General features: G+C 37.2%; 5 protein-coding genes and 1 long non-coding RNA gene across 9 annotated transcripts; 4 read left to right on the plus strand and 2 right to left on the minus strand.

The window, feature by feature from the left end:
- The first annotated feature begins 11,603 nt into the window (after positions 1–11,603).
- On the plus strand, positions 11,604–14,542 carry LOC128016768 (uncharacterized). The gene is made up of 3 exons (XR_008184283.1): positions 11,604–11,919; positions 12,017–12,758; positions 13,554–14,542. It is a non-coding gene; the product is annotated as an uncharacterized LOC128016768 (long non-coding RNA).
- LOC128016767 (limb region 1 protein homolog) lies at positions 13,873–43,085 on the minus strand. 2 transcript variants are annotated; one of them, XM_052601547.1, is made up of 17 exons: positions 42,718–43,085; positions 40,592–40,664; positions 39,614–39,653; positions 39,258–39,397; positions 38,243–38,346; positions 31,349–31,475; positions 31,174–31,242; positions 29,821–29,885; positions 29,647–29,719; positions 25,600–25,683; positions 24,028–24,104; positions 23,791–23,901; positions 20,617–20,690; positions 20,352–20,442; positions 19,865–19,931; positions 17,770–17,931; positions 13,873–17,503 (listed from the first exon to the last, which is right to left on the minus strand). In XM_052601547.1, exons 1-17 carry the CDS (start codon positions 42,778–42,780, stop codon positions 17,418–17,420), a joined length of 1,506 nt encoding a protein of 501 aa, XP_052457507.1. In that variant the 5' UTR covers positions 42,781–43,085; the 3' UTR covers positions 13,873–17,417. The 2 variants fall into 2 exon arrangements, with proteins under 2 accessions (XP_052457507.1, XP_052457508.1); XM_052601548.1 differs by having other exon boundaries at positions 23,824–23,901; positions 42,718–43,075.
- Positions 43,086–43,647: 562 nt separating this feature from the next.
- Positions 43,648–50,857, plus strand: LOC128016769 (nucleolar MIF4G domain-containing protein 1-like). The gene is made up of 12 exons (XM_052601549.1): positions 43,648–44,745; positions 45,123–45,235; positions 45,332–45,469; positions 45,640–45,697; positions 45,831–46,157; positions 46,339–46,449; positions 48,124–48,294; positions 48,467–48,588; positions 49,051–49,183; positions 49,530–49,661; positions 49,876–49,985; positions 50,340–50,857. Exons 1-12 carry the CDS (start codon positions 43,810–43,812, stop codon positions 50,512–50,514), a joined length of 2,526 nt encoding a protein of 841 aa, XP_052457509.1. The 5' UTR covers positions 43,648–43,809; the 3' UTR covers positions 50,515–50,857.
- Positions 50,858–54,951: 4,094 nt separating this feature from the next.
- Positions 54,952–57,647, minus strand: LOC128016307 (motor neuron and pancreas homeobox protein 1-like). Its single transcript, XM_052600794.1, has 3 exons — positions 57,071–57,647; positions 55,822–55,982; positions 54,952–55,626 (listed from the first exon to the last, which is right to left on the minus strand). The coding sequence occupies exons 1-3, from the start codon at positions 57,558–57,560 to the stop codon at positions 55,345–55,347; spliced, it is 933 nt and encodes a 310-aa protein (XP_052456754.1). The 5' UTR covers positions 57,561–57,647; the 3' UTR covers positions 54,952–55,344.
- A 5,406-nt stretch (positions 57,648–63,053) lies between these two features.
- LOC128016770 (ubiquitin-protein ligase E3C-like) lies at positions 63,054–87,136 on the plus strand. Of its 2 annotated transcripts, none has more exons than XM_052601550.1 (24): positions 63,054–63,187; positions 64,137–64,275; positions 64,898–64,951; positions 65,421–65,495; positions 65,629–65,775; positions 65,908–66,023; positions 66,160–66,317; positions 66,473–66,626; positions 67,842–68,062; positions 68,168–68,319; positions 68,413–68,600; positions 71,085–71,171; positions 71,263–71,417; positions 71,499–71,725; positions 73,737–73,841; positions 74,449–74,536; positions 75,933–76,030; positions 76,208–76,340; positions 76,865–77,112; positions 80,141–80,353; positions 81,173–81,361; positions 81,554–81,620; positions 82,280–82,410; positions 85,403–87,136. In XM_052601550.1, the coding sequence occupies exons 2-24, from the start codon at positions 64,210–64,212 to the stop codon at positions 85,571–85,573; spliced, it is 3,243 nt and encodes a 1,080-aa protein (XP_052457510.1). In that variant the 5' UTR covers positions 63,054–63,187; positions 64,137–64,209; the 3' UTR covers positions 85,574–87,136. The 2 variants fall into 2 exon arrangements, with proteins under 2 accessions (XP_052457510.1, XP_052457511.1); XM_052601551.1 differs by lacking the exon at positions 63,054–63,187 and adding an exon at positions 63,269–63,619.
- A 3,156-nt stretch (positions 87,137–90,292) lies between these two features.
- Positions 90,293–115,912, plus strand: LOC128016771 (dnaJ homolog subfamily B member 6). 2 transcript variants are annotated; one of them, XM_052601552.1, is made up of 10 exons: positions 90,293–90,566; positions 96,986–97,106; positions 99,024–99,133; positions 99,642–99,695; positions 99,790–99,894; positions 103,569–103,697; positions 103,794–103,941; positions 104,065–104,135; positions 113,694–113,861; positions 114,319–115,912. In XM_052601552.1, the coding sequence occupies exons 2-10, from the start codon at positions 97,042–97,044 to the stop codon at positions 114,417–114,419; spliced, it is 951 nt and encodes a 316-aa protein (XP_052457512.1). In that variant the 5' UTR covers positions 90,293–90,566; positions 96,986–97,041; the 3' UTR covers positions 114,420–115,912. The 2 variants fall into 2 exon arrangements, with proteins under 2 accessions (XP_052457512.1, XP_052457513.1); XM_052601553.1 differs by lacking the exons at positions 113,694–113,861; positions 114,319–115,912 and having other exon boundaries at positions 90,300–90,566; positions 104,065–104,845.
- Positions 115,913–121,896: the final 5,984 nt, after the last annotated feature.

Consider the following 121,896-nt stretch of genomic DNA (forward strand, 5'->3'; position numbering starts at 1 on the left):
GCAGAATAGAGATTACATAAATGGAAAACATCTTATAAAAAGGCTAACAGGCTTTGGTCATGGTCTCAATAGGCTGTCAAGGCTGTTTTGGTAATATTTACTACTATTGGCCTACATAATGGCTGTTGCTCTATAACAATAAAACATCTTGAAGGATGCCAGTTTTAAGAAAAAGGTGAGCAGGTCATTATAGAGTTAATACCTTAGAGCTCTAGATGCCCAGGTGTGAGGAGAATAACTTGTGAGCTATGAACTGTGATATAAGACATATGGAAATTTTTTACATTTGATTTTTTCTTCCATATTCATGCTCTCGAAGATATACAGCTGAGGGGGTGTAAAGTGATGAGAGACGCACCTGTTTACCTCGGCACGGATGGCAGGGTCAGGCTGGTAGCCAACAGGCTGTCACCTCCTAAGGCTATCAACCAGTCATTACAAAAAAATTGGCATTGTAACATGCCACAGACGGAATCTCATTGAGGTTCATAACCCCCTGACCCTTTTTTAACATTTGAGTGTGACTTCTGAAGTAGGCTTTTTCCTGATCAGAGATGCATGCGCCATTTAAGACTACGGACAATCTTAGTGCAGCTCACAATACTTTTCATAAACATACTATTTGACACATAATGTAACGTTGTTGGGATATTTTTAGCTGAAAATGTGATGATTTGTTAGTTTTTCTATTTCCACTGACTTAATCTGTATTGCAGCAGATGGTGATGAGTGTGTCATACAGATTCCAAAATTTGTACTGACACATTACTTTTATCTCTAGTGTAAATCTAGTGTAAAGATATTCAAGGCATATCATTTTGTTTTCTCAACATTAACGATCTGCAGCAGAGCATATCAAACTTTCAGTTTTTCCCCGTCACAGCCTATGTCAAATAGATGCTTCAGATGTTGTGGTATGGATGAAGGATGTTTTAACACCCCATATCGAAACGCTATCATCAAGCGTCGGTCACATGTCACTACATTTATAAGCACAGAATTTCTCAAAAAGATTGACTTCCACTGGACCTATTCAGGAAAATTTTTGAAGCATCTAAGGCCTAGAAAAAAAATCAACATTTAGACAGAACATTCAGAATCTAAATAAACTTTAAAATCGTGTAGTCGAACTATGATATAAAGTACATAACATACTCTGGACAGCAAAGGGTACAGCTAAACAAACATACAGTAGAAGAGTATTTCAGTATGAGCAATAAAAGGCAAAGTGGTTCCATGCACTGAATATTTGGTAGGTTGAAAAATAAGTAAATATGCACTGGTAGTTGATCTGTCATCACTGTCTGAAATTACAACACAAGACTAAAGTAGTGCTCTCCTTTGGCACAACCTCAACATGCTTTGAAGTATCAAAGGTGTGCTGAATGACTTGCCTGCTGAACAGTGAGGCAACATGTGTCATTTAGGCTTTTTTCTTTTTCAAGAACTGTGCTTATCTATCCAATCATTTGGATATGGAGTGTGAGAGAACATTAAACAAAACAAACAAATGGAAAGAACTGATTGAAGTCAAACGTCACAGCAACATGTGAAACTAGCTGAAATTTTGATGGTCATCATTGAAATAATACTAGCCAGGAGGATTGAGCTTCTTGAGGCACTTATTGATTAGCAATGAATGAATAATAAAACATATATGTGTGTGTGGACTTTAATATAGACTATATATGTGTGTGTGTGTGTGTGTGTGTATGTGTGTGTGTACTTTAACGGTAGACCATGTAGATCAGTTTATCAAACCTCAAACTGTGTTGAACAGAACTTTGCAGAGTTGCTGCCAACACTCAGATCGACATTATCAGGCAAACTATTTTGCATAGAGAGAACATTTTCGGAAACCACTAATAAATCCAAACCAAACTCAAACTCGGGGCACACCGTAGGGAGTTGGAAGGGTGTTGCCTTACGGTAGACGCGGAAAGTCCCCAATTATGTGATAATTCTAGTGAGTGGTTTGGGACATATTCATATTTCTTGCTCAGAGAACTTTTGCATTTACGACATTTCACCACAAACACATTCCATCAACCCAAGGCACCGGCAGCCTCCATCATTCAGTCATTCATTCACTCAATCACTCCAAATAAGCCATGATTAATGTGGCACTTGTAAGGAAGTCTTTGGGCTTTAAACTTCTGCTTTAAATGAGGTGAGTTAATTACCCTCTCAGGTTGTTTGTGTATATGTGAGAGGGGGTTAAACGTTAATGACTACGATAATAAATCAACACTCAGTGAAAACACTCATTTTCTATGCAGATTTCCTCTTTATGCTTTTAACAGTTAGGAGGTTGAAGTAAGCCATCAAACCACCTGAGGCTATCCAGATTACTGTCAGTTCTTTATAAGCTTCTTTTTTCCATTCCAGTGTATTCTCAATAGAACATGCCGCACAGGTGAGTTATCACAGAAAACTAACTTCAGTATACTATATGGTGGGCATTTAGCACAGCTCTTCCCACACATCTACCCACCATGTGCACAAGGCCTCATGCTTTAGGAGCTATAATTTTAATCGCTGGCCCTGTGTATGAAATCAGCAGGTGACAGAGAGGAGAATGAGACAAGCTCGTCTCTGGAAGGTAAAGGAGACTCTCAGGCACAGCAGGGTCGGTACAGCTCCATGTGTTAATCTCTCCTGGGCTACAATTTATGGCCATTATTGCAGTCTATTTTCAGCCCCTGTGATGGATTCTGCTCAATTATTGGCCATTATGAGGACGAGATGGCTTTGCAAGTGTGTTGCAGATTGCTGGGCACCACTGCGACATTCAAGTGAAATCCACTTGGCACACAGAGCAAGTCCTTACAGAAAATGAGAGTGAGAGCAAAGCATCCAGACTTATTATTATATGGCGTATAAGTGGATGAGGTATGTTGATGGGCAGGAAGTAACGTGACCAAAGAGACAAATAGTAAAAGCATCACTTGCAATGTTATTGATCCACAAGCCATCACCAAAATTATGTCACAGTAGTTTGTGTGCAATATGAATGCAGAGATGATCGTTCAGCACAGGCTGGGTCCAGAATTCATCCTCTGCAGTCTGAGCTTGGCCAGGCTAACTGACAATGAAGATTTCCAACGAGCCATACACAGAGCCAGCCAAGACCTGTAGTACTGTGGGAGGACCCTTCAGACAGGTTAATCAAACCGCCTGATCGATTACTCTCAGCCGCCAGGAGATTTATGGGAAATCCTTTGTGAGGTCCAAAAGCATGAGGTAATGTAGCACTTAGCAAATGAAATAAAAAGACGCAAAAGCACACAGTGATTTGCATTTCATTTTTTAGTGGATATATTCAAATTATTTCGCCTTCCGTCTTTACAGACAAAGACTGGTTTACATAGTCAGCAATGACAAATATAACACAATAGCAATAACCTTTTGATTAGCCCCCATCTCAGTTGATGTATGTTGTATTACATAAGAGAGGCATTTCAACTTTTATTAAAAGGAAGCACAGGAAATAATTTGGGAGTGGCTAGGTCATCTCCACCATTGTAATAATTCATATAATCTCCACCACTGAAATGATTAACATATGCTCCTTTGTTCAGTACAGGGCAATGTTTTATATTCTTGCCCTCACCATATGAATACCAACCTCAGTGTAAACCGGAGCTTAATACTAATCATATCTTTATCAGTTGCATTGAAATTTGCACATGAAATTTGTTTCCAAAAAGAAGAAATCCTGACTCTTCAAACTGTCAGCTAGGGGTCAAGTAAAAAAATAAAAAACTTTTAAAAATGAATAAATTATTCTTTCTTTCTTTCCACCATTAAGTCCTACAAGTAGGGACTTTGAACAGGCTTTTGTGCTGTGTGTCCATTCTGAATTTGTCGTTCAAAAAGAGCCAATAATGCTTCTAAAGTATACATGATCAACAATCCTTGGGCAGTTTCTTTACTGATGTTTCAAATTATTCAGTAATACAGATTCCACAATTCATCTCAAACATTTAAACACTTACTCTTTTCCCACTTTCACCTGAAGCATGTTGTTGTTCAGATTATGCTTGCCCCTTCCTTTTGAGCAGAGATATATCGATGGATTACTTCTCTCTTTTAAGCTGTCTGTGCCTTGCAAACTTCGCACAGAAGTTCAGCATAGGTTTCCTATTCAACATATCACACCAACAGACCCCACAGCCCTTGTTTCTTAGGTCATCGACAGTGTTGGGGAAAGTCACTTTTAAAAGTAATGCATTACAATATTGCGTTTCTTCCTAAAAAAGTAACTAATTACGTTAATTAGTTACCTTTTATTGAAAGTAATGCATTACGTTACTTTTGCATTACTTTTTAAATCTTACTCCCAATATCTCTCCACAAGGGGACAGGAGAGCTTTCAATCAATAAATGGGGAAAGAAGTAACTGGCTTTACTTATTTGAAAAAGTAACTCCGATATTTTCTTGGTAAATAAAAAGTAGTGTGTTACTTTACTAGTTACTTGAAAAAGTAATCTGATTATGTAACTTGCGTTACTTGTAATGCGTTACACCCAACACTGGTCATCGATACGTTGCATGGTAAGGTGAGTGCCCTATTTTTTTCAGAACAGGTAAAAAGGTTCACAGAGAAGAAAGTTAAATAGAAAGCTCTTTAAACTAGTATTTATAGAGATGAAGAAAACAAACAGAGTCCCTGTTGAAAATGAAAGCACGTACTAAGATCCATTTCGATGACAGTTGGAAGAAAGCAGCTTTTATGGAAAGACTTGACTGTACTTCTTTTTGAAAACTGATTATTTACTTAAAAACACAAATGAATGGTCTCAAGTTTTGAGGATTGAGGAAGACAGGTTTTGATTGAACACTCAGAGGATAAATTCCTCACAAATAACTTGCTCCACACCTTTGCCTGTTGCATTTAAGGCCATAGACTGTGATTTTTTCTTGTACTAATCTCAAGAATGCATGGGTCTATAGAAAAAAAGCATGATGTTTCCCTCTGTCACACTGAGAAAGAAGTCCAATATTTTAAAGACACCCACTTTTATTGATGTGATGGTGACCTAGAAACAGGTGCTAAACACAGCCAGTTGTTCTCACCAACTAACTGGACTTGACTGATCAAATGAGGGGCCGTTACATTATGATCACTGATGTGATGTGATGTTGTTTTTTAACATCATAGAAATGACCTCTTCGAGACTCCTGAGCTCATGGTTCAGGTATGAACAAAGAAGCTTTGAGGAATTCAGCATTTGATGACAGCTCGATGATGAGATCCTCCAGCTCACTGTAGACAGTACATGTGTTCAAACATTGACCTTATTCATATAAAGTTCATATTCAGGGCTGTTATGGAATTAAAAAGCTAAAAAATTAAATACAATAATAATAATAATAATAATAATAATAATAATAAAACTTAATCATATGGAAAAAGAAATCTTCAGGCCTAATAAAAGTATGAGTACTTTTTGGAATAATACTAATAATAATAATAAAAAACAATAATAAGGACAGAAGACATGTAATACAAGTTCTTCAACAGTCTTAAAAAATAAATGTTCTTAATTAGCATCTGTATTTCCATGCACTTTTCCATTCTACAAAATGCTCTGGTAACACTTTAGAATAAGGTTCCATTAGTTAATGTTAGTTAATGTATTAATTAACATGAACAAACAATGAATAATACATTTATTACTGTATTTATTCATCTTCGTTAATGTTAGTTAATGAAAATACAGTTATTCATTGTTAGTTCATGGTAATTCACAGTGCATTAACTAATGTTAACAAGCACAACTTTTGATTTAAATAATGCATTAGTAAATGTTGAAATTAACATGAACTAAGACTTATAAATGCTGTAGAAGGATTGTTCTTGCTTAGTTCATGTTAACAAAAGTAGTTAACTAACATTAACTAATGGAACCTTATTCTAAAGTGTTACCAATGTTCTTTATAAAGGAAAAGGGTTCTTTAGATTATAAAAATGTTCTTCACACTAAGAAAAAAAAATTCTGCATTTCTGCAATAACCTCATTTGGAATCTTTATTTTTAAGAGTGAAAACAACTTAAGCATTCACGATAAACTATAACTTTTATATATAGGTTGGTATACATCGGCCATGCACATGATTTCCCCCCTCAAACCAGTTAAGTGCACACTTTATCCCACAGCTGATTTCATTAGTCACCTCAATCGTGTTGTCACATGTCAAGAGAAGTTCAGAGTTAAGAAAAAATGATGGCTGAATCTGATCAAGGGAGGACGGTTGGAGTTTAATGTTCTGTTTTCACCATTTGTTCACCATTGTAGCACTTTAGATGGGTTAAATGCAGAGCATGCATTCTGAGGATGGGTCACCATACTTGGCTGTATGTCACGTCACAGCAGGAAAACTACCACTTACCAAACTTTCTTAAAATATATTGTGATATATTCTAATATATTATTTTCCCTTTTTGTTTTCTAATATTTTATATGTTTGAATACATTTAATAATATATTGATGATACATATATTATATAATATATAGCAAAATATACAAATGATTGCCGCTTTCAATATATTGAAATATATTGGAAAAAATAAATATATAAAAGAATATATGCCTAATATATTACATGATATTTTCCAATATACTGCAATATATTTTTGTTTCATAAGGGTTGTGCCTCACAATGTAGTAAGAGAGCGTTCCTCTAGTCACTGTGCTATCGCTAGCTGTTTCGGAAACTGTTCTGATTCCACCACAGTCAGCTGTTGGATGACATGGTAAACAGTTGTTCACATTCGCAAGTTCTCGTAAGAATATCTACGTAGCCTATATCTTTGCTTGGAAGCTATTTTTAGGCTAACCTCTGTGTTCATATCTCTGTGAGACACAGATAAATTTACTTTATAAAGTAGACTGCATAATAGTTAAAATGCTACAATCATGACACATTTATGAGACTGGTGACTAAAAAATATTTTATGCTTTACGAATTTAGTCCTGCTCATTTAATCCTGTAATCATTATCATTATAACAATATAATCTACCATTGTTATGGTACTCATAAATCACTGGTATAAGACGCAACGTTCAATTTAACAACATGCAATCTTCTCATAAAAAAGGAACCTGCTGTAAGACCAGACAGTCTCAAATTCCCAGACTCTCCGTATCAATATGACAGACTTCAGCGCAGCTCTTCAACACACAGTTTAAGTTTAAAGGTTTGTTTGCACTGGATTAAAATAGTCTCATAATTTTAGTGATGCTTCATGGCCATTTGTTTATAGTTAAACCAAGAAAAAAGAAAGCCATATACTTCTATAATAAGATTAGCATTGCCATTCATCTCAGTGGCTGATGGTCGACTGTCGCAGGATCCCACAGAAGTGTGTGAACTGAAGGAGAATGTCTGTCTTGACTGAGATATGATAAATATCACTCCATTTCACGCTTTTAATAACTCTTGAAAAATAATCAGTCACTGGTATAAAAAAAAATTAAAATAGTGAATTTTTTTGTTATTTGTTCAGTACTGTAGATTCCTTGACAACAAATCTATTTAGTCAGAATACACAGTTACGCTGGGATGGCCATCAGTATGAAACATGCTTTTTGTCCTCATACAGTAGTCTGAATTGGTTTACAGTGTATTAACGGAGTTTGACAGCTCCATATTCTGTAAAGCAGAGCGCGGGAGACTGACTCTGGAGCAGCTGGAGCAATACAAGACCATATCACATGAAGCATTCCTGTTCGAAACATTCCAGACACTTCATGTCCTGCTGCATTTGTTAGTAGGAGGCAGAAAAATCACAACACAAGACAGAGAGGCATCCTGAGCAGACAAGGACAAGAGGAGAGAGTATGTTCTGGATCGTGGCCCTCCACCTCTGACTCTTGGTAGGCTGCGATCATGGTGCTTCATGCTTAGGTTTTGCTGAAAGCTCACCTTGGCTAATGTTCAGTTGTTGGTGGTGATGCAGCCCAAAGGATGGGTCTGGTGGTAGCTCCTTCAAGAAGGCTAACAGCAGAAGAGTGGGCAGAGGTCAAAACCAGGTCCATTCAGGAGGGAGACTCAACCCAGCCCTGTGTGATGTGCAGGGAGGAGTTTCGTCAGCAGCCTAAGGTAACTGCACCTTCATTTTTGAGCCAAATTAATTTTGAATGCAAATTAGTTAAAGGTTTTTTTACATTTGACAGTTAAGTGCAATGAGTATTGTTGGTACAAAATGTACATTGGTCCAAAGTTGTTGCCTTTCGTTGATTTTTGGCTAAATATGCCATTTAGCCTGTGTGATTTATTGTGCAATCCAACCAAAAATTTACAAAGTATTAATTTGTCAGCACAATAAAACCGAAGATTTTGGTATTTAATGAGATTATATATATATATATATATATATATATATATATGGAGAGAGAGAGAGAGAGAGAGACACACACACACACACACACATAATTTTAAATGTCAACCTTTTATGAAAATGACTTTTGCTAACTGTCAGAACTAGTGTGCGTTATGGACTACAGAAAACAACCTCTTCACCAAATGTGCTCTCAAAGCAAAGATAAGGTGCAGTTTCTACAAGCTACAGAAAACATTGATGCAGGATTTCTAGCACCAGTATTCTTATTCTTTGGAACTTATTCATTTACTCACCCTCATGTTATTCCAAACCTGTATGAATATCCTGTATGAATATCACAAAAACATATTTTGAAGAATATTTGAAGAACCACTGGACATCTTTGACTTTAATGTTATGTAAAAAAGCAACAACCCATTTTTCATATTATCTTATGCGCTCTGTAGAAGAAAGATTGTCATACAGGATTGGAACGACATGAGGATGAGAAAATGATGACAGAATGTTTATTTCTGGGTGAACAATCCCTGTTAGGAAGACACTTTTTTTGAGAATGAAGACAATAATGGTAATGTTCTAAAAAGAAGTTTTATGAAGAAATGTAATGCATTACTAAAGTAAGAAATAAATAAGCAGTCTTGATTGTTCATGAGAGAAATTAACCTTCAATGTGTCTCTTCACAGTTCAATATTTTTAATCCTGAAACGAATGCTGAAAAAATGAAGATTTATGAAAGTAGATCAGCTTATATGAGTTTTGAAGTATTGAAGTAAACTAATGTGGTTGTGTGAGGAAAAATATCCATATTTAAAACTTTATAAACCATAATCTCTAGCTTCCACTAGCTGTTGTATGATCATTCACGAGAGTGGCGTTTCAGTGGATGACGTAGCGTAAATAAATCTTGTGAATAAACTCAGTGAACTATCCCTTGAAGCAACTATTGTATGTGTTAACAAGTTAGCTAGCTGCTTCACCTGCTCCTGTGTTTGTTGAAGTGGTGTGAAAAGTTTGTGCATGAATACAGTCTAATGGAGACTGAATGCATGTAGATTATCAGACATCTTTCGTGGCCGCTAAAAAGCTCTATGGGCAGAAGACAGACAGTATGCACTCTCAGTTGCTTTTTCTGGTGTCTTTTTACACATCTTTTTATACATAAATACACTGGCCACCTTGATCAATTCATTACCATGCATTATTTAGAGTAATATGCTGGAACTCGCGCATGCTATTAATATTTCATTTTGCATTTGGCATACTATGTTTATAGAATCACTTATGAAAATAGTCAAGACAGCATTTTTAATGATCTTCTTTAATCCCTTAACTGTTTACCTTACTATATTACAATCAAATCTAATCTAATCTTGACAAACTTGTAAATGATATATTTTACCAATGTTTTTTGTTAAAATGATGTAGGAAAAGTAATAGATTAATTTATGAAAAGAGTGTACCCTCAAAAATCTACATTATAACAGGAGTTTTGACCTGTGTTTTTTAAAAAAAGACTTCCTCACTGCCTTTTAGAAATCATCAGAAATTATATATCGACTGAAAACTTAAAATCTCAAAATTCATCCTTTAAAACCCATCAGACATTGCATTACCATGTAAATGGTACATCAGTATCATGTTACAAAATGTTTTCAGTCATGAATTATAAACATTTATGTTTGTATCATGCACATTCAAGTCTATCTTCAAAAACATGAGTGACAGTTAAGGGGTTAATGATGTCTTTGTGATCTTTGGTTAGGTTACTCTCCTGTTCTCATGTATTTCACAAAGTAAGTCAATACAGATCCTCCCAGCATCTTAAATGGGCATGGAGACTTTGATAACAACTTGTGATGAAAAGAGTTGTGATTTAGTCCCTTTGTTCCACTAATTTCAGATGTGTCTGAAGTCTTCTGAGAAGTTCTCAGGCAGGAAGAGCTGCATGATTTGCTGGAAAGAGCAGTATGAGACAATGGTGCTCGCCTCTATTGGTAAAAGACAAGTGTGATGTCCGGTAAAGATGTGAAATTCATGCAGATGGACAATTTATATCCATCTAAACAATTTTATCACTATTTTCTCTGTCTCTCTCTCCTTTTTTTCAAATCTCAGAATACAGGCTTTCTGACATGACTACCTTGTGCACAAAATAACTTTTGTGCAATTTGCTTTTTATTATTCAGCAAAATGAAGAGATAGTCTGAGAGAATAAAGCCCCAAGTAAAAAAAATTAATTGAAAAAAAGAATTGATTTAGTACAAGATTTGTGTGTTTAGAAATGAAGGCTTCAACAGTTTATTTTTCCACAGCAGGTTTCATGCACCCTTTGACCCTTCAGAGAGCAGGATACTGACAGCAGGTGAAAGTGGTTAGAAGCTGTTGGTCAGGGACCTCACCGACACAGACGTCTGTCCCTGCAGCCCTCTCATTATCCCACACAGAAGTCCCGTGCATTAGCCCAGGGAAAGCAAAGGTTGCCATCTAGTGAGGCAGCAACTGTCAAGTCTTGGTTACGGTTCTGGAAGTGACAGCAGTATTTCAGACTCCAAGCCATATTCTGAAACTGTGTTGAAAAGTAGAGTGTTCTTATTTAAAATCATACAGATGTATGCATTGACCCGTGACCGCATTGTATATTTTTGAGCATTGCCAAATCTGTATTAATATTTCATTTATTAATTTACCAAACACATTATCCAAAGCTCACTTAATATTTTTAAGAGAAAGCTTAAAGTGTATCTTTTTAGTTTATCTTTTATTTAATAAATTACAAAATTACGAAAAATTCTATGTATTATGTTATCTTTTATTATTACTTGGGTTTCATTTCCATTTTTATGCACTTTATATGTACTAATTTGATCTTTTTTATTATCAATAAAAAAGTGGGTTTTCGTCTGATGTTATATTGATTATGATATTTTTACTTGTTTTCATTTTAAGTATTTGGTGCTTATTTTTTATTGTTGTTAAAGCAACATCATATAACTTTGGCATGATATTACATTTAAATTGCCATGTGAATGAGTTCGTAGTGTATTTCTGGTGCTTGCATGTGTTTCCCTGGACCTTTGGCACACCATGAAGCAGTTAACCAGCTAAACAATGTGGAACAAAGAGAGAAAGAATGTAGTGTGCTTATTGCTTTGCTCTTAGATGATAGGTTTTCAATCAACCAGTCGCTCTCTTTTTTTCCCCTCAGGTACCTCACTAAGTCAACATATTAGAGAGTTAAATTGGTGACATTAAGATTGATTGTACCTGCCCTCATTTTCTCTGAATATGAGGAGACAAAGTTCACCCTGCAAAAGTTGTTTGTCCTTTTTTAGGAAGGCCTACCTTTGAACTCTGTGGAACACTTAACGTCTGTTTAATTACTGATCAAATACAGCTATAAAGAAAGCACTGATGTCATTCGCTGCGATAGCCGCCACAGGAGGTGCGTGCGGACCTGTGCATGCTTAATCTTGCAGGTCAATTTCTGGGATTGTCCAGAAAGTTTCCTTTATACATCCATTCATATTGCTATTGATCTGGCTGTTAACAGATTTTCATTGTCACGGTAAGACTCAGAATTGATCTATGATATGACGGAACATCAGTTTGCCTTGTAATGTCGGACCGAAACCCATTTTCGTGTTATTTGTTTCATTAATCAGTTTCAGGAGATGAACGACAGCTTGGTGCAGCCATGCAGCGCAGACGTGGATGCATTCCTGAACGATATCGATCGCTTTGTGGCCACGAGCCATGACATCCTGTGCCGCTTCGACAACAAGTACATGAGTGTTTCTGAAATGGAGGATAAGGAATGGCTGGAAGCTCAAGAAGAAGTAATGCCGCTGCTCCTTGACCTGCACATGCAGACGGAGACTGAAATACCAGTCTACTTTTATAAAAGAGCAGCTCATCAATGCCTCTAATCCCTCTCTGCAGTCTCTCCTCGGTCCTGCCCTTCGCCAGACGTGCCACCACCTGTCCCACAGCGCTTGAGCCGCACTGGCGGCACAGATGTTCCAATTCAACAGTATCAAACCTTCCAAGAGATGATCGTTTACCTTGCTAATGAATGAGTGGAAATAATCCACCGTGTTTACTAAAAAACACCGGCTGCGTGGATAATGCACGCCTAGCCTTTCATTACATGCAAGCTGAAGAGAAGATTTGGCATTTGAGTGGGCCTCATTGTTATTGTGTTGAGGCAGCCAATGGCGGTGATCCACTAAATAAGGAAACGCTCATTTTTTATCTTCTGGATGAGAGGTCTGGCAGATAACTTGAGACTCTCAAACCTAGAGTTAGCGGAGTTCAAGTCAGAACCAACTCGTTCCCACCCAGACAAACAGAACGAACAATTATGAAATGTTCTCGTGCAAAGCGATTGGTCTTCGCTGAATAAAGGTCAGTTAATGATTATGACTGCACACCTACCTTCTGTTAGACTCATCTGAACTACGAGTTGCACACGGCAGTCATAAATCTGCTAATCATTTTCCCAATAATGTAGCAGCAAAACACTCTCGGACAGAACTCAAGCTGTGTGTCTCAATTATCTGAACTGATAATATTTGAGCACCAAATAAGCATATTAGAATGATTTCTGAAAGATCATGTGACACTGAAAAATATAATAATACTGCCTTATTGTAAAACTTAATTATTCCATCTTTGCACCAAGCAGGATTCAGTCAGTTTTGTTACATTTCATTCTAGAACATCAGAATTGATAATAGTGATAGTCAGTTTGATCAAAAGATGCACAACAGCAATTTAGACCTCACTTATCTAAATAGCAAATGATTGCGTAGCACTGATAGCTGGTGTCAGTTGGCTTACTAGTATAAATCACTGTGCCTTTTGAATGGTTATAGTCTCTTAAAAGTCAAGAATGTCCCTGACAGCACATTTTATGGGTAGTGCACAGTTAATGTTTGAACCTAATATTTGTAATTGGATACTGTATGATATAGATACTATGTAGCTGACGTTTTAGCACCTCACTGAAAGAAGCTGGATGGGGATGGATTGAATTTAAGCATTATCATTGTAATCCTCACTAGCAGGCAGTATTACTGTTTGTCCATACTCATTTACTTGTTTACTACTGCCAATTCCTAGTACTGGAACGACTTCTTTTAATTACACAAATACCTGAGAACCGACATTAAAGATGATTGTTTTTCTTGCTTCCACCAGGCTGTCCAGCAGGGCGTTCAGGATTTCCCCAACAGCTCGTCTAAGGAAGACTAAAAAAATGTCCTATTATTGTCCTGTTCCCCATCTCTTCCATGAACCCCATCTGCAAGCCTTTGAGCTTTTCTGCCTTGAGGTGAAACCCACATGCTCTTTCTGCTAAAAATGCTTGTTTCAAATGAAAGTGTATTTATTAGATAGACTTTATGTTCTATTCATTTCCTTAATGAGACAAATTAAACTTCCCCCACATCACAGTGAAAGGCTGCATTCGTAATTCTAAATCACCAAAGAGTCCAAAAAACAACAACAAAACAAATACTGAAAAGTCACAAACTGTATTGTAAACTGAAGTGGAATACAAAGTAAACTAAAGATTCTGCATCACAAACATATGCAATTTAACTCTACAAATACGAGAATACATTCTGAAAAAACATTCACACAAGTAAAAGAAGCTACAGGCAAAAATGGAAACAGAATTAAGCTTTCCCTCGGAGCTGAAGATGAGAATTCAAAAGGAGGCCGACAGACTTTTAGCCTATGATGAACAAAAAAGCGGTTTGGTGTGTAGACAGGACAGTCAACCGATGAACTGAAATGATCCAGCATCCTTGATGTATTATATTTTTTGTAACAATGTTGTATAGGTGATGTGAGGAGGATTGGAAAGAGAGATGAACAACAATCAGATCGAGCAGATGATAGAATATGGAATGAATAGGCTTCTTTTTTTCTCCCAGTTAATTCTTGTATATCACTGCAAATGCCTCTATTTTGAGAAACCCAACACACCAACTGACACTCCGGCCCTTCTGCTGCATAAAGTAACAGCAACATATGTTCAAAAAAAAACTATTACATTAAAGCCAAAGAGTAGAATTTAGTATTATATAGTTAATAATGACATACAATGTTCTGGCATTACAAAATTTGTGCAGACAAAAGTGACATTAAAGATTAATACGCACACACACACACACACAAAATAATTACTTCAATGACACAATTATTGACATAACTGACACTCATTCCCCAGATATTTTCTTACAAAATATTCTTTGTGCAAATCAACAGGAAGAAAAGATATTTTACATGTAACTTTTTTTAAATCCATGAAAATAAAAACGTCAAACTGAACCACAGAACCCACTGAGGTGTCAAGTTTAAAATGACCTTTTTCACAGGTTTAGATTCAGTGTCCCTCATGTCAATCCTTCAAACAAAATCCAATCTGATCCCAAACATTAATATTCCATATCAGTGCCCTAACAGATTTTTTTTTTTTTTTTTTTGCCTTTGGCCAGTTCGAGTTAAAAGATACACCCTGTTGTTTTGGTATGCCATGTTATTGACAATCACAAGAGGCATTCACAGTGAATTAGTCAATAAAAAGGTCCACATGCTAACAATCGGTCTCACTCTTTTACTCATTTGCACATCTTACACATGCACAACTTGTCTCCTCAATACTGGATAAAAGGAGACAGAAAGCCTGTTTAAGGCATCAGAGGTGATTTTTTTTGTTTGTTGTTTGTTTTTTACAATAAACAAATTCTAAGCGACTCATTGTCTGGTCTTTTTGACAAATAGCATAGTATGAACGAGGCTCAAGAGCAGTTTCATATCTACATTCTACAAAAATAAAGAGAGGAAATTTACTGTATATACATTTAAATACATCATTTACATTATTATGAGATGAACAGTGAAGACTGAACACAGGATGTCTGTTCAGCTGTATATAAAACCTCAGGAATGGCCGAAACCGATTTCTTCATGTTCTTTTAGCCTGTTGGGTTTGTTGCAGAATGGGAATGTAATGTATGGAAACTATACTGAACATATTGTACATTAACGGTGCAATCAATAACTTCTAAACAATAATAATAAAAAAAAGCTTCTCTGACTAGATTTCATAGCTAAAAGAAGACCCTTCAATGAGTCGTGCTGCGCTCTACATGCGTAATGACAACTGACCCCGCTCGGACTTCACATTCATTTCATCACATCACACAATGAGCTTTAATAGGTGTGAATCAGACTGATGTGGCTCTGCAGTCCTGGTTTCACAGCCTTTATATACAAGCGTTTAGCCTCTGATCTGTGTAGACCAGTATTTCAGGAGACTGAACAGGCTGAGCTGGCTTAATATCCAGCATGAGAGTAAGTGGAAAAACATACGAAACATCTATGTTCACGGATAATCTGCCATTTGCAAAAAGCAAAGCAGCTGCAGAGGAAGGTGATGCTGAAATAAGGCAAATATATAGAGCCCCACAAGCTCTGCAGCAATAACCAAGTTCGCAGGATGTATGTTATTATATGCTCTCAGTTTGCGTAGTACATGTAGCACAGCATCAAATGTTGTGGAGGAAGTAGCAGCAGATTTAAGTAGAGGAACAGGAAGTGTATCCCAAGATTGTGCCTCACCTTCTCCCAAATATTTGGTGCATTTTATTATTAAGTCAAAAGAGCAGCATTTCCTTGCTTTCATTTAAATTTGATCACCTTCCTTATTCAAGACAACGATACAATCCATTAATGTGTTAAATGATTGAAGTGATATTAGCAAGATTGACCGGCTGGTCGCAACATTCCTAAATGCACCCAATTCAAGTAAACACAGTAACATATTAAGCTGGTTGTTGGTAGTGACTTGAACCCAAAATGTCCACCTCTGAACCTTTCCTACTGATGGAAACAACAAGAACAGTTGCAGTGCAGGAGGAAATTTGGCAGGTAGGCTCCTCCACTCCTAATACAGTTCCAGTGCTACCCAGAATATGCCAAAACTGTGAGGAAGGCACATGTTTGGAGAGATTCCTTGTTAATTCCCATTACTCTGCCACATCCAACAAACCTGAACTGTCACAGTAAAGCATGAGGAAATTAAAAACCATAATGCTTCCGCATTTATAATAGATAAACTTATAAATAATCATCGATCTTCATCTTAACGTGAATGTAAACATATGCAATGGCATAATAACAAGTTTTCAGATTACAAAACTTACTTTACACATCATAATTCAAGCAATAATTTTGACAGCTATGGACCAATGCTGACCAGTTGGCCATCACATTTTACTTGAACTAATTTTGTAATGTGCCCCGTTCAGAACCAGTTCATTTGGCATCAAAACATCTGTAACTTAACTTGAGTTTAAATGTTCAGTTAGACTCACTGCAATGCTTCTATTCTGCAATTCTTAATCAAATATAGTTTCTTATATTAGTACTCATATCACACGTAATAAAGGTCTCTTGACAATATCAAAAATGTTTATGTCAGTTGTAAGTTGTTTTTAGGGGCAATTGTTTTTATGGGCCTCATAACTTAACCAAATGTTATTAAACAATAATTAAGGATAATAATTTGATTCCCTAACTGAGACTAAAGCGTGTTTCATTACACGTGACATTATCAGCTCGGCAAACAGATTAATATTTCCCTTGATAGAACTAGGGAAAAATAATAGATAATAATAATAATAATAATAATCCCTCAATGAAAGGTGCAGTCAGTAGGCCTTTTAGTCGTGCAGGTCAGCAAGAAAATAACATTTTCTCACTAAAGAGAATTGAAAAGTAAGCATTAACAAGCTGAACAGCAAACACTGCAAGCCCAAATGATCTCATTGTGAATCTCAGACTGTTCAGAGCTGGAAGCATTCTGCAGAGAGTTTCAGAGACAAGCACAACTGTACAGTAAATGAGAGATGGACATAAACTGCATGTCGGGTGACTGATTCCAAACCTTTTTTTTTGGGATGCTCTCTGATTTTTTATCACTTTACTCTGAAAATGATAAAGCCAACTGAATACACATACATGAGTTTGTGTGAGAATGGCTCGATTTTGCTCTCACAGAGTTTTCTGATGACCGTTGACCGCATGTTTCCCTGACTCTGCATCTGTCGTACTGTTGGACAGATTTAGTTTATCCAGACCTGAAACCAAAGAGATAAGTATTTAAACATTTGGATGCTTTGACTCTCGTAAACAAATAATATGGGATTTCAAAACTAAAACTACAGTATGCATTGTATGCACCATCTTTAGTATGCACTCTAGTATGGACTGCCCTGAATATACAGACACAAAGACATGAGCGTAAAAAGAGATACAGTACAGAACGCAATTGTGGAAAATGCAGACAAGAAAGAAATTTGGAGATTAAACTACAATATAAGAAGTGCTAGCAGAATGGAGTTACCGAGGGCTTTGAGGAGTTCCTCTCGCACAGCAGATGTGAACTTTCGGACCAGACACAATGTGGTTACCACAGCAAAGAGAAGATTGTACGAAAGTACGATGTAAAAATTTCCAAGCCAATTAAATCGTCCAAAGTCCCCGAGGAGATCAAACCTTGTGATTCCTGCAGAAAACAAGACACACTCTAGTTTTTAGCATACAGATTCTCTTTTTCATAGAAGTACTATATAGAAAATACTTTCATGTTCATGTTTCAGATCACACCCAGATTTGTAACATTTGTCTGAAGACAGAAATATTAAATAAATAATCATTTTCAAACACTGACAACAAATTAAGCACTTTAAATCACAATTAGATCAGAGTTCAACTAGCGTCATCTTTCAAAAAGGAACAATCTACCTCCTTTTTCCTCCTTTAACTTCTTCATGGTTTCTCCTATTGGGCATGATTCTTTTTTCTCTCTCTCCTATTTCTCCTGCTTTTGGGTGCTCCTTTAAATAACACTATAACTCAAGCTTTTTCTGGACTTTCTCTAAATAAAACATTTGGTTCAACAGGCTGAATCCTGACGATAACTTAAAACAACTTCAATGTTTCCCATTCAAAATCTCAAGCATCATCAAAAAAGGCTTGTTGAAAGTGGTAAAAAAGGGTCAAGTTTTCACCCGTGGGCAAACATATGCATCCTAAGTTTTCAGACTGACCGGCCAGCTTAAAAAAAAAAACTAAACAAAAAAATTTTTGTCTGTCCAACATCCACTATTTAATGCAAATAAATAAATGAATAAACACAGTGTTGAATTGCAAACCTAAAACATGAAATGGATTCATTAGTTAGACCCATTCATTTCTTTTCTCTATTTTTCACCTAAATAAATCCCTTGTAGTTTTATCTGCCAGTAATAAAAGGAGAAAAAACTGCATTAGGATATATTGCCAAATCAGATTTAATTAAAAGAGCTTTTCTGGACTTGATGACCAATTTCTGTACTCTGTTTAAAATCTATCTTTTTACAGTTCCCTTTACAGTGTAGGATTTGAAACAGAATACATCTAGTTATTTGAATATGCCCGTCGAAATGTATATGCTATGTCAAAAGGTTTCTCTTGTGCATGCCTGATTTTTTGTTGGTACGGTCAAATTCACACCATTGTCTTAAAGAAAATGAATTGCATAGAATCTAATAACATCTGACTGTAGTCCTCTAGATACAAAAAGGTCTATAACCGCTAGTCACTCAAAGCAACGTTAAATTAAAACAATGGCATAAAACTTTGGGTGAATGGCTCTCTCACTCATGTTCAAATCTCGTAATGAGCAAATCCTTTTTCAGGTGACCCCTTCTAACGGCTTCATGAAATAAAGATACCCAAGTAACCTACTTCTCAGAATTGAAGTAAAAAAATATCAAGCGTTTAATATTGTTAAAAATGAGAGTTTTAGGGTGAGAGTTGTTAACTATCTGTGTAAAAGTCAGTGCTGTCACACAAGTCAGTTTGCCTTTCCCACGTTTTCAACAGGCTCCTGCAGTCACACACACACACACACACACACCCTTGAGTATTTCTGCAGGACTTCCATCTTTCCAACCAGGGGCGTCTGAGTCTATTTGATAGCAAATGTGTTTTAATTTGTTTAATTTAAGCCTCTGTATGACCAAAGTTGTTGAAATTCTTTGATCATCAAATAAAACCTACTTCATGCAACCTCTCTTTTCTTCTATTCAGTGTATAGCACAGCAGAAATACTAATATTTTTCTGAAGCTCCCAGTGAGTCACTGTACTCACTCATTCACTCACACACACACATATACCCAAAGCTATTTGAACAGCTGTCTGTAGATTGCCGTGTTGTTTATTGCAGCTATTGTGACGGCTGCTCGTCTGTCCTTTTTCTCGATCCATTCTTGTGCTGGAATGTAACTTCCTTAACAGTGAAATGAGTTTGCCTGTGTGTGTATACACACCAGTGGAGCTGGAAAATGTATAAAAATGGTGGTGTCCAAACACAAACACATACTTAATGCAATGTTTATGGTAACCCAGGAAATAGACACACGCTTATAAAGGATAGTGCACACATGGACCTTACCAAGTGTTCGGGACATGACAGGCAAGGCCGAGCTCAGCACTAGAATGGATACACAGCAACCGATGATCTACAAGAAAGTAAAAAAACAACACATTTCCAAGAAACATTTCCACCATTCCAAATTAAATATATGATAAAAGATTTGCTAAATGATCTTGCAAAAGAATAACAGATTTATAAAAGTAAAATAAAACAATGCATATCCTTGAACTCCTTTACATTAAGTACAAAATGTTGCGATGCAATAATACATTTTTTTTAATGGGGAGGTTAGAACTTTTTTTTCCCCCAAGATGCATAACAACACATTTAGATATACAAACGTTTTGAAGGATGACAAGAATTCAACTTCTCATGATTGGGAACAATTTGACTCGCCACCAAAATCAGGAGATTTGGAACAATGGACAATTTGTGAATGTTTTATACTTAAAGTCTAAATTAGTGTGAACAAGCCTTAAAAGTGAAGCAGTGATGCAGATCCTACCGTCGTCATGGTAGTGTCGTCCTTTCTGGGGGTGAGCTCCTGAAAGATGCGAAGGCTATAGAAGCCAACCACAGATGAGACCAACAGATAACTGTTCAACAGTTAAGACTAACACAGTTGTTTCAGTCCAACCATTCACTAACATTTCCCTCTAGAACACACTCGCAGCAATCATAAGCAAACAACTTTGAGTCCCTTCACTAAACACACACAATCTGTGATCAAACTCAGGCAGCATTAGAGTATCACACTCAGCAAAGGATACAACATGAGAACGATTTCAATAACCGCCTGGGCAACTCCAAATGTGGATAGGGAGGCATTGCCAAGATCTCTCTCCTGCAGAAACAAATGGTGAAAGTTAGTCAATGGTTATTTTCATAAACTGATTTTTTTCCCACCCAAAGAAAATTTGGTTTCAAAATAAAGGCAAAGGCACCGGTTGAGGTTCTGGACTGTGGTGATGCTCTTACATGGGGTAAGTGCATACAGTGGACGTGTTTTAGCGACGTACTCAATGCAAAGGCTCCTGTTACAACCGAAGCTGTGTAATCTAAATAAGACTTCAGTGTTGACACCTCAGTGCTTCAGGCAGTGAGAGCAGAAAATATTTGGAGCTGTTCTGAGTGAACGCTATTATGAAGAAATAAAACATATAAAGCTCAGATTAGTGAAGTTTCCCTTCTCACCAATGAGGACAGACAGAGTGAAATTGGCGAAGTAATGAATGGAAGCAGATGAAAGAAATCTTTTTAAATTCACCGCCGCTCACACACGCATAATATGTGAGCAGGTGTTCAAACAAAAAAGAAAAAAGGAAGGAAAAAAAGAAGCAATGGTGCTCTTACAGCAAGAGGCTGCTCAGAATGAATAGCTGCCAAAAATTAAGAGCAAAATGTGGAAAAAAATAAACGAAAACAAATGTGCTAGCAAACAATGTTTTTCAATCTCAGGCCTTGAATATCTTTTGAAGTCATTGATGTGATCGCAACGTTTGGATTGGAATTTTTTACAATAAAAGCCAACATTTATTTGACGATTTATCAATGTAAAACAACCTTAGTCTGGCCTTGACAAGTAAAAAAAATATATATACAAAAATAAAAATCAATCATCACTCTCATTCTAACGATGTGTGGTTGACAGCAGACCAACTCAAAATCAACGGAGCATATAAAAATATTTATATGATGATCTTTCTAACTGGATTAGATCAAATCTGAAGCCGATTTTTTAATGTCAGTCTTGCTTCTTGTTATTGATGACAGGCCTGAAGAAACCAGAGAAGCTCAACTTAAACACCTGCTCCAAAAATATCATCAAACACTCAAACTGTTATATATGTGACCCAGCCAAAATAAAGTTAGCAAGAAGCTGAGGTTGTAGTGCAGTGGGAAAATCTGGTAATGTGATCAAACATATACGTACAAAACACTGATCATATATGTGCAGTTTCACTCCACATCCATCCTTTACTGTCATTTAACTTATCATAAACTGACTGATACTATTGAACTGGACAGGCATCTCAAATCTCCTTTTTTTTGCTCAGAGCTGTGTCAGGTGTTTGCTGGCGCTGAGTTGAAGGATATCGGTGTGTGCACCTTCCTTCAGGTGTGTCCTAACTAACACTACATGTTTTGATGTGCCTCAGCTACCTCTGATGAAGGATAATAACAAAAAAAAGGACCAAAAAAACCAATCATGGATTAGACAGGCCTTTTTTCATTCTCTCTCTTTTTTTTTTTTTAGTAGAAAGATATTTACTTGTCATCTGTTGACTCTTGTCAAAGGTTCAGAAGTCAAAAAGAGAAACACAATCTCTCTCGCTTTCCCTCTCATTTCGTTTCTCATTCCATCACTCCTTCTGCTCCATATGACACGTGAGATACGGGTTCAGATGAGGAGCGGACATTAATGAGGCTGTTTTTAGCATCGACAGTGATTCTGAATCTATGGTGAATGACAGCAAGAAGACTTTTATTGCCGTCATTAGCAACATTGCATCAGACAACTTCAGTTTGATCTGCAATCAGTGCCACTGCATTAGATCTCTTTACCTCACAGCCACATTTACGATGCCTTGCCGTATCTGACAGTCTCACCGTTAACCTATTTACCTGAACTCAATCAATCTCTCTCTTAAGTATGTTTTCGGAATGCTGATCCCCCCCCCCCACACACACACACACACCACATCCCAACCCGACGTAAAAACCATCAAACAGGCGTTCAGACACCCCTGCTGGGTTGTGGTGGTTACATGAGATCTTAAGCATGGCACCAGTCCAGCTCATCAAACGCATAAACCATTAACCAGCCTGTCAAGAGGGCCCTTCGTCTCTGAACAATGTGACAAGTGTAATTTGGGGGATTTTCAGTCAAGCGTCATGCCAAGGCAAACATCGACACTAATAAAATAATTAGAATGGGGACTGGGCACTCTTGTAGAGCAAAGAAAGAGTGAGAACAAAACAATGTTCACGTTTAAGAAAACAGGAAATGATGTAACCGCTCCCATGGACCTGTTAAACTATTTACCTGTCCAAGCTCAAATCAGTGGTAAATTGACTTGGATCCATGTATAACCAGCCGCAGCTTCTAATTTCCTTGTCAAAGAGAAAATTGACGTGGTCTTCGCAAAGGTTAATTGATGATTTTATTACAGAGCTTTGACTTAAAGCTGCAGTTGGTAACTTTTGATGCTCTAGCGGTTAATAAAGAGAACTGCTTGCGTCTTGCGGAAGAACACTGTAGCCGGAACTACTTCTCTCTGTTTATGTCTATGAAGAATCACAAAGGTACTGGGTTACTCCGCCGCGGTACCCCCAAATCAATCTAAAATAGTCCGAATATAAACACTTATTATAGGTGCACCCTAGTGATTCAGGACAAGCCAAAAACACGGTTTGGAAAATGGATTCATGGTGTACTCGCTTATCTGCTTATCCGCAGCTCTGATTGGTTGTTTTCTTACCGGGAGCGGTCCGTAACTGCAAATGGCAATAGGAGCACTGGGAGGAGCCAGAGGAGCTTGATTTTTCCACAGATTATCTGTCTCATATTCTACTGTCAGGACATAATGACAGGTTTAACAAATATGTAAAAAATATATTTTTACAAAAGTTACCTACTGCAGCTTTAAAGGACCTCGGCCAAGTATTCGAAACCCCCAGTTAAGACGAATGAGGGCTGTGTCCAGAGTTTCACACACGTACAGTGCGTGAGTGCTTTTGAAATGACATCAAGCGGAGCGAACGGGAGCACAACTCTGATAAAGAGCATCAAACAGCAGCGACACGATACACATCTCGACCTGCCTTTTCTTCTACAGCACACACCTGAGCATATCTGGAATTCAGTGTGTCCCGACGCAAAGCATGATTTTTGCAAGACTGAAGTGGTAGACAAGTGAAGGACAAGCGGAGTATTTGTTTACCTTTTCAAGTTTGTTGACTTGCATGTTTCTTACCGTTGAACCCTTTGGCAAAGCGGTCTCATCAACAAGCAAGTACACAATGTTCAGGGCAACCAGGAGAACAGAAATCGCCTGCAACCAGCACGGATGAAAGCAAACATAAGCGTTATAAACGATAGAAAGAAACACCAAACCAACTTATGAAATAAACTGCATCAAGTCACATGCTTTGTGGTTGATTATGATAACCCTGCATACCGTTCCAGCAAGCAGGATCAGCATCACTATGGGGTAAAGGAGGTTCTTTTCCCAGGCTGAGGCCTTCTTTCTCCTTTCTAGGAGAGAGGGTGAAAGAAGCGACTCTAGTACGGACAATACATATGTTTACAGTGAACTAACTCTGAGCAAATGATACCCAATCCCTTTAATTAGTCCATTAATGTGTGTCTGATTTCACACCAAGAAAAAGAGTAACTAGTAAAATGACAAATCTGTTTAATACAGATTTTCAAAAGATTATCTTCTATCTAGCAAAGCTATAAAATAACAACAACCTTTACATTACACAAGTTTCATGAACAAGCAATGAACAAGTTAAAATGTATTATTACATAAAATAAAATTTGCTCAAAATATTTCAATGTAGTAGTCTATGTATAAATGAACATCTCCCTAAATTAATAAATGCTGTAGAAGTATTGTCCATTGTCAGTTTATGAAGTGCAATAATTAATGTTAACAAATTAAACTTATTGTGAAGTCTCACACATATACAGTACATGTGTTTAAAAGTTTAAGGTCAGTGAAATTTGGATAGAAACTGATAGTTTTACTTGGCAATGAAGCATCATATTGATCAAAAGTGATATGGAAAAAAATAAAGCTTCTGTGCAGTTTCCACAAATATATTAAGAAGCACAACTGTTATTAACATTGATAATAATAAGAAATGTTTCTTGAGCAGCAAATATTAGAAGCATATCTCTGATAGATCATGTGACACTGAAGACAGGAGTAATGGTTGCTGAAAATTCAGCTTTGCCATCACAGGAATAAATGACATTTTAAAATATATGGAAATAGAAAATTATTTCACAACTTTACTGTATTTTTGATCAAATAAATGCAGCCTTGATGAGTACAAAAATGGTTTCTTTCAAAACCATCTACAAAATCCTAAATGTGAACAATAATGTAAATGTAAATGTATACTAACAGCATCTTTTGTGATAATTTGGTGTTGTCATTTGATTAGCAGCTATTTCTGGGTAAATTTGAGTAAATCCACATCTATGTAAGCGTAGTACTGAGGGTTCAGTATATAGTTCAGGACAGTGACAAATATTGGGGCTTCCTTTACTACACTCATCTCAATCCCAGTGTCTGTCACTTCTGTGCTGCTCTGTCCTCTACCCTCACCTTCCCAACATCTCTCGCTCTGATTCTGCTCTGGCTCTGAGCTTGGCAGGGTTCCCCACATATGCACCCCGCTGCCTCTAAATTAATGAGCGCACTTGGAGAGACAGCCACAATAAAGTTTGCAGCACATGCCAATATCCTAAGTGCCTTTGTGGCCTCCTCTCCTTCCAACTACTTGTCTTTCTGGAATCATTTATAACAACCCAAAACACAGGCTGACGTCGAAAATGATACAGCCATACCCTATTTGGCTTCACTCCAAATGACTGTTCACACTCAAATCTGCACACACTTTGCAACTCAACAATATTAGGAGGAGTGGATGCTGCAGCCTACACATATTTGAAACTGACAGTTCAGAATCAAGAGTTTCAATTAGTTTCATTAAACTTTGTTCAAAACATCTCTTACCGAGTTTGTTCCTCTGATTGCGAATGTTGTCCAGCTCTTTGTAGAGATGGAGCTGAGAGTTTCCATGGAAAGAAGAGTTTGTACCTGAGAGACGGACAAAGACAGGAGGAGCTTTAGAGAAAGACAGAGAGAGCAGAAGAAATGAAACCAAGATACTATCATTCGGTTTACTTTGGATATCTTTATTAAGAGCTTCTGTAAAAAGATAAAACCCCTAGGAAACATCAGGGATGTGAACATAAATCAGTGGTTTGAACGTTGTTATCATTACTATAACTCAAGTACCTACTTAATATAATCATATCGTTTGTCAGAAAATCGGTCAAGAAAGAAAATGCATTCATTTACTGAAAGTAAAAATTGTGGAGGTAGCAATTAAATATCAGAATGCATACGAAGTGAGCTCAATGTCCACCACAGCTCAGCCTTATAGTATACACTGGAACATTTCTATTAAACCTTCTATTCTCAACACTTACTATTTCTAACCATTTCTAACTATTTTCAACATCTGCAACAGTTAAGAAAATATCACGAGCCCCACACATCTGCAGTCTCAAATGTGGTTAACAACGCTGGTAAACAATGCTTTGAAAAATATACTATTGCATTAGTCCTTTAAAATGCTTATTAATTATTAATAATAATAAAAAAAAAGATGTAATTAAGGATTAATTACATTAAATCATTGACATGTTTGCTTGTTTGTTTTGGTATGTTTTGCCTCTAAAGCTTTTTCCTAATTGTCAAAAATAGCTTATAACGAACATAATAGGTGGACTGTTATAATGGTCACATGTCATTTATTTTATGATTATGACTTATAATTGTTCCTCATACTCTGAGAGCAAAATTATTAATAACTGACAGGTGCGTTTCTGATATACTGGTCCAAGACCTAAAAGCTTCTGAAACTTGACAGTATCAGGATGGAGACTCAAGACAGAGAGATAATGGAGAGGCTTCTGGAGCTACAGTATTAGGGAGTAATATTTGAAAAAAAAAAATATAATAATAATAATGCTTGATGCATTTTTGAAATTCAAATGTTATAGTTAAAAAAAAAATCTCATCACTAGTCACTTGAAAAAGTGATTTAATTGAAAAGTCAGCTAAGTATTCGGGTGTTTGTGTCAGAACTGAAGTACACTTTGAGAACGCATTACCCCCGACACTAGTAGTTCAGAGTCTAGGCTAGACGTGTGCATGCTGCAACTGGTTCTGACGGAAGAGGGGACTGAGGTTTCTTCTGAACACTGAGTCTGTGTGTGTGTGTCAGGAGGCGAGAGTGAGAGGGCAAAACCAGAGAGGGGTTCTCCAGGAAAACCACAGACTTCTGTCTCATTTAGCTCTTATTTATCAATTTCATTCATTTTTTTTCTCACTGTTTCAGTGGCTTGTTTGCTCCTCAAAGCAGAGGAAAGGTTTGCACAGCCTCGGGGGACACACACTGGCAGATCAGCAGCAATTAGTTCAGTGTTACACCGTTACTGGCATGCAATAAAAACACAATCTCTCATCTCTTCACCGACATGAGGCTGAGCAGTCGATCACTTTGATCAAAACGGGATTGCTGTTATGATGAATGTACACGCCCTGTCTGGTAGAGGTTAAGGTTCATAAAGAAATCTTTTAAAAGAAGAAAGAAAGAAAAAACACAGCAGGTGTGTTCCTGATCGTCTACTTGTCTATACCGGTGATTTTTAGGGAAAATCTGTACCCTCCAACCAAAACTGTGAGCACAATGAGATAGGAAGTGTCACTTTTAGCTGATCAGGACTGGATTGTTCTGCCAAGCAGAATTCAAAACTGCCCCGAGGGGCTAACAAGAAGTGAGTTACAAGTGAGAGAAAGAACAACTGTTAAGACTTCTGAATGGATCTGGATCGTTTTGTCAAAAGTGTGATTTCCTGGGATTATTAAGACCAGTGTTTTCACACTTTAAAGTTGGCATGAAATGAAAATTCACCATCTAATTCCTAAATGCATGTTGTACTCATCCATCTATGTTTCATTAAAAAAAGTAGAGTTGTTCCGATTCCGATACTAGTATCGGAAATATCTCCGATACCACAACCAATTCTGGCGAGTACATGAACCCATAGCGATCCGATACCATTTTCTTAAACAAGAGCTGTCATATGCCAGACTGAGATCATTTAGTCTGCTTAAACCCTGCCCCTCCACAATCACCTGCAAGCTTGCATTAATGTTTGAGCGCAAAATGATCTCAGAATTCAATCAACAACCGAGTTTAACCTTTCAGAAGCTTGAAAGATACTGATATTAAAGAAAAAGTATTAATAACTACTAATTAGGTACTGCATTTTATCATGTCTACATATTTGCAAACAAAGTTAGTTTTGTTTATACAGTGCATTCAAAAAACTATCAATAAATAACTACCCTAATTCCTTTAAAAACCTAATTCTTGATGACAAACATATGACATAATCAGAAGACATAGGCAATGGTGGGGAGAAACACTAATAAAACACTAAAAAAAATAATTTGAGAACTGTTGCTGTGCCCATTTCAGGAAGATTAGACAATGATTGCATACAGCCCTTCAATTAAGGTGATAAAGGTGATGCTCTGTGGCAGGGATGCTGGCAGAAGGAGAGGAGATGATGTCATTGTTTTCTAAAGAAACTTCAGCCGGTTCTGCATTACGTCAGTGGTAATTATGCAAAGCAGAGAGCCGTCCGGTACCGAGGAGAGTTTTTGCAAGGTCACCCTGCCACTGCGCATCTGGGCAACAGAGAAAAGCATAGCAAGAGCCAAGACAGAGGACAAACAAATGCCTGCACCCAGACTGGTATGAAAGAACACACTCAGTTGCAAGACTCCCTCGCAGTGCATAAAAAAGCGCACATTCACATATAGCAAAATACATACAACTACATTTATGCATTCAGATACTTCTCATTTAAAAAAAGAACAATTTATTTAACCTGTATTAATGGCCTCAACGTCAGGACAGTAAAGCTGACATGAGATGAAGTAGAGATGCAGATCACTGCATTAATGTAATAACTAACACACTTATTAGCCCATATCAAAGGTGTTCAATAGAGCATGTGCAGGCATGTAGGATCTAAATGAAGTTACATTCAGATGGATAACTGTTATTAGATAGAACACAGATAAGAGAAAAAAAAAGCTTCCTCTTGAACTCTTTTCCCCCCCAACTTCACCTCAGGTTTTGCATTTATGGGGTGAGGGAAGAAAAGAACGAAAATTCCTTAAATTCCTGATAAGGTAAATTCGTTCTCTACTTAACGCCTGAGCGAGACCTTCCTATAATGCAGAGTTCTTGCCAAAATCACATTCCACGTCCCTAGTGGCCTTTTGTCACCCCATCACAGTGACTGCCAATGTGCTGCACATCAAACGGCAATCATAAAGAAGCGAAAATCGTTAAAACAGATTACAATTACTTTATCAGGCGTTCAAAGCAAATCCGCCTTTGGGGCCAACACTACAGAACTAAACAACCAAATGAGAGGCTATTGAAAATCATCCATGGGAGTTGAGCAACTGGGTACTATCAGTTTAGATCTAGCTTACCTCCGTGAATTCAATAGAAAAACACATGCTCTGTGTGGACTGGCATCTGTACACTCTGTTGTGTGCTTGAGTTGAAGTAAAAGTCTAGTTTGGCTTTAAACATGAACACTTCCTGCATTGTGTGGATGTTTGTGTATGGGAATAAATGTCAGCTAAAAGAAGACGAATGTGTGTGAGAATTAAAAACTTCGAAGTATATTTTTAATGATGTTTCACCAGTTACGTATCTGATTTAATCAAAATCCTGTATAGGAAACACTGGAGCACATGGGTATGATTTTTCCGGTAAAGGACGGAGTTAAAGAAAGTGAGAAAAACATGATAAGGTGGTTCAACGGAGAACAACATTTGTAGCAGAATAAATGCTAGAGGTTACAGATGCAAATAATCCGCTGTCATTCGGGTTACACAGAAAATAATACGAACAGGCAATAAACCTTGCATTTGCCCATCATGCAAAAAAACAAAACCACTCACCATTGAGTCTACGCTCCAAGGCCTCTTCCTGCAGCTGTATACAATAAATCTGCTCATCCAGATCCTCTAAAATCTATACAGACAGGGAAAGAGAGGGAGAGGGTGTGAGGGAGAATGATAGGGTGGATCTTTCCCAAATGCATACACACACATAGACTGTGTAATAGTACTTACTGTTGGCTTAACTAGCAACTGCCCCATCACTGTGAACATGCGTGACAGTCCTACTGGAGTACACACTGACGAGATGAGACAAGAAGCTGTTTTAAACACACACACGCTCATTTATGCTTTTCTAAAACAAGAGTGTGAGTGCAACCATTGAACTAGTTCAAATGTATTTAACTTCTGTTATGCAGCAGTGGCTGAAACAAGGAAAAAGGCATTCTCAGGGCAAGCAGGGGTGGGTGATATTACGTTTCTCACTGGATGAGTTTCGGCAGACCGATTATACTGGAGCACCAACTAGCGTTCGCATATCACCGCAGGCGCAGCACATCGAACCTCAAGTATCACCTCAACGCAAAACATATAGCAGCTAGCGTGGACTTTACACTTTATGTTGAACTATGTATTATTTTGTCGGTGCAACAGTTTATGTTAAACTCTTTATTGTTTTGGCCAAGGTTGTTGAGAGTTGGACTTAGTATGTTATGGCCTCTGAAGCAACAGAGAGATGTTTTCTAATAGTCAGTGTTTCTAATGTTCTGAATGTACTTGACAGCATTGTGTTTTACTTAAAAAAAAAACACTTTACAGAAGGTTCCAGCACCTATAAGCTTCCTGAATTTCTGAAATGTACTATTTCTAAATTGTTTCTAAATATGCCATTGCTACACTTCATGGCAAAAATTGCACTGGTCTGCTAGACTTGGTTGAACAAAAATAAACAATATTTTGTTGCTTAAGCTTATGTATTCAGTCATTATTCAATGGTATACTATAAATCCATGTGAAAAAAAATTACTTGTCACTGTTCTCAGGTCAAATATTTATGTGCGATTAAAATTCGATTAATTTCGATTAATTAATTACAAAGCCTATTAATTAATTAGATAAATTTTTTTAATCGAGTCCTGGCCCTAGTTTATATTTTTAGCGTTTTAATGTGTATGCCACTTTGACTCGCATCTATTTGATCTGGAAAATATATTTTAAGCCATTTTAATTACAGGTATCATTCCAACAAAACAGCTACCACTGCCGATGAGATTCATGAAAGTATTCCCAAGTAAAATGTAGTTATGTTTTCCACAGTGTTTTACACTAAAAGAACAAAAGGAGGGATTAATCGTGACTATATGACTATATCATACATTTTCAAAAAGGCTGATGCTCAACCAGCTGTAGAGGAGGTTCTACTCAAATCAGCAAATTGTAGTAACACTTGCTCTCCAAATAATAAAAGTTTATTTCTTTGAAAACCGTCCAACTTAATTTTCTTTACAATTTTCATACTCTTCACTGCACTGGAAGTGACAGTGCCCACTAAGGGCTAAATACGAAAAAAAATTCATATTAACTTACTAAGCAGCAACAGTCCTCCCATCAGAGAGATGCAGGAATAGAGGTATGGCAGATAAAACTCCCATAAATCTAGAACAAGAGAATGAGACGGGCACAGTAAACCACAGATCAATACATAACTGATTATATCACATGCATGTATCCACAACCGCAGGAGGAGGGTTCAGAGACATACCGTAGAGCGATTCCATGCTGGCGGCATCATTGTCGATGAGAGCAGACGCCACCCATACAATGCCCAGGATGAGGAGACCCAGCAGAAAGAGCATGACAAATGTCTCCAGCACTCGAGACTTTATGCCCTGAAACCAAAAAAACACCCTCTTTAAAGTTTTCAAGCTGACTATAACCAGGAGTGATTCGCAAACACACACACAGAGATTAGCAGGTGTAAATGAGGCTCTAATTGGAAATTTAGCTCTGGAAGCTACAACACTGACTCAATGTCAAGCCCCCTTCCCAACACAAAACACACACACAACAATAGGTCACCAGCTGCACAAAGAAACTAATGACCTTCCTCTCTCTCTCAGTCACTGACACACACACACATGCACTTGCACTTATATGAACAGTTATTACCATGTCCGGTCAGAGTTTGCGGCTAAAATGAAAAAGGTGGCTGCTACTGTCTGAGATTAACTCCAGAGGCTCATCTGGAAACTATTAGGAGTTTTTTTTCCTCAGTCTGTAAGTGGCTTATGTGTGGCATTTAACTCCACTTCTGATTTCCTCGTTCCACCCAAACCTACAGATTGATGACGGTGGTGCCTGCAAGTGTTTGTAAACTGCGACACTGTGAGGAGTCTGATCTTTCACTCTTCAGAAAACACACACATACACACAGTTTCTGGGGTCAGCAAGGTTTTTTGGGAGAAGAAATTACTACTTTTTTATTCAGCAATGATGCATTAAATATATGCATGTATGTAAATGTGTAGCAACATGACTTGTTTTCAACATTAAAATAATTAGAAATGTTTCTTGAACAGCGAATTAGAACACTAACACTGAAGACTGGAGTAAAGATGCTGAAAATTCAGATGTGCCATCACAGGAATAAATTAGATTTTAAATTACATTTAAATAACAGATTTATTTTTGTACTAATACACTATATTAATATATCCATGTATTTTTGAGCATATAAAAGCAGTCTTGGTGAACATTAGAGACTTTGTTCAAACATTTAAATGGTAGCTTACACGTCTGTCATTCACAATGACAAACTGAGATGAAAGCATGTACCACATTTTGCAGATCTGACCATTATGATTATTTCCCTTCACCTTAAACCCAACTGTCCGTTCCACACATTTTCAAGTGTCTACATTCACTGATTCATATACACATGCCTGTCTCAATCCTCAAGGCACTTTGTATATGTGCAGAATTGAATAGTCCTTCATGATATTAAGAATCTAGAGCACCTCCAAGTGACGTCCTGATGAACAACATCTGCCTCATATCAGACTTCCCTCAGTGGACTCTGAAACTTTGATATTGGGACTGTGGTTGAGCGTCTTTTAAAGAATCAGCGTTCATAAACAACACTGTTGCAGTCTGCAAAAAAAAAAAAGAGCATTTTTTCTAAAGTAACTACTACGGACCTCTCAATGTATTTGGAAGCAAGAGTAGAGTTTAAAAGTGAAGTGTTACCATTCCTGTCTTTAAGACAGTGAGAGAGAGGTGGCAGAAAAGCTAGTGAAGCCTTGAGCTCTTCTTTTCTTGCCCATCTAAATGTGAGCGCTGCTTAATATAGTAACTCTAAAATATTCAGCATCTAGTCCTTTCCTCACACACACTCACACACACACTATCTCTCTCCCTCTCAAATACACACACACTGCAGTTTAGTCTAATCAGCTGCTAATCGACAGATGCTAATATCAGGTTGACTTCCAAGAAATGGATGTATGTGTGAGAGAGAGACAAGGGGAGTGATATAGATAGACAGAAATGCAAGTGTTTGCATTAATGGATGTTTTGAGGGCTCTCCCTGACCTTACACACACCCTCAGTCAGCATCAGGGTCACAAACGGCTCTCTCTCTCTCTCTCTCTCGCTCTCATTCTCCAAATGACTGTCTGCATAAAAATATAATAAAAACACATCTTTTACATGTTAATGTTTAGTGCATCTCAATCGGAAGAAAGAAAACAAGAGCTTTTCCTGAAGAAAAACAGAACCCCTGAAAAAGGTTTGCATGCAGTTTCAACAAGCACAATTCTTCACAAGTGCTCACATTATGAAATTTTATAAGGTTGCTTATATTGTTTAATTAGTCTCCTAAGACAAGTTTACATGCATGTAAGGTCAAAAAGCTGTGAAAAAAATTCTCAGAATATAGATTTCATTTTACGTAATTTCTAAATGATTCATAAACGCCTCATGTGAAGCAGTTCAAAGAACCAGTTTCTCTAAACCCCTCCTTTCCGTGAGCCCTCACTGCTGTGATTGGTCAGATGGCGCAGTGCTTTGTGATTGGTAGTCCGATGATGAAACGGTTGAACTGGCTGATTGACAAGAGATTCACATGCACGACTGGAGCAGGACGTTTCTCTGTGGGAAGTGTCACAACTCTCACAGCATAGTTAACATCGTCTTCTTGAAATGATGTAAACCACACAGAAATTTTACAGTGTTTGTGGGCAGGCAAGTTGGTGACGTAGAACATGGGTGGACATTATGCAAATGTGTTACTTCATGACATAGAGCTGTAACAGAATACGATTCAAATTCTTGACAACTCATTTAGGCTTTTTTTTGACAGACAATAACTTTATTGTGCACTGGCGGCTTCACAACTTTGTAGATAGTTAATGTTCACATACATCTACATGACACACTGCGTAAAACGTAATAGTCGAAAAGGCATAAACAGGGGCACTTTAAGATGGATCTTTGATCTTGTACACAAAACAACAGAAATGTTCACAAACATGCAGCGTAATTCCTTTGTCCACTATGGTTTCCCCTAGGCACGGGCCGATTACCGGTTTCAAGGTATACCGTGATTTAAAAATGTCATTGTTTCAAAACCACTAATATTTTGCATTATACCGTTTCTGCGTTATGCGCTGTTTTCCATGTCTCCTCAAAGACTGAAAGAGTAGGAATCCCTCAGGCTGAGTGCAGTGCAGAGAGTAACACTGACCCCATCTCCTTCTGATGGACCTGTTGGTCAGTCATGTGTGTGTAGGATGGCAGAACTTAAGGCCCGGGTACACTTCACATTCAGCGCCGCGTCCGCACAGCTTTCAAAAGTATACTCTGTTAACGCCTGTTAACTCAGGCCAGAGACGCTGAAGACAGACGCACAGAGAAAAATAGTGCAGCAGGCAGATCCCTCACCGTTCATGATGCACAAACTATTGGAAGAAAATCCTCAATGCTGATTTGGGGGTTTATATGAATGCGTTTCTGACGGGAGCTGATGGTCTTCTGAAAAGGTTTTTTGTTAACAACTGTTTATTGAAATTGTATTCTGGGAACAGTAGTATAAAACAAAAAGCGACTGTGCAAATTTAGAACCCATCCCAACCCGTCCCACCCCCTGGTAGACTTCAAAATAAAGAAGAAAAGAAATAGGAATTAATAAATAAAATAAACAATAATAATTAAAATAAATTAAGTCATATTAATACATAAATAACAAAAAAATAATTTACACAAAGATTTTAGAAAAGACAACATTAAAAGCTGAAAGCCATAAATGTACAGTTGTTACATTAGACCCATGTAAACGAGAAGTTGAGAGTTCCATCAAGATAATGTCCAAAAATACACGTATACAATATACATGTCAGAACATGCTGTTTTTGCTTCAAATTGGGTTATTATTAAATCAACTTATGTGTATTGCTATTATTATATAACCAAATTATATGTATATGAATTATATAACGAATTAAATAGCTGTAATTACAGATTAAAGATGTCATTCTTTATTTTATTTTTTTTTAATTTAGGAAATAAATCAAAGAAAAACAATAAACTAATTCAACTGTTTCTAATATTCTGAATGTTGCTCAAAAACAAAATATATTGTGTCTAGCAGGGATTTTTATTTGATTTTATTTTTTACCCAGTCATTAAAATAACACTTTTCAGAGCTGTAACAACAATACTGTGATACTGTGAAACCGTGATATTTTTGCTCGAGGTTATCATACCGTCAAAATCTCATACCGGACCATGTCTAGTTTCCCCTCCACAAACTACTAACTCTCATCAAAAACAGTAGTCATTACCTTCTCTTCTGACACGGCTTTCTGCTACACTGAAAGCAGTGTCAGAGACACAAAACAGAGCACAGAACACACCGGGGACATGAATCACTGTGTATCAACACACACACACACACACACACACCATTGATGTGCCATTCTGACTAGCACGTTAGAAGCCCGTCAAAATGATGAGGAAACAGGATATATGACTTAAGGAAGGCACTTCACTACTTTTGAAGTTTGTGTGCGCGTTTCATTTTCTTTTTATCCCTCTTCCCACAGTCTCACCATCTTTTTCTTGTTAGCATGAGGTGTCTAACAAATAAGACCTTTGAGAACTAATCTGGACTTTGTCAAGAACACAAACAGCAAGATGTCTAAAGCAAAGAAAAGGTTTAAAAGAGTGATAAAAAGAAGAAATGATTCCGAAATAAACTGAAGCGGCAAACAGGCGATCGTTTCTCAGTGTGTTGTTAAAAGTACTAAAACACATCCACTGCGATAGTCCAATGAATACATCCCTCTCTTCCCAGAAGAGTGTGGCACAGTGCTGATGCAAGAAACACCTCAATACATCCAAATATTCACGCTTTCTAAGGCTTGACTATGGAGGCTATTACACAATCCAGTGCTTGGCCTTTTCCCATCAAAACAGAGAGACTCATATGTTGTCATAGAAACAGGTATAGAATGGGGCGCAGGCAAAGTAAATACGCAGTGTCACGGCCTCAGCAAGCAGAGCCTGGGAGCCAGAATCACATCTCAAAAATAAATATCAGCCCTATTGTGGACGGACTACAAAGGAAGAGACTGCCAAACACACACACACACACACAGAGAGAGAGAGAAAGAAAGATGTGTTCATTTTTAACATGTTTCATGTCGTTCTTGACGAATCCATTAGGTGATGTCCATTTGCACACATAATACAATAACAACAGATTTTACTAGTGCTATCACAATGTGCATCCTAGAGAATTAGGAGGCCATTAGGACCTCCTCATTCAATTTTTTTTCATGTTATACTGACTGGGAAATCAGGTTCTTTCTTACTGAAATCATAATCCTGCCACCTGTTGGACAAAATCAGAACTGAAGATCCAGGCTACACATATATCTGTTCATCCAGAGCATCCATACAAGCTTTGTGTGTGCATTCAAAGGTTCAGAGTGATTAAGATCTTTACTGTTTTTGAAAGAAATAATGAAATAATGAGAAATATTTGTACAATTTAAAATAACTGTTTTCTATTCTAATATAATTAAAAATGAAATGTATTCATATGACGTCCAAGCTACTTATTTTCCACATGATTCTTCAGATCCTTCACATGATTGCATGATCCTCCAGAAATCATTCTGCGATGCTGATTTGTTATTTGATGTGCTTTATTATCAGTGTTGAAAACCGTTGAAGCATCCAGTTCAGCAGCTGATGATTTTTTCTTTTTTTTTTTTTTTGAAAAGCATTCGTTTCAAACAGAAATCTTTCACAACATTATAAAATGTCTTTACTGACACTTTTAATCAATTTAAGAGAATTTATTTAAGAGAATTTAATTCATTAGAAGGATTTCTGAAGGATCCTGTGACATCGAAAGACTGGAGTAATGATGCTGAAAATCCAGCTTTGCATCGCAGAAATGTAATTATTCAAATACTATATGAAAATAAATTGAATATTATAAAATATATTCAAACAGAAAACAGCTATTTTAAATTGTAGAAATATTTACCAAGAATAATGTCAGACTAATTGATCTAATAAATGTAAACTTGGTGAACATAAAAGATAGAAAGCAATTCTGTCACACACTTTCCTTCCCGGCAGATATTTTTGCTTTTGGCTATTATATTTGATGAAGTACTAATACAAACACTGCCCCATAAAATGCACCAGTTACAGCTCTCACAAGCTTTTAACAAACTACCCAGTTTCATTTCCTCCAGTTACTGAATGTAATTTACCAAATATACGTCCCCGTTTTAACCATCTAACATGGAGACTGGCACAAGCAGGCCATTTGACTTTATACTTAAAAAGAAAACATGAAATCTTGTTTTTATGGGCTTCTGCGGTTGACGACTTCACCCTTCCCTGTATCAGCAGGGGGCTTTCATACAAGCGGCAGTTTCTGATCATTTCCTGTCTTTTGCTACACATGCGCACACACACATATACGCCACGCCGGTCATTCTGAGACGTGTAGGCCAACATAAAGCAGTGCTTCCCTCTCTCCTGTGTTTCTGGTTGATCAATGGCTAGAAACAGTCATGGTGCAAACGAGACGAAACGAAGCAGTACGCCTCGCTCCCGTACAAATGAGTGCAGCCCTCTTAAACTACAGTAGCAACTCATCTTTAAGTAGCTTTGCCAGAAGGGATATAAACCAGGAGCGACTTCAAACTGTGATGAGAGTAAGACAGAAGGGAATTTGATGCATTCCCTCCCACCCTTGCGTTTTCATCCACACGCTCTATTGTGACAGTGTGTGTGTGCTGGTTTATGGTCTCTATAAGCGCCAGTGACAGCTCTTCTTTGAGTAACTAATGACATAAGGCTGAATGAGCTGTAGAATTAAGACCGCTCTGCTTTTGAACTTTTATCTTTTTAGGGCGGGGGAGTGGCTGAAATCAAAAGGGTCACACATAAAACTGTGTGTGTGTGTGTGTTTGGCCAGCCGAGGGTGAGTAAGTGCACAAACCTAGGTGTGCTGGGAGCACTGGTTTGTACATATGTCTTTAGCATCTTATGTGTCCTTGACCTTCATGTGTACATATTATAATCACAAAGCCTCAAGCTTGCAGAAAACACACAAACGCACATGACCACATACCTTTTTCGAACCGGCGAAGCCCTCGGACTCCAGAAAGAAGTAGGCAAAAGGCATCAGCACAAAGAGACAGAGATTTGAGAAGAGGGACACCAGGTTCCACAGGCCTGAAGAAAGACAAATCAGTTCATTCAACTTTCATTTCGTTGCAACTTTAAGCTCAGCTACCTGACCTGATCAATTGGATAACAATCCCCTATCCCTTGTTCATTAAACATTTTGTCTAATCTGATTTGATTATTTTTCCTCCAAAACAAGTGAATTAGAGTTCAAGAATCAAACTTCTAGTCTTCATTTTTTTTTTCAAAACCCCAAATATTTTCATATGAAACAACCTAAAAAACTGGGTCCCACTTTATATTGAGTGGCCTTTACTACTATGTACTTACATTTAAATAAATCATTTGGTAAGATTTCTGTAATTACATTACCCCACCCTTAAACCTGCCGATAGCAGCAAACCTGTGCTTCATCTCACCCGTTTCCCACCTCAATAGTATCAAAAGTGTTTTGCAATACGATATAAACACAACAAGTACACTGAACTTATTTTTTGATGTAAGTACATAGTAGTTAAGGCCACTTAACATAAAGTGGGACCTAAAACTCCTCTCGAAACAGAGAACCCGATCTGCACCAAAAACAGACACATGACACCACCTTGTGGACACGACTGAAGCTAAAGAGAAAAATACTTTGAGCGGTACCCAAAATATTAGAAATGGTAGGAGTCAGGAGTATGGCCTCAGCCAGCTAAATTAAATACGGTTTACATTGTTCAACGCACAAATCATTTAACAAACACTTTCTATGAAACACACAATTTAAACTTTAATTTCGATTAAAAGTATCCAAAGGTAAGGACAAATAACATAATGTGTTTATAGAAGAACAAAGTAAGCCATCAGCAGAAAACAAGCAGCATTTATTTCTGTCATGCAACTAATACATGACAGACAGTAGGCTACAACCTACTTGTGAAGTTACAAGAAGTTATAAAAAAGGCTGTGATACTGACCATGAATGAGTGATCCATTGAGCCATTGTATGTAGTAGTTTTTTGGTAGGGAGAGCAGAATCTCATAACTGATTATAGAAAAGGGTAAGAGAAGGACAGCTCCTCCAGACACTGCCAGTGTGAATGTACACAGGTACATACTGAGAAAAGGCGCAAACAGAGTAAACGTTAGTGAAAAGCATGGTAATAATTCTTCTACATTATTATGAATGATGTGTAATTCGTTTTATTTTCACATTTAAGGTAAAGATGTAATAATATGGGGTTACATTAAGAAAAAACAAGTGACTACAACTTAAGATATATAACTGCATCCTTAAAAAAACTATAAAAAAAAACAGTATCAAACAACTCACGATATTCTGTTGACAATGGCATCCTCATCTTCCTGATCATCTGTTGGCATAAGAGGCATAAACCAGACACAGATTTAAACTCATTTAGTTTTTGATAGAGATGACGATCTTGGTGCTGTGATGTTCAGACAATCTTTATCAGAAGTGCGAGTTTGCAACACAAACAGCCTCAGCTACAGAGGTCACAGAAGCATGACAGATGTTTTAATAAGTCAAAAGCATGATCGGTCTTCATTTAACTAAAAGCTACTTGAAAACAATACTGGTAAATTATAAATCACAAACATGTGAATAAACCTTTACAATCAACCGGCCAGATGGAGGCTGTCAAGAGTCAATGCAGGTTAGAGGGGGGGGGGGGGGGGGGGGTGATTTAAAAAAGAAAGACAAAAGAACGAGATTGATAGAACAGCACTTTAAACTAATTACACAAATTTCATTATTCAGACCCTTGAAAAAGCCTCTACATTAAGAGCTTTACAGTCATGCTTCACAATAGCAGCTCAGCGCAGATATAGAGACAGGAGTCTTAAGAACAACCCAGATTCACCTGCGATCAACGCTCTCCACGGGGGTTACTTTAGGGGACATTACTTATGCTACTTTTAAATGATAGGACATGACCTGATCAGGAACTAAAATCGTCCTCATAACTGTTTGTGTAAAGGAAACTGGAGGTGGCAGCACCATGTGTTATGGAGTTATGATAACGCTCAAAAGATTACTATAAGATCGTATGGAGTTATAAATCATGTAACCCCTCTAAAAGCGTGCAAGCAACCAAACAACCTGCCCTTCTGTCATCTAGGAATTCTGAGGAGCTCTCACAGGTATTGTGATGTTATAAATATTACATATTAATATCGATAAATATTAATATACAAATATAATTATAAATAGTACATTTTAGAAATACAACTGCATTTAAATAGTACAACAATTTGATCAGAAACAGAACTGTATCTTAATCATGCTTACCGCTTTTTCTCTTGTAGCGTGAGATGATGCAGTACGACACGATGTACAGCACTGCAAACAGGAGGAAGCAGATCTACAAACACATGGAATGAGATGGGGTTTCCAAACACTTCTGTTCTGCAAGCATTTTTTTGATTTCAACTTTTCTTTCATAGCCTTTTTTTAACTACAAACCGCATCGTATATCAGATGAAACTGAGAGTAGTCTAGAAATTGAACCCAAGTAAGATTCTGTGTACTACTGTGTGTCTAGAAACTCACTGATACCAAACACAAGTCTTACTTGTAACAAACATATTTATAAGCAGTAATAGTCCAGCTGAATGACAAAGTAAAGTACCTTTGTTTTAATCATCAATAATCTGCTAATCATTAATCTGTAGTGATGTCATATGGTATGAATCAGCAGAGATTGTCCACGAGACCGGAGTGTATTTTAAGAATACAGACTGATGGATGTGTGTACGTAAACATGCCGTTCATGCTTGAACGTTTACTCATATTACACCTTGCTTGTATCCTCACAGAACTACAGAGCGCTAACAGATACATTAGATTAAACATTAGATACATGCACCTGTGCTTCACCATTAAAATATATATCATAGCTCAGGTTGCTTTGGAATAACAAATAACTTTTATTAAAGCATAAATAATATGCTTAACAGTTCTTTGCCGAGTGAAGCACAGACGTTTTGTGTGCTCCACTAGAAGACAGCACTCAAAATCCACACCTCCAGACAAACCCACAGTATTTCCATTATCCAATCCAAAACCTAATAATACAGGAGCATTCAGCAACCCCGCTATTCAATGTACTGCATTCATATTTGTTCTTAATCTTAAAGCTTGACAATGTTAAACACTAATCAGCAGTCTCACAAGCTAAAGAGCCCAATCTAAAACATGATCAAATTTAGTGGTGCCTGCTAGGGAAAGTCCACAAATAAAATAATCCATAATATAATAGCAACAGCATTAGTATGTTACAGTTTTCAAATTTTTACTGAAATCTGGCATTAAAGCCACATTAAAAAAAAAAACATACTGAATTTTTTAGTTTTAGCAACAGCTAGAAAATGTCCAGGCATAATTTTCCTCTCTGAAAGCTAAAGTCATAAACAGTTATGCTGGAAATAAATGACATATGGTCCAAAGCATTACTTATTTGTTGATAATTTTCAAACCAGTCAAACTGATGCTTGCAAGACTATTACAAATAACTCGGACAAAGCAGATGGCCCTGAGGCATTAGCCATACTTATACTTCAGTTCTGCATTACCCATTAAGCAGCAACAGAGATCTTAGTACAAGACATCCCCATGCTGAAAATCCTTGTTTAATAAACACAGGACAGTGACTGACTAAATTAATTTGTTATAATTATAAAATGTAACATACTGAAAATGCATAAGCTGTAGACAAAATAGCTTTAGAAAATAAGGATTGTTTGTTGTATTTCAGGCAGTTTAGAAACTGCCTGCTCATTAACATCCCAGCTCATTACTAAAGAGCCAGAAAAGCTTACATTGTATGCAGCTGATAACTGCTCACTTCTACACACAAAAATAATTTAGACTCTGAAATAAACTGCACACTTCTACATTCTCTCTTAAGTTAGTGGTAAAATGTCTACCGAAAGGGCAGGTGTTACTCTTAAAATGACTGTGGTCGAAATAAGACAATTAACTTAAAGAGAGTCAAAACTGCATCAGTGAGATTATTTTGTTAACATTTTTAACTGCTGCACTATCTAGACTACAAAACCACTTGATTTGGTATTTTAAAATGTGGATTAGAAACTATATATATATATATATATATATATATATATATATATATATATATATATAACCGTAGTGAATCTATTGCGCCACAATCTAATCAGAAAGGGATTAATTAGCTCAATATTGTAGCTAACGACGAGCTAACAGGCTAGCTAGCTAACTAGCCTAATGTACCTTTCTCATACACACTAATGTTTTGTACGGAGAAATTATGATAATTTTCAATTATAGTAAACCCATTCATCTTTTATAGTTTAAGAAATATACGTAAATCAGGCTAGATGCGAGCTGAAACGAGGAGCGCGCAAACACACAGTAATCAGTCTCTCTGTACTCACGATGTACTCGCGCACTTGGCTGTGGAAATTCTGCTCTCTAATCGTCACATCGTCTTCTTCCATTCTTCATATTGCAGAAACACATTCATTAGCAACGCATTTTTGTGGCGATTCCATTCACTTGTAAGAGAAAGCGCCTCTGTGAGATAAACAGATCCCTGGTGCAGAGCTCGACTGACTGACAGCGCTCGCGTCTCAGCGCCAAATAAACAACCAAAACAGTCAAAACACATTGCGTCATCATTCAGCGACATGTGACAGGACACACAGCCGAGCTGTCACTTTGAGAATAAAATAGATTTATAATGTAAGATTTACATCATTCAAACTATTTTCAGCATTGTTTTGGACATGTCTGACATTTCCTGACGTAGCTGAAACGTTATACTGAGAGTGCATAAAACAGCATATTTTGCCAAACATATATGTTTTTGGATATATGTATATGTATGTTTATGTATATATTAATAATCCATCGACTGTATGAAATGGCAGATGATCCACATAGATCTGGGGCGGGAAAAGTGTTTTAAATGCGCTAATAATTTTCTTTTTCTTCATAATTAATTAATCTAGCCCTAATATATATATCAGCCCTAATATATATATATATAATATATAATAGTACTACTTCACCTACCAATAAATCAATCCATACATTTTCATATATTTTATAATAATTGTTATTTTTATTATTTGTATTATTTGTATTATTATTATTATTATTATTATTATTATTATTATTATTATAAATATATATATACACTATTGTTTGCTATGCATCAAAGAGTATATAAGGCTATGTGCAGATATCTTTGGATATCCAAGTAGTTTAAAATTTACACATTACACATACACTGCCTTATTATTGCCACAAATACACTCCGACTCAGAAGATGGCGATAAAGCCACACCGTTTTGTTTTCTCTACTGTCATGACGTTACACGAAGAAACAGCATCAATGGCGGCCTCCAGCTTCTGCATGTGTTGTCTTTTCTGGTAACTCTTTCATGCGATATTCAGACTGTAAACACGCAACCATTTACAATAAATACATATTATAAGCACGGCCAGATATATTTCATATAGAAATGAAGGCAAAGGCGCAGAGCAGGGGCAAAAGGAAACCTGGAAAGCAAACAAACAAGGATAAACTTCAGAAATTCAGGGATTCCGTTACTAACTTTGTAAAGAGCAAAGGCGGCTTCGGTGAAAATGAAAGCGACAAACGAGGAATATTCATAAAGAGGAAAAGTAGAAAGGAGCTGCGCAAAGAGAAACGTAAGTCAAAGAAAGCCAAAAAGAAAAGTCACCACACGGGTCAGTCACTGCAGAACCCCAGCGAGGATCCTGCTCCAAATACTCCTGCTGAGAAAGAGGAGAAGACACAGAAACCAGCCCTGAAGACGACTGGAGGTCTTAAAAACAACGCTCAGAGACAGCAGAAGACTAATACAGACATTGTTAATAATATTAAAGATGGCGAAGAAGAGACAACAAAGAGGAAAGTCCACTTCTCCGAAGATCTGCCTAAACAGAGAAAGAAGCCTAATCTGAACCAGAGCAGAAAGAGGGCTCTATTAGAGGCGAACATCGAAGAGGACAAAGAAATAAAGAGACTAGAGAAACGCCTTGGGCTGAATAAAAGAAAGAATAAGAAGAGTATACCTCAGTCATTCACCGACGATGGACTCGATTACATTTTAGGGATTCTCGAGCCTGGAGCATCTGCAACGGGTCTGTATGAGAGTGATGAAGAGATGGACATTGACAAAGCAAAGGATAACTTTGATGAGTTGGACGAGGATAGCGATGGGAAAGTGACCGAGGATGAGAACAAGGATGACAATGAGGACGAAGATGACACTGATGAAGAGGCAGGAGATGGAGAGGATGATACACAGATGGAAGAAGAGGAGGAGGAGGATGTAGAAGATGACGCCCAGACAGAAGATGAGGTGGAAGGAGACGAAGATACAGATGCGTCAGAGGAAACTCATGATGAGGAGGAGAAAGACCCGAATCCCGTATGTCATTCTAAATCTGGATAATATTTATTATTATTTAGGTCTAAATCTCCCTCGCCCTAATGCTCAATTCAAGTCTTGTTCATTTCTACAGTACAGTTTGTTTCAAAACAGTAGCAGCAAGCTGGATGTTGTGTTAACGTTGCAAATAGAATGTGTAACTAAATGTGTAAACATTTCAACAGAAGACAATAATGTCATTATTCGACTCAATATCCATGTCAGTGTTGCTATAAAGCTGCTCTGAGTTAGACAATAGTGTTATATTCAGTATCATGGAGTGAGTATTGGTATTTTTTTTACTTTCCACATTGCATGCTCATTGCTCATCAGAAGCATGTTTTGAAGCTAATATTTGTGGTTTCTTCTTTTTATAGAATCCTACCACAGCAGGCAAGTATGTTCCACCTCACTTACGAGAAGCCATGGACAGCAAACGCAAAGCAGAGCTGGAGAAACTGAAGCGCACTGTGAAAGGTCTGATAAACAGGTAAGGTGCAACCGAAGCTATACACTACATAATGCACAGTTGGAAGAAGCTTTGTTTTTCAAGATCAGTTTGATAACCCTGTCTTGTGTTTGGCAGGTTGAGTCAGCCCAACATGGCATCCATCAGCAGTCAGTTAGAAGAGCTGTACATGAGCTCCAGCAGGAAGGACATGAACGATACCCTCACTGACATTCTGCTGGCCGCCTGCGTCACACCTGCTCTCATGCCTGAAAGGTAATGACTTCATTCCCAGCCTTTGATTACCAGTTTACTATTTCATTTGATTATGTTTACACGAGAAAGCCTGGCTCACTTAAATTAAATATTTTATTTATATTAAATATAATATTTATATGACTTTAAAAATCAGTGACTTTTTAATTATCACTGACTCCCTTTTGCAGGCTTCTTATGGAGCACATCCTTCTTGTCAGTGTCCTTCACCACAGTGTTGGCCTGGAGGTATCAATTTTACTTCACCTTACACCTGTCCACAATCACTCACTGTGGTATAATGTTATAAGAATCTATGTCATAGTGTGTAGATTTGTACAACGCTGGCTGATTTCTTCCTTTCTCACTTGTTTTCCCTGAGGTTGGAGCTCATTTTCTGGAGACTGTAGTCCGTCAGTTTGATAAAACCTACAGTCAGCTTGATGCTACAGACAAAGAATGTGACAACTTGGTGTCCATAATTGCCCACCTCTACAACTTCCACGTGGTCCATGCTCTCCTGTTGTTTGACATCCTGAAGAAGCTGGTGGCACGTTTCAGCGCCAAGGATGTAGAACTGGTTCTGCTGGTGCTGAAGAACGTCGGGTTCGCTCTGAGAAAGGATGACCCTCTAGCTCTCAAGGAGCTGATCTCTGAGGCTCAGCGGAAAGCCAACGCTGAAGGAGAGCGTTTTCAAGACCAAACAAGGGTGAGATACCTGTCTTCTAGTGCTTAGGAGTTATCATATTATATTTGATTTTAATCATTTACTAGACTCAGTCATCCAAAGTGAATTACAAATAAAGGAAAACTGAGGTGAATCACAGATGAGGTCTTATGCTGCAGTCGGTTTCAAGTGAAAACATTTGTTGTATTTGCCTGCTTGTCAGATTCGGTTTATGTTGGAGACTATGCTGGCACTGAAGAACAATGACATGAGGAAGATTCCAGGTTATGACCCTGAACCTGCGGAGAAGTTAAGGAAACTGCAGAGGACTTTGGTGAGAATACGATTGATGTTAATTTGCATTACTTGTGTAATTTACACTGTTACCTTTATAAGGTAGAATTGCAATGGATAAATGCTTAGAGCGGGTAACTAGTTTATATCCACCTGTATTATCAACCATCAGTTCGATCAAGCCTTAATTGTAAAGTATAAATGTTGTGTTTTTGGTGCTAAATGTACTTCTCGCTGTGTCCACCAGGTGTCAGACTAACTTGACAGTTCGGTGTTGTCACATTGATCTGACTTTTGTACAGTAATTTTACAGAAATCGTGGGATGTGTTTGTAGTCAGTTACCTTGTTTCTTATGCACCAAACTATTTGTACTATTTTCCAGCTAATAATACTTTGTTAAACTCATGTTTTAGCTAAGGACGTAGTACTATAACTGCTGCAATGTCATTTACTATTGACATTGTCAGTGCATTGGGTGAAAAAAATCATGTGCTGCACTCTTTGCTGATTTATCGAAAGCATTTGATTCTGTGAATCATGATCTTTTATTGCATGGCTTAAATGTGTAGGTTTTAGTAATATAGTGTTGAAGTGGTTCTCTTATTATTTGACTGGAAGGACTTCATGTGTCTACATGACTTCTGCTCCCCTAATAGTGAAGACAGGTGTTCCTCAAGGATCAATTTTGGGGCCAGTTTTATTTTCTATTTATATATATGGACTTGGTAAAGGAGTAGAGACAGCAAATGTACACTTTTATGCAGATGATACCATTATCTACACTGTGGCTCCATCTTTAAAAGTGGCAATGGATTCTTTACAGAATGATTTTAATTATTTTCAGACTTAACTTAAAATTATGCTAAAAACCTAAATACATGATTATCATTTAATGATTTTGATTACAACTCTAAATGGTGCACAGCTTGTACCAACGGGTTGTATCTTATAAGTATCTTGGTATCTGGCTCCATGATAAGCTGACATATAGCTCTAATATTGATAGCCTTTTAATGAAATTATAAGTATATATCTAAGTGAAAGTGACATTCAGCCAAGTATGGTGACCCATACTCAGAATTTGTGCTCTGCATTTAACCCAATCCGAAGAGCACACACACAGAGCAGTGATAACACACACACACACACACACTGTGAGCACACACCCGGAGCAGTGGGCAGCCATTTATGCTGCGGCGCCCGGGGAGCAGTTGGGGGTTCAGTGCCTTGCTCAAGGGCACCTAAGTCGTGGTATTGAAGGTGGAGAGAGAACTGTACATGCACTCCCCCCACCCACAATTCCTGCCAACCCGAGACTCGAACTCACAACCCTTCGATTGGGAGTCCAACTCTCTAACCATTAGGCCACGACTTCCCCCAGAAACGGATACATTTTTACTAAGTATGCTCTGTTTGTATGGAACAAGCTTCAAGGTACTCTTTATCTTGAATTTGTAACATCTCTCGCTTTAAAACATTTTTTTTAAGTCTTTTTTTTTATAGAACAGTGTACATGTTTTAATAAATGATTAGGCTTTGGTTTTTTAGAGAACTAGTGTTTTGTGTTTGTTGATAATATATTTCTTTGTCATTTTTGTCCTTGCTGCCTGTCTTGACCAGGACTCCCTGGTAGAAGAAATATTGTATCTCAGTGGGACCTTCCTGGTTAAAAAAGTAAATAAATCAAATAAATAAACATAACATTCCTAACAGATACACAGCAGTGCTGGCGGAAGTGACATGAAGTTGAGAGTCTCACTAGATAACCTTCTGGAAGCTGAGTGTGTCGGCCGTTGGTGGATTGTAGGATCTTCCTGGAGTGGAGCACCAATGATTGATGATCATGGAAACAAGACCACCACCCCATCCACCAAAGGGGAACAAGTACGTGAAAAAAAAATATGTGTATGTACGTACATGTGTGTGTTTTTGCTTATTTATACATTTATCTGTAAATTAAATGCTCAGCTGCATAATTATTTTCAACTGTATGAGAGTCAAGGTCCATGCAAAAGTTGTCCTCTGAAATGTTTTATTTCTCTTTATGAATTTGCAGTACAGTGCAAAGATGTTGGAGCTTGCACGTAAACAAAGAATGAACACTGACATCAGGAGGAACATTTTCTGCGTGCTAATGTCATGTGAAGACTATCTGGATGCCTTCGAGAAACTTTTAAGGTTTGTCAGCATAGTTTCGGTTTCTTATTCTCGTTGATGTTCAGTGACAATGGCCATGTTTCCATTCTTAAGATACTTAGCAATTAACACATTTAATTGCATATAAGGTTTTGTTCACAGTGTCATGTAATCCAGAATCAATCTGGCACTTGTTATTTACTCACTACTTGTGAGAAGGAATTGTATAAATTACAAGAAACTTAAGAATTATAAAGAAACCAGATCTCTCTTATTAGCAGGACAATGTTTCTTTTAGCAACAATAATATTGCTGATCTTCTGAAATGATAACCTTGTGTGATGATGGCAAATATTTTAGTTAAGGTTATCACACAAAGTTTTCTTTCAGCTTTTTGCTAACAGACTGATTTCCTCCTGTGTATTTCAAACATGATATTCTGTGTTTGTAATATTTGTCATAAACCATTATTTACCCAACTCAGTGGATTCATGTCTTTCACAGGTTAGGATTGAAAGACCAGCAAGAGCGGGAAATAGTTCACGTTCTGATGGACTGCTGTCTGCAAGAGAAAATGTTCAATAGATTCTATGCAGTTCTGGCAGAGAAATTTTGCTCGCATGACCGGCGCTTCCAGGTAGAGTGGAAGAGCAGTGATTCCTAGTGTGTGCTTGTGACACTGCTTTCACTGCGTTAGGAACCGCTGTCTTCTTTGTATGTTTACACAAAACTGTTGCTCAAGCCAAGAACATTCAGGTGTTTTTGAGGATTTTGATTTAATAGTCGTGCAATATAATATAAGATAAGCTGTACGATTTTTTTTTTATTCAAATCAATGAATACTGATAATAGTCAGTCCGTTTACATCTAGTTCTGCAGCATATATTACCTAGTTGCTTGTAGCTGTTTACTAAGTGTATTACAATTAAACATTCATCCGTTTTGTAAAAGTAAACCCTCTCTGCTTTTCTTCTGCGCTTTAGATGACCTTTCAGTTTAGCCTGTGGGACAAGTTCAAAGACCTGGCAAACCTTTCCAGCAGGTCCTTCAGTAACCTGGTCCACCTGGTCACTCATCTTTTACACAGGAAGTGTCTCTCCATTTCCATTCTTAAGGTAATGTTTGGTGAAGTTCTTCCCTCACCAAGAAGCCATTGTAGAATGCATGAGTGGTTTGTATGTAATGTTGTAGTGTGTATATATGTATATGTATATATATGTATGTATGTATGTGTAATATTCTTCATCCTCTTTATGAATCACTTACAATTGCCTTTGATTGACTAAGAATGGCAGCTTAATTTTCTGCCTGTTTTTCTCTTTTCATAAGGCTATTGAGTTCGGGGAGCTGGATAAACCCAAAGTCAAATTTCTGAAGCAGATTCTCTCAAAACTCCTTAAAGAAACCGAGCCAGAAGATCTTGTGAATATATTCGGCAGGTGCGTATTCTTTGTACTACAAAAATGAGTATGAACTATGTATATTAATATTCATAATGAATTTATTGAAGGCATAAATCTTTATTTTGTAATCATGTGAGACAAAATCGCTATTTAGAAATGCGGGTTCTTTCAGAGGCAATGTTCACACTGGCAGTATAAAGTAAATGAAAAAAGAAAGAGAAATGGAGTTAAATATTTAAATATTAAATATTTATTTGTCAATGTAAGTTTTTAAAAAGACCAGATGTGCGGGACATCCTGAGACCAGATGTGCTGACATCCATCTAAAATTGCTTGTGTGTGTGGTCTAGTGTGTCAATATCTGCCTGTGTGTCTACCATTGTGTGCCAGGATCTCTGGAATTCCCAAGCTGGGAATGCTTCGGGAAGGCTTGAAGCTTTTCATCAGTCACTTTCTACTCCGGAACATCCAGACCCAAGAAACTGAGCAAGTCAAGGTACTCAGGGATAGAGCTGAGGTCGCCACTAAAGCCATGGAGGCCCGGGATGCCAAAATTAAGCTCTAGAGCTTTTGCACACAGAAATGTGTGAATAATGCGTTAGACTAAAAAAATGAGTATTACTTTGGGGGAAATATGCAGACCTTACGACACATGAGATCTTACTGCATTTTTGTATTCATTCTGGAATTCTGTACAAAAATAAAAGGTAAAATATGTGAAATGTATAAATACATTTTAATGTGTTTTGAAGAGTTACATGCTACAAAATCTCAATGGTAATTTTTGTCTGCTCAGTTTTTTATGGTAAGATGTCAACAGATCTTAGATTTGGAGTTTGGATATTTGACATTTTGTACTTGACCTACTCATAATCTAATCAAATATAACACTGTGTTATGCATACATATTTGGTCTTGTTGTAATGTTTATTATAATACATATTATATTTTCTATAATAGAAAATCACAATGGAATGCTCCATTGTAATTCTTAGTTTATATATATATATAAAAAAATCCAGTGATATGTCCCAAGTTGATAAAGAGAATACCATTATTTATTCTTCTGCTGCTCATTAATTTCCAATCCACATGTGTTTGGTATCTGTTCTGGAAACAAATTTAGCCTCTGAGATTTAGACTTGAATAGCTTACTGCATGTAAACAATACTGTATTAACTTCATTCAGAAAAGAGCACAGACATGCATTGCTTTATTCATCATGAAATGTAGGTTCATTGCTGTTGTCTGAAGCATCTGCACATGCAGCAGTACTCCGGACAGCATAACATAGCAGAGGGCTACCGTTACACTTGATGTTCTCTGTTAATTCATTAGCAACATCGGCATTAATGACATCAGCATGGAGAGATCAGAGGATGAGCTACCATCATATGGGGTCAGACAGCTTAAACCACACTCTTGCAGCTCTACAACAAAAGATCTTTAATTGATTAATTAAACCTGATCACATCCTGTGGTGTCAGCTCAAACAGGCCGTCACATTACACCCAGTAATAAATAAACAACAGTCTGGCTGTTTTTTTTTCTCACAGTTCAAAAGCTGGAAAAAGTAGGGTTACCTACAGATGGCCCACTTTTCCACCCTTTGACAAAGACAACATTGTCACTATATGTGAGGAGAAGTGTATAATGGGGGCCCAGCCCACTAAAATACACACAGGTGATTGTAAATAGTGTGTGCTATTGTCTGTCTGTGTGAGGCCAGAGGAAGGTTGATACTGACCCTAGTATGAACTAGAAATAGGAAACTAAGTTGCCTTTGAACTGATAAGACCACAGTTAAAATACTGTTTGGGAGGATATTACATGTTTTTGTGCAAAGGACTAAATATGAGAAATGTGAAAGTGTTCATGCTTTTAAAAAAAAATCACCATTATTGGCTTGTTCTTTTATGTGCAGAAGGTCCTATGAAACACTTGCACTGGCCCCTACTGACAAATCACATGACGCATAATTAGAATACATTTATATCATGTGGTTTATTATGCATTTATTATATGTTTTGTCTCACCGTTCCGGTCTCAAGGAAGTGTCCCGCCCTGCTCACTTTTGTGTGGATTTCTTTCCCGATGGTTAGAGGGTGGTAGTAGCACTGATAAGGATGGGTTCTTTGTACTTATGCAGCTGGGTAAACGTAAAGGTAGAGTAAATCAGACATTAGTTGAATCAGTAACTAATGTTTCCTAAATTGACTACTACCTGTAGCCAGATTAATAATGCATTTTAATAAATCATTGTTTACTGTTGTCCAACAGAGTATTTTCAGATAACTGAAGCTTTTGTTTATGTGGATGTTCTCGTAACATTAATCATAATACAGTATTGTTCAAAATAATAGCAGTACAATGTGACTAACCAGAATAATCAAGGTTTTTAGTATATTTTTTATTGCTACGTGGCAAACAAGTTACCAGTAGGTTCAGTAGATTGTCAGAAAACAAACAAGACCCAGCATTCATGATATGCACGCTCTTAAGGCTGTGCAATTGGGCAATTAGTTGAAAGGGGTGTGTTCAAAAAAATAGCAGTGTCTACCTTTGACTGTACAAACTCAAAACTATTTTGTACAAACATTTTTTTTTTCTGGGATTTAGCAATCCTGTGAATCACTAAACTAATATTTAGTTGTATGACCACAGTTTTTTAAAACTGCTTGACATCTGTGTGGCATGGAGTCAACCAACTTGTGGCACCTCTCAGCTGTTATTCCACTCCATGATTCTTTAACAACATTCCACAATTCATTCACATTTCTTGGTTTTGCTTCAGAAACAGCATTTTTGATATCACCCCACAAGTTCTCAATTGGATTAAGGTCTGGAGATTGGGCTGGCCACTCCATAACATTAATTTTGTTGGTTTGGAACCAAGACTTTGCCCGTTTACTAGTGTGTTTTGGGTCATTGTCTTGTTGAAACAACCATTTCAAGAGCATGTCCTCTTCAGCATAGGGCAACATGACCTCTTCAAGCATTTTAACATATGCAAACTGATCCATGATCCCTGGTATGCGATAAATAGGCCCAACACCATAGTAGGAGAAACATGCCCATATCATGATGCTTGCACCTCCATGCTTCACTGTCTTCACTGTGTACTGTGGCTTGAATTCAGAGTTTGGGGGTCGTCTCACAAACTGCCTGTGGCCCTTGGACCCAAAAAGAACAATTTTACTCTCATCAGTCCACAAAATGTTCCTCCATTTCTCTTTAGGCCAGTTGATGTTTTCTTTGGCAAATTGTAACCTCTTCTGCACATGCCTTTTTTTTAACAGAGGGACTTTGCGGGGGATTCTTGAAAATAGATTAGCTTCACACAGACGTCTTCTAACTGTCACAGTACTTACAGGTAACTCCAGACTGTCTTTGATCATCCTGGAGGTGATCATTGGCTGAGCCTTTGCCATTCTGGTTATTCTTCTATCCATTTTGATGGTTGTCTTCCGTTTTCTTCCACGTCTCTCTGGTTTTGCTCTCCATTTTAAGGCATTGGAGATCATTTTAGCTGAACAGCCTATCATTTTTTGCACCTCTTTATAGGTTTTCCCCTCTCTAATCAACTTTTTAATCAAAGTACGCGTTTCTTCTGAACAATGTCTTGAACGACCCATTTTCCTCAGCTTTCAAATGCATGTTCAACAAGTGTTGGCTTCATCCTTAAATAGGGGCCACCTGATTCACACCTGTTACTTCACAAAATTGATGACCTCAGTGATTGAATGCCACACTGCTATTTTTTTGAACACACCCCTTTCAACTAATTCAACTAATTGCCCAATTGCACAGCCTTAAGAGCGTGCATATCATGAATGCTGGGTCTCATTTGTTTTCTGAGAATCTACTGAACCTACTGGTAACTTGTTTGCCACGTAGCAATAAAAAAATATACGAAAAACCTTGATTATTCTGGTTAGTCACATTGTACTGCTATTATTTTGAACAATACTGTATGTTATGGCTGCATTAAACTGAACCCATTTCATAGATTTTGTTAATTTGCCTCGGAATTCCTGTTTCTGTTGTTTGAATACCCCACTAGTCTTTTAGAACCCAAGAGTAATGCAAGGTTAATTTATTGGCCTTGATTTTTAACTTCTGTTTTTTTTTTTATAGAGTTATGAAAAAGTTCATTGTAAAGAGTTATTCCCCAAAATCCACAGCTTATTATGCTAAATGTGTTTTGGACCGATTGTTTTCCACTGAGAATAAGGCTTAAAGTGGCTTAGTCAATGAAAAACAAAGAACAATTCGGATCACATTCAGTGTCCGAGTAGATAGCTGTCATGGCTCTGGACTGATAGGAGTGGATAGTGATTATATTTAAATGTCCTCTAATTGATTCGAAGAAGCTCCTTGGCAAAGACCAGATGGATCTCTGGGTTTATTACCCAATAAAAGCATGTCGTTTTTAATAAAGGAGGAAATTCACTTATGCGAAATAGACCTCAATTAGATTGCAGAAAAGACCATTAAAATAGTCTTGTTGAGGAGTAATCCAGCATCCTTTTTCTTTATCATTTTCTTTTCATGTCCTTCCCAAGTACAAGTTCTGCGTCTGTAGGTAAGCTAACACTGCAGGCTCGTTTTCATCATTATACTCTGTGAACATGACAGAAACAGACTTCTGGCTAGATCTAACATGAAGTGTCTAAAAAAAAAGTGTGAAAAGGTCAATCTAATTTCACTTCACTTAAAGTCTAACATAAATATAAAAACACCTAATATAGCTTCTGTGATGTGCTCTTATGATGGATGATCTTAGTCTCAAAAGGTGCATTAGCTGCCCATTGCTGCAGTGATGAGAAATGTTTCTCCTTATTGGAGTTTGCTTCCTCACACATTAGCACGGACCCACCCGACCGTGCCACAGACAGACAGACAACAGACCGCTTCACATCCAGGGTTTTTCTTTCCTTCTCGTTTGTAATGGAATATTCGAGTTCAACGTTGTTACAAATTGGAAAAGACCCCACCGAAATTAGAAAATAATTAATTTTATTCACAGAGCGCAACTGATAAATCTAAACAGTAATTTACATGCATTTTAAAAGCGATTTCCTTATAAATACATTGTATAAAAATAAACAGATCACATGGTTCTGGTTGATGTTTTTTTTCCCCATTCCACTTGAGTTCAGAAATGAACTCGAAAAGGAACATCCCAGTGATTTATTACCGATAGTGATGGGCCTACTCATCTATTTTGCTTGATGCAATTTTACCACATGCTCTGCAACCATAACATCAGGCTTCACCTCACGGAGAAGTGGGCGTCCTTCTCAGCATTTCCACACTGACTGCAAGATGATAACACATGCTAATCACATAGGTAGGCTACTTCTTATGCAAGTGTCTTTTTGGAAACGAAGTCTCATGGTTGTGGACTGATATCACTTGCATTGGTTCGTTCATCATCAGAGGAACAATCGGATGAATTCAGCATGTAATTATCTCCTTCTTCGTCATCGCTGTCCCTAAAGTCCCGTATTCTGTTAGTTTTCACTGAATCGCCCTTCTGGCAGTCCTTCTCCAGTCCGTGCTTTTTGTCCTGGTCTCCTTTACCCTTTTGCTTGTCTGTCTCCTGAGCGGCTTGTTCTTTAGCCTTTTTACTGCGCTTCCATTTCATCCGCCTGTTCTGAAACCAGATCTTCACCTGGAAATATAAACATGACATGTCTCATTCATAAATAATTCAGAGCAATCGAATATAATTTGACTTTATTAATTGTAATATTTAAATGTATTTGAATGTTTACTATTAGCCTAGTAGCTATATATTAAAACAGGCCTATTTATATTCAACAAATTAATTTAGACATTTTTAAATGGTAAAAAGTGGCTGGTTTACCTGTGTCTCTGTTAGCATTAATGACGTGGCCACTTCGAAGCGTTTTGGTCTCGATAGATATTTGTTCAGCTTAAACTGGTGCTCAAGTTCAAGGAGCTGCTGGCTTGTGAACGCGGTTCTTGGTCTTCTGCACTTCCCGAGTAAGTTTGACTGCGCCTGGCCTGCAGAATTTAAAACAGAGACGGTATAGCATATGCATATTGTGTAGGCTACGACACAGCAAAAATTAAATTAGTGTTTTAGAAAACGCTAAAACAAATTTACAACATTTTTGAAATCTAAAACTTAAGATTCCAGTTAGATTCCAAAATAGGCTAGCCTAAATAAAGACCTTTATTAAAACAAATCTTTGAAGTTCTACAAAGGTTATTTTATACTCCGTTCCCTTAGAAAATTACAGACTTATAAGCAGAAAAAAAAGTTATTTGCTGAAAAAATATCGCAGAAGAGTAAAAACTAATGTTTGAGAGTGGCAAGGACTGTGCAAATATAGTTGCAAATGTAGATGCTGTTTTTCACATATTTAAATTATTAACAGCCTACAGTCATGTTACAGAATACATTACAGTTAATTCGCTATACGCACAATAGATTTTAACACACCGTGTAAATGGCACGGCGAGAAATGATAAAAGCTCTCATTCTTAAAACCCTCAAAAGCAATTCCCAATCACACACAGCCTCTATGTGTCACGGCATTGTCAGGACATCTGCTAACATTTCCACCCTATCTGATTTGTTTGGGAGAGGATTGAGAAAATCTGCAGACGAGCAGCGGAACAGAGAGACAGTGTCTGCAGTGTACACAGTTGGCAAGCTGTGGTTTTCACACTTGTCCGCCACTTTCCCTCTGTCCATTATCTGTCCATTTTAGCCCCTCTTTGAAAGAGAGAGCTCGTTCAGTCTCCGTCAGAGAACAGCTTTACTGACCCTGCACGCGCTTGTTATATCTGGCTGCTGTGATCCGTAGCTCTGAACAAAACTGATTTGATTTTATTATTTTTTAATTATTATAAATAATAAAACAGTAGTAGGGCACGTGTTGAAAATAAACAGTGTTATTCCGCAATTTCAAAATGAATACAGAATAACCAGTAAGCTAATAAAAAAACAAGTTTATTAGGCTATAGCTACAGAACATGGCCACAAAAAAGAATAAAATTAATTTGAATTTGACAATTAATAACAACAACAACAATAATAATAATAATGTTATTATTTAGCCACATGCAATTCAGATGTAACTCACCATTGAAATCTGCCATTTTAGGCAGCATCATCCCCGCGGTGGAGACCCTCAGCCAGTGGTCGAGCTGGAAGGAGCTGGCGGTGAGTTTGAGGGGGTCACTGGGGTGGTGATGGTGCGAGCCGTGCGGGTATGAGTATGACAGAGCCGGGTGCTGACCCAGTGCTGCTGCTGAATAAGTGTACATCGGATGACCGTAGAGAGCCTGAGGGGGGATCCCGGTGCTGCTCTGAGGGTGTAGTCCTAACATGCCTGAATGTAGAGAGTTTAAGAAACCCGGTTTGGGAATCAAGCCGCAAGACGATATCCTGGGGGGCGACGGAGTCTCGTTTCGAAGAGCTTCGGAGTTCGAGTTCAACTCCTGGACACTTTCGGAGGAGGATGAGACTGAAGAGGTGGGCAGGGAGGTGACCAGCGCCAGCGGCGAGGTCTGCACTTTTGGTGGATCGACAGCCAGAAGCGCGTCGATGCGAAAGTTTTTAGATTTCTCCATCTGACCCACCTCACGAACAGATTAACGTGTCGTTCACAACTTCAAAATGCTGTCACGACTGTCACCGTTGCTCTCCTTTAAGTTATGACTTTGGCCAAGGTGTGCAAGCCAGAAATCCGCTTGTCAACCGCTGCCCGAGAGGGAGTGGATTGGTCATTCACGTCATCCTTGTGGACATCCGATTGGACAGTGATTTCAGTGAGTTCTATAGCCCAGTCCTCCAAAACAATATTGTATCGTTCGTGGAAGGTGTTGGAGAAACAGAAAGTGTCCTCACTTTTAAAGTGCAATGATTAAAACAGGCTGAAATAGTTTTAAATCAGACTGAAAAATTGCATCGCTTAACAAGAACAATATTGGACGCAGTGTTTCAGTCTGTTCTATAATAAGACGAGTTATCATCATGATATCATTTTTCGAGCGTTTTTGACATGTTGATGCAAAAAAAAAAAAAAAAAAAATAGGACTAATTGAACGATGATGACTGATGAGTGCACTCGAATGTAGCCTACAAAAATTAGCAAAACTACACCCTATATGTTTATACAGTATAGGCTAAAGACAATGACTATTTGTTTGAAAAAGAAAAAGCCAACCATCCCTCTGGAAAAGCAAAGACTATGGCATTTTTTTATTTGATGATCATATGTGAATAATCTAAGTGGCATAAACGCATTTGATATTAAAAATATATTACTTTGAATTTTGAACAAAGAGGACAAATTCGTGGAAAGACTGTTCTCGCTATGAGCTTAATTGCTCCACGTTTTTTAATTGCAGTGAATATTTCTGTATATTTTTTGTTAGCTTAAGTGCTTCAGCAAAAATGTAAGGAGTAAAATAATGATTAAACTTAACAAAAAAATAAGGAAAATTTTACAAAATTATTAAACAAGTGTTTTGAGCAACAAATAGGCCTACCATGTCAATGCCATATAATAACCTTTTTGTCTAGATGGTTCAATAAAGATCTGAAATACCTTTCTGTTTGACAAAAAGTTATTTGTGGCGAAATAAGGTTCTTCAGGTTATAAAAAGGTAAGAAAGAGATTGTTCTTTAAAGAACCTTTTAGGCTACTAAATCGTTCTTTGTGGAACCAAAATGGTTCTTCTATGGCATCACTCTGAAGAACCTTCTGAAGCACCTTCATTTTTAAGAGTTTAGGCTATTTAAATAAGTAAATCGTATACATTTCCAATAGCATGTAAAACACATGTAACAACTTGTCCTCCTTTTTAGCGGGTGAAAATATCCTTATAAGTTACTCCTGCCTGAATACTTTAGCCTACTGTACACATAGACTATACAATTTGTTTATCTAAGAAATATGATGATATCGGAATTTTACTCTGGAGGATAAAATTCACAGACTTATTTTAATTTGGGAGGATTCTTTTAAGGCGTTTGAAACGCATAGAAAAGTATTGCTAGGGAAAACATTATTATATATATTTTTTTTGCGTCGGTCTTTATCCATCTTTTAGACGGAAATAAAAAAATAGCTATATATTACACGATTAACGATTAAATTAGTCTGTGGGCTTTTATAAGCGTTTGACATGTTTTAGCAACTTTTTGTATGTTAAATTATTTTAACATTATAGGGTATAGTAAAAATAATACAAAATAAAATAATGGGCTATAAATTAAATACTAGGCCTATGGATAGGCTATTACAAAAACCCAGTGCAACGGGATTATAAAATATTTGTCGCATTTATCAAAACAGCGCCATATTTGTGATTATAACAGTCCATTCGAACAATGTTCGTCGAATTAATATCGAGACTATTTATTCGGCGTAATCATGGGCAAAAAACAAGACCTTTGTGAATTTTAGAAAATAAATGTAAAGGAAAAAATACAGGCTATAGCCTATTGACATGTTTTCAAGTGTCTTCGGTAAATGTTGGATCTCGCGCTCTTTAAATCGAAATCATTAATGTTTCTTCAAGCACATGGAGGGATGTGGATGTGGAGGACCCGTGTCTACGGGGTTCTAGTCCTCTTTAAAATAAGCCTCTTTAAGCTAATGGAGGAAGAGGTCAGGGGGAAAATTATTGACACGCTGTTGCCCTTAACCTGTCTACCAATAAAGCGGATTGGTTTTCCTCAATTCATCAGCTAACCACTCTCCAGAGACTTCTCGCACGCGTTTATTTGCTCTGGGGAAATCAACAAGTCACGGGCCGAAAGAAGAAGAATAACAGGGTGCAATAATGATGCAGTGACTAATTCTGTAATAGAAATCACTAAGCCAGAAAAGCGTAATTGCTAACAACATAACAATTAGGCTAGCTATCACTGCACAGTATATGTCTATTGCTGAGTGTGGCCCAGAAAGTATTTGGACGACACTGGAACACGAAAATGTTTTTATGTGATTTATACAGCGCAACAATAAATGCATAAAGTGTTATGTTTGGATCTTGCTACCTGGAATCCCACTAGTTCCTCTCAATCCAATGCAATTGTGTCTTTAAACACATTACGGCCGCTTTGTCCCCTTCCCAGTTTTAATTTCATTAAGGGATCGCATGCATATTTCTATCAGTGAAACATGCAGCCATGGACCTGCGTCAGAGAGATTTATGGCTCTTTTTCATCACATCAGGAGAGAGTAAAATTATTATTGCACCCTGAGATAGAAGGGCCTGGGACTCTCCTCAAAGCTGTTCATTCGCTCAGTAATTACTTTCACAATTAAGTGGAACACATATCATCACAATGACAAATTGAAATAGTTTATATATTAATTATCCATGGTAAATGTGTTCATTATGAAAAGCCAATTTAACGGGACCTCCACTGTCTCTTTTATTGCAATAAATATTTTCGATCATAATGGCACAAATGGGCAGTGTGTTGAAATGTAGCTATATTACACTGCTTTAAAACACATTTGGGACTCATAATATTTTTTATAAATTTAATTGGTGGTGTAGGCTACAATGAATAGTTCTAGCATCAAAAGTCACCAGGAATCCAATTGCAGTAGCGCCATGATTTCTTTCCCCCAAGGACTCTGAACATGAAGATAATTTCTTTTAAACGTACTGCATATTTTACCAATTCCTTCTCGGCTATAAGCGCTTTTCTGTTTCATCTGTTTGCTTTGATAAGCCTTATTATCTCTTAAAATGATTCACTTGTCCAAACAAACCAGTGAACTAGCCTGAAAGCCATGTGTCACTTAACTGGTAGACTCCACTAATGTGATGAATAACCGACACACATCTCGGTCAGTGGTGTAATTTAAAATGTGCTTTAAACGAGATGACCCACAAGTCCCCTCTCTCCGTGACACGAGCCCGTGATTGACGACGTCACCAGATGTCAGGCTAATTTAAATGAATTAATTTCATACCCGTCGCTGTTTATTGAAATGACTGCCTCATGAGAGAAATGTTAAACGCAGCATATCTTTTCTAACAAATGTATTTATGAAATCAACAACAACCCTTATGATTTAAGATGAACAAGCAGGTAGCAAGATTTCAAGACTTGCAGCCCAATTTAAACAAGTTGCAATGTAAAACTGTATAAATATGTATTTGCCCCCCTACAACCATCGAATCTGCACAGTTAACATGATTTAAAACAATAATAAAGAAAGCTACAGTGTTGCATTATAATATTCCTAGTTAATGTGAAAACTGTTGCCTATTTCTTATTAATGTTTCTCAAGCTAAGCTTTTACATTTTACTCACTGGCAGATGAATGATCATAGATCAAAATGTAGATTTGTTTTTGTATCTGGAGTCTAATGATTTCAACAATTGTAACCTGACTGCAAATGAAAAGTACCAGCACCAAACAGACTCAAATACTGAAGATTTACAGATTAAGAATATACATTTTTTATTGGTTTGTGAAATTCAAGTGCAATTTGGAGCAAGATAAAAGCAAGAAGAAGACAGAATAAAAGAGCAAGAAGAAAAAAGTACTCCATGAATGTGATCAGTGTTTGTTACTAAATAATTTATAACCCACATTTGTTTGGAATATTTTAATGCCTGTTCCGGGTTTAAAAGTATAACTTATACATGTAACTTGAATTATGAATTATGTATGTATACATTTTTTATGTTTGAAACAAACATATGGCTGCATGATTCTTTATTCATCCTATAATAAATTGTAAAATACTCAACAATTGTTCCTTAATATGTGCATGTGTGTGTGTGTATCTGTGTATATATTTATATAGGATGCATGGATTCAAGAAATAGCTTAAATACACTTTTTACTTAAAAATACATGAAGAGATGAGACTTGAACATTTTAGCAATAAACCAGCAACAACAAAAAGTTATTGAGATATATAACCCATGGAGTTAATGTAAATGTGTGACCCTTTTTGACATCTTTAAAAATTAGAGACCTTTTGAGATGATGAGACCCCCATTTTGTATTCTGAATAATCTCCAGAAGTCTTGTTGTATTGGCTTGTTATCCTCTTTTCAGGTCTAAAAGGCAGGATATCAATCAATAACTCATAAATCCCTCTATAATATATATGAGAAACAGAGTGGATTCTAGTCTTGCTACTGCCGTCCAACAAGAATCAGATGTCAAGCCTTGAGTGTGAGACCTATACAGTACTTCAGAAGATGCCTGTGATGCACTGATGAGTAGGCAGAATTATCTGGAAGTTAGTTGGCTTCAAAGTTAAAGGGCTATTTCTACCAAAATTTGAAATTTTGTCATCATTTACTCACCCACATGTTGTTTCAAAGTAAAAACTTGTATGACTTTCTTTCTTAATTTCTTGATGTTGAAGAATGTTGGTAACCAAATAATTTTGTTTGCTATTGACTTGTATAGAGAGAGAGAGAGAGAGAGATAGAGAGAGAGAGAGAAAGAGAGAGCGAAGAAAGAAAGAAAGAAAGAAAGAAAGAAAGAAAGAAAGAAAAACTCATAAAGTTTTGGAACAACCTGCCGTCAGTGGCTCTGGGAACAGGGGTGAACGATCTCTTTTATTAATCAAAACTTTATGTACAGTAACTTGGTTGATTTTTGTTTTGCTATGTGTTTGAGAATTCATGATATTCTAAGAAAATGTATGTAATAGAACAGAATAAAAAACGATTTATCCTAAAGGGATTTGTAATTTTTTTTTAAATAATAATAATTATTTTTTATTATTTACTTAAACTATACATCCTGAAAAATACACAAACATTTTTTAGAGCCTTAGATTTTATAAAAATAAATTATTGTATAAAAATAGCCATAGATTTTTTTTTACATTACTTACAAACAAACCAATAAATAATTGCATTTTATAATACATTTTTAAAGATGATCTAGAGAATTGTTTATGATTTAGTTACATTCTCGAAGATAATATATTGCCCTTGTACCGCAACTGGTTTCCTTTAATTTCTGGGATTCATCCAGGAAGTGATTGTGACATGTCTCATGTTATTGACCCTGTCTTTAACCAATCGTTTGGAAGAAAATGTTATGTTGTCCAATCAAATTTCACCTTGCTACTGAGTGGGCGGGCTGTTCTCAGTGTTGGGTTTGTTTAGTTACAGCAAGAGCATCGATTTCGGTTTTGTTTTCTCTGATTTCCAGTCGCTGAACGGTATCGTTCGGCTGATCATTCAATAAAACCAGGTAAACAATTCGCATTTCATCTATTAATACGACTCATCAACAGAAAAGCCGCAAAACATCACTGAAATCACTAGATGACTCTAGAAGCGACGGATGACTGAAGTTTGTGTGAACCTGAACTATCATGCCAGAACAGTGCTGCAATCATGTTTCCAGATTACTGCCTTAAATCTCGCTAAATCTTAACATACTCCAATAACATAAACGTATATGTGCAAATGACTGGGAAATGGTGAATTGTCGAGGCGGAAAACAACTGACCTGCTGCTGAGTCATTAGCTAGCTAGTCAAAGAAGCTTTAGCTAAAAGGCTAACAGAAGTTCACTTGATCTGACTGAAGAAAAAACACCTGAACTCTGTCTTCTACAGCGCGAGTGATCCTTTAGACCTAAAACTACCGACAACACGTTCATAAATGATGATGAACTTCTGGTATTGTGATTCTTTGCTGGTTTTGTAGGTTAGCAAGCTAACGTTAACTAGCCTGGCTAGAGACATAACTAACATTTAATGTGTTCGGCTCTTATGAAACAGCCTTTTCTACAACATGGGGAGGCATTTTTTTTGTGCGCACAGATATGTGTATGACTCCAGGGTATATTTCCTGGCTTTTAATGTATACAAAAAGTTGAAGCAATATTTCAACGGTAATGTTTTGACATTTCTGCTTTCTTTTTCGTGTTGATCACACCTGCTGAAGTGCCAGATTAGTGTCAGTCCCGCTGCAAACTTCTGTAACAGACCTCTGGAGTTTGGATAGAGTTGTTTTAAATATCTTCCTCATAACAGCTTGCTTTATTCTCAGCAGTATGTTAACATGCACGTATTTTCAGCTTCTTGACCAGTGTTTATCATCAGAATCACACACAAATTATTTGACCAGTGTTTTTTTTTTGTAATGATTAGTTTATAGGCTTGACACCCATCTCAAGTTTTCTTTGTCTTGTAGGTACAGACAACACTTTGTTGCTCTGCACACCGGGTACTTGCATTGATCGCTGCTCGATGGGAAAAGTGTAACCATGTTCAGTTTCGAGGGAGATTTCAAGAGAACACCCAAGGTGTCTCTTGGGGGTGCTAGCAGAAAAGTAAGTTTTCCATATGATATGATGGCTAAATGATCAAATTGTCTGAAATGCTGAGCACTTTGTTTGCACAAATGTCTAGTTCTGTGCATCTCTACATTTGTCTACAACAATTATTACTTGGAAACTGATGATGTGGTATATTTGTGAATATTTGGTGTAAATGATTTCCATAAGTCATTGGGGAAGTCGTGGCCTAATGGTTAGAGGGTTGGACTCCCAATCGAAGGGTTGTGGGTTCTAGTCTCGGGCCGGACGGAATTGTGGGTGGGGGTAGTGCATGTACAGTTCTCTCTCCACCTTCAATACCACGACTTAGGTGCCCTTGAGCAAGGCATCGAACCCCCAACTGCTCCCCGGGCGCCGCAGCATAAATGGCTGCCCACTGCTCCGGGTGTGTGCTCACAGTGTGTGTGTGTGTGTTCACTGCTCTGTGTGTGTGCATTTCGGATGGGTTAAATGCAGAGCACAAATTCTGAGTATGGGTCACCATACTTGGCTGAATGTCACTTCACTTTCTTTCACTTTCACTTTCTTATATGGACTACATGAATCTGGCAGAAATTGTTGTTTCATTTTTATGTTGGATCTGTTTTGAAATGTCTCACATGTGTGTTTTGTACAGGAGGAGAAGGCATCACTTCTTCATCGAACACAAGAAGAAAGAAGGAAAAGGGAGGTGAGCATCGGCCTTTGTTTTTGTTTTTTAAAGTGCTATGTGTTTTATTGTAAATATAGGACAGAAATGTTCTAAATAATGTCCGAAACTTTATATTATGAGCACTTCTCGTATTTATTTGACTTGTAATGATGAATCGCTTATTGTATTCCTTAATTTGTAAGGAGCTTTAGATAAAAGTGTCTGCAAAATAAATAAATGCAAATGTAAAAATGATGTTAGTTCTGAAAAAAAAGCATGGTTTGTCTAATTAATCGAATGCAATGATATTCACGCATTTTGAAGTGTATCTTGAGAGTCCACATACTTTTAGCTGCCAGTGAATAACCTAAGATGTACAGTATTTAGTTAGATGTTTGCATTTTATAATCATAAATGAGGATGTGAAACTTAAAGTTGTGGACAAATAAGAAATAACGGCCTTGTCCTTCATATATGTTTTTTTTATTCCTCTTTGAATTTTCCACAGGACGAGAGGAAAAGACTAAAAAATGCAATCATCATTCAGTCTTACATAAGAGGATACCAAGACAGAAAACAGCAAGTATGTGGAAGCGGTTGAAACTCTACAAGTGTTGAAGGGATTCTTCAAACAGAGAATCTGTCTGTATTCTTGTAGTTGATCGACAGATTGTTAAATGACCAAGTATTCTCTCTCTTTTTTTTTTTTCATATAGTATGCCATTCAGAGGGGCTGCTTTGACCGCTGTGCGTGTCAGTGCCAGTCAGGCTCTGGCCCTCAGCTCACAGACGGTGCCATACTCAGTCAACTTGCTCGCCAGCTTCTCTTTTTTTACAGACTAAGTGAAGACAGACCCAGAATGGTGAGGAGTGCCTCTCTACATAGATATTATAGCCATGTGAGGCTCAGTGAAGATTTGTTCTTGGCCCTTTTAATGTGAAGTCGGGCAGATTGATATTGTTATGCTGTCACTGACTTTATGAACCTTCTGTAGATCTGGATGTGCCAGAGTTTGGTAAAGCATCATGCTCAGTTCGTCAAGCTGCTGACGGGGCCAGAAAGACAGAGCTGCCTGTTTCAGATCAAGAGGATACTGGGGCACTGTTGCAGGTAAAATCAGATGTTCCTCAGATACTGATTTGTGTAGCTGCATACCTAAAATAATAAATCCTTCTGTCACAGTCACATGGAAACCTTTAGATCTTCTTGTTGGTTGCTTGCTAAGCATTTTCTCTATCTGTTTAAGGTTATTGCAAGCATGTGAAGATTCCAGTCTGAATGTGACCGTCCCGATGAGGATGCTGGAGGTGTTTTCATCTGAGAGAACCTACTTGCCCTTTCTAAAGGATGAAAACTATGTCGCTGCACTTATGGAGCAAATATTGCACTATATGGTAGAGAAAGGTAGAGAGTTTTGCCCCATCCTTTATCTTTATCATTTATTAAGACCGTACATGAGTATATTCACTTAGAGAGTACACAAGACACTTTTTTTTTTAGATTTAGCCAAAGTTTGCATCTGTAACCTATTGTGATGATATTTTCCTTCTCTCTTTTAGGATACTACAGATCTCTGTATGTGTTAGTGAATCACAAGTTGCCGTCGAGTCTAGAGTACAGTGATGCCCCTTCCATTCCACTGGCACAAACGCTGCTGGAGCACACGCTCAAGCCTCTGCACTTTACATACAGCTCCTGCCCCCCAGATACCAGGTACATATTCACATAGGTGCATACTGGGAAAAAAAGGCATGCTATACACGCTGTGGAGAGCATTCAGTTCAAGCCGTTAGAGGAATGTCTTTGTTTTGGTGTGTGTGATGCAAGGGTTCCACCAGTAAAAGGCTGCAAACTGACCCCTCACTGCAGACCGTTAGCTTTATCCTTCCAGGAGACCGATGGACATAGTTCTCTCACTGCTGTGTTTACAGAGAGTAGTAAACTCCAGACAGACTCATTGACTCAACATGTAATGTTTACACAACATTTACCCTCCATTCTTACACTCTGAGTGCCGAACACTGCTGTTTTCTTTTCTTTACTCTCTGATGAACGACAAAAGTGTGAGGGAAGAAGCTTGTGCGTACAGTCTCGTGTTTGTCCTCTCTCCTCCTTTCTCTCACTCTCGCTCTCTTTCACACACATACACAGAGGCATGCACCCAGACAAACCAGCAAGATTTTATTTGCTACTGAGGTTTGCATTAAATTAAAATTTTTTGATTTCTTTTTATATTAATAATGTATACTACTGTTCAAAAGTTTGGGGTCAGTAAGATTTATTTTTTTAAAGAAATTAATAGCAAGATCAAGTGACACTGAAGACACTGAAAATTCAGCTTTGCCATCACAAAAATGAAACGCGTATTTAAAAAATATTAAAATGTAAAGCTCTCTTGTTTTTAAAATTGGAGTAGTATTTAGAGTATTTCTGTTTTAACCGTTATTGATCAAATAAATGCAGCCTTGTTGAGCATAAGAGACTTTAATTATTTTGTTAATTGGTGTGGTTTTATTCTAGTGTGAATCAATCAAATTGTGGCCATCCCACTTCTGTTGTAACCTTTTTTTGTCTGTAAAGCAAAGGCAAAATACATCCATTTAGAACGACTGGATTACTGTGCTGTCACTTTAGAAAAATATGTGTGCTAAATTGGGAACTAACAAGGTTCTTCTAGGTCAAAGCTCTCCTGTCGGCAAACAAAGATTGTGAATATAGTTGTCTTGTAGACACACAAATAGCCAAAAGCTTGTGTAAATGTGTGTACATAAAGGAAATAATATTAGTATTGAATAAGATATATAGTATAGTATTTAGAAAAGTAAATTAGGCAATATCCTTTCTGCAGACTGAAACATACAGTACAGTTACAATATATAATAAACAATTCACAGGTTCTCAACTTTTTTCGTCTTCTTTCCTTTACAGGCAGTTTGTTTTTTCAGCCTTCACCGAGGAGTTCATTTCAGCACCTTTCACTGAACAAATCTATCATTTCTTCGTGCCAGCTTTGTCAGACCCAAAACTAGCTTTCCCATTTCAGAACTTCCTTTGGTCACTTCAGGCCACCATAGCCTCCTCTGTCCGGGCCCGGGCTCAGGCTCCATGGCTCTTTTACTTTGTGCTAACAGTTGGAGAATCAGAATTGGGTAAGCATTGTGCTTAATAGCACTTTACAGTGTCACTCATATACTGTGCGTTTCTGAGGTGACCGATCAGTGAAGACAATTATTCTGTCCATTTCATGTGTATAGGTTCTCTCTCCGAAGGAGGGTTGCTGTTGTACTTGAATGCGCTCCAGACTCTGTTGCCATTGTTGCCAGTGACGGAGTGCAACAGTACAGCTGACATCAACAGTGATTCAGAAGATGAAGAAGAAATGACCGTACAGCGTCCTGCTGCACAGGTACACACAGATTCTCTCTTATTCACTGTACCACAGTATATCAATTTGAGCTAAAAAAGCTGGATATCATTTTGTCTTTTTTTTTTTTTAAAGGATGGCAGTTGGATATCTGTGCATTATATAACAGCGGAATGTGTTCAGAAGATGGACACCAAGCAGCAGACTAATGCCCTGCTAACATTAGTTTGGAGAGACACGGCAAGTGAAGACATCTTCACCATGATGGCCTCCATCTGTCACACACTGATGGTGCAACATCGTATGATGGTGCCCAGAGTCAGGTTAGTCATATACGCAAACAACCCATCAAAAAAATGATTTTCTGCAACATTAAGGATAGCAAAGATAAGCAGATTCACAGCACAGTGCATACTTGTGCTTACTTCAAGGTAAGTTTGGCTTGTTGCACCACTCTAACTGATAAAAAGAGATCCATTCAAGAAAGAGCTGCATTCAAATGAGAATTGGATGCACTTTTATGTGTATAAAAAAGAGTTCCAAACATCAAACTGTTAAACTTTTTCTGTCTTTGCTTATTTTTTCCACAGTTTTTTCGTAAGATAAAGCAGAAATGTTGCTAATGAAAGCAGTCGGGTGTTAAAGTCTCATCTTGCTGTGTTTTATTTATTAATTTTTTTTATTACCAGGGCAGTTTTAGTTGCGGTCTCTCATCAATTAGTGCAGCGGTTCTCAATTCCAGTCATCACGCCCCACTGCTCTGCACATATTGTATGTCTCTCTCTGTTAACACCTTCAGATAATCAGCTCGTTAGAAGTGAGCTCCATGCATGAACTGTGTTCCCATTGACATGCTCCCTACACAGTGTTAACTGCTCCCTACTCCCTGAGCAGGGGAAATCTGTTGAAGTTTACTTCACTTCGAAACATTCATTCACGGATTTGCATTGTGCAACGTCCGACTTCACACATGGACAAGTGTGACATCATATACCTCTGTAAATCAATACAATTTAAAATTTACGTCTCGCACACTTCAATGCACTTTGAATGGAACATGTATGTTCGCTTTGAATTGGAATCATGGCGGAATATCCTGTGATGTCCACTTCGCAGGGCACTTACGTTCAAATAGAACAAACGTCTGAAGCGATAAGAGAAACGTACAAAATGTGCAGAACAGTGGGCCGCGAGGACTGGAATTGAGTCATCCTGTTTTTCCTCTATTTTTTTTATTTGGTGTTATTTTTATATATTATAGCCCGTCCAGAAGAGAAGGCTTTTAACATAAATACTGCCTTCACTACTTTGTCATTATCGGATATCTGTACAAAATAATTAGCTGGCCTAGGAAGATTAATTCCTGCAGGAGTGGATGGGATAGTTTTACAAGAGGTATAACAGCTGGCCCTGATTTACAACCTTTAAAGAAGTGCCCAGTGAGCGCGCAAACTTGGTTGCCTTTTAAACATGATCATATTTTAAAGTGAAGAGTATGGCTGTATTTCACGCTAAACAAGGTCATTATAGTATCAAAACTGTGTTCGTGTAAATAGCGCACTTGGTTCTTATCCATGGAAAGGTCTCATTAATGTTGAGCCTGCTGAATTTTTTTTGGCTATTTAAAGACACTATGAAGATGCAAAGAACATTAAGCAGTTAAAAGAAAGAAAAAACATTGTCACAGTTATTCATGTTAATAAAAGATAGTTATTAGAGCAGTGAAACTGACTTTGAGAGTGTTTGTGTGTGGTCCAGTAAAGTCATTTGATTTGATTATATTTCAGTCCAACACATACTCTCTAAAGCTTAGAAAGTGCTAAACTCAGTTTTATTTGAATTGTATCTACCGAAGTTTCAATTAGCATCTAGCTAGCATGCAATTAGGTGCTGAGATGCAATTAGCTTTACTGTATTTAGTCCTTGATATCAATATCAACAATTTTTAATGTATGCATTTCTTGTTACTGTATTATATTGAGGAAATTAAGGTTTTGTACATAAGGTCTACATATTTCAGTGTTTCATCCATTTTCAGTTAGAGGTCTGCAATTGTTTTGTTATTTTTTTTAAATTATCTGACATATAACATACTGAGGGGAAAGGTCTATAAATTTTTAAACAGAAGTACTTTGTGTGTGTGTGTGTGTGTGTGTGTGTGTGAGAGAGGTGGATGTATACATTCTTACCTTAACCAGTTTTAATCTAATTTTCTTCATTAATTACTTCCAACTATGCTTTATTTATTCTTTCGCCCCTTGACACAAAATAAGCATGCCCCCTGGTGTGACAGCTGTTAGGTTTAATGATCAGGGTGACCTAAGCACAGGATCTAATTTGTGATAGCAACACTGCTACTACGGTCAGGCAGTTGTGGCTGTGCTACATTGTCTCTCTGACTGTCATTAACTTAAATGGAGCCCCCACAGGAACCACTGGTCTGTTTACGACCCTGAAGCAGACCGCTAGTTTACTAATGGAAGGTGCCTCACCTAAATAAAGCTTAATGGCTCATTTAATCTTTCCTGTGGCCACATACAAAGACGAGAAATTCCAGCTCACTGGGTTGTTTATTATTTTTTTTCTACTTTATGAGTCCTGCTGGAAATTTGGGAAGTTTAGGGTTTATGGGCAGGAGATGTGGTTATTTGCACATTTAGTGACGAGCATAGTTCCTGTAGCACTTTGGTGAATAATGTTCAGTAAGGGTATTGTGTTTATTAGTCTACATTATGTTTGGTGGTATCCACTGTTTGACTTCAATATCTTTATTTCTCTCTCTTTTTTTTTGTGCGTGTGTTTTTCAGGCTTTTGTACAGTTTAGCCTTCAATGCCCGCTTTCTTAGACACCTTTGGCACTTAATCACATCTATGAAGACTAAAATGATCACAGGGTAAGTTTTCTACAGTTATTTTCTAATGCGTGCATCTTGAGTATCATATTGACGATGCCATTTTTTTTGGTCCTCTCTCTCTTTTGTGTAGCTCTATGGTTCCCTTGTTGCAGGTGATGTCTCGAGGATCTCCAATGTCTCCGGAGGACTCCAACAGGATCATTCCTCTCTTCTATCTCTTCAGCTCACTCTTCAGTCATTCACTCATCTCTGTGCACGACAGCGAGTTCTTTGGCTCAGCAGATGGTATGAACATGTATTCAATTACTGTTTCAGAATCTTGTTAATTCTACAGAACTCCTGAAATTTTAGTCATTGCTTGGGCAGGTCAGAGCCAGTCGTCAATGATGCCCTTCTCTCTGGCGGAGTTGGTGACATTGTCTCGCTGTTTGCGGGACGCGTGTCTGGGAATCATTAAGCTGGCCTATCCTGAGACCAAGACGGAGCACAAAGAGGAGTATGTAGCAGCGTTTCGCAGTGTCGGGGTGAAAACTAACAGCCAGGTACTGCAGCGCATTCAAGCTCAGCAGAAACGATGGGTCCAGCTCTTTAAGGTGATTCACTCTATATCTACATCTCACACTCTTATTTCCTCACTGATATTAATGCAGAGTTCACTTTCATAATGTGCTGAAAAAGATTAAACGTTACCAGTATTGATAAGATTCTCACTAGTATCAATTCCAGTTTTGTTAGCACTGATAATATCTTCAGTAGATGGTGGGCGTTACTTTTAACCGGTCATTGTATTAGCAGTGCTAACGATGTCTTTGATGACCTAATTAAAAGAGCTGACAATTAATGAGGCGAATAGTCCGGGCATCTGTTTTGGGGCCATCAGTGCTGACCAGCCCGGCAGGAAGAGCACTCACTCGGGAAATTAATAGGTTGTTTGCCAAGACTTAGTGAGCTGAACAACAGCATTAGGATTTTAGTCAGCTGTCTTTATGTCTTCACTCCAAGTCTTCCTCCATCATCCTCTTCCTCGTCTTCTTTCTTTTTATTTGTCGGTGTGGGATGACCAGATCTCTTGCTCGCTGTTGACAGCTCATTGACCCACTTCTGTCCTTTCATTTCACTAGATTTGTAGAGCTTTTCAACATTGACAATTAAAAATTAAATCTCATAATTTATAAATATGTATCTCAGTGATTGACGCATTATACAATTAACGTTAAGCAATTTATATGATTATACAATACATATCAGTACACATGTTTCTCCACAAGAACTTTAAAAAAATCCCCAACTTTCCCTTTAATGAAAGACATCATTAAAAGTTTCTTTAACGGGTTTGATGCTTTTCTTCAAACTGTGATCAGTGCACTCACAAGTAGACTTACATAAACAAATAGCTTTAAAACCAATAGATAGATTTGTCCACTATTTATTATATCACTGTATTCAGTGATACACAGTGTATATCATAGTTTGAAGGAATAGTTTAGTTTACTATTCCTTCTGAGTTGAACACTTCAAGTGAGCGCTCATTGTTTGGGTTCCACTAGTTGAATCAGTACGGCATACAAAAGGCTCTGAAAGATTTCTACTAAAGATGGCGGAAAACGCCTCCTGTCAGCTAAAAGGAGCCATTAAAGAAGTACAAGCAGGAGAAACGCATTTCCCAAATTGAATGTGCAATTTACAGTCCGCTCTAACGCTGTTGACCCCTCGCATACTAATGTTTGCCTCCAGCCATGGGCCGTCCCTCCGGATGTTTTATCACTCCTATTGTCGAGCTATCTATTTAATTGAAAGAAGTTAATTGAATGAAAATGATCAACTAAGCTTGCATTAATATTGCTCATGGAACTTTCTTCTTGGCTGTGTTTGGAGAGGGATGTCACCGCTGGAGTTTTGGAGAGACCCATTAAGGCCTGCACTCAACCCAATGGGCTAATTAACCAATGCTTATTCATTCCGCTAAGACAGGAAGAGCCTTCGGACCCCCTGCCCCATAAACCCACTAGCAACCGAGTTTTGCACTTGCTGTTATTACAGACTCTCTGGTGTTAGCATGTCTAGGACAGAGATTGATAGGCGTTCTCTAGAAATGGCCAGCCAGACGTTCGTTAGACACTGTAATCTAACAATGGAGAATGGAGAAGAATGTAATGGAGAAGAAAAAAGCTTTTGCATGAGTATTAAGCAGAAGTGTAGATAAATGAATTTGGATGAAGTCGATTGACTTTATGGGTGAATAACGCAGTGTTTAAAGATAATGAAGACATAGAAAAGACTTTTGGTGAATTGTAGCATTTAATTATTTTTGGTACAAGTGAGTATCTGTATATTTGTGTCAGCAACTCACAAACTGATTAACAATGAAAGTTTATCTGTCTGCTCCTTCTCCATTATATAAGCTATGGGATAAGAAATGGGATTACATTGGGCAGATAGTTTTATCAGCTTGCAGAACTGTTAATGACTTAATCATAATGTTTTTTGGAAGCTTAGTATTTTAAATTGCTTTTAAGATTGAAATTATTTATATGTGTGAAGGAATATTGTACTGAACATTATTATTATTACTTTTTTTTTTTAAATACATTTTTATTTGTAAAGGTGATTACCAACCTTGTGAAGATGCTGAAAGCCCGAGATATTCGAAGACCGTTCTGTCCATCAGGTCACTGGCTGTCTCATGAGGTCAACATCAGAGCAGATAAGGTCAAATTAATTTGTCTAATCATGTGATTACAAACTACTAAACAGAAATACTAGTTTTGCTGATCAATCAAAGAATCAAGTGACAGCAATATTTTTGATTGATAAACCATAAAGATCCAATGAAAACTAGACACTTTTGCTGCATAATGTTAAGCATTTGCATTTAAAAGAATGAATTATGACAAAAACGTTAATTGTTGAGGATTATTATGATCATCACAATTTAAACTGAATGATGTTTTACCATTGTTTGAAGAAACCGCATGCCATGTTTTTATATGAAAATAAACCAAACAAACCTTTTATTGCTTTTTTATAGTATTAAGCCTCAAATGTCAACTATACATTGAATTGGTTCCTTCTTTAAATAATACAAATAATAAAAAATGTGTGGTATTATATAAATTAAAACAATGAAAAAAGAAAAACACAAGCACTCAGAATAACATGATACCTAATTGTGGCAGATTAGAAATTTGATTATGCAGTCCTAGAATAAATGCATTTTATCATGATCGTATAATGATTCAATAGTTTTTTTTTTCATATGTATGTGTAGAATCACTTACAGCTTTTTATATATTTATATATTGATATTTGTGTGTAGGTGACTCAGCTCTATGTGCCCTCTGCAAGACACGTGTGGAGAACCAGGAGAATGGGACGCATCGGACCGCTTCAGTCCAATTTAGATGGTGAGACTTCTCCATGGAGAACAACCACAACTGAAGTGTTGTGGAACGCACACACACATAAAGTAATAATAATACACACACACACACACACACACACACACATGAAGTTATAATAACAGCCAGTCAAGCAATTTCATTTCAAAACAGGTAATAGTACTCAAGAGTGTGTTGATGCAAACTAGTACCAGTGTTTCTGGTCTTTTCCGTGCCTCCCTGGAGCATATGTGCTTAAAAATTCAATTAGCCTAAGGCTGGACACATCTGGCTGCCTGTTTGTCCGGACCTTTTTCATTTTCCTAAATGGGCTTGCGAGGTAGTGACGAATGGCTCCTGTATTGACCATGCTGCACCATATTTCTCCACCAAGATGGCCCCTTGATGGCTGGTTTGTGGAAAGAGAGAGAGAGAGGACTGCCTAATTGAGCAGAACCATTCCACCATGCAGGCAGCGTATTAGATGAATGACACATCTGCTGCTATGGCAGTTTTTTTCCTGTGGTCAAAACGTTTGTAGGACGGAGTTTTAATACAAAACAAACGTCCCTGTAATGGAGCGAGAGGACAGGTGGATGGGCAAATCGCTGCTGAGTTAATTAAAAGTGTGTGGCAGGAAAGACAGGGTTGGGATTGAGGGATCTTTAATGGGATGCTCTGTAAATACTGCACACAGCAAGGCAAATGACGTAGGTCCAACAGGCATCAAGTTTCTTTTGTTTAAAAAGACCCACTGATTTGATAAAAAAAATAAATACTGAAAATAATGCTAATACTGTGAAATATCATTACTATTTAGAATAATTTTTGATTTCTGTTTGAATGGATTCAAATGTAATTTATTGCTGTGATGCCAAGCCGAATTTTTAGCAGTCATTACTCCGGTTCCTTTTTTTAGAGAAAACCATGATCTATGTTTTCAGTATTCTTTGTTGACTTTTGTCACTTTTAATCCATCGTTTATGAATAAAAGTATTATTGAGTATTATTATTTGCTTATTGAGTGAATTGCTATAGTGTTTAGTCTTTTGTTGTCCATGTATATTAAAGAGCAGAAGTATAAATTACTGGATGGATTTCTAAAGGTGAAACAACACAGTATTGGGTGTTTTTATTATATTTGTACACATTGTTTATTTTTGCCATTTTCATTACATGCATATGTGCAGAGAGAGTGCAAGAAGTGACAATGATATCAAAAACACGATTGACAAGTAACGCAAGCTGGAAATGATCTTATATCAACAGCATTGAAGAGCCACAGCCATAATTTGAACATATTAGTAGATTTTTGGTTGAAGATATTTGGCTTTAGAGAGTTTTTTTTTTTTTTGTAATGAGATATTTGTTAAAGAGGACTTAAAGAATACAGGTTTACAGAAATGTTTATTTTCCCTCCCAGTTGGACTGGAGCCTCCACCATTGTCCGTATCAGAGGAGAGACATTTGGCAATCCTCACCGAACTTCCGTTTGTTGTACCCTTTGAGGAGAGAGTGAAGGTATGCTGTGGAGTATGTTTTGTGCCCAACACTGGTCAAAACGTTGTAATTATGTGATGAGATTGTGTATTATGCTTTAGATATGAAACACAAATAAAAATCCAAATGAACGCATGCTCAGTTTCTGAGGTGTTAAATGATGTTAATGAACTAAACTTTGTTCATTCTGTCTTTTAGATCTTCCAGAAGTTGATCTATGCTGATAAGCGTGAAGTGCAAGGAGAGGGCCCTTTTTTGGATGGCGTAAATCTCACCATTCGAAGGAACTACATCTATGAAGATGCTTTCGACAAATTATCCCTCGAAAATGGTAAACGAGGCAAACCTACCCCTTCAAACGTGTTGAAAACTCCCCTTATAAAAAGCAGTTAGCGCAATGAATGTAGAGAAAAAGGCACTAACCTTGCTTAAGAATTAGATATGATAATTAATAGCAACTGTCAACAAAAGTGGTTTAGATGATTTAGTGCAAGGCGTCTTGAGTGTAAGAACTCGCCTCTTGAGTCTCTTAGAAAGTCTCTTTAGTTGTGATTTTACAGATGACATGAAAAAAAAGATTGCGTTATGACATAGTCTAATTGCAAATGATCTGGTCAAAACAGTTCATTTATTTGGATTAATGCGCATATTGCCTAGTTTTTATATCATTGTGGGTTTAAGTGACATGTAATAGTTTAATTGAAAATATGATTGTCTAATTTTACCACATAAATTCATTAATATGTTTTCTCATGATATTATTCCCTGTATTGTAGTCTACCCCACAAAGACATAACGACTTTTACTGGGTGTTGTGTGGAACATGCTAAATACATTTGTTTATCTCCATTTCAGAGCCTGATCTTAAGAAGAGGATCAGGGTTCATTTGCTCAATGCACATGGGCTAGATGAAGCTGGCATTGACGGAGGAGGAATATTCAGAGAGTTCTTGAATGAGCTGTTGAAGTCGGGCTTTAATCCTAACCAAGGCTTCTTCAAGACAACTAATGAAGGTCTTCTCTATCCGAGTCCCACTGCCGAGATGCTTATGGGAGAATCCTTCACCTGGCATTACTACTTCCTTGGCAGGATACTGGGAAAGGTAAGACGAGGTTCACATCATCTATTGCACTACACTGTAACATTTTGATCTCTTCTGTGGCACAGCGAGGACAAAGCATTACAGAATCGCTTTAATCTAACCTGCTAGACCTGTTCACCATTTGTTTACATTATTTTATCGTAAATGAATTATTTGATAACTCTTGCAGCGGTTTGTCTTTGGATTTTTTCTTAATTATTTAATTTGTCTTTCACTTTCATACACTCACACACACAAAAAGGGTGATTTAGATCAATACTGAAGGGCAAAGTTCAGCTTCAGTCAGTGGTTTACCATTATAAATCCTATCCATTTGAATTACGAGGCCACTGCGGTTTAAAATCAAGTTTCTTGGTGCCCTTTTGCTCCATGTAAATTTTACTTTATCTAGGTTTATTTTTGTAAGATCATTTTGAAAGTGACATGTACGAAACCTCCATCAAAACATAAGAAATGTTTGGCTGCATGTAACTTTAGCTTGTTTAGCAACTTTACTTTAGCTTCAAAAATTACAATTCATGGTTTCCAAGCATTTCCAGAATCTGTACACATAGTTACCAGTATGTAGTTAATTAAAAGGGTTGATAAGTGGAAAATGTTTTACCATAAGCCCTTTTTGATAACTTTACTAATTATCCTAATTTTGCCCTGTGTTTTCCTTTAATGTCTACACCTTGAGCCACAATTTATTGTCGCTGTTTGGCCATTTCTTTCATGTGTCCGCTAGCTGGTATTTATTAGCCGCTAATGTTTTTAAAGTTTCATTAATGCGTATGCCCAGGATTGTTTATCACGAAGCACATTGACTGGGGGAAGGGTAGATGAATTACTCCTGCCAAGAAGCCCGTTGCTCAATTAGGCTACTCCATTAGTCCACGATTCCCCATCTCTGTTTGTGTAGCCGTCGCATTTGGCCATGGACGTTAAATCAGCTAGCACCATAAATAACAGGCTCCGTGCCGCTGGTAATAGAGTTTTGATCTGTCTTACAGTCACGGGCATCAACACCACTTGTGGAGAGGCAATTCTGGCCACTTATTAGAGCGCTATAATGAATACGCACACCTTGTGCGATGGAAGGGACATAAGCGAGCTCCTGCTCTGAGGAATGGCTGCCCCTGCCCTCCTACTTTCCTGATCCTATTCCATTCAATTGCCCCCTCTCCTCAGTAATGGGCAAAAGAATTAAGGTGACGAGATTAATTTGAATTTGACTTTCAATTAACCCTCCTTCTCTCTCCATAAATATGTGAAGGAGTGGCAGACTGAGGGGATATTGATATTTGTTTAGTGCTCTTATAAAGACGACCTGTATAGATTACAGTTGCGTCACTGTAGCAGTTTGGCTGGCCTCACACACACAGAAGACACACACACAGAAAAAACTGTTGATCATTTCTGTGATGTAGTGACCCTTTTTTTTATTTATTTATTCAATTTTGCCGATTTGTCACAGAGGTCATGTTATATTGCTGGCTAAATATTTCTGACAAAAGAAAATCTTTTTTTGTAGTGGAATCGGTGAAGAAAATTTGGTAGTTTGGATTTGCGAAATCCGCTTTTCTGCTCATTTTAATATAGTTATGGCATCATTTCAAAAGCAGATTTTGTGTGAACCTGATAATCAGTGGTTTCTACAGAATTAGTAAAAACATTTACCCTTTTTAGCTTACCTTTTATATATTTAATATACGGTCAGTCTACAATGTTTACCAGGTTTACATTTCACTGCAAGTTGTATTCTGTATATGGCTGTATATGTGACTTATATATAAAATCTTGAATATATAAATATATATAAAATCTTGAATCTGAACATGCAGAACTGCTGTTGCATATTAGAAATGTAGACCGCATGGGCCGAGTGCATTTATAGATCATGATGTTGAAGAAAACTGTGTTTCCACAATACTGAAAGTGGATACTTAGAAAATAATGACTTTTTATTAAGGTTTTGAGACACGCTGCAGCCATTTAACTGAAACTTTGTAGCCACTTGTTTAGAATGACCTCCTGTTGAATTGTTTTCACACAAATACTTCTACAGTCTATTCATGCCCACACACACACACACACACACACACGCACACACACACACATAAATACCAGGTGTTCTGCAGTTCAACAAGCAGTGCTTAACTGTCCCTCTCCAAAGGGCAACAGAAAGGAAAGAGAAGGTCAGAACTCCTGATTGATGGCAAGTGTGTTAAGTTTTTTATTGATTCTTAATGCTGTAAATTTACAAATTTATTTGGCAGAAACAGAAGGCAGTTGCTAAGTTGTTGGCATTTACTCTCCTGATGGTGCCACAATTTGCATTAATTGCATTGCCACTGCACTCACTTATATTAAAAGGCCCGGCCATTCATTACTCCTTTTTATCCCAAGTCATTTTGGCACAATTTCTGGCAATAAACACCCATAAATAACTTGAAGGTTTGAAAAATAGTCTGCGTCGTGCCTCCATATCCTTATTGCGGCTTCTTCCCGGGAGCGACGTTATTGATAGGTTTCAGGAGGGCGCAGCACATATGTTCCCACAACAGGGCTTGTGGGATGAATGTTGCTAAGTGGATTATTTTGCATAAAAAATGTCCCACGTTTGAAGTCCCACAATTAACCTGTGTTTAGAAAATGCTCTGATTTACAGCCTCTCTCTCTCTGTGTGTGTGTGTGTGTGTGTGTGTGTGTGTGTGTGTTTTAGATGCATGCATTATGGAGATTTAGGAAATTTATAATCCATGTAGTTTATGTGGTCGAGGGATTTTAGTGCAATCATTTATTCAAGGCCTGTATATTTTAATGCCCTCAGTTATGGTCTTTTTAGAACTGTTGCAGTACTTTAGCTTTTATGACTCCCCCCTCCTTAATGGAAGAACAGGATAAGGATACAATTGATGTTTTTAAAGTTTGAGCTTCTTCAGTTTAAAGTGTCAGTATTTGGGACAGATTAGCCAGTAGGATGAAGATATTGCCCTCCTGGACATCGTCTTCAGTTAAATATCTCTCTCTTTCTCCTGTCCCCCAGGCGCTGTATGAAAACATGCTAGTGGAATTGCCATTTGCAAGTTTCTTCCTGTCCAAGCTCTTGGGCACCAGTGCAGAGGTGGACATCCACCATCTGGCCTCTCTAGACCCAGAGATGTACCGAAACCTGCTCTTCCTCAAGAGCTATGAAGGCGATGTGGAAGACCTTGGACTTAACTTCACTGTGGTCAACAATGATCTCGGGGAGGCTCAGGTGAACAGCATGTCTTTTCCCCTCCACTTTTAATGCTCTTTTGATAGTCTTTTGTGTCTCCTCTCTCCCTCTCTTGCATTGTTAATGATTGATCTAACTGTTGTTAGTCTTGGCTGACAGAGATAAAGCACGTCTCTGTCTAGATCTCTCTGAAAGAACTTCTCTGTTGACCAGAAACATACCAGCTGGGTAGCATAGTATTAGAGCATTGCCACTCCTCACCAGCGATTTCTAATTGCTTCCATTGTCCTCATTTGTAAGTCGCTTAGGATAAAAGTGTCTGCTAAAGGACTAAATATAATGTAAAAAAAGAAAAAGGTGTGTGAAGGGAAATTTTATGTGCTCTCCACATTTGTTTCAAGCTCATTTTTTCACTTTAGCATTTAGAAAATGTTGATTGTTAAAATTATTATTAAACAACAATTTCATTATGTAGACAATGTATACATTTTATCAAATATAAAAGAACAAAATTCTGGAAAAAAAAAACAACAACTAAGGATTAAAAAAAATACAATAAAAACTATGCCACAATAGGTAACCGATTGGTAGGTTTTGTTATTGATAAACTTACATTTCCCATTCCTTTTTTTTTTTTTTTTTTTAATAATAAAAAAACCTAGTAAAAGTAAACATTCAGTTCATTCTCTTTCCCCTTCATTAGCGAGGTAAAGGGTGTCCATGTGCACTCGTGTTCCTCAATTGCCATCAGCACTTTCCTCTGCAGCTGTACAGATCCACTTTCAACAAGGAATTAAATCCTCACTGAGCCCAGGGTGATGGCGCCTGTCACACTTCCGTCGATTTGTCTTTTTCCAGGTGGTCGAGCTCAAACCAGGTGGAAAGGACATCCCGGTAACCACAGCCAACAGCATAGCCTACATCCATTTAGTGGCCGATTACCGTCTGAACAAACAGATCCGAGCACACTGCCTGGCCTTTCGACAGGGCCTGGCCAACGTGGTTAACCTGGAGTGGCTGCGCATGTTTGATCAGCAGGAAATTCAGGTAGCAGCTGACACACACACTTAGATTTACACTGTAAAAGTGAGAAAAGGCACATCTGTCTACATACAAACCAATCAATCAAATAGTAACAATGAGATCAACAGCCTGTCTTTTCTTTACTCCCTACTTTAAACACTCCTATTTGTGGTCATTTATTAAACGTAAACAACTGAAGTCCATTTATTTTTTCAGGTACTGATTTCTGGTGCACTTGTGCCCATCTGTCTGGAAGACCTAAAGAAATTTACCAACTACTCAGGTACTACAAGAACACCCATAACACTTTTTATGAGTCATTTCATCTTCGATTTTGAGCTTTATTTAAGGTCAGGTTGATATTTTTTATATTCTGTATTTATTAGTAATGGAGAGCAATGTACCAGTTTTAGAACACATTGTTTTCTTTTCACACGCACCTCCTAGCAATGAGCTGTATGTTTGTGCATGAGTTTGTTGTGTTGAGAATGACTTAAATGGTTAGTTCACCCAAAGGTGAAAATTTGATGTTTATCTGCTTACCCCCAGGGCATCCAAAATGTAGGTGAAAGCAGATAAACATCAAATTTTCATTTTTGGGTGAACTATCCCTTTAACAGTCTGGTACTGTGTGATCCTCAAATGTTTACTTTATGATGCAATGCCTAGTTTTTTTTTTTTTTTACTGAAACTATTTTCAAAGGCAGCAAGTTTATGATGCCTGGTTATTTTAAAAGTTGTCTAGTGTATTCCAGCCTTATGTGTGAACTCGAATGACTCAACTTTTCCTCTGCTTGGACAGGACATGAATTTGGTTCCATTAACTAAAGCTCATAATAATGATAATTCAGAAGGGTTTAGTTATGCAAGTCTTTAGAATTTCATTTTATGCATTATATTCTTAACTTTATTGTTTTTCTTAACTGTTGCTGTATTATTCAGGAGGTTATACAGCAAATCATCCAGTGATCAAACTATTCTGGGATGTGGTGGAGAGCTTCAGCGATGAGGAAAAACGCAAGCTGCTAAAGTTTGTTACGAGCTGCTCACGGCCTCCGCTCTTAGGCTTCAAGGTCAGTGAGATTGACCAACACCCCCCTGAAAATATGATTTTAATAAACTTTTGACATGTGAAAGACATCGGAGGTTCTGATCTGTTGTGTCTGAACTCTTTAAACATGAGTTAATAATTGTTCTGGGATTGCATGGTGGGTTCACAGGAAAAGTGAAATGTGCAGACATGACCCAACTTAGCTGCATCGATATGACTAGCATCTGTTATCACATGGAGTTCAGATGAAGTTCACGCCAGCTCACACCTGCCGATGATTTAAAATTGTATTCAATAAACTTATCAAGATCCCCACCGCAAAGAATTCTGCTCCCTTTCTTAACAGAGAAATAATGAAGTGAACGGATTGTTTTGTCGTAGTATATCGTCATTAATTTACACAAGGGTGTATGAACAAACAGGCTCATTGTAACAAATCATTTTCACATTATAACAGTTTTCAGGATAGGCCTTATCTTGACCTCTGTTTGTGCTAGAGAGGTTGTGACCCTTAGGATTGTTATTTGAGGCTTTGCCAAGTGCTACTGCATGTGTCAAATAAATCTGACTGATAAAACTTAGAAATGCCCTGTTGAACTTGCTGTTTGAATGGCGTTGACTTAAAGGTGCCATAGAATGGCATTGGTACAGTATTTTAAATTGTTCTCTGAAGTTCCCAGAGTGTGTATGCAAAATACCCCACAAATAATTTTTTATAGCTTCTTGAAATTGGCGAAAAAGTGTGTCCCCTTTTACATGAAAATGAGCCGGTGCACCAGCCTCCCTTCCCGCGTTGCCAAGTCCGTGGTTTCACATGGAATTGGGCTACTTCAACACTGTTGTTGCCGGTTGCTTTTCAAGTCCGCGGAAGGGTTTTGTTCCGAAAACCTGGCAACCCTGCTCTCTTCAAGAGCTCATGCTCGTGGGCAGATAGGTGTTATGTGACCATGTTTACTGACCTCACACATTGCTTCCAAACACAATTTTAACTACCACATTCCTATTCACGATCATTCTGGTAGCAAGTGAAGGAAGCATTAGTGAAAACAGGCAGAGAGATTGCACATGAAGCGTTGGTATCGATCCCTCTTTCAGAAGCAATCTTTGGACAACTCCAACTTTTTTCCAGGATATTTCCTTTGTGTCCTCCGCTGTCTACGGAGACTCCTATGTTCATTGGCACTTTGGTGCTGGCACGTACCTCCAGCAGCCACAGCTAGAGAACAGTAATGACGGACCGCAGCTTCTCACTCAGGGCTGTGTATATGCTTCACAAAGCCGACTTCGGCTTATTCTTATCCTAATAAGAATTATTCTTATTCTTAGCCGACTTATTTAACAGGATTAGTATTGTCTCATCCTCTAGGAATGTAATCTTAAGTCTTTTTCTTGTATCTCACTGTGTGAAGTCTGGAGAACAGAAACATCATTAAATGTGTTTTTATGCCTTACTTGGACTAACCAAGGACAGTAATTGTCATTTCATTGACTTTATTACATATTTTAATAGCTGTCATCAGTTTAAAGCGGATTACCTTGAATTTGGGAGGGGGGGAAATCATGGCTTTTGAGCAATTCCACAGATATGTGTTCCTGCCAAAATTAAAGTGGGGCTGTTTAATGAATTTGACTTTGGTGCAGACGCTCTGAGGAACGGGTGGAGAGGAGGAGCAAGAGGAAAAAGACGAAGAGAGACCGATCAAGGGGAGATGGCCTCCCACCTCGTCTGCCTCTTTAGCCAGCTCAGCCTTAATTAGGTGCCGTTAAACACCCCAGAATTCATTAGGGGAGAAATAGCCCTGTCACAGAGAGCTATTTATAAAAGATGATGGATACGCTTCTTTCAAGACGATGGCTCCCATCGTGACACTTCCTCAATAAGCAACGATACTTTAATACCTTAATTGTTAGAAGAATTGGCCCGTTAAAGCAGGTTTAATCAGGTGCATTTTGGGGTTGAGCCTTACAGCCACGTGGATCATTTTTTCATTAGGCCTATCTTGTTGTTCTTCCAGTAACCTTTCACAGATCTGAAAAGTTGTAAGCTTAGATTTTGCATCCGATATCAGGCTGTTGTTATTTATCTGCACAGATGCTGTCCATTTAAAATGTTTAAAAAGAGAACTTGTTGTAATCAGTGGTCCACTGATGCCCCTTCACTTGCTTGCACTACACTGACAGTAGAAATGGATCTGGAACTTTCACTTTCAGTTTGAAGCTGTACTGTGTGGCTCATCTGTGGTCGTGAGCAGTGTAGACACAACAGGCGCTTTCACACATACCGTCTTTACTGGTAAATGACTGGAAAATTCCCATTAAGAGATCATGTGTGAACAGGAGCTTTTCAAAAATACCGGTAAATTTGTTTTGCCAATTTACCGGTATGGGAAGTTGTAACATTTCCAGTAAATTACCAGTAATGTCCTCTATGTGAACACAAAACGTGATTACTGGTATGAGCATGAACAAGTTCAGAATGTGCTGTTTGTGCAGCCTTAGAAAACGGTCTAATAATGCTCTTCATGGAATCTCGTCCATGGAATGTGCCACTTCCAATATTTATCTGGTTACAGTCATTAATGGAATTAAAAATAACTTGCAGTTTCAGTAAGTGAGTCAGATGTTGATTCAGTATCCGCCCTGAGCGATTCAAAGAGTTTCTTTCTGTGAAAGATGGGTCAGACTGATTTAACCCATTAACGTCAAGTGTTTTTGACCAATTCATTAAAAGAACTGAAAAAGAAAAAAGTGACTTGTGAATTAGACAAGACTGGTCACTCTGTATTTATTGTTTTGCTCGCTGCCCACAAAACTCAACTCAGTAGAAAGGCATGTTTTATGCCTTTATTTTGCACAACTTTTTTTTTTTATCTTAACACTTCACTTCATATTCAGCACTTCCTGTTTCTTTTCAACCACCCCTTATTTCTACCATGTACGTATATGATCAAATGTGTTTGTAGAATATTGTTCCTAAATGTTTATGAGACACCCTGCTTTCTCATTCTCTGTAGGAGCTGTACCCGGCCTTCTGCATCCATAACGGAGGCACTGACCTGGAGCGTCTCCCTACTGCTAGCACTTGCATGAACCTTCTCAAGCTGCCGGAGTTCTGTGACCCTCAGCTAATGCGAAACAAGTTACTCTATGCTATTGAATCCTCTGCTGGCTTTGAGCTCAGCTGAGGAATACTTCATCTCCTTGATGGCCTTCAAACCCAGACAAGAATATTCGTCTTTTGTCGTGGTGACCAGATAGAAAATGATCAGAATGGACAGACAGAGCGTCTGCTGTGGATCTACAGTGATTTACAGAAGGTGTTGGGGCATATAAAAACAGAGTAACAGACCGTTTGAAGCTGTGGCACGTACCAATATATGCTCCGTTTTATTTTTACTTCAAAGAGCGTAAACTTGTACATAATGCATTTATAATTTCAAAGCAACTTCCCAGAATGCGTCCATTGAGCGAAAGCACTAACATTAAACAGGAAGATCTAAATGTTGGAGATACCGAAAGAATAAAATGGCAACGCAAAATTTACTTGTAGATTTTCCTTGGTTTTGCATTGCTAACTTCAAGAGGGAATGTTTTAAGACCATGTCATTTTACGGTTTCAACTGCTCTTTGTCACCATAGTGCTGCACAACTTGAGTGTCTACCAATAAAATGCATGCATTAGCCTCGCTAACTCAAGAACAAGCTAAACAAGCTTCTCCAATGTAACAGCATGCCTGAAACTTCTTCAGTACAGTATACTAAAGAGTTGCCTTGGTTTTATGTCACACCGCTTCAGCTATACACACCTTGATACAAGTCTTGCTAACGGTAGACCATTTGTTGAAAACTCTGAGCTATACATTTTCCAGACTAAAAATTATTTTATGGCTAATGTGCCACCAACAAAAGAGTTTAATAGATCAGAGTCATGGCAGGATGTGTGAAGGTTAACGGGTGAATGGGTAGAACAGTAGCACAGACAATGGTGTGTAGTCATCTTGTTTTAATCATGTAGTAATGATGACTTATTTACCTAAAGAAAGTTACAGTACACTTCACTTTGAAAATACAATAGTGACCAGCTGCAACTGTCCTGTTTATGAGATTTCAGGCCTCAAATATATATGTGTGTGTATTCCACACATTGGGCTTTGCCATTATAGCGATGGATAATTATGCTAAAAAAAAATTTTTTGTGCAATAAAATAAAAATGGACTGATGACTTTTAGGTTGTTTTTAGATAAGTAGTCCAAGGGGAGATTTTTAAGTGAAACAGAATTGATCAGTGAAGGAAGAGTGTGACTTCAAAGCCAAGGCATGTGTACTGGACACTACTACAACATCTGCTGTTGCTCCGAACAATTCAGTAAACTAAAGTGGAGTGAAGTATGTCAGCAAGGTTGGTTGGCAGAGAGCTGATGATGATGGATATGTGAATATGTATATGTCTACATCTTTTAATGTTCACACAGCATTTGTATAAGATTTTAAATTTCTCTCTTCACCTTCTCAGTAATAACCTGTCTCCCAACATCTGTTCAGTGAGGAATGTGACATCATGCAGGTGCTGAACATCTGATTGTTTACAAACACTGATGTGCAGAGTTTGTCTTGATGTTGGTGATGAGAAAGGACAAGCAAAGTTTGTGGAAAGATGTACATTTACCGACTTTAAGTGCAGGTGTTCAGTCGAAGTATCAAAGAGTGTATGGCAATGATTAAAATATGTTTTGAGTTTTTATTTGCACTGGAGATATCAGCATCTTTTGTTGAAATGGAATATTTAAAAAAAACTGGGGGATGAGATTTTCATTTGGAGTTTTATGGCCTTTGACATATAATTAAAGAAACATCCAGTGATGGAACAAGAAAGGAGGCTATTCGGGACCACAAATGCATTATCGGTACAACATAAATTAAGGGTGTATGTTTGACATAAATCTAATGGGGTCCTGCTATGAGAGCAAGAGAGCAGGGGGAACTTTTTATTCCACCTTGGATCATCTCCATATATCCTCCCAGCCTCAGTCTCACCCTCCTCCTCTAAACTCCTCCCTCTCTGACCAAATCTCAGACGGGGGTAATTGGGTCTTAAAAAAACAACTTGTCCTATAGCTATGAAGGATCGGTCTTAATTATGGGAAGATTTATTTGGGCATATTACCTCATAATGGATTATAGCTCAAACTTAATGTCTCTGGCCATCAATCACATCCACGTGCAAAAATATACCAAAGGTATTTTATACAGCTTTTAGAAATGTTATTATTGCACTTAGGGTCAAGTCATTTTACACCAGAATGTGAAAGCTTAAAGATTTCATTTCAGAGAATTCATTAGGAACAATTAATGGGTTTTATAAAACCCTTCACGTTTAACAGAGTCTGATTTCCTCTTCTAAAGGGAGGGACTTATTTCTATCTTTTTTTTTTTTTTTATGTAGATTATTGAATTGTGTTAAATTGTTTTGTGAAACATGAATTAAATATATAATTTAAACATACAATTGATCTTTGTCAATGTAGAAACCCCCATTTAAGTAGCATTTACATAAACTTTACAGTTTTATTCCTATCCATATCCGGAAGGTTTTTACAGATGCATTTGCTCATCAATAATTATACATTTTATTCATAAAAATGTGGAAAATATGCTTATTTTGTTCTGGAGGTGACCGTATTTTCTGATTTATGGAGTGATAAGATGGATATCTTAAATCCCCTCTGTAAGAACCTTTGACTCTAATTTACAAAGTCTACAAAATGAACAAGAATTATGAACCAAGCTTCAGACTGTTTTGTGGTAATGTATGCAAATTTGTATATCTAATTAGATTTTCTGCAATTTGCATGTTCAAACATTTCAGAAAAGTTGTAATACAAAAATGTTTGCAATTCTGCACATAAGATGATTTGCCACAAATTTGAACAGATTTTTAGAAAAATGTTTATATATAAATATATATATATATATATATATATTTTTTAAATCTGTTCAAAATTGTGGCAAATCTTATGTAAATTTACAGTTTTTTCAAAAAGATGACTGCAAGATGATTACTGTTAACATTTTTTCTAATGTATCATAAACATGGTACAGTAACTGCCGTATATAAAGATGAACAGAGAAATTCGTTTACTACATTAGAAAGGTGTGCAAGGGTGCCTCCCTGTGGAGTTTTTTTGACACAACTAAAAATAAATGATTTTATAAAAGTTTTGAAATGCAGCATTTATAAACCGAGACCTCTGTTATTACAAGATAAGAGTCTAATTGAATCATTGATATTGGAAGAAGGCACATATTGGTATTATCTCGCTGCTTAAATGGACACTGAATACATGATCAAGAAAGAAAGAAATTTCACCCTCTGCTGGCCTATACAGTTTTAAATCTGTAGCTGAAACACCTACACGTTTTACATAACACTGTCACTATAGTTGAATGCTTTTCTGAATGCTTTATTCCCTCCTGCAGAGATTCCTATGGAGCCTGGAAATTTAGTAATTTTCTAATTTGATATGCTTATACCGTTTTTACTCTTTGTACTGTATGTTAAGCCCCTGTTCAAATATGTAATGTTGTTCGATTTAAAAGTGCTTCCACAACTATTGCCTAATAAAATAAATTAATAAAATAAAGCATTTCAAATAATAAGAATAAAAATAGTTATCTACTTATTTTAAGCCATTTAATTAATATAATGCTCAGGGAAACAGAACGTAACCAATAGGATTCTGCTGCACTTTCACACACTAACATTCTTTTATAGAATGCAGCCTTACAAGATGTTCTTCCAACACATTCTTCTTACTATTTACTTCTTTTGACATCTTAATGCCGTCTTAACCAGTTTCAACATGAACTCATGGGGAGCGGACAAGAGCAATTTGTCATCTCATATGTGTTTCCTGCCAAATTGTGCGAAAAAAGCTTTTTGACAACAACAACAATATATATATATATATATATATATATATATATATATATATATATATATATATATATATATATATATATATATATTTCTAAGATATATATAAAGAATGATGTATTTAAATGTCTTTTGCTAAAGAGATTCTGGTTATTGTTATCAGAGTTGAAAACCCAAAAAGCCCATCCGTGTTGGTTTCCACATGAGTCACTGTCTCATGAATAATCATCCTTATCTTTATCAGGAAGCAGGAGGGGACAAGGCAACATCTGAATTCAATGCATGCATCATGTCCTGTCTACTAAGATACAATCATTTGGACGAATCCTGAAGGACATGTAAACATATCCGCCTCCGCCTATAATATTCCATAATTCTGGGGGAAATAAAAATCGTTTTTGAAGGAGTGGTTAAATACACATGGCAGTCCCTAATTAATTTTCACATATGGATTTGTTCTAGAACCTAGCTCATTAAACATGGAGTTATGGTGACTGTCTGGGCATTGAGAGATCTGGTTTCACACACACACACACACACACCCAGTGAGAGCAGCCAGTCACAGGTCACACCTCTCCCGACTCACCCTTTGCTTCACCTGTAAAGGTGACGCTGCGTATATGGAAATCTGTTTTATTTTAAAATGTTTCCAGCGTTACTTGTAGTAATTCCATTTTTTTACTAGTTGGAATTAAATTACAGAGCTCTATTATTCAGTTCTTTCTAGTAAAATTGTTATAAGTAGCCTACAAATGCAATTACGACGAGTATCGCTGGGAATATTTTAAGATAAAAATGGCTTGCCATAGCTGCACTTTCACTTTTCACTTCACAGGACACTTACTTGATTATATGTAGATTAGATATTAGTTTTACAATATATAAATAAAAAGTCTTTTTTGACAATTCCCCCCATATCACAAAATCATTAGTTGACACATCGCAGAATCTCCCTCAAGCTGTTCGAGTAACAGGAAGTGACGAAACGGCTCTTAGAAGAGGTCGGCGGATTGTTGGAGAACATTAGCGACATCCCAATATCGGGGATAAAGAGTCACACGTCTGCTGATCCTTGTCCTTCACACGGGAAACTTATTCTTATCTCAAACGAAGAGAAGAACAAACCGAATCATTCCTTTAGGGGTAGAAAAAAGGAACTCGACCTCATCATCACTGGGACACACACTGGAGGTCCGAATAAAGCAGCGGGATAAGGACACCTGTACGTTATCCGTTACATAAGGTTGGTGAGTTTAAATTTGAGATATGATGATTTTTCGGTTTGCTTTGATAAGGAGATAACGTTGCAGTCTGTTTCACAATCTAGTGAGCTGCCTAACCAGACAACATCCCTGGCGCGTTTCCCCCGTTAAATTCAATGGCAGAGAAAATAGGATGGAAAGATGATCAGTGTTACATGTAAATCTCAGACAGTGTCTTTTATTTATGTGTAACGTAAACTGACATAAGCAGGTGATACGATTCGAACCTGGCGAACTGTGGCTCGATTTTCTAGAACTTTTCGCTTCTGGTCACACCTGTAATATTATTGCTTTGAAATGTCATACGAACCTGAGACACGATGGACATTTTTTCCCCCTTTAATTAGTGCTGATGCTGTTTATAGAAATTGTGGACGGAATTAAAGAGATCACATTGCTCTTCAATCGCTCTTCAGTCTGTAGAACAACATAAGGACAAGGAAAAATCTAGAAAGTGAGCTGAAGACTGTTCACGCACGGCACTGTTTGGCAGAAAGTAACGTTACCTGAAATCATCTCGGTTTACACTTTTAGTAGGAAGTACTAAAAGTCTGACATCTTTGACGTTTTTGTCTGCAATTTCAAACTGACACATTTTCATATTTAGGCATGCTTAATAAGGACTCCTAAAACCTTTTACATTGTAATCCATTAAGGACAATAGTTTACTGAATTGTAATATTATTATGTGTAGTACGTCATTTTTAGTTCGAGAGAAGCTGTTCAAATTTGTTAACCTTCCTCAGGGGTAAAACGGTTAACTGGGGTAGCATAAGACAGTTCGACTGTGCTAGTATAAAATGGTGTTAGATGTGACCAAGTGAACCAGCAAATTGTCCCTTTAGTTCTTAGTGCTGTCGATGTTTCTCTGAAAGATCAATGCTTTCAAAAATGCCCAGTGTAGGTTTTGCCTTTGTGATGGTACCAGTGTACATTTCACTCTCTTTATTGCTATATCACTATCCACCTTGATTTCAACATAAGAAGAGGCAGAATTTATTTGAAACTTTTTATGGCTTCCATCCAGTCAACAACAACGTGTTATTTCAGCTGTAAAAAATAATTAACTGTTGCTTGATGTGGCCGACAGACAATATTTATTATTTTAATCATATTACAATACATGCACAATAATTGCTTAGTACTTAAAAACAGATTTTAATGGCCTAATGTCAATCAAATCAATCAAGTCTCTCTTTGGGACAAAGAAGTTACCCTTGTAAATAGTCTTTGGTTGCCAGGCATCTTCTATAAGGAAGTGTGTCTTTTTCTTCTAGAAATTACCACAACGTGTCACTGTACTTGTTCAAAGAAAGAGAAACAATTTTCTTAAGTTTCCTTGTAGCATTAGTCAGAAACTTGAATCATTTGGCCATAAACCTCAAGCAAACACATAAGCAGTGCATTAAGCTGTCCTCTGGTTCAGTCTGTCACACCTTTGCCGAATAATGATTCCCATTATCCTATACAGCAGTGCATCAACTGGTCACATTGACAAACACATGCTCACTCAAATAATCTCTCTTTCTAAATTCTCATAGAAGGAAAAACAATAGAAGGTGAATGGGCACACTGACAGTTTGTATTGATTCAACACCTGGCCAACGAACCCAGCTATTTAATCTACTGATCTGATATTGCCTTCAGGCATCCCCGCAAACACCCATACATCCCCATCCTATCATACTGGCTTATTTTTAGGACTGTTCCTGTTGTGTACCTCTTTGCCTTTCACGTCTAGATGTCTAATTTAGCCTTTCGAACCACTGAACCAGTTTCCACCAACAAAAACTGGCTGAGCTGTGGTCAGCTTTGGCGCAAGTTATTGCAGTCAAGTGATCTGCTTTGAGCTGAGCTGACAGCCTCCTCTTAGTGCCACTATGAGAAGCCAGAAAAACAAAGCTCAAGAGAATTCCGCAGCCATTTCACATGTTCACACATTTGTGAGCTTGCCCTGACTGCTGTTTCATGTCGAGGAGCTAAGGAATGTTCAACAGAGACTTGGAAGAAGATAGGACAGAGGAAAAATAATCATGGAGAGAGGACTGTTGCTTAAAACTGTGTTTTCGCGAAGAGGCCGTCTCAAAAATGTGTTTTAGATTGAATGGAGCTGTGAGTCAGGAATGTTGGCTGTGGGGCAGAAGGTGTGGTTTAAAAAAACGCACTGAATGATCCAGTTAAAGAGAACAGGTGAAGTGGAGGGGGGTGTATTGAGTATTAGGATTATGTCCAAGCCATAAGAAAATTGGCATCTGCAGAAGCTGGAACATCAATCCTAGACAAAATTCTACATAGTGTCCTTTTGTTCTGTTTACTTAGTGTGTGTGTGATTATTTATTTATATATTATTTATTTGTTTGATTGTGCTCTCAGTTACCAATAGTGTTCTCCTCTTAACACAAGTTCACAAATGTAATTCCATTGTTCAGGCTCTATACTAAAATCAACACACGAATTGTAAAGAAAGAAATTACAATCCTTTTTTTTTTTTTTTTTTGCAGTAACAGATTTTAAACTTAAATTGTTTTAATGGTTAATGTTCAATGCTTATTTATTTATTTTTTGTCTCTCCATTTGTTACAGTAGGTGTTTTTTACATACTAAACATTGCCAAACATTGTTGTAAAATTTGAGTATACTTGGGTCCTGCAGATAATCTTTCTGTGCTTAATCTTCATGTATTAAATATTAGCAATATAGTCCTTTTTTTTTTGTGTGCCTAGATGAGCCTTGATAACCATTGTTGATATCTTTTAGGAGTGCCAATAAACAATGGACGTATTCTTTTGAACAAATATGAGATTTTATCTTATATTCAATTAAATGAAAATAAATGCAATCAGAGCATTGAATGACTGGGTTATTTTTTGTGCATATCAATTAAAATTAAGTTGTATTTTAAGACTGGAATACATTAGCCTACACAACTTTTGCCTCCTAGGCATGGGCCAATTACCTGTTTCAATGTATATCCCGTGATTTGAAAATGTCACAAAATTTACCCGTTGCCATTTCTGTGGTATGGTGTTTTTCCTGTCTCTTCAAAGTCTGAAAGTGTACAACCCCTGTATATCCTGCTGGTGTGAGCAGTCAGTCAGCTGTGTGTAGGATGCTGAAGGCGGTGAACCCCTGGAACAACCGGCAGTTTTTGGCCAGGACACCGGGGTTACACACCTACTCTTTATGAGAAGTGCCATGAGGTTTTTAATGACCACAGAGGGTCAGGACCTCGGTTTAATGTCTCACCTGAAAGACAGTGTTTTTTTTTTTTGACAATATAGTGTCCCCATCACTATACTGGGGTGTTAGGACCCTCACAGACCACAGGGTGAGGACCGCCTGCTGGCCTCACTTTCACCTCCTCCAACAGCAACCTAGTTTTCCCAGGAGGTCTCCCATCCAGGTACTGCTTCAGTGGGACACTAGTCTTGGGCTACAGGGTGATACGTGGCTAGAAAAGTTTAGGTGGTATTTTCTTTTCATCTTGTCTGTATATAATGAATATTAAAGCAGTGTTTATTAGAACGGAGCTGCTTTGCTTGCAGCGGTAAAAAATGCAATGCTGAATCGCTGCTGTTCCATTGCACCATCGATGGTGTTCTGAAATGATGATTATTATTTTTTTTATCAAATGTAAATTCATGTCCCAGTCACATGTTCTTGGTTGATTAAACATAAACATAAAAAAAATGTGTATATGTGTGTGTGTATGTGTGTGAATATATATTTATGTTCAGCAGTTTATAACAGTTAACTTTAAACTATTTTTTTTAAATTCTTCTGTTCATCAGTCATTAAAGCTCAATAAATCCTGTCACAGACACCGAGGTTTAGGGTGCTTTCTTACCTGTAAATTGATTGCATTGTTCCGAAATCGATTTGCTCTGCTCTCGTTATATTAATTTATAATTTTGAGCAGGAGTCCAGTATTCGTTGGGAAAACATTGTTAAAAACATTATTACTATATGAAGATGTAATGATGATCTACTAAGAAGATATATATCGAAGTATTTGAGTTTTTTACTTACTTTTTTTAAATGAGTCTTCCCATTAATTACGTTGCATTGTCCGTTCACATTGATTCACAAAACCATAACGTACACAAACACAAGAGACATGATTTATCGCATGAGCCAATCACAGCCAAACATAACCAGTCATATCCAATCGTATTGAGATGTAGGCATTGCTTCCTCTCACGTGATTTTCCCCTATTCATCTCAATTATCCCCCACCAAATCATCCCCAGTGGGCTCGAGGGAGGCGAGAGAGTCGCGTACTCCTGCTGTTACTTTACCTTCTGGTATAGCAGTTGCACAAGGTTTCTTTAGGAATACAAGTAATTTATATAATTTTTAATGTTAGATTTTGTAATATTTGCGTTGTTTTATATTTGTTCTACAAACAATCTTTTTTTCTCATCTAATATTTTGAGTAGAGGCTGCCTTCCTTGTCTAATTGGAGGAAACGACCCAGATACTTATACAAATATATATATATATTGGATTTTACCGATAGCAAGGTTGGACCACACTGGCCGATACTGATTAATTAACCGATAGTTTTTAAAATGGATACTGACAAAAAAAAAAAAAAAAAAAAAAACGTAAAAGTAACTGTAATGGTAATTGTTGAAATAACCACACTCTAATAGGGCCCTATGAAATCTGTTAAATTCTTTCCTAAATTCCATTTTTTTTTTAAATTCCAAATACAGTTATTTACATTTTCTGGATTCTGTTTTTTACATTTTAATTTTACTCCACTCCTTTTTAATAGTTAAATTAAAGTTTAATCATAAAGTAAGTCTAATTAAATAAAATCATGAAACGTATACATTTTCAAATCAGTTTAATATAAGTTTAACAAAAATTACATGATTAGGGCCCTATGAAATGTTTTATTTTTTTCTCACCATTATTTTATTTTATTGTTACCAAATTCTGTTTTAGCATGTCTAATTATTTGAATGCATAAAACAACTTATTTATTTTTTCTTAAAGAAGCTTAATTTTTTTCCCCTCAAAAATTCAGTGTATTTAAATTTTTATTTCAAATCAAGGCATGAACCGTAAACTGTTGAACTATTGGGTGAACTAAATGTATTTATTTTAACAATGCAATAAGTTTTATATTATAGCTCTGTAAATGAAACATACAGACTTTATTAGAGCCACAGAAAGACAAAGTTTCTATGGAAATGCTCAATATACAATTCATTATGTACATTTAACAACGATTCAGGTGGAAAATAAAATGTAAATTAATGGAAAACTATGTGAATGGCGCTCTGATGTGCAGCAGGATTTTCTGTCTGAAGTTTTCGCTCTGTTCAGTGCAGCACCACGTGACAAACGCGGAAAACTATCGACATGGATTTTTGCCGATAACCGATTGTTCCAGCAATCAACTATCGGTGCCGATTAATCGGTAAAACCGATAAATCATCGACCTCTTATATAATCAAAACACATACTTTCGCAAGAGTACTGTAATTAAAAGATAAACTAAAATTTAAATAACCAATTACAGATTTAGGTTGAATTACCATGCCAGTCTTTTTTCTTTTTCTTTTTAGGGCAGCAGTAGCTCAAGCAGCAAATCAATCATCCTTAACAAAAGCTGTGGGACAAAACACAATTCAGCAAACATACGAGAAACAAACCATAGAAAAAAATAAATTCAACTTTGCTGCACTTTTTTTTTTTTTTTACCCAGACATTTAAAAATAACACTTTAAAGCTGTAACTACAGTACAGTGATGGTGTGAAACTGTGATTTTTGTGAACTATTGGGTGAACTAAATGTATTTATTTTAACAATGCAGAGGAAAGCCAGTGCTGTGCCATGATCACCTCTGGTCCTGTCCTGAAGGGCACTGTAGATATAAATAACACCAGTGAGCTCCAGCTGGAAAGCTACTGCATTTGGACATTTGGTTCCTGATTGTTTGGAAGCAGTTGACATTTTGTTCTTCATGATAAGATGTTTTTCGAGTTGACCGGATTGAATTATGGCTTGTAGGTGTAATAAATGAGTTATTTGGAGGAAATGTGAGAACATCTGTAAACTACTTTGGTAATATTTTATTTATTTAGTGTTTTTGTCTTGTTTATTTTATTGAACTTGAGCCAGAAAAGGCTGGAATTTGTTGATAAGAAGATATACACTATACAGTACAATAAAGTATAGGAACCTGAAATGTTATTTGGATAAATATAATCATGAATCATGATAGATGCCTTTATGGATGAAATGTAAATTAGAACCATGTTTTCACATGACGAGTCGGAGTTTCGAAGATGTCTGTCACAGTAGCCACCCACCCACATAGCTACCAAAACACACCCTCTTTTATATCTTCTTCAACAAGATTTCTTGCTCTCTTTTTCTTTCCAGGGCCACTGCTGAAAATTTATCCTCATCCAGAGGAGTGGAAACCCAAAACTTGAGCCATGGGGGATTATTACGAGATCCTGGGTGTGACGAAAAATACATCCCAAGATGATATAAAGAAAGCGTAAGTACTCTGTGTCATGGGCATCTATTTTTGCACACCGGACACAGTAGAGCAGTAATGATAACAGTGACTGTGTGAAGCACAGGGGTTAGTTGATACTGTGCTTTTGAGATCTCTGCTCTTTGCTGCTTGTCTCTAATGTCTGTTTGTTTCAATTCCTCGGTTCTGATGTTCTCTATAAAAAAAACAAAAAAACAACAGCTCTCTATATTAACAATAACAAGGATTAAAGGGAATACAGTGTGTGGATAGATGGGGAGCAGACAGCTTTTAGTGATGTTTAGACACAGTGTGCCTCATGCCTTGTCAATGCCTTATTCATCTAGCTCCCTTGGAAGGGTGTTCTGTCCTTTGTTTGTCAGGTAATCAAATGCCAATTGAATGCTGACTCTATAGGTCATTGAATTTGCTGATGGTTATGGGGTGGATTTCTAAAGCACAGAGCTATGGAGGGCAAACACTATTAAAAGATGTGCAAAGGACACATCTGGTAGTGTATGGACTATGGAGTGTCTGGTTTAGGCCATTGACCCTGCTGTATTCTGCTGGGTGGGTGTGTATCGCTGACTCGGGCCTAGTGTGTGAGATGCTGACCTGTTGTCACACCATCTGAAGTCGTAGTGCTTGACTTTGTAATGCAGTGATGTGTAAGCATCATAAAGAAGGACCCTGGAGTACTTTACAATGAACTCTTAGGTATTGATTTACATAGGTCTTAAAGCAGTTATGTTTAACCCATAACTAAATCAATTAAAATGTATACTATATGTGTGTAAATTTGTTGTTTTCTACACTAAATAACACCAAGCTCCTTCATCAGATCTCAAAACTGATCTAAACTTGTGTATATATAAAAAAACTTGCGAATGGAATGGAACAACTGTGTTAAGATTTTAAATGAAGTCAATCCAGTCCGGAATTAAAAGTTTTAGCAAATTTTCTTATTGACTGTAGACATGACCAGACTCTTTACTAGGGCTGGGTAGTGACACAAATTTCACGATTCAATTCAATGTCGATTAACAAGCTTGATTCAATCAAATTCTAAATCAATATACATTTTGTATATATATCGGCTACAGTGCATGGCAAATTTTCTCAAGGAAAAAAACAGTTTCTATAAAACTATAAAATCTACATGAGAGTCGTTTGGATTACATTACATTACATTACATACATTACATTACTATAATACTGACGATTAAAATGAACTCATTTGTGTGTTTTATTACACTTATTAAAAGTTTTTATAGTAATAACAATTATAATACTAACTTTGCACTTACATAATTATATTTCTAATCCAATTAGTTTTTTAAATATAAACATTTTATATTACAAAAACTTAATGGATTTATTTAATGTAAATTAAATATTGAAGAACAGTAAAAATGATAATGAATGTGTTATATGGTGCATATATTTAGTGAAGTGCTCCTCTAGAGTTTATGGTCACCGGATATATTTTTTCTGCAGTTAAAGCAGAGGAGATGATCCTTTCAGCCGCTGTAGCAATCGGTCACCACATTAAACAGCACCAAAACTGTTGAATATTGTAATAAAATGGACACAATTTTAAATTAGACTTTATTTAATATAAAAAATAAAAAAGCACAATGCTTATTGCGATTTTATGTCTTCACATTTATGGTCAAAGCATATACCTTGGGTCTTGTGACTGGTCACCATTTCATAAAATAAATTAATTCTCATCCCAAAAATAATTAATGGTTTTAATATTTAACTGCATTACATACATTACATCTATCTACATGCAGATTTTAGTTGGCAATGTTTCTTAAACTGGATTTTATTTAAGGAACCTCTTTTGCGTTGTCCTTTCACCCTTAAGTTGTCTTATTTTAATAAGGGTGTGTGTGTGTGTGTGTGTGTGTGTGTGTTTGTTTGTTTTTACAGGTACAGAAAAAAAGCACTAAAGTGGCATCCAGATAAAAACCCAAACAACAAAGAACAAGCTGAAAAAATGTTCAAAGAGATCTCGGAGGCATATGAAGTCCTGTCAGACGGTATTGCTATTTATATATATATATATATATATATTTTTAAATATGATTACATCTCATTTTGGAGAATTAACATTTTAAATTACTACTCTAAATTGTTAAATTAAAGACTTGTTATGGAATGAATGTCCCATAGGATATTCTCTTTATGCTGGTAAAAACAGCATAAAGCGTAAAGAACTGTACCCAGAATGAGCTGGGATTAGTGTAATAAGACTGTCAGCAGTTGAAATGTTTGACTTGTGAATGTTTTAAACATGTCGAGGCATGGCGCCTGTCCTCAGAATAGGATGGCATTTGGCGCAGATATCAGTCACACTGTGGATTAAATCTTTACAAGACTAAATATCTGTTAAAAAATGGCCAGTTACATTCGTCCCTGCTTGAGTGGTTTTAGTAGTAATGATCAACTTAACACGTGTTCTAAACTATAGTTTTGGCACAGAACAGCCCCCTTTAATGGCTCAGATGTTGTCCTCTCAGTATGTACATTTTTTTGTTTTTCACACAGAAAACAAACGGAGACAGTATGATAAATATGGTAAAGAAGGCCTATCTCATAGAGGTAAGTAAAGTTATTTCTGATTTATGTCATATTTTGACACGTTTACCTGTTTTTGAAAATGTGGTTTTCCTCTAATTATTACTTGTTGGAAAAGGAGGCCATTATGATGAGGATCTCATGGGAGGATTCACATTCCGAAATCCAGAAGACGTCTTCAGGGAATTCTTTGGAGGCCGAGATCCATTCGCAGATTTCTTTGGTAGGTGCATGTGCAATTTATTTTGATTACACAACAAAAATTACACGTGGAATAGTAAAAGAGGACGTATAGGATTTTTAATAGCAAAACCACATTCAACCCGCATCGCTTCAGAATAAAGTGGTTCTTGTCAGTGAAAACAGCAGTATGTATAATTAGAACAAAATTCCCAAAGAAAGGAAATGAAGGTCATTTAATCTCTCACAGTGTCTCTGTGACTGCAGTGACATGGTTTGAGTTATAATTAGGTAATTAGGTTTTGAATGAAATTATTGGGTTCATTTGACGATTAGCTTTCTGTTAATCTACCATAACTATATTATTCACTAAAAATACTCTCTATAAATGTGCCCTTAACTTGGGTGTATATTATGGGAACATTTTTCTCACATTACTGAAAGGGCTGTTTTATATTTTATATATCTGTATACATAAATACAATAATTTCACATCTGAGGCTGAGGCCCATTTTGGAAAGGAGGTCTCTTTGAAATGGGGGAAGCTCTGGAGTTTCTGTTTGAGAACCGGTGTTATCTCAAACCCGAGAAAGTGGGGTAAGTCCAGCCCGTTTCTGAAAGAGAGGTATACCATGGTTACTCTGTGAACTTAACCTGGTCAGGAGCAGGTTTTCTTCAGTAATCCCAGAGTTTCTTTCAGTCTTTCCCCCTTTTTAAAGCTGAAGCATTGTTGGAATACCTCATACATTCATTCATTCCACACATTTTACTAATAATTTGATGATACAGAACTCCTTAACCGGTAACTGAAAATACACAAGAATGAGGTAAAATCGTGTAGTTCTACATTAATTCTACAGAATCAAACCCTGGAATTTACTGAACATCACTGAACTTCCTCCTGGAGCTCTCTCAGCTGCTGTCCTTCCAGTTTTCATGCTCAGGCCGTCTCCTCTGCATCTCTCAGAGGTGGTGGTGTAGAGCCTCTGCTTTTATGAGCCTTATATGAGTATATCAAGTGTTAATTTCATTACCATAATTAGATGAGAAAACATCTAATTGTGTGAAAACGGCATTAGATCCATGTGGAAAAAGCTGCTGCACATTGAAATAGACACTGAAGGATATTTTGTTATTTAATGTAAAATGTCAAATGAACATAACAGTCAGTAACTTGCCCTTCTGCCAGTTTTGACCTCTGTTATTATAACAGTGATTAAAAATTAAACATGCGATTTGATTTGAGCAGCAATTTTTATCCCATTCCAACTCTCTCTCCCTCACCACTGCAGACATTTTTTTTTTTTTTTTTTTTTTTTAAATATATGCTCATAGTCTCTGTATGCTTGCAGTAGCATTTCCAGTTTTACTGGGGAAAAGTATGCGGATCTCTTTTTTCGGGTGATGTTGCAGATTCATAAAATCGGAGCACCATTGCTTATGGCTTTTTATAGTCATGGTGCATGTGCATAACTCAAGAGTTGGGTGAACAAACTAAGATCAGCTGTTCTTAAACCGAAAACTCAGTTTCTCATCTCATGGTGAATCAGAGTTCACATTTTAACTCCGAGTTGGTTGAACCTCTTTGTTGATATGGGCCCATCTATACTGTTTTTTTTTTTTTTTTTTTATGTGAAGATTTAAAAAATAATTATTTCCACACATAAAATAACAAAAGGTTTATAATGACTCAAAGTAGAGTAAACAGTAACTGAATTTCTGTTTTTGGGTTCTTAAAAGCATGAAAGCTGATTGAGGAGTTTATTAACTGTTAAAAATGGTGTTGTTGGAGTGATTGTAGATCACACATATTAGTCATCTGTTAAACGCTGTGTTTCCCCATGTCTACTGACTCTAACTGCTGGGAGCAAATGGCTGAACGGCATGTGTGTAAAACATAGAGGCACTCTAAATATGGCGAGAGCGCTCTGACCAGCAAGGGGGACGAGAAGAGACTGTGCATCATCCACTAGGAATGTTCTCAGAAATAGCTTCCGAATAAAAGAGCAGCAAGAGAAAGGGAATGGCTAATAGCTCTAGGCCGCTATGAGAGAGAAAATGAGTGTATGTGTTCAACAGGTATGTGTGCAAATATATGTTTATCTGTGAGAAATATGTCAACGCACTGAGAATTTTCGAATTGGAATGTTTCAGGAGGTCCATCCTTGATGATAGAAGATCATTGGTGTTTATTTGTGTTTATGTAGCCATGACAAGGTTGGGGGTGGGTTAGAATAACTGTGCGTGTGTGTGTGTGTGTGCGCGCTTGTGAGGATATCAGTCGTGGTTCTACTTGCCAAATCAAACTACTTCTAGGAGATGGGAAAAGTTCATAAGAAGGTGGCTGAAAATGGAGAAGCATTGATCTAGACATGTTTCAGCAGGCATGACGCTACATTGCAACACTGCTCCCAGAATTATGAGGATGAATAAAAATAGATCTTTACAGCCCCCATAAGCCTAGTATTTCCATGAACAGAGAAGAAAATAGAAATAAAATATGTACACGTAATAAAAGCGCGAAAACGAATACTTGTGGGTTTGATCTCCGCATTAAAGGACCAGTGAGACATGAGCAGTGCACGTAGATCCAGGGAGATTCTCCCCCTTATAACACCTGTACTGTAAGTCACTTCGGATAGAAGCATTTACTCCAAGGCTTAATTTATTAATTTGTCTAAAGAAAGTTGTGAATATACAGTGGCTGTCAAACAATTATGTCACAATGCATCATACATTTATAAGCTCTCAGGTGTGTTTGTTGTAATAAATGGTATAGTAATTACCTTTATGTAAAAGTAATCTGGTTTTTCAGGAGATGATAATCTAGCTCTCTTGAAACAATGTTTCCTTACTCTGAGTGGCAGACGGTGGTATTTGGTGTCTAAAACAAGCAGATAGATCAAACTGGTGACCTTTTTTATAGCCAAGCCAGTGGTTTTCAACCGTTTTGACTCAAAAAGCCCCTTATTGTCCAACACAACATTTAAAAGGCCTCCCATATTAACTAAGATGTTTTCGATGGTATTTCTGCTGTAATTATGACAATGCTGAGAGTTGTTTGGATATTAAATAACTGAATAATGATTCATTTAGTGATCGCAGCAGATTCATGATTCTGTGTGTTTTTCAGTAAAAACAGTAGTCACTGAAGAGCGGGAGAAGCGAGGGGAGTTTTAGCAGTGGATGTGGTCTGTTTGAGTTCTTGTGTGTGTGGAGCTGAAAACTGAATACTGATGGTTTTAGTCTGAAGAATGAGTCAAAATGGAAAGGGAGCGTAGGTTTTGCCTAAAAATAACCGGTTAGTGGCACAGTACACAGGTAGCAGGATGTAGGTGAAATATTATAAAGAAATGATCAGAGATGTGTCGGGGTTTTACCAAAATGTTGTCTGTAATACGATTGCGTGTGTGAATTAAGTCAAGCTGGTTGCTTGATTTGTGAATGATTGTGGTGGTGAGCTGTGTTTGTCAGTCAATGTGAGGAATTTATTTTCGTTAAACTTTTTCCCCGTTTTTAATGGCAGATTTCAGAAAAGTATTTTTCCCCTCACTGTCTCCATATTTAGATGCTGTAAATGGTTTCTCTAGTTCTGTAATACAATATTGTGCAGTTGGTAAATGGTTCAGTCGTAGATAAACTGTGCTTGTGGAACCACTTTATTCTAACATATTTTACACGTACAGCTATAATATTGTTTTATTTCTTTTGATTTAGCTGATGACCCCTTTGAAGATTTCTTTGGTGGTGGGCAGCGTCATAGGGGTGTGAGCCGGAGCAGAACGACAGGTTCAATCTTTCCTGGATTTTCTCCATTTGGTTCCCCCTTTTCTGGGTTTGACACAGGTATGTTAATATGTGTGTAGCCCATGAAAATGACAAAAGGTCCTTCTGGGTATGACTGGTATACTGTGTATTTGAACATTGTCATCATTTCTGTAGGTTTCACCTCATTTGGCCCAATGGGTGGGGGTGGCTTCACCTCCTTTTCCTCCTCCTCAGTCGGTGGTGGTGGTGGAGGAATGGGTAACTTCCGATCTGTCTCTACATCCACCAAATTCATCAATGGAAAGAGGATCACCACCAAACGGTACCAAAGAACATATATAAATGCAGATTGCTCATAATCTGACGAAGACTTTACTGCTGACTATGGTGATAATTGTACAGGTAATGTCAGCTCAATCTACAGCTAACTTTTGTGTCATTACAGCATTGTAGAGAATGGTCAAGAGAGAGTGGAGGTAGAGGAGGACGGTCAGCTCAAATCTCTCACAGTCAATGGTAAGGAGCAGCTTCTCCGACTGGACAACAAGTGACCTCTGAACTCTGCAGAAGAACATTCGAAACATTTAAACCCAAACATTCCTAACCTGGCTGATGGCAACCAAAACACCTGCTCTCCACTAGTCAGTAAACCAGGAGGTCATGTGTGAAGCTTTTAAGTGGTGCTCTTGCCCTCTGTGCAGTGAATCTCAGATTTAAACGGCGAACTGTCATTCCAATATAAGCGTTTTTCCATTTTTCATATATATATATATATATATAATTTTTTCTTTTTTTTTGGTGGGGGGCAGGGGGCATTTCTTCCTCCCAAGAACTGTAAACCTCAGTTTAGCAAAGCACAATTAATTATTTTCTGTCAGCTGATGGCTGTTCTTTTCATTGCCTAATTGAAACTGGAGCTTAACAGGTTGTGTCTGTGCTCTGCTGTCGAGCCGTTCAACTGTTTAAATGCTGAAGTCTTAACCTCTCCACTTTGAAATATTTAATATGATCTAACCAGTGTTAGTAGCCACCATTTGTTTATAATATTTAGTTGTTGAATAAATAGTTTGTCATTATCGCTTCACACCTAACTGCTGTTTAACCTGAGACCTTTCCATTATTAAGAATAAATATTGTATGACTGTATGCTGGACATTTTACTCTTTGTAAGACAAAAAACTAATATGGACAAAGTTTCAGGTTCAATAAATCTCACTTTCACCTGTTTGGAGTGTTGCACTCACAGTTTCTTTGCAGTGGTCTTTAGAAAATAAACTCCAATTTGTGTTGGTTTGTCTATTTGCTTGGCTGATGTATGTCTCATCCCAGCTCATCCCTTACACAAATTAAAATGAGTAAAACATTGCATTTCAATCTGCCTTTACATCACCTTATTGTTTCCACTAGCCTCTAAAATATCCACAAATGCATGTGCACACACTTCATTGGCTTTGTTTGGTTTGTTCTGCATTGCTGATTTCAGGGGACAAAGACAAGATTTAACCTTAGATTTAACTGCAAGTATATATAAAGAGCACTTGCTCCTGCAGTTTTGGACAGCCATGCTGTGATAAGATCAAAACCTCAGCAGATGTTCATTCATTTAGACCTTGTGCTTTTCATATTGATGTGCATAGCTTCAATAATCTTCAAGATTGTGAACACATGAGCTAGCATTAACCCATAATGAACTGATTTTTGATATCTATCACACAGTGCCACTTGAAAGTTTGTGAACCCCTTGCAGAATCTGTTTAAATGTAATTTTAACAAAATAAGAGCTCATACAAAATGCATGTTATTCTATTTACATAAGATGTTTACATTTGGTCCACAAGACAAAAAAAAATTATGTATGATTTTGAGATCCATCTTTTCACACTGAAAACAATTGAGGGACACAACTATTAAAAAAGGTTCAAACATTCACTGATGCTCCAGAAAGAAACACGATGCATTACGAGATGGGGGTGAAAACTTTTTGAATTTGAAGATCAAGGTAAATTGTACTTTATTTGTTTTGCGAAACATGCAAGTATTTATCAGTGTGAAAAGATGGCTCTCAAAATCATACAGTCACTGCTGGAAAGGGTTAAATATGAAAATGATGCTGGAAAACTGAAGAATCTGCAGGACCTGGAGTATTTTTCTGAAGAACAGTGTTCAGTTTAACTGTTCAGAACAAACGAGGGACTCACGGACAACCATCACAAAACAAAAAACATAATGGATCATTCATGTAACCACACAGTATTAAGAACCAAGGATTCACAAACTTTTGAATGGGGTTATTTTAATAATTTCAGCTATATTTTTGTCTTGTGGACTAAATGTAAACATCTTTTATGTAAAATAACTTACTCAGGACAGTACTAAATAAAGAAATAACATGCATGCAGTATGATCTCGCTTTGGGAAAATTACATTTTCGCAGATTCTGCAAAAGGGTTCACAAATTTTCAAGTGGCACTGTATATATATATATATATATATATATATATATATATATATATCATTATTTTTTTCATTAAGGTAAGTCAAAGGTGTGTTGAACATGAGCAGATATTAATTTCTACAAAACCTGCATCAAAATACAAAGGAAAGTTTTTCTGTGAGCCAAAACTTTTGGACGGTAGCCTATTTTTGCTTACTGTCCTGATTTTTTCAGAGGACATTTTACGACAGGAAGCAAATTAATATTATGACTGAAGATGTCATAAGCTAAAAGCTGTACAGAGTTGTTCTGTTAGGCCTATTTGTTGTCCACTGGCGCCTCCTGTAGTCTAAATGTTGCGCAAACACCATTTTCCATTTCCAGTCAGTCTTGCCTTGTCCTTTACCTTTAGTAATAGCTAAATAGACTTGACACGTGATAATGTGGTAATGTGATGAATGTCATTAGAAGGGCTGTTAACTTTTTTTCTGGAACGTATTGTCCACTGAAATGGAAAGGTAGTGTCTACATTACAGCGCTAGAGGACGCCATTTCTTCAGTGATATCGAAACGTTTTTGGTCCATAATATGTCGGTTTACAACAGGTTTAGAAAGATAAATGTAACAACTTTTTGTAACACAAATTAATTCATTTAGAACATGATAAAATAACTATTATAAAATTAGTAGTTCCTCTCATCAATGCTGCAAGTCAAGCTTAACGCTCTCTAGTTGTGAACGTTTACAATAGGCTATTTTGTAGGCTATGTTTTACTGCTGTCCTCCGAAGGCTTATGAAAAGATAGGAGTGACAGGAGAGGAAAACATGAGGTCAGCTCCGGGTTTGTGTAAGTACCTGCTCCGATGCTATCTTACTGTCAGTGTATGCTGTTGTCTTTAGTCTCATTTAAAGATGGGGATGCTCACTTTCCTGGCTGTGCAAATGATTCTAGCTAAGATAGAATAGATAGATGGAAGAGATCCAGTCTAATTTCTCAGTGATGGCCATCCATTTTGTTGTTGTTGTTGTTGTTTGTTTTTCATGTCATTTAAATATACACATGGAATCTGAATATAGTATTTTTTTTCAGCCACTGAAAACTTTATATTTTAAAAACATTCTAAGCTCTATTCACAATCAGCCATTATTAATTTTGTAAGCATCAGCGTCAGCAGGAGACCAAGATAAAGTAGTAGTATTCAGCTGGTCATGTGACTTCAACATGGCAGTCCCCATAAAGAGACCTGCTCATGTAAAATAGAACAGCTTTAGGTGGGGTCTTTATCCTTGTGTGTATAAACCTTTTAAAGCTATAGTCGGTATATTCTATAATATAAGCATACTCATTATATTTATATATTCTACTCACTATGTATAAAATACTTCTCATTTCTAAATTTATAAAACCTTTTTTAATGAGGAAAAATACTGAGTGCACCTTTAAGAAAACCAACAGAGAAATATGGTCATCATAACAAACCTCAAACTTTAGTTTGAGTTTATGCCATTTGCAGCTCGAACAAAGCACATGTTCTTTGAAACATAATTCTAGTTGAAATGTAATTTTAGTTGCTGTGGTAGGATAACAACTATAGTAATATAAATAAATTACCCAACCCAATACTGTACTACGACTATATGGTATATTATTCTACAATACACTGCAGTTATAACTGGTAAAAACTGCAGTATACTACAGTATTTATTAGTACTACAGTATGCTGTAGCATTCATTAAAAGTGTTGTAAATACTATAATATATACAGTATAATACACTTTACTATAGTATGATTAAAAAACACTAAAGTATTTGCTATGAATTACTACAGTGTTTTTTTCATATGGGGTACGCAATTAAACGTATCACTCTATAAAAGAAAAACTGAGATTTTACCTGGGGGGGAAAAATGCTTAATAAGTATTAAACGATTGTATTTGTTATAGTTTGTAATTTTTTCCAGCCAAAATATTTATTTCGCCACTGAAAGTAATTCTATGATAATGGATTAGAACTTTCCATAACCACCATATAATAGTGTAGTCTAATAGCCTAGGATACTGACCTCAAAGCAAGGACTTTTCCAAAAACCCCACCTTGAATCCCCCTCCTTCTTGAATACACCAGGCTTGAGAAAGCCTATCTGTTTCATTTCTTTATTTCCCCTCCATATTTAAAAAGCATGATATGATCTGTCCCGCTACCTTTCATGGACAGATAAATGCTGCTTGTTATTCAAAGCTTGATGGGGATGAGAAACCTTAAAGCCAAGGCTTTTGCTCCGCTGAGAGCTAGTGAGGGACACTTATTTTCCACGTATAGTTCCTGACTGGGGTTTAGGCACAGCGCCATGATTTGCTTGAATACATTTCAGAAAAGCGTCTGAATGCGTGTGTTTGCATGGAAGTGCGCCTTCGGTAAATAACTGCAAATTTACGGGGTCGCTGAGGCTACCTCGCGGTAATCACAAATCCAATCATACGTGCAGGATGCTTTGACCAGGCTCGTTAGGCTTTGTGTCGACGACTGGGCCTCTTCTATCCTTTTCACACAGTTTCTGTCATCTTTATCACTTCCTTCATCTTTCATTTTATGTGTCATTCTCTTTTGCTATCTCCTCCTCTACTGATCCTTTATCTGTTTCTTTCTTTTATATGCCAGGGATGGAAAAAGCTCAGGTTAGAAGTACATGAGCAAATTTCTATTGGTCTTGATTAGTTGGCTATACTAGAAAGTCTAGGAGGTTCTTTGCTCACATACTTGTTGGATGTTCCTGTCATATTTAGGAATATGTCACATTTTTGACAATAAGAAACTAGCCATCTTGCATATGATATAAGATATATTATTCAACACATGAACTTGTAGCCTAAAACATTGTATTACAGACATTTATAGATACACATAATTGTAGGCTGTGTGACTGAACCTGAAACTAACAAGGTAGGCTAACTATATTTGGAATAATTCATGTTTAGTAACCAACTTACTGAAACTGTCTTCTTTTCTACCAAATTAAATGGTAATCATACAAAATGATCAAAATCATCTCCTATGTTTCCAGTCATAATCACTCTATATGTTGTGTATTATGCTAAATAAAAACAGTATAGTTAACATAAAAAATACATTTTGATCGGGGGCATATTTTGTTCTGAGTATGTTATCATTTAAAGCAATTAACTTGTTGATGTTAAAAGCTTTTAGAGGAGCCATAGTACAAACAGTGACATTTCCCAGTGTCACCTTAGGCAGCTGCTGTTGTGGTTTAGGTCACGGTGATTCTCTTCCCCAAGCTCAAAGAAGAGGATCTGCCAGACAACAAGAGAAGTGGTAAAGGCTTGTGGCTTGTCTTCTAAATGTATTCTAGGTTTCATTTTTTCTTTGGGGGTTGTTGGTGGAGGAGGGTGTTGCTCAGGCCTTTTCCGGGATGAAAAAAGGTCCGGTAATTTGAGAAGCAACATCTGTCCCTTTTCTTCTCCTCTCTCCCCTTTAATTACACAACACAATAGCCACGAGATGTGCCCATAATCTGCAAGCATAATCAGCCTCTCTATTCTCTCTTTCGAGCCCATATTACGTACACTAATTCAATATAAATGTAAATTAACACGCAAAAAGAATAAAGAAATCTCAATCTATTTACATGACTAATCATAATAAATGCGTTCCACATGAAATTTTAATGAATGCATCACGATTATGGGCAAAAGGGGGTGTTGGGTGTCAGGCAAGAAGCGCTTTAGTAGCAGTTTGCTCAGAGACATTTGTGTGTTTGTGGGGTGATGCACAATTGTCTGTAAATGGCAGGTTAAATGTGTTATAAATAAATGTTTAAAACTGTGTTGTTAGTATCATTGGAGACATCATTTACAATAGTGCATATAAATTTACATTTAAATTTATTTATAAAGCACAACTAAACACAACTACTTTTGACCAATGTGCTGTACAAAATAAGTAACCATTAACAATTTAAAAAAAAGACAATGTCACAAATAAAACTTCAAAACACAAGACAAGGTAAAGCAGATGCAAATCATGAATAATAACCCAAATCAAATAAAAAAAGATTTTAACCTAGTTTTAAATTGAAAGACTTAAAAACCAATTAGAGCACTTTAAAATCAACCCTGTAGTGCACAGGTAACCAATGTAACGACTGAAGGAAAGGGGAAATATGTTCACGCTTTCGTACTCCAGTTAGGACTCTGGCAGCCGCATTTTAAAGGTGGTTTGAGGAAGATTGACTGATCGCCAAATAAAGAGAGTTACAATAATCATGCCTAGTGGTGATAAAAGCATGGATTATTCTTTCAAACTTAGTAAAAGAAAGAAAGGAATTCATTTTTAACTTGGTTGACTGGTCTATCAACCTTTAAGGCACTGTACAACACCACACCCAGATTTTTCACGTATGGCTTTACATAAGGTGCCAGAACACCAAGATGTAGATTTATGTATGCAGTGTGTATCAGAAGGGGTAAACACAATCAACATAATCTCTGTTCTACTCTCATACTCATACTCTCATACTAAAAAAAATGTAGGGTCATCCATGCTTTAACATCCAATTGGCAGCTGGCCAATGGGTCTAATCCATTCTTATGTTTCAAATGAAGATGTATGTGTGTGTCATCTGTATACAATGTGGCTGAGCAATAACTGCACCACCCCTGGTGATTTTGGCCACTGCCCCTCAAAATGTCTGCCCACAGTCCTGCCAGACTTTATAATGTGAGTCAAAAGTTCCTCTTCTGCGAGAATAAAAGTGCACAAACTGAACAGGAGGACTTTGAACAGAAATGGAAAACTACTCAGCCCAAATATTTTGTAATATCAAAATGAATTATTTCAGGGTAAATCCAATAAGAAACAAACTTAATACTGTTTTACACCAAACAACCAGAAACAACTTTGGTTGCACTTTATTTTACGTGTACTAACATGTACTTATAGTGTACTTACAGTGTATTTATCTAAGAAAGTTCTGGTAATACAAGGTAACTACATGGGGTAGGGTTAGGGTTAGGGGTAGGTTCAGGGTTAGTACCTAGTTATTACATAGTTATTGTAATTACTATAATAAGTACATAGTATGTACATGAGGAACAGGACTGTAAAATAAAGTGCTACCACAACTTTTGATTGGACGATTTGGGGAATTAAAGGGTAAGTTCACCAAAAAAGGAAAATTAGCATGTGTTTTACTCATCCTAGAGTTATCCTAGATAGGTGTATATATTTTACTTCTTTCAGACAAATCCAGTCGGAGTTATATTAAAAATTAACCTGGCTATTCCAAGCTCTATCATTGCAGTCAGTGGGTGTTACAGTTGAACAGTCCTCAAGTCGTCAAATAAAGCACACACATTCATAATAAAACGTGCCGCACTTGGCTCCACAGCTGAATAAAGGCCTTCTGTAGTGAATCCGTGTTTTAGAAAAATATCCAAATTTCAAACATAAACACTTTTCTATCCCTTCCTTTATCTGTCATATGCGGAAGCAGTTCCAGCGGATGTCGTAGTACTTCGGTGTTACGTGATTAGTGATGAATGCGGAGAAAGAACATAACAAAATGGCAGCCACGAATTAGAATACAAACTGAGGATTTGCTGAGAAAAATGTTGGAGGATTTCGATATAGACCAAGAGGAGACTGGTTTTCCTTCAGTAAAGTAAGGAAACTTTGCTTCCTTTGCTCCTATAAATAAATTCACCATACTACCATATCTCATAATGACATATTTTTCTTACAAAAACGCATGCATTCACTACAGTATGTCTTTATTCATCCCCCTGGGGGCACGTTTATTATGAATGTGCGCACTTTATTTGACGACTTTAGGCTGTTGCAACACCTGCAACACCTGCTGAGTGCAATGATAGATTTTGGAATAGCCCGAAGAATTTTTAATATAAATCCGACTGGATTCGTCTGAAAGGAGAAAGTCATATACACCTAGAAAGACTCAAGTGTGAGTAAAACACAAGCTAATTTTCATTTTTGGGTGAACTAACCCTTTAAGCATTTTAGTGGCAAGGCGATTTTTTTGTTTAAATTGAATAACTTTTGATTAGAAGCAGAGGCTATTCAAGCAGAATACATACATGCAATCAACTCAGCATCCTGAATGGAGGTAGTACAACATTAAATAAGCTTTCAGGAGAAAGGAATTTAGAAAGTAAGGTTAAAGCACTATAATATAAATTATACTGATTGTGTCTTTCTAAAACAAGCAATATTCCTTATGTGTATGCTTTTGGGAGATTTCAGGTATTCAATAACAACCAACCTGATCATGTTTGTTTTATGGTTCTAGGTGAGCACTGACAGATATTTCACATGAAGAAACATTAAACCCAGTTTATTATAAACCGCTAATGTTCCATAGCATATCGTTCCACAATACGTTGCAGTGATTAAATGAACATAATCCATGAAGGTTGACTGAATGATTGATTGTGCATTGAATATTATCATCACAGATTATTAAAATGGAGTAGACTTTGCAGTTTCGTGTCTTGTTGTGTGTGTGAAGGAACACTGATGTCATATTTTTCTCAAAAGCAGTGCAAAAATATGAGACAGAATTTGTGCCCTGAAGCAAAGTGGATGATGTTAGATTTTAAATAATTAAATAAACAATTGCTTAAAGATCATGGCAGTGCTTACATAAACAATGTAGATACCAGGAAACACAACATCAAGCTTCCTTCTGTTTGGGTTTGTTTGTACTATTTATTGTGTAACTCTGTATTGGGTTTTTCGGTTTTGTGTTTAAATAACTTTTGTGCGTGCTGACATGAAACCTCTCCCTGCTTATAATGGGCATTTAAAAAAGCAACACAGCCAAACATCTTCTGCTGTAATGACTTGTAATGAGAAGTGTTTAGAAACCTGTTCTCCAACAAACGTGAACATTATAACATGTTTTTAGTCATCAGTCAAATGAGGCAGAAAATATAATCTATAGTTACTGTAAAAAAAAGTATGTCGATTAGCAATGGATTGTAAATATACTAAGATAAACTATATCACAGTCTAATGTTTATTTTCTTCATGTTTGATCATTCAATACGTTTCTATATTTTTATTCACTTACAGAGATAGCTGAATACTTTTGTCCATATTAGGGATTTCCTGTAAAGTCATCAGTTGTATTACTTCTGTGACTCATTGTGTACAGTACGTGGAATTTCTGCGCGCCTCCAGCTTCCATGTGTTAACAGCACTAAATAATGGCCAATCCATCCTATTTTGGGTAAAAATGGGTAAAAATAATAATTCTCTCAAAATAAAGTAGAAGTAAACCTATGATTATCCATGTTTTCTCCAGTGTACAGTGGTGTACAGGAGGTTTCTGTTGTTGTTGATAATTATTATTATTTTTTAAATTGCATATTAAATAGCAAATAAAACGAGGAACACACTCCTCCCCCATTGCTCTCAGCCCTGTCCCACTCCTCACATTCTCATACTCCAAAACTTAAAAATACTTACCAGTATTCTAAAGATGAATAGGTAAAGATAAATAAATACTCTAAAGACTGGATTATATTAGAGTGTGCATTCAAAGTTAAGTTATAATAACATTTCATAGAAATTCATCTGATCTGTGTCTGGTCTTGTTCTCAGGTATTTCTGATGACAATGCATTGGAGGAAAGCCACAGACAGAATGCCCTCACTGGCACTGGCCCGAACAACCGTTACCTCCGAAATGTGACCCAGAACCCTTCGGAGAAGAAGAAGGAGGAGGAGGAGGAGGAGGATAGAGGCCTGCAGAATCTGGGACTTGCCAGAGGTTTGTGTTCCAGCTGGATGCTGTGCCTGTAGGGTAAAGGATCAGGATCAGAGGAGCAGAGCTGTTTCATGCAGAGTTGATTAATAAAGATTGTCAGTTTTGTATTTTTCAAAGTTGTATGAGGGAGTCAGGTATTAAAAGGTATGATTTGTCAGCGTGGTGGAGAGGGCATCAACCTGATCATGAAATTTATTTCAGCAGGCAACTTTTATATCTAATACAATGTGCTTTACACTGCTTCAAGCACTCAACAGTATCTGGAAATACCAAATTTCCAAATGGGCTCCAACAAAAACATTCCAGTGGATTTAATAATTTAAAGTGATTGAATTCTTCTCTTTTGTGAGCCACAGTTAATGTCTACAACAATTAGAAGGATGTTTTCAAAAATTAGTCAAGTTACAAAGTCAAAGCTCATCAGATTTTCTCGTAGTAACTCATTTACATTTTTTTGTAGGGATTTTTGACACCAGGAGAAAGAAACTATTGATGAAGGATTCAGACAGCAAAAAGAAGCGGATGCCAAGAATGGCTCCTCGTATTGGGGTTTGGTTTTAACAATTTTTTTACAATATATGAACATATATTTGTGTTGTCTTTACTATTCATTTTCTAAAAGCAAAGGGGATATATAAAGACATGACTATTAAATACTGTCAAACATGCTCAAATTATTCTTTTTAATTGCATACATAGAAAGTTTATTTCTCAGTGTTCTGTTTTGACATGTTGCAGTCATCTAGAGTTGTCAAAGTCAGTAAGACCAACTAAAGAGTTGCAGTCACATCAGATCATTGTAACTATTTTCTCCATTCTATTTTTTTTTTTTCTTGGATGAAGAAATTTAACCAACCATATGATTTAATCACATGGTGATACATCACCATGCTTGTAATGCAAATGATCTTTCGTTATCCTGATTTAATATATAAAAAGCAACCACTCACTGTTTTATTCATGGTTTTTAAGCATATAGTAGGACATTCCCCTGCATTATTGAAAACAGGCAATCTGAGAGAGAACCTAAACAGTGCACTCATAGCATGATTAAACCCAACTGAAATACATTTATTCATGTTTTACAGCCCTAATATACCTCTTTATTATTCTTTAAAATGATGTTCAGGTTACTCGCATGTCTGTTTTCAGCACTTTGATATATTTTTGATGAAGAAAATAATTCATAAAAGTGGGGCACTTTAAAGTTTGTGTGTTTGCCATAGATTTGGCGCTTTATACATTTTGTTTTAGAAGATGGAGCACAAACTCAGGAATGATATATTATGTAAAATGCTTGAAAGCATAAATGTGGACGTGACAAATAAGAGATAGCTTGATGAGGGAATATAGAACAGGTCGGACTGCTGCACTGAGATAGGAAAGAGAGAAGGACAAGGGAGAAAAAGATTTTTGAATTATTCATTCACCAATGTGAGAGAACACGTTTCACCAGCCTGCCTTTTGATCCAGTCTTAAGCACTGTATCAATATTTCAGAGAAAACTCCAGATGTGCTATGTCCTTTCAAAACTTGGAGCATGGCTTTAATTTTACCCCGGCTACTGCATAGATGTGTTTTGTTTTGTTTTTTCAATATGAAACCCAAATCTGTGGAAAATCAAAGTTCCTTAAGAAGGGAAATAAAAATGAAGCCCTACAAAGACACATTTTTAGTAATACACATTAAAAAGTTTCTACTCTGATGTGTTATAGTCAATGTTTTTGATGCTTTATGCATTATTTGATTATACAGATTTAAGCTGTTAATTGGTAGTGGCTTGAACTGAGGCAGTTTTAATAAAGGACTTTTCAAAGGCATGAACATGAACATGGCATGCTCTACAGCAATAACTAATAAATTGTGTTTTGGGGGGAAAACACTCAACACAAAACATTTTAACCAGAAAATGGCTTGTTGTTTACTTACAGCTGTGAAGGTTTTTCTTTATAATATTGACAAAAAAAAAAATATATATATTTCTGAAACATGGATGTCTAGTTATTTCTTCCTTTTTTAAGCGTACACCAAATAAAGCCTGAAAGTTGCATATTCTTATATGTTCTGTTAATGTAACATCAATAATTTGTACACACACACACACACTGTTAGATAGCACAGCGGCAGTCATATTGGTGGCTCACCTTATACTGCTTTCACATAATCACAGTTAGCATATCTGTAGTTGTGTTTTGAGAGGTCTGTGAAGAAACACTAGGTGGAGATGTTTGTCAGTACAGCAAAGAAGAAAACACAAAAGTGGTGTTATCTTTTAAAATGACCTGTAATCCTGTATTTATTTCATTTAAAATATTATCCAAACTATCTATATAAATGTTTTAAACAAAAAGTTGCCAAGCTAACATTCATAGTTTGTCTTGACAAACTTGTTTTTCTAGTTAAAATGTATTTGAATCAATTCATTTTAAATTCAGATTGCTACTTGGCATCCTGCTTGCTTCCTCAATTCAAATCCAAATCAGAATCCGCAACTGGAACTGGAAATGTAAGCTTGTTCACTTAGCATCATTTTGCTCATATTTATTAAAGTGTTACTTGTATTCGGTGTTCTGTATTTTACAACAATTGGTGAAACAGCACTGACAGGATTCATTTATCTGTTAATGGTTAAGGTTATAGGGCTAGGGTTAATGATTTACCTCCCTTTTCATGTAGTGTTTATTTTGTGAATTCATGATCACTGACAATACTTAATATGAGACACTCCTTTGGTTTCCTGAGATCTCTCCAATAATTGTTTCATGTTTTATAGCTAAACAGCTGAACAGCTTCTGTGAGGAAGAATATTTTCTTACAGTTTCATTAAACACTGCCTCATATGACTTACTGCTTTATCTTGACTCTCTTGAATGCATGATTCTGGTTGGTCAGTTGCAGCAATTAAGACCACAGTACGGCAGAAAATTCAAATGTGAATAAGTTTTCACAAATGTTTTCTGTACACTATAGACAAACATGCATTTGGCACAATCTGAAAAGTGATTTAGAATTATTTCCTGTTTTATGCTGGGTGATGACTAAGACTGTCTTGGTCAGCGGATAGCAATCACTGCCGTAGGCTTACAGTTTTAAAAAAACATTGTCTTTGTGAGATGGAGAATGAAGGAAAGACAGATCTGATCTGAGTCTGCCCCCTCACCACCCACACATCGACCCATCTCAGGTAAACAATGCTCTAACACACAGCTCCCCTGTGAGATCTTTCCCTCTTACTCTGCTTTCCCTCCATCTCCTCCTGTCCTCCTGAGCATTTTCTCTTTTTTCCCCTTACATCTCTTTACTCACCAACTTTCCTCTGTCTCTGCCTGGAGACAATATGGTTCTACATTAGCCCCAATTGCTTTCAGTCAGCATCAGAGATCTCTTTAGCATAGACTTCACATGATAATTTCCATGTGTATCTGATTTATCACCTTCTCTATCTGTCTCTGATTAGCTTAGTCACACTGTAACAGTTCAGGCCTACAGTGTACCTTGTACATGCCACAAATATACATTCTTATAGATTCACTGGATGCACACATTTTTCTTTTACCTAAAACTAAAGGGACAGTTCAGCCAAAAATTCTTCTAATTCTGTCATCATTTACTCACCCTCAAGTTGTTCCAAACCTGTATGAGATTTTTTTCTTCTGCTGATCACGAAAGAAAATATTTTGAAGAATGTTGGTAACCAAAGTGTTGCTGGTAACATTTTTTCCATACTATGGCAGTCAATGGCTGTGTACAACAGAAAGAAAGAAACTCATTCAGATTTGGAAAATCTTGAGGGGGAACAATGTCAGAATTTTATTTTTGGGTGAACTATCATTCCAACTTAGGTCTCTGCAGAGCAAATGTGGGCATTTATGACCTGGTGGGTGTTTTCAAACTGCTGGGTATTTCTAAATCATGCAATCAAAATGATCCCCCTTACCCAAACCCTCCACTGAGCCTACCATCACTATGGCATCAGCCAATCAGGTATCTTGCAAGCAACAAACAGAGGGCGGGCTGAGAGCCGTGATGTAGACGTTAAGCACCGAATTTAAGATTGTAGTTTAGGTTAGGGAAATCGAAAATGACAGCGGACATGGAGACACGGGATGTTTGTTTTACATTTTGAATGGAGGTGATGTTGTGGCCTTACTCGCGACAGGTTTGGGAAAAGTTTAATTTATCAACTGTTACCGATCATCAGCGAGAAACTGGGGAGGCCAAAATCCGGCAGGGCGATAATTGTGATTGTGTCTCCCTTGGTTGCTCTCATGGAGGATCAGGTTAAGGAGGCAGTGAAACTAGCTCGATGTTTTTTTTTCTTGCTGCATACCCGTGTTTATAGTGGAAGTTCGAAGCGGCTGAGCCGACATAAAACACTAGTCATAACCAAACGTTATGTGATTGGCTTACAGGTAACCAATGATTTTAAACTTCAGACAAGCGCCCCCCACCCGCCCCCACGAGAGAGAAAACGTCTCCGGTTACTCACGTAACCTTAGATCCCTGAGAGGAGTGAATGAGACATTACGTATGGGGAAATCCATTTCCTCTAAATTATGAAGTCTGATTGATTAACTCTTTTGCTTGCAAATAGCCAATGGCACCCTGCCCTCACCTGATTGGCTGACAGCCCTTGATAAAGGTGATAGCGGGGGCCCAAAAAACTCAGAATCTTTGACTGAAAGAGACCTGGTCAAAACCATGGCTAGGGCATGTGCCAGGTGGGGCGTGCCCAAAGCCTAGTCCAATGACTGCTCAAACTCCCTCCTCCTGCACTGACAGCACTTGTGATGCGAATGAGGGAATGTCCAAGTTATATAATCTCGCAAACATGTTGCGAGACGACCAGCCCTCTGCGAAACAAATGTCCTGAATAGACATGCCTGTCGCCCCAAGCCCATGACGACACCAAACTCCTTGTGGAGTGGGCGTGAATCCCCATTGGGCAAGCGGTTCCCCGGGAAGTATAAGCCAGTCGCACAGCCTCCACTATCCAGTGTGTCAGCCTCTGCTTCAACAGCACGCTGCCCTTCTTGGCACCCACATAGCAGACAAAAAGCTGCTCTGAAGTTCGAAACTGCTTAGTTCTGTTCACATAAGCATGCAAGGCATGCACGGGGCACAAAGCGCACTTCTGAGGCACTGAATTACTGTCCTCCTCGGGGCAAAATGCTGGAATTGTAACTATCTGAGCTCTGAACTGCATTGAGAGCACTTTAGGTGAGTAGCCATGTTTGGGTAAAAGTCTGACCATACTATCGTCTAGTCCAAACTGCATAACACACGCTGTTCACTGACAGGGCATGCAAGTCTCCCACTCATTTGCCGCAAGCTAGCGTGAGCAGTAGTGCCGTCTTAAATGAGAGCACTTTGAGGTCGCCAGACTCTGCTGGTTCGAAAGGTGGGTCGGACAGCGCACTAATTACTAACGACAGGTCCCAGAACGGCCTCTGATGAAAGAGGGGCAGATTAAGCCGGCTAGCTCCCCAGAGAAAGCTAGTTATCAGGGGGTGCTTCCCCACTGAATGACCATCTAACAAGTCACGAAAAATGGAGATAGCGGCCATGTAGACTTTCACTGTAGATGGAGAACTGCCAGCATCCAGACGTTCCTGTAGGAAGGTCAGAATAATGGAGATGTCGCAACTCATGGGGTCCTCCTTTTTTTCAACACACCAGTTAGCAAATACTTTCCACTTCAGTGAAATTGAAGTGAAAGTGCCGTAACATTCAGCCAAGTATGGTGACCCATACTCAGAATTTGTGCTCTGCATTTAACCCATCCGAAGTGCACACACACAGAGCAGTGAACACACACACACACACTGTGAACACACACCTGGAGCAGTGTTTCCCTGAGCTTCCGCTTTGCGAAGCATCTCTCGGGGGAGAGGCTTCGCTTATGTAATAGTAGAGGGAGGAATAAAGTTCTTTTGCTGACGCATGTAATGCATGTTTATTGAAACAGAACACTGTGGTTTCAGTGTCACAACATTTACATTGTCGATGAACTCTGGGTGGGAACACGTCCTCCTCGCCGCGGGTCTGATGAACACGTCCTGCACTCTCTTCCCCCTGGCACGAGCATCAGGAACGCTGCTCCTTTTGCCCGCCGGGCGACCGTTTCAGCAGGAGATGAGGCATCATCTTAGACAGCTTGATGGTTTTGCCGTATTGCTCCAACAGAGACTGCCCCGCAACGCTGAAAAAGACCCGTGGGGCTCACCGGCGCATGCAGGAAGTGCCTCTTTTCGGCATTGGATATGCCGGACAGCATCAGCAAAAGATGGCGACGGAGGACCACAAGGCTGCTCATATTGCTGCCGATCACCTATATTGAGGGCTGTCAGCCAATCATGTGAGGGCGGGGGCGGCATTGGCTATTGGCTAAAAATAAATCAGACTTCATAATTTCAAGGAAATGGATTTCCCCATAGTAAATGTCGAGAGAACGACTCGATAAGGGAACTATTGTCAATTACGGCCTTCCAGACTCTTTCTACGAAGCAAAGCGAAGTAGCAGAGTTTGTTATTACCAGGCTAGGAATTTGAAATGAAATCAGCCAATGAATCAGTGTGTTTGCATCCAGTCTTAAAGTCTGTATCGTCATTTCCCCTATTAACAGTATAAAATTTGTTCCCAAATTACCACATTAAAATCTTCAATGTCATTAAGCCAACTCATGAAATAAAAGCCCTAAAAAATCCCTAAATACTGTGATCTGTGTTTGCGCCTTCAATTACGCTTTAATTTACTGACCCTTAATAGCAAGCAATGCGTTCATTTGTTTTTGCATGTTCAGTAGTTATCATATGTGTGCAAAAGAAAACGTTGATACAGCATCTCATGTGGCATTAGTTCAATAAGAGCAGACATGATTTATGAATGGGTCTAACACAGTAATTAACTTACCGTTTTATGTATCCAAGGGGAAACGGCATGCCGTGGCCACAGCTATATTCAAGATGTGAAGTAACAGCTTTAGAGCACCACAGTGTTTTGGAAGTCTGATCTGTGACTCGACTCAGAGCTCTCAAACTCACATTTCTCAATAACATACTGTATGCTTCAGGGAGAATGAAATATTTAAAGATAAAATGCTATCTAAAAGGATAAAAATAACTTTAAACATTTAACTCTTTGTGCAGGATTGTGGAGCTCTATTGTGTGTTACAGCATTAGAACGATTGGTAATGAAGATCTGTCTGACGGCCTGACTGCAGTCCTTTCCTTCACTGGATACATAAAAATAGGAGAGTATGCATTTAGTATACTTTTTATGCATGTCTCAGAAATGGGCTTTATGTACTCCTCAGAAATATACTTAAAATGACATTTAAGTATACTTGACTAATAATTACAAAAAGTCTAAATATATTTGAGCTATACTCGTAGAAACAGTGTTTTCAACATAAGTGAAGAAGAAAAAAGAAACAACGGATACTAACATGTAATCTAACACGATCATCTGACATTAAACAGTATCAAAACTGTAATGTTATGGAATAAAATTTCAACCAATGAAGAGGTAATAATTACAGTCAAGATTTGGGGTGTTTTGATTATCATTCTGATTCCAATTCATAGTCTTTTTTCAGCTTTTTGTTTAAAATGTTTTTTCTTTATTTTTCATAAATTTTACCCACATTAAAGTGTTTAAAAAAGAATGCATGAAGCTAGAATAAAATGTTTTTGTTTACAAGCAGATACTGTGTTCTTTCTTTGATATTTTCAATGTCCAGATATTCATATAACAAAATATATACAAATTAAAACCTAAATAGGGACATAGTAGTATACTTAAAATATGATGTAAAGTTCACTTAAAGAAAACTTATGAGCATGAGACTATACTTCCAAGTGTACAAAGTATTTAATTAGTAAACTATAAGTATACCTATAAGTTCACTTTTAGTATAATTGCAGTGCAAACTACAAACACTGAGGTAAACTAGTTGTGTAACTGTTATAATTAAAGTATACTTAAAAGTATACTTTTATACACTAGAAAGGGGCCAATTTAGTCCCAAGAAATAT

Source organism: Carassius gibelio, chromosome A7 (genome assembly GCF_023724105.1).
Source record: "Carassius gibelio isolate Cgi1373 ecotype wild population from Czech Republic chromosome A7, carGib1.2-hapl.c, whole genome shotgun sequence".
NCBI lineage: Eukaryota > Metazoa > Chordata > Actinopteri > Cypriniformes > Cyprinidae > Carassius > Carassius gibelio.

What these genes read in the sequence shown, in the direction of transcription:
- LOC128016767 (XM_052601547.1), bottom strand. Translation starts at nt 42,780, where the DNA reads ATGGAAGAAGACGATGTGACGATTAGAGAGCAGAATTTCCACAGCCAA. An exon ending in AGTTGCTAGTTAAGCCAACA is followed by an intron (nt 29,720 to 29,820) that starts GTAAGTACTATT and finishes CTGTCTGTATAG; the next exon opens with ATTTTAGAGGATCTGGATGA. An exon ending in CTTGGAGCGTAGACTCAATG is followed by an intron (nt 25,684 to 29,646) that starts GTGAGTGGTTTT and finishes TCCGTCTCTCAG; the next exon opens with GTACAAACTCTTCTTTCCAT.
- LOC128016769 (XM_052601549.1), top strand. Translation starts at nt 43,810, where the DNA reads ATGAAGGCAAAGGCGCAGAGCAGGGGCAAAAGGAAACCTGGAAAGCAA. An exon ending in GGAAACTGCAGAGGACTTTG is followed by an intron (nt 46,450 to 48,123) that starts GTGAGAATACGA and finishes CATTCCTAACAG; the next exon opens with ATACACAGCAGTGCTGGCGG. An exon ending in TCTCCATTTCCATTCTTAAG is followed by an intron (nt 49,662 to 49,875) that starts GTAATGTTTGGT and finishes TCTTTTCATAAG; the next exon opens with GCTATTGAGTTCGGGGAGCT.
- LOC128016307 (XM_052600794.1), bottom strand. Translation starts at nt 57,560, where the DNA reads ATGGAGAAATCTAAAAACTTTCGCATCGACGCGCTTCTGGCTGTCGAT. An exon ending in TAAAATGGCAGATTTCAATG is followed by an intron (nt 55,983 to 57,070) that starts GTGAGTTACATC and finishes TAAATTCTGCAG; the next exon opens with GCCAGGCGCAGTCAAACTTA. An exon ending in TAATGCTAACAGAGACACAG is followed by an intron (nt 55,627 to 55,821) that starts GTAAACCAGCCA and finishes TTATATTTCCAG; the next exon opens with GTGAAGATCTGGTTTCAGAA.
- LOC128016770 (XM_052601550.1), top strand. Translation starts at nt 64,210, where the DNA reads ATGTTCAGTTTCGAGGGAGATTTCAAGAGAACACCCAAGGTGTCTCTT. An exon ending in CCTTTGAGGAGAGAGTGAAG is followed by an intron (nt 76,031 to 76,207) that starts GTATGCTGTGGA and finishes TCTGTCTTTTAG; the next exon opens with ATCTTCCAGAAGTTGATCTA. An exon ending in ATGATCTCGGGGAGGCTCAG is followed by an intron (nt 80,354 to 81,172) that starts GTGAACAGCATG and finishes GTCTTTTTCCAG; the next exon opens with GTGGTCGAGCTCAAACCAGG.
- LOC128016771 (XM_052601552.1), top strand. Translation starts at nt 97,042, where the DNA reads ATGGGGGATTATTACGAGATCCTGGGTGTGACGAAAAATACATCCCAA. An exon ending in CTTTTCTGGGTTTGACACAG is followed by an intron (nt 103,698 to 103,793) that starts GTATGTTAATAT and finishes TCATTTCTGTAG; the next exon opens with GTTTCACCTCATTTGGCCCA. An exon ending in AAGAGGATCACCACCAAACG is followed by an intron (nt 103,942 to 104,064) that starts GTACCAAAGAAC and finishes GTGTCATTACAG; the next exon opens with CATTGTAGAGAATGGTCAAG.